Here is a 144,179-nt window from a genome sequence, read left to right as displayed (position 1 = left end):
TACAGCAACTTGCTAGACATCACCTCGGTGCCATCCGGATCTCGGCGCCCCACTGAAGATGAAGTGCCTCTCAACTATGAAACCACCACGGTGACATCCGGATCTTGGCGCGTTGTGCTGCCTTCGGCCTATTCGCACATCGGTCCGCTACTGACGCCATCTCACAGGCTAATGGGGCGACCCACGCCGAGTTTCAGCATTGTAGGATGACCACACAAGTACAGCAACTTGCTAGACATCACCTCGGTGCCATCCGGATCTCGGCGCCCCACTGCAGATGAAGTGCCTCTCAACTATGAAACCACCACGGTGACATCCGGATCTTGGCGCGTTGTGCTGCCTTCGGCCTATTCGCACATCGGTCCGCTACTGACGCCATCTCACAGGCTAATGGGGCGACCCACGCCGAGTTTCAGCATTGTAGGATGACCACACAAGTACAGCAACTTGCTAGACATCACCTCGGTGCCATCCGGATCTCGGCGCCCCACTGCAGATGAAGTGCCTCTCAACTATGAAACCACCACGGTGACATCCGGATCTTGGCGCGTTGTGCTGCCTTCGGCCTATTCGCACATCGGTCCGCTACTGACGCCATCTCACAGGCTAATGGGGCGACCCACGCCGAGTTTCAGCATTGTAGGATGACCACACCAGTACAGCAACTTGCTAGACATCACCTCGGTGCCATCCGGATCTCGGCGCCCCACTGCAGATGAAGTGCCTCTCAACTATGAAACCACCACGGTGACATCCGGATCTTGGCGCGTTGTGCTGCCTTCGGCCTATTCGCACATCGGTCCGCTACTGACGCCATCTCACAGGCTAATGGGGTGACCCACGCCGAGTTTCAGCATTGTAGGATGACCACACCAACTTGCTAGACATCACCTCAGTGCCATCCGAATCTTGGCATCTCAACGCCTAGTGGTATCTTCCATACAAAAAATATTGTTACGCTGCCTTTGGCCCCATTCGCACATCAGTCCGCAACTTAGACATCACCTCGGTGCCATCCGGATCTTGGCATCTCAGCGCCTTGTGGTGTCAGTCAGAAAATATTGTTGTGCTGCCTTCGGCCTATTCGCACATCGGTCCGCTACTGACGCCATCTCACAGGCCAACGGGGCGCCCCACGCCGACTTTCAGCATTGTAGGATGGCCACACCAGTGCGGCAACTTGCTACACACCACCTCGGTGCCATCCGGATCTTGGCATCTCAGCGCCTTGTGGTCTCTTCTACACCGGAAATATAGTAGAAAATATTGTTGCGCTGCCTTTGGCCCCATTCACACATCAGTCCGCTACTGACACCATCTCACAGGCCAACGGGGCGCCCCACGCCGACTTTCAACATTGTAGGATGGCCACAGAAGTGCGACAACTTACTAGACACCACCTCGGTGCCATCCGGATCTTGGCGCGTTGTGCTGCCTTCGGCCTATTCGCACATCGGTCCGCTACTGACGCAAACTCACAGGCCAACGGGGCGCCCCACGCCGACTTTCAGCATTGTAGGATGGCCACACCAGTGCGGCAACTTCCTACACACCACCTCGGTGCCATCCGGATCTTGGCGCGTAGTGAAGCTGCAGCAGCTGCAAATAAGCTTCAGACAGTGTTACAACCGCTGCTCAGAACTCTCAACTATGACACCACCTCGATGCCATCCGGATCTTGGCGCGTTGTGTTGCCTTCGGCCTATTCGCACATCGGTCCGCTACTGACGCCGCCTCACGTGCCAACGTATTTTCTCCGCATTTTATACCCTATGCCGCATAACAGGTCATGTGACTTGTTTATAAAACTTTTCATTGGTTCATTTTACTTTTGGTTTCCTAATGATGGAAGGCTTGATCATATGACCTAAAAACAACACTTTTCATTGGATGAAAACTTTTTTTTTCCCCCAAACGATGAAAGCCCCACCTTGTTTCTGAATGTTTCAGACTGAAGCTGGCGTCACCATGAGAGCACCACCATCTCGTAGCTCCGTCGTGGTCATTCCACGAGCAATCATGGCAGCCGCTCCCCACCAGAAGCCTGCAGGAGTCGGGGCCCCCAAAACTTTTGATGAATTCTCAAGGCGGAGGGGACGCTTTCGAGAATGGGGTCCAAGACCTAGCAGACAAGCGTCCGATTTCCAAGGTGTCCCAGGGCCATTTCAGTGGACCAGGCCCAAAAAGGAAACAGCCTGCTGCCATTTTGAGAGTCCTGTGACAGCCGCCTATCGCTGCACCGCAAGAGTGGGCGCAACTCAGCTGAATGGCGGATTTTGACACAGTGGACCAAAAGCGGACGCAATGGCAACTGAAACGGTAAAGGGGCGCCCCACTACAACAGACGAGACTCCACCTGGAGAGGCCCGTTCACGCCGCCTCCCCCGGGGCGCTCCACGCCGTTATTCGGAGCAGCATTGTAGGATACCAAAACCAGTGCGGCAACTTACTGGACATCACCTTGGTGCCATCGTTCTGCTGCCTTGGAACTATTCGCACAACAGTTTGCTACTGATGACCCACCCCCCGCGACGCCCCACGCCGTTATTTGCTGGGTGGCAACTTACTAGACATCACTTTTGTGTCATCTAGATTTCGGCGCATTCTGCTGCCTTGGAACTATTCGCACAACAGTTTGCTACTGATCACCCACCCCCCGCGACGCCCCACGCCGGAAATCTGGACGTTGTGCTGCGTTGGGACTATTCGCACAGCCGACCGCTACTTCGTTGTTTTTCTCTAAAAATGTTTATATGTTATTACTATTTTTGTTTTCTTGTATATATTTATAAATTATTAAAGTTTTATAATCTTACTACTTTGTCGGAGTGCTATATATTTTTAATGTGACACATAATTGTAAAAACTTTGATGTACAAAGAGTCATCCCTGGAATCTTCCGCTTCACGCTCGGTCCCCTCCCCAATCACAATACAGGATGGTTTTCAGATAATAGCAACGCTTCTGCTGTGACGGATCTCATCGAGTGTGGGCCTTGATCTACTATAACTCCTTTGAAGACGGGTGATTCTTTACAGCTGTGGCCATAAACTACATCTGCAGGGCTAGCTGATAGCCTAGGACCGGCCTGGACAATCGGACACAGAGGAAAAGGAGTGTCAGAGGGTGCGGTAGTGAATAGGGCGAAAGGGAGGTGTCGGGCGGGCACAGGGTGTGATTCTCAGGGAAGAACAGCGCAGATAGGGGGAGGTTTATTACCCATGCATAAAACAGAGAGCGGGGGTGACCACTGCCTGGGGGAGATGCTTGCGAGGGTGGGGAGCCATGCTAAGGATCGACAGCGTGCACAGAGTGGATCTGGTCAAGGCATCTAAAATGGCTGCCGTGCACGACAAAAGTGTGGCATTTGAAAAAAGACAAGATGGCGCACACAATGTTTTTCAACAATTCCTGATTTCCTTCGAATCGAACGTTAACAGACGTTGGGGCATATTACCAAAGTTAAGCGATATTTATCCCTAACGATGCATTGCAAAGATTTTTTTACCGTCAGAAATTATCGCAGATAAACCTTGCTATTATCAAGGTTTATCGCAAATACGATAAAAAAGGAGCGCAATGCATTAATATCGCTGAAAACTCCGCGATATTCATGCATTACCGAGCTAATGCTCTTAGCCATGTTATCCACCTCCCATTGGATAACATGGCTAAGAACTGCTCAGGGCAGCTGTTACTTTTTGGAGATATTCGCGCTTATCTCGAATATTTCCAAAAGTTGATAATAGGAGATAGCGATGTTAGCGACTGTTTCCAGTCGCTAACATCTTGGCATGCCCACTTTGCATGTCATTAGTGATAAATATCACTCACATGCAAAGTGGGGCCCAAGATGGTCGCTATCTCCTACTAGCCGTCGCTAGCTGGTGTTAGCAACAGCTACGTAATACAGATATAATTTTATCTCCGCGAAGCGGAGCGCTGTTACAGATATATATCTTGTTTTTGAACGTTAATTTCTCAAAATGCACTGAAGCACATATATTGAGACCTAGCAAAGGCACATCGGGCTACCAGTCCCTAATATTTTACCAAGTTTCGTGCAAATCCATTCAGCCGTTCGATTATTATTATTATTTATTTTTTTTGCCCCGCGGGGCCCTTTTAAAACCTCCACATCAAACCTAGGGGATCAGCGAGGATCTACTATGCCCCCTTATGGTCATTTGCCCCTTCGCTTTGGCCTCCTCTTGTCTCTCGATCCTACCGAGAGACAAGATGGCGGCCGCTACGGACTGTTTGGAATGTTTACAGACACCGGAGAGCCAATCAGCTTCGCTTCGCAAAGCTCCGTAACGCGAAAAGTACGCGAAGCGGTCCGCTGTTACAGATATATATCTTTTTTTGAACGTTAATTTCTCAAAATCCACTGAAGCACATATATTGAGACCTAGCAAAGGCACATCGGGCTACCAGTCCCTACAATTTTGCCAAGTTTCGTGCAAATCCATTCAGCCGTAAGATTATTATTATAATTTTTTTTTTTTGCCCCGCGGGGCCCTTTTAAAACCTCCACATCAAACCTAGGGGGTCAGCGAGGATCTACTATTCCCCCTTATGGTCATTTGCCCCTTCGCTTTGGCCTCCTCTTGTCTCTCGATCCTACCGAGAGACAAGATGGCGGCCGCTACGGACTTTTTGGAATGTTGACAGACGCCAGAGAACCAATCAGCTTCGCTTCACAAAGCTCCGTTGCGCGAAAAGTCCGCGAACCAGTGCGCTAACTGGTCCGCTGTTACAGATATATATCTTTTTTTAAACGTTAATTTCTCAAAATCCACTGGAGCACATATATTGAGACCTACAAAAGGCACATCGGGCTACCAGTCCCTACAATTTTGCCAAGTTTCGTGCAAATCCATTCAGCCGTTCGGGCTAAAAGTGAGGCCAACCGCCCTATGGAAAACTCAATGTTAAAAACACGTTTTGGGACCCCCCTTTTTTCTCGGCCCCCACTGGACGAACCCCCCCCAAATTTTCAAGGGCTGCTCAGAAACAAAATGTGCCATTTTCCTGAAAATTTCAGCCAATTCCGTCCACAAACGCCAAAGTTATTAGACATAGAATTTTCAAAAAACCCATAGAGAAAAAATCCTAACTATATATACCTACTGGCGACCGCCAGTAGGTAATATACATATATATATATATATATATATATATATATATATATATATATATATATATATATATATATATATATATATATATATATATATATATATATATATATATATATATATATATATATATATATATATATATATATTTGGGAGCAGCTTCTCTATAATTTGAATGCTAAGAATGTTCTCCTTATAAGGGCATGGGTACGTGTGGGAAGAGGTTATTGTATATGGAAAATATTTAATTGTGAAGATACTAATATGTGTTTGCAAGTGCAAATCCCCTTTAGCAGCTCATTTCTGCATGTGGAACCACTCAGCTATATGTAGAAATTGTTACGCATACGATTTCTCATGGAAATATGTAACCATGTGGTTGTCACAGATTTCCATCCATGCCCTAGAATCTTTCCAAACTCCTACAAAATCAGAAATGTATTCCAACCATAAAAGTATCCCCATGTCAACAACTTTCGACTTTTTCTGAGACATTTTGAAACGGGTCTTTAACTAGCCTGGTGTTACAAAAATCCCACATATTGTAAAAAAGATAGTGTGCACTTTATAGCACTCCAGTGACATTGTGCCTTTATTTAATTTATAGTGTCAGTCCATCTAGCATTTTCATGGCAAACATGTACACAACAAATGAAGACACAGCTCTCTCTAAGCAATATGCAAAATAAAAATGAATTTGAAACGTACCTATGCATCAACTTCTGCCTTATCTTGTATTGAAATATACATATTTTGAACAAGGAGAAAGAGAGCATGATCTAATCCAGTGTTAACACAAATCATTAACCGAATTAATGGACTGGAACTAACAGCCAGAAGTGTCATTAGAACTGTAACAGCTTTATATACTGTTATGACTGACAGCGTCGCTACTGAGATGAATATTTGAAACCCAAGGGTCTCCATTTACAAAATTACTGTTATTACTAAATAAGCTATTTAACTTGAGACAAGCCTATTTCCAGAGGACTTCGAATCATACAAATAATATTACTAGAGCGCAGAAATACGTCTTCAAAGGAGAGGGTGAACTCTATTTACTAGGAAATGCTGAAGCGAAAATCCACGTTTAATTCCATCAAAGACAAAATAAACATGGTAAAAGTGAGACAAAAAGTATATTTTATATTTATAGATAGTGTGTTTAACAACAAGCTGTGTTAAAAAGATTATTGCCATTATTAAACCTTGGCAATCTTTTTTTCCCGCCATTAGGCAGAATTCCAAAATATGCGGTGTCTACAGTGAAGATGAGTAATGCAATGTTGTCTGCTGACGACATATCAATTTTTAGCAGAAAATCTAATGAATCAATACCACTGTTATTCCAAGTGACAGTTAGCTTTGGCAGAAAAGATGGGAAAACAATGTACTGGAAGTAAGGGTGTTAAAATGGTATACGTGCTCTTAGTGACAAATCTCTGCCTTTAGCAGAATACCACATAAAGCATCTTTTAAAATGCAAGAGCCTCAACACCTGAAAATAGCTGTTGGCTAGATGTCCTGCGAAACAGGGCGCAAAAACGGATCGCAAATTGAGCACCAGTTTTTTTACGACCTGTTTTTGATTTTGCGATTAAACCTATCAATCGCCCTCAACAAGTAATCAATAGTTTGCAGTTGTTGTCACTAACCATCGATACATGCCCGAATTGCAAGAAAAGAGGTGTTGTCTTTATCCAATCCTTCATCATTGCAAGGGTATGCAATCATAAACTGGGTTTGTACATATGACCCTATGAGAGATAAAAGCTGGGCAAGACTGCATAAGGAGTGTTTTGAATCTACAGATCACTTTTGATATGCTTTGATTATAAAGATTATTATAAACAGCTTCCAGCCTATACTGCCGTTTGTCCCCTTCTCTATTCTTTTCAAGATCAGGCAAATCTTAAAAACTTTAATTTTGTGAAAAAGAAACAAACAAAGGTTCCATATACATCATTGACATCGACAGTGACATCAATGGAACTTAGTCAACAATATGGTCTATCCTATTAAAAGGGAGAGACAGTCATGCAACTTGCAGAATTAAATGCAGACATATGCAGTGACACATATGAACAAAATAGCATTTAACAACAAAAATAACAATAGTAACAAAAATGATATGCCTTCATTCAACCAAATTCATCATTGTGCTTTGTCCGGTGCTGGCCCATTTAAGTTTGTGCAGCTTAGTTACTGATACCATGTCATTGGAAACTCCTGGGGGCAGAGTTATTTAGTGTCACAAAAGGTACCCTGTTGCTATCCTTACAATGAGGTAAGCAGTAATTCCTGGCGTGAGTCCTCTGGTTATTCCTTATAACTCTCCTATATAACACACTGTGATTTTCATACTCTCATTAGCCAAAATCTCCATACGAATATAAATATATATGTCCACAACTCCTTCCTTCACTAAAGAAGAGACTGCACTCCTGAATGCAGTTTCCATTAAGCATGCATTTATTAACTTATTAGTCAATGCTGAGGCTAAACATCAATGCGTTTCAGCCTTACATCGACCTTGATCACGATGGGGGCGCCATTTTAAATTATATATTAGATATCCCTTCAAAACTACTGTATTTGTTTCATGAGACTTTCACTGCGGCCTTCATAAAACGGTATATCAGCATCACCACTACTCACAATCGATTCTTATGATGCTAATCATAATGCATTTCTTTAGTGCTTCCTACTAAAAATGACATTTTTAAAATGAAAAGTCCATCTACACCACAAGACAAGTAAACGTGCGATATAAAAAGAAGGATGAAAAAGGATTTGTTTGTCCTTATTATTTTTGCAAATATGCTACAGGTTCCATTGATGAGTTAAACTGTGATCATGAGCGCTGTGCGGACATATGTGGCAAGTTGAAGTTTCGACCCTGTAAGGAGCGCAAATGTAAAATGCATCAAGACGGGTCTTCTTCAGGACTGGAGGGGGGAGAGGACAGCCTACGGAATTAATTATAGAGCTTGATCAGGTGTGTGTTAAAAACAGAAATAAAATATAACTGTTTGGCTTCCAGAGTTAAGCTTACCAACATGCAGATGCCTCAGTAGATGAAATCTAGAAGTCTCAAGGGACTGTCTTACTTTGTAGCCCAACTGCTTTTAAAGATGTAATCATTGGATGGAGAAACTTATCAACTCATCAACAAATCTCAGAAGTCACCATCATCTTTTCTCTTATTTTGCCATCTAACTATCTTCTCAAAGAATGCCACCATGATTTTCCAAGCATGTCAAGAAGCTGAGGAAGCTTGAATCCATAATTTACAAATTTCTCTTCTTGCAATCAGAATTAAATAAAACATTACATTTCTTTGATTTTCGTTTAGAGAACAGCCTCCCACATCCCGCTGCCTTATCCCAAACACGATTACAATAGTGCTTATCTCCATGGTGAAGCCCAGTGAGAGGGAAATAGTCTTACCCACGGCAAGCCAAAATTCTTCTAACTTTGGGCAGGTAGCAAACATGCATGGCATCCGAATCATTTCTTCCACACCATTTGCACTTGAAGTCACCACATCCCCTTGTTTTCTCCAGCCTTATCATAGTCTAATAAACTCTATGGAGGGTAAAGAAATGGTTCTTCCTTTATGCAGTAGATTTAACTATTGAATAAAGTATAGATAAAGATACTTCCCATAACTCTTCCAACTCTTCACCTGGAAAGTATCCCTCCCAAACAGAAAATAGTGCTCTCATCTTGTCATTGGCCGCTGTGAGTAAATACTGGCACCACTGCACCACCGGCAATCTTGGAGATCCATTTCAATTTGGGTAGGTACCGCTCCTGTCCAATCCTGATTCTTAAGCCATGAGTTCACTTGTTAGCTTTTAAACCTAGAGATTCTTCATTTGGTCTTATTGCTCCAGTATTCCAAGTTAGGTTCTCCCCTCATCTAACAGTTGCCCCCATCTGTTTATCCCGCAGTGTTTGAAGGGGTTTGTTAGAGTATCCAGCAAGCATTCCAGGGTGCCTGGGGAATTCTTAAATGGGAGACAGCTTACTGTAATATGCGCTGCCCAGAAGGGATCTAACCTCGAAACAGGTTTTTGCTGCTGCTTGGAGGCATTTTAACCTGACCTTCTTGAAACATGTAGGTGCCTCAAACTTATATGTGAAGCCTCCTCCAGACAATCCAGAGAGTATTGCGCTGTACATGGCACCAATTGAGGTCTTGTCTGGACAAGAGAATAACATTCTATTATTCTTAAGCTGAAAAGCCCAGCAATAAAGTTGCAAATGTGGGTTCCCCAACCCACCTAAACCAACCTTCCTCCTCAGTTTCTTTCAAGAAAGATGTTACACCCTTATTGCCCCAGACAAAGTATGTTATTTTCCCCTGCAAACCTTGAACGCTCTTTTTATCAAAGTTTAAAGGGATATTATCGAACAAAAAGGTGACTTTAGGTAGGAGGAACATTTTTACTAGATTTAATCCGCCCATAGATAGACAATGGAAGGTTCTGCCATCTCTTTAACAATTTTCATATCTCGAGGCTCACTTTTTCAAAATTAACTGCAGCAATCTTCTCTATATCTATAGTTATTTTTAGCCCCAGGTATCCCATCAGTGTGACACTATTGCCTCATCACCTTGCTTCCAAATCCTTATTTCTGTTTGATCTTCATTAATCTTATATCCCGAAAATTCACCAGAGACCTGTGCCTCTGCCATGAGTTGTGGTAAAGCTGAATGTACTTTTGAGGTGAAAACCATCAAATCATCTGCATATAACACAATCTTCCTGGAATGTGTCTCTATCTGAAAATCCTTAATTTCCTCATTCAATCTTAAACTTTGAGCAAATGGCTCAATAAAGGTCAAAAAGGATAGGAGAGAGAGGGCATCCTTGTCTTGTCCCCTTTCTATTCTCACTGGTTGCGAAAAGAAATCGTTCACTAAGATTCGGGCTACAGGGGCACTATAAATCTTATCTAATGCGCCTATCAGAGGTTTACCCATTCCAAAGTGTGCTAAAACTGCAATAAGATAATTCCAAATAAGGCAATTAAATGCTTTGGCAGCATACATGGTCACAACCGCAAGGGGAGCACCTGTGGTTATGGTTAAGTCTATAGACCCTATCAACACATGATTCAGCTCGGTAAGATTTTTCCCTGGAAAAAAACCTTTTTGACCCTCATATATTAAGTGCCCCACTACTTTATTCAGATGTGCCACCAAGAAACTGGTGAAGACTTTGTAGTCGCTATTAAGTAATGAAATTGGGGGAAATGATTGGCACTGAAGGGGGTTCTTGCAATTCTTGGAATTAATACTTTTACAACTTCGTTCCATGATTCCAGGTTAGGCTTGCCTTCTACCAAAATAAAATTAAACAATCTAATCTAAACTGGAGCTATCCCATCAGCATTTACAGAATAGAACTCACTAGGAATCGTGTTGGGACTGACAGCCTTGCCTCTTTTTGCTTATTTAATTACTGTCAGAATTTCACTGCCAGTTAGTTCCTGACATAGATAATATTGTTGTTCTTGCGATAACTTAGGAATCTAGGGGCATATTATCAAGGGTGTTTATCTCCGCTTTTTTGGCTTTAAAAGCCAAGAAAGCGGAGATAAAATTATCTCCCTATTACCTAGCTGTCGCTAACACCAGTTAGCGACAGCTAGTAGGAGATAGCGACCATCTTGGGCCCCACTTTGTATGTCAGTGATATTTATCACTAATGACATGCAAAGTGGGCGTGCCAAGATGTTAGCGACTGGAAACAGTCGCTAACATCGCTATCTCCTATTACCAACTTATGGAGATATTCGCGCTATGCGCGAATATTTCCAAAAGCTAACACCTGCCCTGAGCAGTTCTTAGCCATGTTATCCAATGGGAGGTGGATAACATGGCTAAGAGCATTAGCTCGGTAATGCATGAATATCGCTGACTTTTCAGCGATATTCATGCATTGCGGCCGATTTTTATCGCATTTGCGATAAACCTTGGTAATACCAAGGTTTATCGGCGATAAAAATCGCCGCAGCTCAGCGGTAAATTTTTGTCTCTAACCAAGCAATAGCGATAATTATCGCTATTGCTTGGTAATATGCCCCTTATTTTCCTTTCAGTAATGATTCTATATCTACTTTATTAGTTACAAGGTCTTCTGTGTTTAATTCCTGAAAAAACTTATTGAAGACCTCTCTTATCTTGCAACCCTCTATAATACTACCTGCACAATCACAGATCTTCCAAACATAGTTTTGATTTCTTTCCAAACTTGTTTTCCCCGTCAGCAATTTCCCACAACACTTTCCCTGTACTTTGTCCCTGGCTCTGCTGACATCCCACTGCTGCGATCCTATCTTTTCTGATTTTCTCTAATTTTCATTTGCAGCTCCTCAAGTGCTGCCACTTTTCCCTTTCTCTCCTCCTTACTCAGTACATCAATTTGTAATAACTGTTCTATTTTCGTCATCTCTCCCTCAGTCTAAACAATTCAGCTTTTTCTTCCCTAATTAATTGATGGGCTTTTAAGAATCCCCCTAGACCAAGCGTTATATGCATTCCAAACTACATATAGGGGGGCCAATATCATATTTCAAGAGAAAAACTCTGCTGTTCCCTGCGCTAGCTTTGACACTACCCCTTTCATAATTAAGATCCTTCTAATAATTGTCAACCTACCTACCTCTAGTGTGTCTACCAGTTCATTTTTTAGGTGCAGAGCTGCATGGTCTGAGAGGTGGATGGGGAGATGTTCTATACCTACCACTTTCTGCACTTCTTTTCAGTCCATAAAGAAGTAATCTAGTCTGGAGTAGTGGCTGTTTTTTTTGCTATGAAAGGTATGATCCCTACAGCCCCCTTTTATTTTACGAAAAACTTTGCATAGATTATAATTTTCCAGCATATCCACTACGTAAGAGTTCTTATATTTGTTTAAAGCACAGGGCGCACAGGCAGCAATTGCCCAACAGTCTAAATTAAAGGTCTTAGTGAAAGGAAAATTTCACATATTTGCAAATTTGGATGAAGCCCCTGAGCTGCTGAAAAAGATTTCCAGCAAAAAAATTAAAATAAAGGGCAAACACCCTGTGAGACGTGGGGGTCTCTAGTTGGCAATGGTTTGCACCTTTGTCCAAGTAGGGACTCTTCTTCTTAGTCAGGGTGAGGGGGATACACTTCTAAAATAACCCCTGCTCACCCCATTGGTAGCTTGGCACAAGCAGACGGCTTATCTTAGAGGCAGTGTGTAAAGCATTTGGGCACACATACAGTAATACAGTGAAAACACTACAAATGGACATCACATCAATATAGAAAAATGAGCAATCTTTATCTAAACGAAACAAGACCAAAAAGATAAAAATGCACAGTACAGCAATCAAAATATGACTTTTAACCTTTTCCATGCTCATGACGAGCTGAGCTCGTCATGAGGCACGGTGCTCCGGTGCTCAGTCGTGGAAGCTCAGGTGCGGGGAGAATTCTCCTGCTGTGCTGAGTGTTCCACGGGAGCCGATGCACCTGTGACGAGCTCAGCTCGTCATGAGCACAGGAGCGCTGTGACTTATTACGAGCTGAGCTTGTCATGAGCATGCGGGCGTTGTGCCCGCCCCTCTACCCGCCAGCACAGCGGGGGAATTACCCCCGCAGCGAAGGGGTTAAAAGGTAAAAAACAGCTCTGTCCATAGCAAACTATATTTGAGACACTTTCAACACAAAGTACCTTGGATGCATCACAGTCACAAACAATAAGTCACAAACAATAACAGCCACATTGAAGGTGATGTGTTTATTTATTTATTTATTTGAAGGTTTTATATAGCGCGAACAAGACCCTTGCGGGTATCAGAGCGCTTTACAAGGAAGATGTTGGACACAAGTACATGCATAGAAAAATAGAAATATTAGTTCCTTACACCCAGGGAATGTCACCTATCGGTTCCTTACTCCAAGAGAGGTGATGCGTCAGTGCTTTACAGCCATGCGGTTTCTTACTGCGGCCCCGGCGTTCCTACAGACCTGGCGCCTGATTCGATGTGTGATGATCGGGGATGCGTTGGATCTCGATGCGGTCTTGATGCTGCATTGGTCTATCTAGCCACGGTTGCACGATGCGTTGGCTCTTGCAGTAGCACTGAAGGGCCTGCATCAGAATTGGTGTGGTGATCTGGGACATCGGAGATTGGTGCACGGGGTTCGGCATGCAGCAATTCTTCCAGCCACCACGGCATGCAGCGATTCCTCCAGCCACCGGCAGACACTGCGTCGGTTTCTTCTCCCACAGGTGTACCTTGTGCCTATCTTAGGGTTGACCCACATATAAGAAAAGGGCAGGTTAGGGCCTGGCAAGTATTTACCCAATCAACCTTTCAACATGTGACTCATGGGGCAGATACTTTAAAGTCCAATGCTCTATGCAATAGAATACACTAAACCGAAATCTGAGAGTCAAACTAAACAACATGTGATTTATAAAACACTTGTAACTGATTGTGTCAACATTGTCTAGAACTGAACTTCACATAAAAATTTAGTAGTGATTGAAAAACATCAGATAAGGGTTCACATCAATAACTGGGCTCTGTTGTCAAACTCCAATAGCCAGATAATACTTTCGCCTGCTAGAATTATAATGTTTAAAGTGACAAAACTCAAATGAATAAGCCAATAAATTATTTGAGAGGTAACAAGAAAAATACCAAGGAGGCAAAAATATGCCCAAGATGGCCATTTATTTCCCAGAAGTAGCATCACTAGGATGTGCCACGTAATGTCAAGCAGGAAGTCACAATATGCCACGGATGCCCACAAAATGCCAAGACAACAGATATGACACTTGCAGCTAATTTAAAGGCAAGGAAAGGGAAAAATATGCCAAGGAGGTGCACAAAATGCCAGGGTCACCATTGTTCCAGATAGGGACACAATTCACCTTTCCAAATGTCACTGATAGGGCCCCACATACAAGAACTAAACAGACATGCTAATACATTTACACATATACGACATGGAAAGAGGGTCACACACATTTACATTTACATGAAAATAAGGGTGCACACCCACACACACACACACACACACATACACACATGTTCATTCATACATGCTAAAAAAACACATGAATTGAACATACACAGGACACACCTTTTACCTCCTATGCCACCATCCCCTTGACACTTACCTTCACACTGGTGGCACCGAACCTGACTTGGGCACAAAACCAATGGTAAGGCAGGGACTGAATAGGGATTTTCAGTTCCACCAAGTTACACATTGGTAAGTCCCATTGGGTGTGGAAATGGAGAACATCAGACAACAGCTCGCTGCGTTCTGAACTCTGAGGATGCCTACAATGAGAACCAAAGGGCAACAGCAAGCAGCAGACAGGGGCCATGTCAGTGGCTTCTAAACATAGGTAAAAAGGGAGGCAAAGTGTGCCACATCCTCACTGTCCACACAAATTTCTCCTTCTCCCTCTCAGAAAGAGTTGTGGAATGTGTGGGCTTGGCTTCTTCTTATAAGATCTTACGCTGAAATAATATCTCACCAAGAGCTCTGGCATAACTGTCTTTGTACACATGGACAATTGTAAAGTGTAGTGAAGGTGAGGGTAACCCATTGCTGCATGCATAGTCTCTGTGTGTGTCTATTTGTGTGGGTAAGTACTGACTGACCTGCACTGACATGTTTAAACAATCAAGTGGACTTATACAGAGCCAAAAGGTTAGAGGCTCAAAAAGGTTTTACATATGATGATTACAAGTATATGTTTAAATCATGCATGATATTTAGTCTTGGACCATTGTTTTTCATACTGACAAAATGAAAGCAGCAGAGCCATCTGACAATTCCTCCCTGCCTCTTCAGCAGAGGGGCCCTGTACCAGATAGAGGTAGGCTACCCCTGATCAATAGACAACACCCATATTCATTGTTAGTGATGTTGGAGGAGACTAAAAGATCTACGGTTCAGATATTGCTGATATGAGCCACTGATCTCAGGGAATCCAACATTTAAAACCGGCCCGCCTCCATGCCAGGAGAGAGTTTTGATATCCTGGTATTCAGTTAAATGTAGTTCTGCACTGCTGCTCTATTCTATAGCAACAATGCAGTACTTTAGAAACAGACAAGAGAAATCCAGGATCAGCAGAGTCCGGGATGATCACAAACTAATATATTGAGTGCACATTTACAAAAACATGCGATCTCACTTTGACATTATTGGTTGTCATAATCGTGTGCTTTTTTCTCTGTAAAAAAGGTTGCAACTATGTGTGCTGAAAGAAATTGAGCCTGAGTATACATTGTTGTATTATTAGTTACTGAAACATTGTTTTGAGTGAAGTAAGTCCGACAGAGACATTCATTTATTAGTATTAATTACTATTATGGAAAGAAATAATTGGAGGAGGAAAGACACTTATTATTACACAAAATGATAATCTCATTTGCTGTCTCTCTTGTAAATGGATATTTAAATACACACATGAATACCATCGGCCTATTATTTACACGAGTAAACAAATAAATAGGGAAGGAGTCAGGACTTGGGGACTTTTCATAAGGCTTGAAGTAGCACTGTACCACTTGGATATTTCCAGATGCCCTTCCTGAGACTTTAGATTCCAGAATTAAGGTATAATATAATCGTGCCAACCATCCACTTGTATCTTTGCTCCAAACACTTGTTCCCATAGTTTCCTGAAGGGCCAATAGAAATGTAAATGACTGTGAATGTTGCTGGCAGTGTTTGCCTGCCTAGTTTCTTGCCTAAGGTCAGAGGCAACTGCTTATGAGTTGGTTGGCTACTCAGTTAACTTGCGTTACTGGAGGACCTTTAAGTCCTGTATCGATAGTCTGCTACGTACTAATAGGATTTGCTGTATAACCTGCTTCTTAAAAGGACCTTTAAATAGGGAAGTGTGAGATGCAACTTAAAAAGTCTCAGTCAGTTGGAGCTCTGTTTTTTTCACTTGTTACCAGTAAAGCAATATTTTGCAGCAAATTTAATCAAAATGTTTAAGGTCATTGAGGCTGTCCAAAAGGTTCCCAAGACAAAAACATCTTGACATATTTATTTTAGATAAAAAACTTTCTTTTTGAGTTTTTTTTCTCTTTGGTTACAATAATCCAATTTTTGCTGGTACAGAAGATCAGAAAGAACCAGGAGAATCAATCAATAACGTTTCAGCCCCATTGCTTACCAGAATGTCTTTGCCCAATTATGATCTGCTAATCGTAATTTAGCAATATCTGCTAAAGGTCTGTCATATAATTTATTAGATCTTGTGGCCCTCCAGCCAGTTACAGCCTTTGTCATTACCTTGCGTGCTTGTTCCTATTTAAAACATTTTTCAAGGATAAAGGTAAGAACTTTTCCTGAAAGTAATCCATGCGTGCTTGCATGTCATCTTTACTTTGCCTTTTGGCCCGAAAAAGAGTTTTTAACCAGAAACCTAGCATTCCCCCGACTCTAACTTCGAATCCAACTTATTGGAGACCTGTGTGGATTATTGTGGTCCTGCTTGAATTTTTTGTGGCTCCCTGTTCAGAGCAAAATTAAAACATTCCACCATTAATGACCCACTAACCAGCCTGCTTGGTGACTTGGCCCTCATATTGAAAGAAACTCAATTGTCCGTGAGTGAGAAAGAAACTAAATTGCTGGCGAGTTCTTATTATGCCTAATAATTGGGATAGTGTGGAATCTCACTTTAGTTAAGAATGACAATGACAAGATTGGCACTTGGTAATAATGTTAATGATCATCACCAGCCAAGGGCTTGTAGTGAAAAGATTTTTTTAAAATACATTCAGTTTCATGGTACATCAAGTTTTTCCTGCTCTTCCTGCAAAAACTACAGGTGATAACATTTTGCTATTGTAATCATCATTCCTGGGCCCTTCTGATGTATTTAGCAGCATGTTATAGATGCTGGCTTTGGTCATTTTTCTAAATATGTTACCTTTTGACTTTTCATTTTGGTCATTGATTTTCTTATATTTGTCTGTTTTTTTTGCAACAATTTGAAGTGAAATACACACTCTATGTATTTTTGTACCTGCCTTGTTTCGTTGTTTGTTTGTTAAACAGAACACCTTGCACATTCTTTCTGAAGATAGCATTTTTAGGTCGAGCCTAGAGCAGCGGATGCGCAGCTTGCTCTACTTTTAGTAAGGGGCTTCAGAAAACTCCCCAAGCTCACCACACGCTTGTGCGTGTTTTTTTTCTTCCTCACAGGCTAATGGGCTTTGTGTGCGTCATTCAAAAAAGACAGCATGCAATTGGGCAAAGGCGGGTGCATGTCTCACCTTTGCTCCGCTCACGGCCTATTGCTGTTACCCTCACAGGCCACATATGTTTTTAATTCTATGTCAGGAATGGAGGCGAGGATTATGCCTTCTTTCCTCACTTTTTTCCACAGCAGCAAGAAGGTAAACCTAACTACTTTTCCCATGAACCATAGGGAATAAGTAGGCAAGAAACAAACGTGATAACAGCCAATCAGAATCAGAGTCCATGTTCAATCAGAGGTAGCCAGCCCCATATAGTCCTTCACCAGTGTCCATTCTTCCTCTTTCTTCGCTGCTCCGCAGAAAAGATAAGTACTCTCCAGTTCTTTTACTGTTTAGTGCTTTTTCTTATTTGTCTGCCTGTTTTAGCATTGTGCTGTGTTACCGCTGTGTTTCCCACACTGTTTGTTGTTCTGGGGGCCAATTCCCTCGATGTGAGGTAATTGTGTATTTAGGTAATTGTGTATTTAGCGCCATCGCGTGCGGGTATTCATGTGTTGAACCCTCTTGGCGGTCACATTTCCGTCACCGTTCGTGTGCTTTTATGGTGTTTCACGTCGCGGGGTTGAGGTTTTCCCTCATCCCTACGCGACGCGTTTGCTGGCTTGGTCTCGGTGGACCTCCCGCCGCTAGAGGGCGCAGAGGTCGTCTGGTGTGCGGCACGACGTTTGATCTCTTCTGGGCATTCAAACGTTGCACGCGCGTTCGGACTACGGAGGCCCCGGTCTGAGGAGAGACGCCCGTGTGGTTGTAGCGGCTGAAGCGGGTGATTTGCGTTTTGCCGCATTGCCTTGGTGTACGCTCCACCGCCTGGAACGAGTTGCTAAGCGGTGGTGGAGTCAGTATTGTGCTCCCTGAAGCCTCGTGAGAGGTCCAGTACTTGCCTGTCCTAGGTGGTGAAAAGGGACTAGGCCCAGACCGGTGAGCGCCCCCTGGCACAGAATGCAAACCTTTCTGCAGAAGTTCATTTGCGACCCAAAGAAGGGGATTGATAGGTCCTGGAGGGCTTGCCAGGACAAGCTGCTGGACGTCCTTGGCCCTGCTACGAAAATTCTGGATATGGCCAAGGAGGCCAAAGCGTCAGGATCCACTATTTCTCCGGCGATGCCGTCCAATTGGGCTCAGAGAGGGATTGTCTTTTTGGGCAATGCCACGCGCTCTCTACAGAGCGCTGTAGGTCGCTCCTCATCAAGGTCGATCCCAAGCTGGGTGACCTAGCGGACTCTGAGGTGGGGACCGTAGCTCAGGGGGGCCTATTTGGCGAGCCCTTCGTGAAGGAGCTCGGCAAATTTGTGAATACCTTCACGTCCCTTGACAGTGCCCAGTCTACGATTCGTAAGGTGTTTCCCCCTGTTTTTCATGGGGGCGGCCGAGGCAGGGGTCGCTCGGCCGGTCACGGTCACCAACAGGGTAACCAGAGAGGCTCCGGTCAGCAGCAGGACCAGTCCCATTTCGGGAATTTCTATCCTACGAGAGGACGCAGAGGAAAAGGAAGAGGATACCTTGGAGGTTCCACCAATGCAATCTCCGGTGAGTGTTCACCTTTTTCCCCGTCAAATCTTGGGGGGCGGTTGGCAAGTTGTTACCAAGCATGGCTGTCCCTCACATGCGATGCGTGGGTTCTCCAGACGGTGCAGGGGTTTCAAATAGAGTTCATGGTGTCCCCCCGGCAGTCTGCCCCTCCATGTCCCATCCAGTTTTCCGCTTCGGATGCCGCCCTGGTGGACGAAGAGGTTTCCTCTCTTCTGTACTCCCTGTCGGTCTGTCATCCAGAGGGGTTTTTAAATTTGATCTTCTTAGTGGACAAGGCAGATGGCGGCAAGAGGCCTGTCATAAGCTTAAACGAATTCAACGAGTGGGTAGTGTACCGCCACTTCAAGGCGGATGCGATTGGATGGTTCGTTTGGACATAAAAGACGCGTATTTGGTAATTCCCATTTTTCCTCCACACAGAAAGTTCCTGCAGTTCCTCTGGGGTGGCTGCGTCTATGAGTTCACCTCCCTCCCGTTCGGCCTCTTGTCGGTGCCTCTTGTCGGTGCCATGGTGTTTTACCAAGGTCCTCAAGCCGGCGGTGGAGTTCTTGAGGGCCAGGGGGGTCAGGATGTTCGTGTATTTGGACGATCTTCTTTTGATGGCTTTGTGCCCGTGTCGCCTGGAGGCCCAGCTTCAAATGGCAGTGGCCCTTCTCCAAGATCTTAGGTTTGTGATCAACAAGGACAAGTCCCTCTTGCAGCCGATCCAGTCTCTTACATCCTTGGGGTTCGTCATCGACTCGACGTCCTCCACTCTCAGTCTTCCGGCACGGAAAATTTCCAAAATCCGTCACGAGTGGCGCTGGTTGCTGGCCAAGCGTCAGGTGTTTCTCCACCAAATAGCGCGGGTAGTTGGCCTCTTGTCGGCCTCCATTCAAGCCATCTTCCCACATCCTCTTCACTACAGGGCCTTGGTGGTTGGATCACATGGAGGCCTGGAACCGGCGTGCAATCTTCGGTTCCGCTCCAGATCTAGTGATCGAGTCCAATGCCAGCAGTCTAGGCTGGGGTGCGCGATGCGGCAATTTGTCCACAAGAGGAGTGTGGTCTCCAGAAGAACAAAAATTACACATAAACTGTCTGGAGCTTTTGGCAGGTTCATTTTCTGGGCGGTGTTGGACAAGAGACTTGGTGCAGTCTTGTGTCCTTCTGAAAATGGAAAACATCTCGGCGGTCCGGTATGTAAATCACCTGGGAGGCACCAGATCCAAGGCCCTTTCGGATCTGGTGGCGAGTTTCTGGCAGCATTGCCTAGACAGCCAGATATCGGTCATGGCAGAGTATCTTCCGGGCCGGAACAATGTGGAAGTGGACTTCCAATCGTGACATTTCCGGGATTACAGCATGTGGAGGCTGGACCGAGCCATCTTTGTAGCCCTGAACGACCACTGGGGTCCATTCTCGGTGGATCGTTTTGCGTCCCGTCTGGATCATCAGGTTCCCCGGTTCTTCAGCTGGAGACCAGACCCCCTGGCGGTGGCCACAGATGCGTTTCTCCAGGATTGGAGCCTGGAACGGGGGTACGCGTTCCCCCCTTTCACGATGATCACGTGCTCCTCGGCTCAAGTCCGAAGACAAGAGGCGGACTTGGTGATGATTTCCCCCTTATGGAGGTCGCAAGTGTGGTTTCCAGTTCTACTGGAACTTTCTTGGGATTTTTCAATCCTACTCCCCCAGTTTCCTGCTCACGGATACCGAGAAGAATCCTCACCCGCTGGTGTTAGAGGAGTCGCTGGTTCTTATGGCGTGGTGGATTTCTAGAGTAGATGGGAAACCCCGGGCCTTTTGAGAGCGGCTGAGGACCTCATCGCCAAGGCGTGGGCGGACAGCATGGTTAAGCGATACCGGTCCACATGGGGCAGATGGTCCCGTTGGTGTATGCGATGGGGTTACGATCCCCTGGTCGCCGACGTGGTTGCCGTGCTGAATTTTTTGGCGCATCTGGCCTCTGATGGCCTAGCTTACAGATCCATCAATACCTTTAGGTCAGCGATCTCGTCTGGTCACGTCCCGGTGAATGGTATCCCGGTTGGGGAGCATCCCTTGGTCTGTAGACTGTTGTGAGGCATAAGGCTGTCACTTCCCCCTGAGCCTCGCTACTCGGCTCTTTGGGACGTCAATCAGGCCCTTAACCTTTTTCTGTCTGGCAACCTAACCAGTTTCTCTCGAGGAAGGAGCTGTCCGCGAAGTTAGCTATTCTCCTTTGCCTGGTTTCCTGCAGATGTGTCTCTGATGTACGGGATTTGGACATTTCGGGAAGGATTTTCTCTCCCAAGGGCGTTACCTTTACTCTTCAATGACGCACTAAGTGCCATACCAGAGTTATTTCTTACCCGGCATTTCCAGACTCTCCAAAATTGTGTGTAGTCAGGTGCCTTAAGGCTTATGAAGAGATGACAGAAGAGTTCTGCCCTCCCGGGGATTATCAATTGCTGATTTCACTACGGAAACCCTTTAAGGCGGTTTCTTTACCCACTATCGCCAGATGGGTCCGGTGGGTGATGCAGGAGGCTGACATAAGTTTGCGGCAGTTTGGTGCTTACTCCGCTCGGGGGGCAATGGCCTTGAAAGCGTTTGGCTTGGGTGCGCGCCTGGAGGATATCCTTAATGCGGCAGATTGGTCTTCAAACTCTACCTTTAAGAGGTTCTACTTTAAACCAGTTCTGAATATGGCTCAACTGGTTGTGGGCAAGCTTTGAACAAGCATAATCCTCGCCTCCAGTCCTGACATAGAATGAAAAATTTCCTGAAAGTTTCAATTCTATTAAGGACTTGGAGGCGAAGATTATCCCGCCCATTTCTCAGAGAGGAGAAATCCCTCCCCGTATGGAAGTAAGTAGCTGTTTTCATGCACTTGATGTATTGCTAATGTGTTGTATCCAGCTTGCTGATATTGCTGCACTAGATATGTTGCTAGTATGTTGTATCCTGTTGAATAATTTTGATTACTCTCATGTTCCATGAGTAATGTATTCCTGTTGTTTTCAGGTTCTGACTCCCAGAACCAGGATGTCTGAAGAGTGCGGATCAGCTGTCGTCGCGCTCAGAAAGAGGAAGAATGGACACTGGTGAAGGACTATATGGGGCTGGCTACCTCTGATAGGACATGGACTCTGATTCTGATTGGTTGTTATCACGTTTGTTTCTTGCCTACTTATTCCCAATGGTTCATGGGAAAAGTAGTTTTGTTTACCTTCTTGCTGCTGTGGAATTAAGTGAGGAAAGAAAGCATAATCGTCGCCTCCGAGTCCTTATTAGAATTGAAACTTTCCGTTACGTTAGCTAGGAAATTTTTCATTATCCTGTCTCGACACGGGCGCGATAATTGAAAACAGATCGCTCGCTGTGGCACGCACGCGCACCACTCGCAAGTGCACACCTCTCTCTCTCTACCTCGCTCTACCTCTCTACCTCTCTACACCTCTCTACACCTCTCTACACCTCTCTACACCTCTCTACCTCTCAACCAGTTGAATTCCGGGAAGCCCAAACCATCATTATTTCAAATCTGCGCGTGAAACGAGGGTAGAATGAGGCGTGCAGCTCAGAAAGGGGTGTTCTTTTTACATAATTTGTATTTAATAGAATTGGGAAGCAGGAGAACAGTCTCACAATTGAGATAGGGATTCACATACACTGGCCACCACTTTTGAATTGGCTTTAAAACCATTCAAAGATGTCTGTAGCATCTACGTGGGATGTGGTGGACTAAGTGGCAGCCGGAGCCTAATAGCACTGCTTGTCCTGAAAAAAAATAAAAAAAGCATTGGCATAGTCAATAGGTCTCCCCTTTGGGACCTTATACGTGTTTAGTTATCCAGTACAATATTCTTAGTGCAACAACATCAAGTGTTGCATGGCTAAACATGTATAAGCTCCCAAACGCAAGACCTATTGGATATGCCAATGCTTGTTGTTCAGGAAATGACTCCAAATATGAGTCAAGTTTACCATTATTACCAGTATAATTTTGTTGGCCTTCTACTCAGTCATTGTTCACATTAGGACTTAAACCCCTCTCCTACACAATCTACCCAGGGTATACCATAAAATCATTTTTATATACATTGCAACGGTGTGCTATTTTTCTATAATTCTTTTCTCAGAGGTCAATGCCAATTTCTAGAAGTACTTTATTCCAAAAGCAAAAAATTAACGTTACTATACTGTCCAAAATATGAAAAATATTTTTGCAACATTAATTGTTTGTGGCAAAAGAAATTAGGCAAAATAATGCAAATTTGCAATACATAGCAGTTTGCAAAAAAAAAAACGTTGATGCAAATTAGCACAAACCAGGTACTCTAGGTAATCTATTTCCAGCTTCTCGGTAAGAAGGATTTATAAGAGCGACAGGCGAATACAAAATGACAGCTTCAAGTACTGTAAATCAATTCCTTTCTTTAAAAATCTCTAAATTTACAATCGCTAAATTTACAATTAAACTGAAAACACGCGGTTCCAAGAAAATAGGTGCCTTAATTAGAGAAATGTGTTTTGGAATTAAATGTCCAGATAGTCTTCACCATTGTTGTAGTAATATAAATGAATTTATGTCCTAATGGCTGCCACATATTCACATTTGTTGATGAGTTTGTAGGAGACAGAAGCTTTGGTCTGAATAATTCATGCTGTGTAAAGTGGTAGTCTCCAAAGCTTCCTGCGTGCTGCATATTAGCAATTTAATGATCAAAGGTTATATTTCACTTGACTTTAAAATATGTCTTTAACTTTCACAGTGCACTCCTAATTTGAGTAACTGTAGTGGAGTGGAAAACTAAGCGCATTAAATAAATATACCAAATGAAACAGTATATAAAATAAGGACTACCCAGAAATTGTGGGAAACAATGTTAATGTTCAATGTTCATACTGCATAATCTTGTTTTCACTGAAAGTCCCGGATTTCTCGCATTTTTTGTCTTAAAACGTGTCAGTTTGGATTCAATTAATTGTGAGTAAGTGTATATTGTTTACAGTGTCTTAAGTGCACACATACCAAACCAGGAATTAAGCAATGCCTAACATTTAAATTTCAGCACAGACTTCAGTTTGTTTCAAAATAAATATTATTCCAAATCTGCAAGCTTTTATTGTGTCTGCAGGATCGCAAATATTCCTAAAAAACATATGATAAAAAGCAATGCTGGTCTAGCTTGAGTTTTCGAACGAAAAGTTAATTTAATTGAACAGGAAAGTGTTTTTTTAATTTGATGCGGACAATACTGACCATTTTTCAAAAACCTGTACACAACAATATGTATAGGGCTTTGACAATGTGAGATCAAATTGCCTAGAACAGAGATATTTAATTAATGCCTCAAGGAAAGAACTTACACATATCTTGAAGTGCCGGTGCACCTCAAGCCCTAAAAGATACCTGGGCATTTGACTGCCTGTGCCCTTAATGATAAACAAACACGTTTGTTTTGTTCAGTGGACAGCTTTACATCTTTAGACAATTAGGGACTGATTACGAGTTTGGCAGTGTGGGAACGGACCTCCATGCAGGTGGTCGGTTCCCGCACAACCAAAGCTGTGAGCACAGCACCTGCCAATTTCCTCGTGTCTGTGGGGCTTTTTTTGGCAGTCCCACTGCAGTACCTCTGAAAATGGACACCACAATGGGAACGCAAAAAATTGTTCCTACATGGCATGGACTGTAAATGTTATGCCCCCCTGCATGCATCCCCATGCACATGGGCATTTTCAGGACCGCCCAGCATATTCCTGAGTCCCTGACTGCCGCGCCACCGACAGGGATTGGCAGTTGCAGCGGTGCAATGGTGGTCAAAATGCCAAAGTTGTAATATGGCCGTCGGACCTGCAGTGCAGCAGTGGCACCGCCAGTCTGGCTGTCCTCAGACCGCCAGACTCATAATTAGGCCTTATTAGTTGGGGCTGGGGCGATTTCAGATTAAAATGTCAAAGTTCCTTTATTTTTCTTGTTTCTAAATACAGTGTGTATGGTAAGGGAAATGTTTTAAAAAGGTAGATTCCAGTACTGCTTGTTTCACTTGGAAATGGCGCAAATGCTCTGCTAAGCTGTTTACATTGGACTTAACCATTGGAAGTGGGTGGATTATTATTACCTTGATTGAATCAGAATTACTCAGCAGCATTTCCAATACAGGCCATTAGCCTATCAGAATCACCACATTTGTTTGTTAAGGATTGCTCTCTGATTCGTTATATCTTTCGACATGATAAGATTCCAGATTGCTAAAGCTTTTTTGAAAAAGAATCGTAGAAAGCCAGACTGGTTTGCTTTAAGACATCGAAAGATCTTTTATTAGGACAGCATACTTTTTTTTCCAGCAGAGCAACTTCTCGTCCTTACACTCAGAAATTTTATTGTCTGAACACCCATCTATGGCTTCTTATTACATCGGTAATCAGTTGGACCAGTTGAGAAAATTGGAAATCATTTTGTACATGGTGCAAGTAAGACATAAGAAGTTATCCTCTCTAGAAGTTATATTTCGAATCATCAGAATCTGTTTATGAATATTTAAATATTAAGCAAACTCTGCACTTTAAGTATTGGTAGAGATATTTTGATAACACCATCATTAAACTGGATTCTGCTGGCCATTAATAATTTTTAATTTGCAATTCAGTTTTCGCTATCTATAAATGAATGGTACTTGCTGTGTTAGCCGTGTCAAGCGTATTCTATCAGCTAAGTTTCAATGATTGCCGATGTAGCTCACCCCTGCTATGGTGCATACAATTAAGCGCTGTCTTGGGGAACCACATGTGTAGGGTAAGACCTTGTCCCATTTGGAAAGCGATTTTCTCCTTTTTGAGGGAGAAATGTGCATGTGGAATTTCACTACATCCCAAGATTGCTGAGTTTTGTATCAGTCTGTCAGTTTGTTAAAAATTAGGACTAAAAGACACAGCAATGTTTGTAGCACTCTCACTGGAAACTCTCCCAACCCCCACAGTTACAGATTAAATAAACACAATTATAAGCACCATGCTATTTGGAGGTTTATTCTCTCAGAAAAAACATAAACATGTTATTTACCAAGATTGATGAATTTATTGAGAAGGTGGGGGTGTACAGTTCCTTGATGAATGCTTATTTGTGTTTATTTATCCCGGTGGAGGCACATTTGTCGGACTTTGAATTTGGAATTCAATGTATATGTTTAGTGGGTTGAGTTTTAGTGAAATTATTGATTTACATAAATATATTTTTTCCTGTCTATTGCTTTGCATATTTGTACATTTGCTGGTATGCTTTAGTACAAGACAATAATAAACATTAGCAAATATGACAGAACACACCAGTGATGCCTGGCTTTGTAAAAAAATTTCCCAGTCGGCTGCTGCGTATGCACACATATCTTCAAATGGATTTTAGGCCTGGTATATATGAATGTAAACATGCAGTGGACATCTTTGAAGGCATTTTCGTAAACCAAAAGAAAAATCAATCCCAGATGGCCAGCAGAAATAGGGATCGGCAAAGCCAATAGGTGTTATGGGTGCAATCTATTGGTTTTGGCAGTGCTTATATAATATTGTCATCTTCAAAACAGACCAGCAAAATATAACAACATGTTAAACAAAAAGAATCAGAAAAACATATGTACTTAACTAATTCCACTAAAATTGCAACCACCAAATGCAGTGGACATCTTTGATGATTTTTTTTAATACATGATGGTCCTATTTTATGCATGAACACATCTTGGATTGGATTTTCTTTGCTTTTAAGAAAAATCATTCCAAGATCATCACTGCATATACAAGTACATGCTCGTTTGAAGGCAGTCATCTTGGAATTAATTATAATCCCTTTAAAGATAGACCACAGGAAATAACACAGCAGATGGTGATGTCAGAGTATTTATGTCGGGCATGCACGTGGGCACTGGTCTGGAACTAATACATTTTAAACTGGGGGGGGTCAAAGGAAATAGGGGAATAAAGTGGACAGTTATTTAAATTATAATGTTATATTAATTATATGGTATTGAAATATTGATGTAATAGTTAATTGTGTATATAAACTAATTTACTATAGGTTATGTAAGATAGTTATTTCGACATTGATTAATAATTATATTCAATGAGAAACAGTTTAAAATATTTATATGTATATATAATGTTATTTGTTTTACGAAGGCCTTATTTTAATGATTGTGTTTGTTTGGTAGTTGGAGGGAATTGAATCTTTTTTAACTATATTTATTATTTAGTTTTTATTTGATAAGTTATTTGGTATTATTACTTTAAAAATATTTATATAGTGTCCATGTTGTATTTCGTATATGTTTTAATAATTTTATGGTGTTAGGTATTTAAATGTCTTTTAAAAATGGTTAGGAGGTGGTATTGTATATGCAACCCTTCTGAAGTCTAACATTTGCTAAATTTTACCCCTCTGATGTCCAACACTTTCCCTGATTTTGTTTGTGATGAAATTGGCATTGGTAAATAACCCTCTTGAACTCCACTACCTTCATTACTGTTGCTTAGATTGGATTGGGAATAGCAACTCTAACCCCTCTGAAGTCCATTACTGTCCCTACTGTTGATTAGATTGCAGTGCAAATTGCAAATCTAACCGCTCCAAATTCCAACACCTTCCCTAATGTTGCTTGGATTTGAGTGGGTATAGTAAATTTAACCTCTCAGAACTCCAAGACTTTCTCTGATTTCACTTATGTTGGAGTGGGAATAGTATATCTTCACCTTCCGAAATTTAACATTTTCCCTACTGTTGCTTAGACTCGAGTGGGAATAGTAAAACTAACCATGATATAAACACGTAAATATGTACTATCTTGTGACTTTTGTCAACATATTAAACCCTCTACATTTACACGTCCTCTACATTCACAACTGTACATTTCTAATCATCCGTATGGTTGTATTTATCTTTATCACTGCTGTCCTTTGACATCTGACACTGCATATAAACATATTTTGGTTGCAGTTGATTTGTTCACTCGATTCCTTTGGGTTAGGCCTCAACGCAGTGCTGATGCTGAAAATGTCATTAGAGATTTGCGTGTCTATGTTGGGACTTTTGCCTGTGGCACCTTACATTCTGACCAAGGTCCGGTGTTTTCCTCTACGGCATACAAGGAGGTAATGAGGTCTCTGGGGGTGATGGTGCAGTTTTCGTCTCCAAACAGGCCTGAGGGCAATTCTATAGTGGAGCGAATGAACCATGACTTAAAGCAATCTTTAACAGCTAGAGTCTAGGTATTAAAAGGGGTTGGATGACTCATTTGTATGGGGTTCAATGTGCACTAAATAATCTCCCTAGAAGAGCTCTGTGTGAGCGGATCCCATATGCGATGCTCTTTGGCATCAAAAGTTTGTGCCAGACCTTGATGGTCTAGTCATTGTGGCAGCTGCCACAACATTTGACGTAGATAACCATTCTACTATGTTACAGGAACTACAAAAGACCCTTGACACACTGGCTGGAGATCATTCACCCTTGTCCACTGAAGCAGCGGTGCTGATTTCTGATTTGTGTTTCTGGATGGCTTCCTAAAATTGGTGATCTGGTACGGAAAAAGCTGGAGAACAAAAAAGAATGTGGTCCCTCTTATTATGCACCTGTCCCTGTTATTGGATTGAAGGGTACTCGCACAGTAATTTTGCCTCCTTTGCCTGGCCGCAAGGAAAACAGATTTATTTCCATTGACAATGTCAAGCTACACCATATGGCCAATACTAAATTGTATGACTCCAAGTATTCCATGCCAAGATCTTTCCCTGAATACTTGACTACTCCCCACTTAAAGAAGGGGGAGTTGGAAACTTCTATCGATTTCTTGCCTGTTGTAAATTCTACTTCCACTGATGCTCACATCAAGTATGACTGTCCTCCAGTTGAGGTCGTCTACGTCTTTCCGGGCACTACCATCCATAATCCAACTGATGGTCCACAGCCTCCATTGTTTTGTTTGGGAGCGAGTGGTTATTATATTGATCGTAAGTTTTTCGTCAGACTCATCTTCTTCATCCTCATCTGTGGCAACCCCTCTGACACGTACGTTTCATTGCCTGGTTCAAAAAGACTTACCTAGTCCCACCATGGACATACATCTGGATGGTACTCACGCTTATATTCCTTTTCATGTGGATTGGATTTTCACAGTGTTCTTCTTACTCATCAATGGTTGATATTTGATTGAACGCTCTGCTATAAACTATGTTGACAGAGTTCTGGCTCCCCACACATCATCCCACATAATGAAAAGAGATCAAGCCCTCGTGAACATTTCTGCTTTCCCTTTTGCTGATGGCATCATTTCGGATAAAGTTGCATTCGAAATTCATGGCCCAACAGAGGCCTGAACATTCCATAAGTGTTCCACGTTTCGATAGGAGACGTGGTATCAATGGATGGATGTTCGAAGAACTGGGATGTTCAGGCCGATCATTCATTGTTTTCTGATTTTAAATATTATGTGCATTTGATGCTGAAGATTTATATTTGAATTAGAAATTCTGCCGAGCAGTCTAACATCAGATAATTATCTTCCAAAACAACAGAAAAAGTTTTGTAATTATCAAAATTCAAATGACAGATATAAGGACGAAAGTACAATTCCTCATTGAATAAACAATCAACACCAGAATCCTGATGTACGTTGATCCGTGTTTAAATATCAAATTTCAGAGTTCAGTCCAGATTCCTCAGATTCTCAAGTCCTTTATTCACTCAAAGTATTCTCAAAGTTCATTCCAAATTTCTCAAAATCAGAGTCCAAGTTTCACAAATTTCAAAAACATCCACAGCAGCCAACACGTGTTTCGTTGGGCATTTATCTGTGCCAGTCAACTTCCTCAGGGCTGCAAGCCAAAATAATACAAAATAAACTACTGTAAAGAATTATATAATATAATAGTAGAGGTAATCCAATTATTTAAGAAAAGTTAAATTATACTCCAAAAGGAATCACCACCTAGGTGAAAAGATAAAACATAGTACCCTCATTACAGTGACAAGCCATAACTGTACACACATTATGTGGATCCCGGTGTAAAGTCATAATTAACAGAAAAACATTCTGCCATTGAGCCAAATTCGTGTCACATAAGTATATTACCTCAATTTAGAATAGATTATCCATAAGTATCAAGTTACTTCCAGCACACGTTTGTCACAACAATCATCAGTATCTGGAATGATACAGGGAGGCTCTAAGCTATGTCACCACAATTTACTCGTTTTATAGCAAATAATTATCATGGACTTATAGCTAACTATATAACATTACACAAGTCCAGCGGTATCGTTTTAAGCATAGCACACATTAACATAAGTAATGAATAATGAATAGTACCTCTCCACTTTTCCACTCCCACCTATATCTCATCTAGTGACGATGTATTCATTTCTCAATGGATCTGTCAGAAAGGGTTGCAAAGTCAAATTCCTATTTGTCTCATTATATTACAGCAAGCATAAATGAAACACCGAACTTCCCTTACCTAAGTCTCAATAGGTAAGCGTCCAGTGCTCTCTTTCCGTGATACAAATTTCCGTTTGCAGGGTCTATAAAAGAAGAACCACGTTTTGGAAGATAATTATCTGATGTTAGACTGCTCGGCAGGATTTCTAATTTAGTTTTACATCTTGGATTTATCCAGGATAAATTAAGGAAGTTAGGTAACCTTCCTTTCCAGCCTTGTAGCAGTCCCTGGGATAACTCTGAATCTATAATAGAGCCATACTCACAGCTGAGCGCCCTCTTTCCATGTTACCTTCTCTCTTTTCTTGTCAGATTTATATTTGAATTCGGTCATTTATGCAGATTTGTTCTGTCACTAACATTATGCATTTCTTGCACAAAAACGAACACTCTAAGACCAATCTTTAATTTTACACGGTGGGAACATTGTACTACTCCTTTACATGGGAGTTCAAATACTTAATGGAGAAAGTTCACATACTTTTCCGATTATAATATTTCCAATCTAGAGTCCTATTTCTACAAGCTAAAAATGCCATATCAATCTAAATTCATATTGACACACACTAAATTGATTTATTCTAAGTCCTTTAGGACTGATTGGGCCCTACATGGTTACGAACTTTGGAAAGACACCATTAAGTTGAAATCAATTTGGGGTTCTAAAGATTGGCAGGTGCAAAGCACTGAAGCTCTGTATCATGCATGTCTCATTCCAACTCAAATTTTGTTTTGAAACAACATTGTGCAACAAACTACTTGTTTTGGTTTGGCACCAACAAACAATTTGAATCTTCCTTCCATTCCCTCATTAGCTGAGTATGATACATGACGTGCACACATCAATCATACGATTGATGTATTGCTTGCCCTGTTCCAAAATGGTATTATAAATTCTTCTGATGTTGACCCATTGGGGTGGTTATTGAGGCCAACTAGCTCCAATGCATGTCAACTGCATTTTCTTAATTCAGCGTCGGGTTTCACACAAAGTAGACCTGATCCACATTTCCCACCTTCTCATTCAGTCACCACGTATTTGGTGGGGAAATTGTGCCAGCAATGGTTGGGACACTCCACACTGACATCAGTGAAACAACACCTGTCCCTTTTGTTGAGTGACATTAATTTGGCTGACTATATTTTAGGTCCAAAATCACCACAATCAAAATGATTTATTTATGAAGCATTTAATGAATTGTGGAAATTATTGCAGATGGAAGCTGCAGTGCACCTGCGCCAAATTGACCAAGCTCATTTGGAAAAAGTTCTTGAAGTGTTAGATAATAGCATTAATACATTGTCTTTCTGTATTTACACCTTGTATAATATTGTTTCCTCTGTTATTGATACTGTACAGTAGGGGTGGGTGGAATTTGCGTAATTGTGTTACGCAAATCTCTGAAAAACGGTAAAAAATCTCCACGAACATGCAGAAATTCCGCAAACACGCAGAATTGCTTGTTTGCAATGCGTTTTTACTGTTCACAATTCCTGTTTGCGGGCTCGTGGGGAAATATCTTGCGAAAACGCATTTGAGAACGCGAACAAGCAAAACATTTTGCTAACTCGCGGAACGTAGGCGCTGCATTGGAGTTGGATATGCATCATGGACTTCGGTGATGCAGTGCTCAAAACTCACGCTGCAGTTGTTCATAATGATGGCTTGTGAAGGAAATCTGGGGTCTGCGGTGAAAGCTATGGTTGCTGCACTGATCGGGAACCATGTTCCGGTGGTGGCAGCGACAATGCAACGAAGTTTGTAGCGATGTGATGCTGAAAACAGATGCATGGATTTTCTACTTGAGTTCACCAGATTCTATTTCCAAAGGTATAATATATAATGAAAAAGGAGCATTGAGGGAAAACAGAACCTGGATCGTCCTCCACTCATATAATCATCAATACAACATGACCCGGTTCCCTAAGGCAGTTATGTTGAAATTCAAACGTGTACAGCGTATTGCAATTTTACAATATTCTCCCCTATCCTTTGTATGTTTGGGGTAGAGTGTACCACGTTTACTTGCCAACTTCATAGAAAACCTCCATCCCAATTAAGACAGTCTGTGTAAATGCACAGAGGAACTGACGTATATGTAGACTTACAATACATCCAGTAACACTCACAATGTGACAATGTGAAAAAAATGTGTGTGAGCAAAATGACCCCTCACGGGCGAACCACCATCGGGCTACCTGATAGGTACTCACCAGATAAGCCCATTGTTATCATCATTGGCGGTCATTAAGCCCAAAATAAACGTGTCCAACAAAATAATAAGTGCAGTGAAAAGTGAAAAAAATCTCAAAACGTGAAATAAAATCAATAGGTGTACACGTCACTGTCGCTTTTATTCTTTCACTTCGTGCAACCTATCAAATTAAAAAGCAAGGCTGGCTGCTAAACATGCATACCATTATCATTAGCCAGTTAGGCTAATGGTAATGGTATGCATGTTTAGCAGCCAGCCTTCCTTTGAGACGATTTGGAATGCTCTTGCTGAGCCCGTTCCTTCCGGGCTGGATGCCTTTTGTTTGTTCTCCCTGTTTTGGGTTTTTACATGTTTAAAATTCTTATGATTAGTTAGGCTAATGGTAATGGTATGCATGTTTAGCAGCCAGCCTTGCTTTTTAATTTGATGAGCTCTGAGACGTCAAACTCCAAATCTCTATCAGCTTCCAATGGGAAATTACACTTAAAGGATATTTCAAGGTAATCCCCATGTTCCCTATGGGAGGAGTAGTAAAAAACGAAATTAGCTGTATTTGAACTATTAGGACATGTAAAACACACCAGTATAGGTCCTACCTAAACACCAAGCATGGGCGGAAAATCCGTCCGCTCGAGGATTTTGCGGATTTTCGGTAAGTTCGCAATCCGCGAGATTCGCGAATTCCCCGCAAAATCCGCGAGCGGAACGGATTGGGTCAAAAGTTCAAGCTGACTTTTGTAACTCTTTTAGAATGGCGCCTGCAAGCTGCCAGAGCCATTCAAAATAGCTACAAAAGTCAGCTTCAACAGGAAGCTCTAATAGATAAAGTAAAGCAGGTGCTCAAGTTGGAGCTCAAATTCAGTTACACAATCATTAATCACCCCAAACTTGGGTTGATTAATGATTGTGTAACTTAATTTAACCTTCAACTCGAGCACCTGCTTTACTTTATCTATTAGTGCTTCCTGTTGAAGCTCTTTGTAGCTATTTTAGAATGGCGCTGGCAGCTTGCCGGCGCCATTCTAAGTGGGGCTGAGGGCAGAAGGGCACAAAAGTGGGACAGAGGGCAGAAGGGGACAAAAAATGTGTGGGGCAGAGGGCATAAGGGCACAGAAACGAGTGGTACAGAGGGCAGAAGGGCAAAAAAAAGAGGGGGTGGCAGTGATTAACCAGGAAAAAAAAAACGCGAACACGCAAAGCGCCCTGCGAACACGCACGAACACGCAAAGCGCCCCGCGAACACGCAAAAATAGAAAAATCCGCAAATTTGCACGAATTCGTGAATTTTGCACATCGCGAATTCGCAAATCCGCAAATTCGCGGATCGCGAATTCGCAAAATTCGCCCATGCTTACTAAACACTGCACACACAGACACTGCAGCGGGAGGTCTGAGACATGTATGCAGGGCTACTCACGTGTGTGGCACAATCAGTGCTGCAGGAAGGGGCGTCTGCTCTATTAGGGGGGAAGAGCATCGCCCCACTGCTTTCTCACAGTGTAAGAAGCAGAAACATAAAATGGTATTTTAAATATGGGCGGGGGGGTGGCCGGTTCCAGGAGGAGTGGCTTGCCCACTGTTGTGGGCTCTGACTGTTTGGTCGGTCCTCTGGGGCCGACCAAACCTGTCATGCGCACTCTACATCTTCTCTATGTAGGCTGCATGCAGCCTACATAGAGAAAATAGCCTCTCTACAGGCGCCCGACTTGTCGCTGTCCGCACCAATCACAAAGCTGCCATTGCAGCATTGGGATTGGCTTAGGGGAGGGGAGGGAGAATACATGCTTCCTGTTACTGCTGAACGCAGGACCTGGCCAGAAGCGGAGGCAGCGTGGGACCCGGTAAAGTACTTTTTTTATTTAACCCCCGCGCAAAACCCCGCGTGACCCCCCCACCCGAACTTCCACCCGCGAGTTGCCGGATGCAGGCCCACTAGTAGCATTTGATATACAGGCCCTGGGCACACCTGGTGCACTTTACTAGAGACTTACTAGTGAATCAAATATGCCAGTCACTAATACATTTTACACAGAGTGCACTTGCTCTTTAGAATTAGTCAACAGAGTCCTAAAACCAGCAAAAACTAAGTACAGCACACAGTCAGAAATAGGAGGTCAAAATCAAAAAGACAGGTTAAATCACACCAAAAGATGCCAGGTCTAACACTCCTCTATTGAAAGACACTGTACAACATGTCACTCTGTGACATAACTCCCTACTATACTCTACGACACACCACTTTAGTCTACACTGTACAAGACAAAATTTAATGACAGGACATGCCAATCTACTCTATGACATGTCACTCCACTCTATACCACTCGACTCTACTCTATGACAAGCCACTCCACTCCACTCCACACATCTGAGTCCACACATCTGAGTCACTCCACTCTATGCCACTGCACTGTAAGACATTGTGCGACATGCCACCCTATGGCACAAAGTTCCACTCTACTCTTTGACACACCACTCCACTCTGCACCACTCAACTCTATAACACGTGACTCCACTCTAAGTCACGCCACTTTACTTTGTTTCACTCTACGCCACTCCACTCTACAACACTCCACTTTATGCCACTCCACTCTACATCACTCTACTCTATGTCAATCCACTCTACTCTATTCCAGTTTTTGCTCTTTCACCCTCCTCTACTCCACTCCACTTAACACTATTCCATCCTATGACACACCACTCTATGCCACATCGCTGTACGCTATTCCACTGTATGCCACTACACTTTATGCCACTCCACTGTATGTCAGTTCTCTTAATGTCACTCCACTCTATGCCACAACACTCCACACCATTCCATTCTACTCTGTTCTACTCTGCACCACTCCACTCTACACTATTCCACTCTACACCACTACAGTGTATCCCCGTAATTGTAAGACACTGTATGACATGTCACTCCATGACACGCCACTCCACTCTACTCGATGACACTCCACTATACTATGCCAATCTATGCCACTCCCCTCTACTATACTCTACTACACTGTACTGTACTCTATTTCACTCCACTCTATAACACTCTACTCCACTCTGTGCCACTCCATTCTATGCTATTCCACTCCAGCCACCCCACTCTACGCCAGTCCACTCCATGCCACTCCACTCCATGCCTTTCACTCTACACTATTCCAGTCCAGTCTACGCCCCTCCACTGTAAGACACTATATGGCACACCACTGTATGACACAACACTCTACTCTACTCTACAACAAGTCACTCCACTCTCTGCCACTCCACTCTACGCCATTCCACTCTACGTCACTCCACTTTACACTGCAACACTATGTGCCACTCCACTCTAAGCCCCACCATTGTAAGGTATTGTATGACACACCACTCTATGACACAACACTCCACTCTACAACACTCTACTGTATGACACCCTACTCCACTCTATGCTACTCAACTATATACCACTCCACTCTATGGCATTCTACTATATGCTACTCCACTCTACACCACTCCACTCTACTCCATTGTATGTCACTACACTCAACGCAGGACATTGTATGATACAATACTGTATGGTACGACACTCAATGACACCAAACTGTACGACACTCCACTCTACACCATTCCACTCTATGCCACTCTGATATGCTCCAATCTATGGCACTCTACTCTACAACAATCTACACCTCTCGACTCTACCATACTCCACTGCATTCGATGGCACTCGACTGCATACCACTGTACTACACTCTACTCTATGATACACTACTACACTCTACTCCAATACTCCACTCTAAGCCACTCCACTGTACTCTATGAGACTCCACTTAACTCTTCGCCACACTGCTTTAGAAGACTCCATGCCACTCTACTCTACCCTACGACACTCCACTCCACTGTATGCCACTCAACTGTACTCTACGATACACCACTCCGCACTATAAGACTCTATTCCACTTCATACCCCTCCATTCAACGCCACCCTACTCCACTGTACCACACTCTACAACACTCCACTGTACGACAGGCCACTCTACGGCACTGCACTCTAGGACACTACACTGTATGACACTACACTCAACAATACTCAACTCTATGACACTCTACTGCACTGCTTTCTATGCCACTCCATTCTACAACATTCTAATCCACCATTTGCCACGTTATGACACTGTACTCTATGACAGTCCTCTCCATGACACTACTCCACAAGACCCCAGTCAATAAAGCTCCACTGTACACCAGTCCACTCTATGATGTGCCATTCTACAACACTCCACTCCACTGTACTCTAAAAACACCACTCCACGTTATGCCACTTCACTCTATAACACTCAACTCCACTCTATGCCCATGCACTCTTCACCATTCTATTCCACTGTACTCCACTCTGCAACACACTATGCCACTCCACTGTATAACACAATACTCTATGACATTCCACTGTATGACACTACACTGTACAACACTATCCTACTCTCTACAACAGTCCACTGGACGACACTCCACTCTATGACACTCAACTTTACCATTTGAAACACATTTTTATAAAAAAAAATAAAACCATTGAAATTCCATGAAAAAAATAAAGGTTGAAGATAGGTTATAGGGCCAGATGTAGGTGATTAGTATTTACAGATTCTAAAATACCGAATTTTACCGATTCGGTATTTTAGAATTGGTAAATGCTATGTAGCAAATAATTCGGTAAAAATGATCAAATCGTTAAGATTCAGTATTTACCGAATCAGTATTTACCGATTCGGTAATTGCCATTCATTCCTATGGGCCTGGAGGCCCATAGGAATGAATGTCAATTACTCAATCGGTAAATACCAATTCGGTAAAATAGGGAAAGAGTCAAGGGTGTCACGGTGTCACATTGACACCCTGTTGCACCCCTGAATAGTACTTGTGTGCACATATGGCACACATATATGCCCTAAGGGCATGTATGTCTGTCACATGGCACAGTTGAAAATGCACAAATTTGCATTTTCAAAGGTATTCGTTATTTACCACCAACTAGTAGTTGGTGGTAAATAACGAATCCTTAAAGCACATGAGCACTCTTTAAAGTGCTTCCTACATGTCATTTACCGATTTGGTAAATACCGAATCGGTATATAATGATTCGGTAAATACCGAATCGGTAAATACCGATTCGGTAATTACCGAATCATCCCCTACATAGGAAATGGCCCAATACCGGTCGGTAAGCCTGAAATTTACTGAATTTCGTGTTTACCGACCGGTAATGGGCCACCTACATCTGGCCCATAGTTAGGAAACATTAATTATTTATTTGTATACAAAACAAATGTAAAATACACAAACATTGGAAACTCTAAAGTTATAGTTATAACCTATAGTTATAACCTATAGTTATAACTTGTGCCCCGTCCAAGATGTCCTATAACTCGTGCAACTCCATTCACATTGTTGTGAACTCGGTAGCTAAACTATATAAACTATAACTAGTGCCTTCCCCATGCACTGCTTACACACTTTCATATTGCATAACATTTAGCATGTTATTTGAAGGTATTCCTAACAACACTTATCACATGCCTAATGACTAAAGAAGTCATTGATGAGAAAACTCTGCATGGTAGTTTGCCAAGTGTAGCATCCTCATCAGCCCTGGAGCATGCAAATGCATATTCCACACATGGAGCTCTGGATTATACAAATGTATTCTCCGGTCCTAGCACACATATTCTCATGACACTACATCTCCCCTTTGGTAAATAAAAAATGCAAACAACAGTTTCATTATATTTCTCAGATGAGTCATTGAAGCACTCGCACTAGTCAGCCAGTTCAAGTAGTATGAAGTGGTTGAGATTTACTTTGTTCATGCACCGATGTTACAGGTTCTGATGCCTGATCTAGACTGTCAGTCTGGATGGCCTCATTTGTAGGTGTGGGAGCTGATGATTGCACATGTAGGTGCTTAAAATGTGACGAGTCCCGTGTAATTGACTGTCCAGGATGATTAGGGGTGGGGGGAATTTGTGAAATCCGCGTAGACGCAGAAGTTTTTTTCCCGCCCGTTCGTGGTATTTTCTGCGTGATCGCGTTGAAAAATGTCTCGCTAACTTACCCATGCGGTTGCTCATGCCCTCGGCCATCTTGTTTTCACTTGTCCCGCCCGCTCGCGCTGCTTACTTCCTGTTCTGGGTCGCGCAATGCATGCTCGCGCTCGTTCGTGTTACGTATTTCCTGTTCGGGAACGCTTTTACGTGTTTGCGCCGCTTTTTGCATGCTCGGGGAGAAAATATTGCGCAAACTTGCGCACGTGGTCGCAATGGGCGTGGCCATCTTGTTTTTCACTCTATGATATGTTTCTGGAGCCTGCTTTTGAATCCTCCCTTTATCTTTTCAATCTTACTTATTATTATTCATTCCTGCTTCTATATTTTTGTGTTTTGTCTACTTTTTTGTGTTTTTTACCTACTTTTTCCACTCTTTTTCTATTACCTGCTATTTTCATTTCTTTAACTTACTTTTTAAATTTTATTACCTTCTTTCCTGCCCCATCTCACTCTCCCCAGATTCATGTGGAAGGGTAGGGCTCGCCGCAGCCAGAGCCACGACCGCCTTCCCTGCTGAAGACGGCACCCACAAGGGGTGCAGGCACGGGCCTTATTTGGGATGGTGGAGTTGGCTGCACTAATTTTCTTTGTGCAGCGCCACCTCCCCTCAACCCTGGCAGCAGGTGGCAGGTACGGGCTCCAGGAGCGTCAGCAGCGGTGGGGGAAGGTACGCCGGGCAGTGTTCCGCTGCTCTGGAGTTCGGCGCACCCAGGCCCAGCTGATGCACCGGTGGCCCAACATCCTGGCCCGGAAGCAGGACCTGCTAGGAGTGGAGGTCCCGGGTCTTGGTGAGTAACTATTTAATTATTACTACTTTGTGTCTGTTCCTCTGCTCTGTGTTATATATTGCGATTTTCTTTTTCCAACCAGCTAGAATGCTGCTGCTTACATTACAGGTAAATTACGTTTAAAAGTCTTCTGTGATTGTTATGACACAGGTGCTCTTCTGTGCTACTAATCTTACTTGTTTGCAACTTTACGTTTGCGCACGCTTAGCGTGATTATGTAAGCGTTTATTTTAGAGAAATTAAGTAACGTAATGCTATAGTGACTCTAGTCCTTACTTTGTCCTGTCACTAAGAGATAGGGACGGATTGACACTTAGGTTTAGTTACTTTGTATGAGTTTGTTATTTTTTAGTGGTATGCGTGATGCCCCCTCTGTTACGCCACGTGCTGCTAGTACCCCAGTCTTCATTAGAACCTTTTCTAGTTTGTTCCATGAGTGGTAATAGGCTTAGCACTAGCAGAACATCAGCATCAATCAATCAACCAAAGATTTGGTGTATACAAAAATGTAGTCATGTGTCCTCCATTTGACCATATGCATTGTTGAGTACTATAAGAAGTGAAAATGCATACTTTAATGTACAATTGGCACGTGTGGAATAGGTGGGGTAGTTCAGGTGGTACGTCTTACTTAGGCTTAGTTAGTATTCTGGAATCAGAATGGAAGAGTGGATTAGTGTTGATAAATAGTAAGTAGTCGATCCGCGAATCCCCCGATACTACTTGTTGACCAGATGAGATTGGTCAATTTAGTTATTGCAATTGTTGTTTACATACGTTTCGACCGTTCTTTAAAAATATTTTATTTGTTTGACACCATTCATCAATGTTTGTCTCTTTCTTATATCTTTCCTGTTCAGCACCCATGGGCAGGCAGACAGGGGCGCAGTTGGCGGGAGAACACCATCAACAGGAGGAGGACACGAACGCGGGCTCTTCTGCTGGCCCTAGTAAGTCTTCTTGTTTTTTATAATAATTCTTATTCCATAACTTTTAGTGCACCATATTTTTCCAAAACTATTGTTTCCGTTTCCTAATGCTATTTTTTAACAACAATTATCCTTCGATCTGTACTGTTTCGAAAATCTTGCTATCCCTCCCTCTGGTATAATGACTCTCTGTACTACTACTACTATTAGTCTGTCTGTACTGTAGTAGCTAAGCTTGCCCAGTTGGCCACTCTTTATTTAAAAGGTTGTAAATAAATCTCAGATTCACCAGTAGCTCTAGCCATTGAGTCCAGTCCTTTGGATCGTCCTCTTGTACTACTTCTAGTCTTATTGATCTTGATTCTTTGTTAATCTTGAGGATTTGACAATTCACACCAACAAATGCCCAACCAGATTTATTACTATTTTGATATGATAGGACATACTACTACTGTTGTAGGGATTTTGTACATACAGACCTTTGCCAAGCAAATAGGATGTTGGTGATGGGAGGTTGGACCTTCCTCACACACCTCAATCAAAAGTTCAGAACCCACCACAATCCCCTGCCTGACTAGTTATAGTAGTGTCTTGTCATAACTATTAGCTCTCCGAACCCCCGCCCAAGATACCCAACAAGTAGACAACCCAGAACATAACACACCCAACCTCTCAGTCGTGGAAGCAATGCACATGCACACCCTTCCTTTCGCTCGCTCGCTCGCTCACTCGTGTAAGTCCTCACCAAATACCACCAAGTCTATGTACGTTCAAAATGTTTATTTTTAATTGACAAGCTCTGTACGTTGTTCTATAATGCAACACCAGCAGGAAAATCAATAACATTAAAAAAATAAACATTGTTACACTTACTTACAGTTGGGGAATAAATCAAGATAACTGAACAGTGGTGGAAGCACCACCATCACCTAGGTAGGAATATAGGGGCATATTACCAAGCAATAGCGATAATTATTGCTATTGCTTGGTTAGAGACAAAATTTTACCGCTGAGCTGCGGCGATTTTTATCGCAAATAAACCTTGGTATTACCAAGGTTTATCGCAAATGCGATAAAAATAGTCCGCAATGCATGAATATCGCTGAAAAGTCCGCGATATTCATGCATTACCGAGCTAATGCTCTTAGCCATGTTATCCACCTCCCATTGGATAACATGGCTAAGAACTGCTCAGGGCAGGTGTTAGCTTTTGGAAATATTCGCGCATAGCGCGAATATCTCCATAAGTTGGTAATAGGAGATAGCGATGTTAGCGACTGTTTCCAGTCGCTAACATCTTGGCACGCCCATTTTGCATGTCATTAGTGATAAATATCACTGACATGCAAAGTGGGGCCCAAGATAGTCGCTATCTCCTACTAGCTGTCGCTAACTGGTGTTAGCGACAGCTAGGTAATAGGGAGATAATTTTATCTCCGCTTTCTTGGCTTTTAAAGAAAGAGATAAACCCCCTTGATAATATGCCCCATAGTTTATATAAATTTATAAATGAAGATCTCTGAGTGAATTCTTCTGGGTACCCCTCACCTTAGAAGAACCTAGTACTGGTAGTTGTTGCATCATAAGCTCTGCAAAGCTCTGGTTCGTAGAAGGGAATCTTCTGTCTGTAATGAGAAAAATGAAATGGTGCGCGTTAGTATATTGCAAGCATTTCTCAGCCGTGCCAAAACGTGTAGCATTTCTGGATAAGCAATATGGACTAACAGTACACCAGAACTTCATAAAAAAGTGGCTTGTTCATGTTTTGGTTGACGGCTTGTACGCAGCGCTTAGACAGTAGCAGTATGAGGTCATGAGGGTCAAAGGTGTTTTATACAACAAGCTGCAAGGTAACATGTGCAAAAATAAAAGACAGAAATGTAAAATGGTTGCATGGCTCGGGCTAACTAAGCAAAGGCTAGAATGACCCTAGGTAGCATATATAACTACTAGTGTCTACTCTACTACTACCTGATTTGTACTAGTGATGTATGTTATATACTAATACCTCATTTTTCAATCTTGTTACTGACCAATAGGGGGAGGTGTATATGAGACCTAAAAAATGTGCAATGTTTTCTAGGCGCACTACCGACCACCATTGCCGGGGCCAGCAAAGGCGACGCGGAGGGAGAGGATGCGGCAGTTGCAGTCGATACTGATGCAGCGGTAGGGGGAGTGCCAGCACCATTGGCGGGCAGTGGTAAGTTAGATTCATAATCCTTAACTATTGTTGACATTTCACTCACTGCAAGGGTGTACTGTATGTATACTGTACTGTTGAGACTAAGGGCCCCATTAGGATGGCGGAGCGGATTGCCGCCGCCGGGCAGCAGGGGCAAACCTCCCACCATCCCTGTAGAAAATACCCCCGCCATATTACAATGGCTGGGTGGTCCTTGGCGGATAGAAACCGGCTGCCAATTTTCTGCACAGTTGGCATGTCAACCGGGAGGAAAAGGGTTCAATATCGTGGTGGTGTCTGAAACACACTGCCAGCCATATAATCTGCATTTTGGAATGCCTTTCCATGACGGCATTGCCGCCACGGAAAGGCATGCAGAGTATGCTTGGGTGCCCGTTGCGGGCCCCCATGGAGGGTACCTATGGTACCCCCTGCCTTTCAAAGCACAACATGGCAGGCTCAGTGCTGGCCTGTCACGTTGTGCTTGGAAAAGCACAACATGCATTTTTAGCATTGTGGCGGGCGGTGCTGAAAGCACCGCCCGCCACAATGTTAAAAATTCGGGATGTGCCCGCCACTGTGGCGGGCGCATCCAAATTTCCCCCACGGGGCCCCCGCCCTTATGGCGGGCAGTCCCTTTTAGCGTGAGGATGGTGGGCGGACAAAGTCCGCCCGCCATCCTAATGATGCCCTAAGTAAGTAAGATTTGCTGTGAACGTTTGAAGAGTGAAGACACCCTTTAATTGTCATTAGTAATGGCATTAGGGGCGGGAGTATTGAATAACCAATGGCCTCATCTATCTGTGACTTCAACTCTGCTTTGAAAATTTTATGGAGAACACTAAAAGTCAGATCAGATCACCTGGTGTTGAACTCAAAAGTGAAAGATGGGTGGAAGGAAGAAGAACGTGCGAGATTTAATATTTATGACTGACAGAGAGAAGGATACGTGTGATGCAAACATGCAAATTGCAAAGGTGGCTGATAGTAAAGAATCTGACGTATGTTTGGTTGAATGCCTGAAAAAAATCTTGCAAATGTTAAAGCCCAAGCAAGTGGGAGGATAGATACATAACACAAATGTTATATACTGTGCTTTATATTGCTACCATGCCACTATGTGTATAATTAACTTGTCCTACTGTTTTTCTAAGAGTATATTTTACAATTGTCTTGTTTTTTCTTTTTGATATACAGTTACTCCTTCCAGTTCCAAACCTGATAGGAAGGAGTTGGCCGCCAAGGCACGGCGCCGCAAGCTGGAGGCAATCCAGCATGAATATTGGCGGCTGGTGGTCCTGGAAGAGGAGGAGGAGGAGACTGCAGCTCTTAAAGCCTCCTCCAGTGCCCCGGGCCCCAGCCACTGCCCTCCAGCTGTACGGCACCACCGTCTGGCAGCCGGCCACCACCGCATTGCCATCTCGGGTGCCCCCCCACTGGGGCTGCAACTGCCGCGCTCTCAAGCGCCACGTTGCTCGTCTAGAGGAGCAAATGCGTGTCCTCCAATCCCGCCGCTCATAGACTAGAGTCCCTGTCTTCTGCCCCTTTTTTAATTCTTCTTCTTATGGTGGGTGGGAATTGGGCATTGGGTTTTGGACATTTGGACTTTCTTACGGACATTGGTTGGGGTTAGGGAGGGGGGTGAGCTTTTGTGGTTTTTTTTACATAGTTTATTTTTGTTAGGGTATATTAAATCTATATTTCTACTTTACATGCAATGTTGTTAATGTTTTGTAGGTGGGGTTACTGTTTTACATCACACTGTTTCCTTGCTGGTGCAGGTCCGCCCATAGCCAGTGTTTGATTTAAATAATTGGCTGACTGTGTAAGACACAAACAGATAGATGCGACACCCCTCACTGATTGAGTTGTCCTACTAGTATTTTCAGTCTCTCTCTTCTAGCCTATGCATTCTTTATCTGGACTCAAAAGGGTGTGTGCATTCATTGAAAACATGTCCATTATTAATTATGCCTCCCCCAAACTTCTCTTACCTTTGCTTGATGTCCCAGGCTCTCCACACCACTGGAGTCAATCTATCCAGGCTGATGAAGGCTGATAGCCAGAAACCGGTCCTTGGATGCTTGATTCCGGTCTGGGAAAGACATGGCTTGGTAGTTCGGACTGGACTGTTCCCATGAGGCACAGGGTCAGAGCTGATTTGCATATAGCCAGTGTCTAACCCAGGGTGGTGTGAAGTGCAAAAAAAACGATGGATTTAGGCCCAGATCCTTGTACTGGGATGAATGTATGACATTGTTCTACATTCTGTCCATCAACTGTGTTTTTTGCAATTTTCACCCCGAGTGGGCTGGGTATACTCAGACGTGAGTCCCAGGCTCTCCACACCACTGGAGTCAAGCTATCCAGGCTGATGAAGGCTGATAGCCAGAAACCGGTCCTTGGATGCTTGATTCCGGTCTGGGAAAAGACATGGCTTGGTAGTTCGGACTGGACTGTTCCCATGAGGCACAGGGTCAGAGCTGATTTGCATATAGCCCGGTGTCTAACCCAGGGTGGTGTGGAGTGCAAAAAACGATGGATTTAGGCCCAGATCCTTGTACTGGGGTGAATGTATGACATTGTTCTACATTCTGTCCATCAACTGTTTTTTGCAATTTTCACCCCGAGTGGGCTGGGTATGCTCAGACGTGAGTCCCAGGCTCTCCACACCACTGGAGTCAAGCTATCCAGGCTGATGAAGGCTGATAGCCAGAAACCGGTCCTTGGATGTTTGATTCCGGTCTGGGAAAGACATGGCTTGGTAGTTCGGACTGGACTGTTCCCATGAGGCACAGGGTCAGAGCTGATTTGCATATAGCCAGTGTCTAACCCAGGGTGGTGTGGAGTGCAAAAAAACGATGGATTTAGGCCCAGATCCTTGTACTGGGGTGAATGTATGACATTGTTCTACATTCTGTCCATCAACTGTGTTTTTTGCAATTTTCACCCCGAGTGGGCTGTGTATGCTCAGACGTGAGTCCCAGGCTCTCCACACCACTGGAGTCAAGCTATCCAGGCTGATGAAGGCTGATAGCCAGAAACCGGTCCTTGGATGCTTGATTCCGGTCTGGGAAAGACATGGCTTGGTAGTTCGGACTGGACTGTTCCCATGAGGCACAGGGTCAGAACTGATTTGCATATAGCCAGTGTCTAACCCAGGGTGGTGTGGAGTGCAAAAAAATGATGGATTTAGGCCCAGATCCTTGTACTGGGGTGAATGTATGACATTGTTCTACATTCTGTCCATCAACTGTGTTTTTTGCAATTTTCACCCCGAGTGGGCTGGGTATGCTCAGACGTGAGTCCCAGGCTCTCCACACCACTGGAGTCAAGCTATCCAGGCTGATGAAGGCTGATAGCCAGAAACCGGTCCTTGGATGCTTGATTCCGGTATGGGAAAGACATGGCTTGGTAGTTCGGACTGGACTGTTCCCATGAGGCACAGGGTCAGAGCTGATTTGCATATAGCCAGTGTCTAACCCAGGGTGGTGTGGAGTGCAAAAAAACGATGGATTTAGGCCCAGATCCTTGTACTGGGGTGAATGTATGACATTGTTCTACATTCTGTCCATCAACTGTGTTTTTTGCAATTTTCACCCCGAGTGGGCTGGGTATGCTCAGACGTGAGTCCCAGGCTCTCCACACCACTGGAGTCAAGCTATCCAGGCTGATGAAGGCTGATATCCAGAAACCGGTCCTTGGAAGCTTGATTCCGGTCTGGGAAAGACATGGCTTGGTAGTTCGGACTGGACTGTTCCCATGAGGCACAGGGTCAGAGCTGATTTGCATATAGCCAGTGTCTAACCCAGGATGGTGTGGAGTGCAAAAAAACTGTGGATTTAGGCCCAGATCCTTGTACTGGGGTGAATGTATGACATTGTTCTACATTCTGTCCATCAACTGTGCTTTTTGCGATGTTTAACTTAGGCACAGCAATGGCAGCATGGTGATGATGGTTTCCATTTTTCAAAATTGCCATGATTGGGGTGGTGGTGGTAGTCGTAGTAGACACTGGCAGGGCAGCAGCATTTGCAAAAAAAGAAAATGAGACAGTCCGTCGACTGTGAGAGACTGTTCGAGGAGTAGTAGAATGAAGTACAGTACAGAACTTACCGAGCAACAATAGTATGCAAAAATATTTTACAACAAAACATAATGGTGGTGGGGATAGCCTACAAGACAGAGTTACAAACTATAGTTGTGTTGAGTCACTTGACTAGGCCTATAGCATAACAGTTAGTGCTATGTATGAGGATGACAACAAATCCAATCAATGCCGGCAATTAATGCAGAGGTATATGTCCCTTCGTTAAATAAAAATCACCTCTAAAATATACTGCTCATGGGTGGGCAAGCAGAAGAAGATCATCGCTCTGCCTTGAAATTGAAGTACTGTTGCTTTCACCATATCCGCCCCAGCAAGCGTGTGATTAATTATTGGTGTACATTAAATTTAGTCACGCCTCAATAAGTCACACAGCCCGGGAGAAGAAGGTTAGGGTTTGTTAAATGGATGGGAATGGGGGGTCTGTGTAAAGGTTTGAAAATGAAAAACAGACAGTACGCATGGACAAAGAACAAACAACAAACTCTGTAGACTACCATATCCATTATCAATATGTTAAGGGAGAAAAAGGAAATGCATGCATGATGATGATTGTTAAGGAGACCCGGATTACATACACTTCTTGTTCAGTTGTTCCGGGCTTAATACTTTTACAGATAGCAAATAACATTGTTAAATATTGGTAGGGATGAATCATAAACAGAGAGCAAACCTAATGATAATAACAGCAACAAAAAGAACACACTGTTGTAAAGATTGTAGACAAAGAAATGTGTCAAATTATTTAAAAGATAATGAAAGTTGATACTGTTACTGTGTTATCCTGGTCAAAAATGTGGACTGGATTTGCATCTGGGCATTCCTCTTGGTCCTCTCGTCCATCAATCTTGGATGTTGCCAGTCGCCACTGCCCGCCTGGAAAATGTAGATGTATTGGTAATGTAAGTGTGCATTGTAATGTTTTCCCAAGTATAGGGCAAGGCCCGGCCTGTAATTGTAGATGGAAAAACAACAGGGATATTGAGAAACAAATTTGAAAGAAATGCACAAGTTATGGTGTAGTGCAACAAGAACACTTTCCGAGGCGGCATGTATTCATCATCTCTACTCTAGTCTGTTTCCAGCAATGATCTTCAACAACAGGACAGAGCAGGCCCACAGTGACGGCACGTCGCTTAGCACATACTCAGTTTGGAGTACTTTTTTTTAAAGAGTTGGACAAAGCACATATCCAAAAATAGCATTTTACAATTTAAGTTAGTAAATCAATACACCGCATTCATCCCACCGCTACACTCGACTCAATTTCTACACAGACATTTGGGTCTGCTGTGGTTGTTGTTGACGCGTTTACCTTTTATGCCACTCATGAAACGTCCTCCTGACTTGTTATTATTCCATCAATCATCTCCGATACTTGTACTGACTGACTGTGAAGATCGGCCTGCAGTAGAAGTAAAATGTTGTTATTACACAACAAAAGTAGAAATATTATTGACTTGAGTCACTCTTTAGTGTGTACAGTAAGACTACTAGTGCACTTTGACTTCACTTCATGCACAACAAACAAACAACAAAAACACAAACACCAAATGCTCAGAGTCAGGTGTCCAATGCATGGCATTCATTTTCATTACCTGTTCCTTCTCATCTTAGTTAACGGGCCGTTTTTTTCGGCATCATCATCATGGACGGTGCGGTTGTCATACTCAGTGTGCAGATTGAGTTCCCTTCCTGTATTCAATCAAAAGCAATGTATCAAGCTGCAGTAGAAGTACAAATTTCTTATTAAAAATATTTCCAAGAAGGGGAAAATTGCCTTGAGTTACGTTTAGTGTGTACTAGAGGAAGATGATTAGTGCACAATGACATAACTTCACGCACAACAAACAACAACCAAATCACTCAGTCTGCTACTCTGCGTCCAATGCACGGCATCAATCAGTACCTGTTCCATCTCATTTTCAGTTAATGGGCAGTCTCTCGCTGCTCTGAAAGGAGGATAGGTGTAGTAGTCATCATGTTCCACTTCTTTTTGCGGGACTAGGAAAGTTTTTATTTTTTCATCTATTTTCCATCATCCAATCATCATGAGGGCAATGGATTTAGGGAGATTCAGTATGATGGAGCGAAGGTGCTGGATTCAGAGGATTGTACAGTGAAATGCAGACACCTGAAAATTGTATATTGAAATAAGAAGAGTAGAAGACGGTGGTAATGGATTTGTTGTGATTCAAAGTTTGTAACCGGAACGACAGACACACAAAGGGAGGAAAACAGTAAGTGCAAGCCTAATTGTCAGGGAAGTATAGCTCGTCCTCAAACTCTGGGGGTTCAGCCAGTAGTAGGTAATCATGTGACACACTACTTCCGTCACCTGATCCGCTGTACTCATCTTCCTCTCTTGATTCATGCATTGTGTAATTCGGTGGTATGGAGTGCTGATTAATTTTGATCATTGTTAACCTCTCCACGTTTTTAGGCGAGAGACTGGTCCTTCTCACTGTTACAATGGAACCAGCAGCACTGAAAACACGTTCGGAAGAGACACTTGCGACAGGGCAAGCCAGATAGCTTATCGCCAGCCTGCTGAGCAGTGAGTAGTGGCCATTCAGGCCTTTTCCTATACCAATACTGCAATGGGTTTTGATCAATCTACACCTCTGTTAGGTCGTCCAGATAGGCCTGGACCATCCGCTCAATTTTCAGGGGTACTGCTGCTAACCTTTCGGGTTCTTTTCTCTGTGCATCAGCACTGTGCTTATTAATGCCTATCTGTAAATACCAATCTTGTAACGATTTTACTGGGCCTAATGATCCAGTTATTGTTGCTGTTGTCGATAGTGAAGGTGCGTGTTGTTAGCCAAACGCACTGCCCTCAGCCTCCGAAGTTGCACTTGATGCCGCATGCCCTGCTGCAGTACTTCTTGTGGGTTGATTTTGCGGGCTTTTAATTAGCAGCCGTTCATTTTCCAACTTACTCGCTGCCTCAGCTATCCAAGTTTTGTAGCGGGCAACATCCAGATCTGAAAAAGGAATGAATGTCTTCAGTCCCAATTTTGCCCGTGGATCCAGAATTGAGGCAGAAATGTAATGTGTTTTGTGACAAAATCTTATTTTGCACCCTTGTATTTTCAGCTAAGCGACGGGCTAAGCTCTCCACCAAGTCATAGGCTTCCTTTTTGTCATCTACACCTTGGTATGATTCAGACACCATATTCAGCTGATGCTCTAGCATTTGCAATAATGGGATAGCTTGGCCCATTGTACAGTCCTCCTTGCTGACTTCATGTGTGAAGACCTCAAAAGGATGAAGCATCTTGTTCAGGCATTTAACTAGGCCCCATTGGTCCATTTGAAGGGTCAATGCTTTTGCAGTAGCATCCTGTCTTCGCATGACATATTCATTGAGTGGCCTGTACTGCTCAAACAGACGATCAAGCATGTAATACGTTGTGTTCCAACGTGTTGCCACCTCCTGGATAAGTGCTTTGACTGGCATCTTATATTCACATTGAATGATCCTCAGCTGCTTCCAAGCTTTAAAAGAATGGCTGAAATGAGTGCATATTCTTCGGAAGATGCTCATCAAGTTGCTGACTAGGGGTTCTCTTTTCAGAAAGAACTATAATGTTTATGCAGTGCGCCAAACACGGAACCCTGAAATAGGAACTAAGGTCCATGGCCTTAAGTACATTACTGCTATTATCTGTGGCAACAAAACCAATACTAAGCCCTCTTGGGTGCAGCCATTCAAAAACCTTGCCACGAAACTCTTGCAAAATGTTCACAGCAGTATGAGATTTCTCCATGGCGAACATGGCTACAGTTGCATGTTTCCGAGTAGCTTTAAAAATCTCAGCTGTGTCAACTTCACCTCATTCAGAAAGCTTATCTCTAACTCTCACAAAAGAGAGCCAGTGTGCAGTGATGCACATGTAATCTGTGGCTTGGCAACCGGTCCACATGTCTGTTGTCAGGTGGATATTGTGAACAGCACTCTGCTGCAAAGCTTGTCCAACCAATTCCAGCACATCATGATGTAGAGTCGGAACCGCAATTCTTGCGAAATAGGATCGGCTGGGAACCTTCCATTTAGGGCAGATGACTGACACAAATTCAAGGAAACCCACCCCTTCCACAAATGAAAAAGGGAGAAGGTCCAGCGCTAATATTTTAGCCAGCTTTGCATTTTACAACCGTGCCATTGGGTGGTTGCGTTGGAACTGCCCCTCGAACCTAAGCATGCTCTCAATGGTAGGCTGGATTACTTTCCTTTGTGGTGCTGTTGTTTTCATTAACCCACTTAGGCTCAACGAAGCACTTTGTCTCATTGCGGTACTCGGTCGCCTTGGTGTCTCAGGCTGACTGAGTATGGGTCTTACTGTGGTGCCACTCAGATGTTACTGAGGAGGATGTTGGCGGTACCACTGGGACAGGGCTAGAAATGCCTCCCTCTTCTTCACCTTCCACCGCAATAATATCATCCCCTGATTCTTCATGCCCAACTTCAATGTGTTGAGTTTTTTTACTTTGTTTTAAGTGAAGTAGGTGAGTCTCCCACAAAATAGTGTGGTGTATTCTGAGATGACTTGCTTGGCCTCCAGTACCATAGTTTGTACCAAGCTTACCGCGCCGAACACCTGTGCGACAAATTGAGCATATAGCAACGTTCTCCTCCTTTGTGCTAACAGAAAAGAAGTCCCAAACTGGGGAGGAGAACTTTCTGGCACTGCTGGATGTGCCACTTTCAATACCAGATGAACTGGAGGGTGTGCTTGGAATGTGACTCTGTGCAGCTACACTGTGACTTTTACTACTACCACCACCACTACATACTGAGATAGTTGAGCTGGATGTAGTAGGTTCCTGCCGGGCCTTTGAAAATATGGCAGCTGGAGGTTGTGATGGTATAACCTGTGTTGGTGGAATCCGTGCTACATCCCGCTCAGTAGCAGCCCTTCTGGATAGGGTGAGAATGTTGGTCTCCATTCCCTTTGGGGCGGGAGTGATGTGCGTGATGACTGGCTTGTCTGACTCTTCATCAACACCATCCCCCTCTTGTACATCTACCTCCATAACTGTAAGTTTTTCTGGAACCTTACTTTTCAGAAGCATTGTCTTGTGGCGTGCATCACTCTCGGACTGAGCTGGTGGCTGCCAAGTGGCATCACGATCATCAGAAGTGGGGCTTGAAGAAGAAGATGATGGACTCAGCCTCCTTTTCCTTGCTGGTGGTCTGGAAGACAATAGATCTTCTGAAACAGTGGTTTGCTCCACTTTGTCTGCAGGCAGCTCGATTTCCTGAAATGCCCCTACGTCAGGAGCAACAACTACTATTGTGGGCTGTTCTTGTGGCTGCTGCTGCTGTTCTTGTTGCGGCTGCTGCTCCTGTTCTTGTTGCGGCTGCTGCTGTTCTTGTTGCGGCTGCTGCTGTTCTTGTTGCGGCTGCACACTTATCTGCTGAGTTTCCGCCTGCGTTGATTGTGTACTACTTTGCGATAATGACATTTCAACATCGCTGCTCCATAGTAGACTGGCTACCTCTGCGACACCCAAGGGCTTGGGCCTAGGTTGGTGGGGTTGGACCCCTGGTGCGGAGGTACTGCTCCCAGCTTGGTTCCCGGACAACGCTGCTGCAGGCGTATCTTTTTTGGTCCCAAAAAACCAGTGGCCGGCACACCAAAAAAACAGTGGCCGGCACACCAGTCGTGGTTAATGGCACTACCTTTTTCTGTTCCTTCTTCTCACCAGCAACTTTCTTGGTACTGGACCCGGTACCTTTCTTTGGGGCCATCTTCTTCAGATGTCAGGCAGGATGCAGATGCACAACAAGTTGTGGTCACACGTGGACGTGATGCACAGCAGGACTTCTGTCTGGCTGGCAGTACAACTGGTGATGATGATGATGATGATGATGACACCTCCTCCTCTGGGTTTTTGTGCACCTAAAAGCAAATAACGTTCCCCTAGCGGGTTAGTCCGCTCTCTATGTCCTGGATACTGTAGACGCGCATGCGCGCTATCCTAGAACGTTTCCTCATAATGGCGATTGTGAGTCGCCCGTGTAGACGCGGAAGTGCCTTCCAGGTTTCCCTATGAAGATGGACCATTAACCTACGTTGGTCCTCGTTGGTGTGGTTTGAGCGAGTGCAGTAAAAAAGTTGTTGGATGTGCTAATCCCCTTTTCTGAAGCCGCATATTACTTGAGGGACATCGGCTTGCCCCGTAAAGTGCTCTATGGGCGCTGGTGCCCAGTGGATTTAATTCATCCTTGTTCCCTGGGTGACCACCTCTTGGATGTGCGTGTATTATTTCCCGCAGTACCCTTGTCCTGATGATGCCATAAAGACTCCAGTGGCTGAAACGTGACCGCGACAGCGTCGACACCCTTGTGATTTGGAGTCCCTATTTAGTTTATCTTTGTTTGTATAGTCAGGCGCCTTATACAAAAAAGAGCGTTGAGAGAAGTTACATCTCAGGCGTAGTGGGATCTCCATTATAGAGTTATATCACTCGAATTTAGGAGTGTATATAGAGTGTGATAGGTCATCATTTGAGATCTATCGATGGGTACACATTTTGTATATATTTGTAATGTATAGATTGTATTTGTGATTTGTATATAATGCATTGTTATGTGTGTATATAGTGAATTTGCTTTTTCTTTATACATATTTGTGTTGCGCCACTTCCCTTTTTGTACTCGTTTATATGTCCTCTGAATTTTGCAAAGTGATTGGTTATATATTTAGTTATATAGAACAGGATAATTTATTTTTCCTGTTCTAAAATTATAAATTGAATTTATCCCTCAATACTGCGCCTTCATGCTGTGAGTGGAACTGGTCCTGAGAGATGAGGCAGCATGCCCTGCAACCTATGAACTTTGCCTTTTTTTTTTTTCCTACTGACGATTGGGAATCATGAAACACGTGTCTAGGGATACGAATTGAAACTAATAATACAGCACTGGCTATGAACACTTTGAATTCAATTGAGCGAGAAATAATGAACTACATGAACCATCATGCAAGAGGTAATTACGTTGGGGCGTATCTGGTGCGCTCCCACCCCCCTAAAAGTATCAAATTCCTGTGAGCTGACGAGCTCGGGAACCTGCGTCTTCATGCTGTGAGTGGAATTGGTCCTGAGAGATGAGGCAGCATGCCCTGCAACCTATGAACTTTGCCTTTTTTTTTTCCCTACTGACGATTGAGGAATCATGAAACACGTGTCTAGGGATACGAATTGAAACTAATAATACAGCACTGGCTATGAACACTTTGAATTGAATTGAGCGAGAAATAATGAACTACATGAACCATCATGCAAGAGGTAATTACGTTGGGGCGTGTCTGGTGCGCTCCCACCCCCCTAAAAGTATCAAATTCCTGTGAGCTGACAAGCTCGGGAGCCTGCGCCTTCATGCTGTGAGTGGAACTGGTCCTGAGAGATGAGGCTGCATGCCCTGCAACCTATGAACTTTGCCTTTGTTTTTTCCCTATTGACGATTGAGGAATCATGAAACACGTGTCTAGGGATACGAATTGAAACTAATAATACAGCACTGGCTATGAACACTTTGAATTGAATTGAGCGAGAAATAATGAACTACATGAACCATCATGCAAGAGGTAATTACGTTGGGGCGTGTCTGGTGCGCTCCCACTCCCCTAAAAGTATAACATTCCTGTGAGCTGACGAGCTCGGGAGCCTGCACCTTCATGCTGTGAGTGGAACTGGTCCTGAGAGATGAGGCAGCATGCCCTGCAACCTATGAACTTTGCCTTTTTTTTTTCCTACTGACGATTGAGGAATCATGAAACACGTGTCTAGGGATACGAATTGAAACTAATAATACAGCACTGGCTATGAACACTTTGAATTGAATTGAGCGAGAAATAATGAACTACATGAACCATCATGCAAGAGGTAATTACGTTGGGGCGTGTCTGGTGCACTCCCACCCCCCTAAAAGTATTAGGATTGATACCTGCATCACCAAATAATTGACATACTTGTTGTGCCTTGTTGTGCTCCTTTTGCATTGCTACAAATAACAGTATAGCATCACTGTAAGTAAAGGCATTTGTGACAGGTTAAACTATTCCTGAAATATTTCTGCAGCTGACGACATTCCAAAGCGAAACCATTTGTATCTGAACAAATAAACATGATTAGAAAAAGTAGTGAAGTACCTACAATTCTCTTCCAGGTCGAGTTGATGATATCACTTGTCCAGTCCAAGACTGGAGAAAATGTTGGCACCCTCTAGTTGCACTATCATGTCCGCTATGTGTGGACCAGGATGTCTTTCTCTGTTGATTGCTTTTTTGGGCTGGTGCATATCAACACAGATGTGCATGGCACCCTCACTGTCCTTTTTTGGTACCAGCACTGTGGGTGACACCATGAGACGAGTGGAGTGCTCAATGATGTCATGCTTCAGAGAGAAGTGTGGCTCAATGGTTAGAGCGGCAGTCCCTGATGCAGAGGTCTAGCCCGGGACCAGGGTTCAATTCCCCGCCTCGGCGGGTCTTGGGCTCAAAAATTCCACGGACCTGATAATTCTCGCCTCGGTGCCTATTCCAATCATGGAGTCCCACTCTGCAACTCTGGGCAATAGCTTGCTTAATCTCCACAACAGCCCCCACAACGCTAAGGATGCATGGCCTCCACCTTGGGGGTGCCCAGGAGTGGACACCTCACAGGGAAAGCCAGGATGGGTTCCACAGCGGTATTCGTACAAGCGCCTTGAGACCCTTGCGGCTGAGTAGTGCGCTATACAAGTATCAATTTACATAACATTTCAATAACATTTCTATTTCTTTCTCAAAGGCTTCTTGCAAGTGGAAATTGACTCTGCTGTGCCACTGGGCAACAGAGCGAAGGTCCTCATTGATGTGTAGTCACACTTTGATTGTCTTGAGCATGCCCATGCTATGAAATAACAATGGGTACTGACTCACAACTTCAGACTGAGTGTGGAGGTTGTAGTTGATAGATAACATTCCTATGTCAGCAGCTGTGGCAAAGCTGAGTAGGTAAGCACTGGAAGAAGTTTCTTGAAGAACATGAACCTGTGCGTGCACTGATTCTGCTTTATGTTTCAAAGTCGCTGTGAATTACCTTCACTCTTGAATGGTTTAGGAGCAGCCTGCATGTATACTTTAATGTTTGACGGGTTGAGGCATGGCACAGGTGGTAGGCAGTTGAAATTTTCAACTGGCATTATGCTAATCGTCACACCATTGTCTATAAGAAAGGTTATGGGGAAACAGTTGACCTTTATTGTAATCTAGGGTCAATGTCCAAATTAGTTTTGTCATTTCGCTTGTAGGTTGTTCGTTCTTCCTTGCACGCAGGCAGACCTACATGTGCCTGTGATTAATTCATGCCATCAGCCCAGATCTGTCTCCTTCACTGGCACTCAATAATGATGTTAACGAGAATCTGTAGGATGAACTTGACAATGATCGACATCATCTGGATTTTACTTGTTGTAACTGATATTAATTTTTTGCTTTGTGGGCGTGGCGAGAATGCTTCTGGAACTTTCTAACATCCAATTTCTATTTTTGCTGTGACGTAGTGAGTTTCTCTTTTCGTTTGCAAATCATCATGAAGTGGTTCACCTTACCGCAGCCTCTGCATGTTTGGCCTATAACTGGACATTTGTCTTCACATGGACGGTGACATGCATGGCTCTACTCTGTGTTTGTTCTTATTCTTCATGACCAATGCTGATTCACTTTTTGCTGTTCCAACTTCCATGTCAGTGGCTTGTCGATCCACTCTTTCTTCTGCCCTGGCGGCCATTAGTACTTTCTCTAAGCTGAGCATCTTTCTCAACAGGCATCTTCCGAAGGAGTCGGAAAGACAGCCATCAATAACTCAGAGATGTATGGCTTCTTCCTCATTAAATTCACTAAACTTGCAGAATTTGTTAGGAATATCAAGTCTTTCAACAAACTCATCCATCATTTTACCAGGTTGCTGTCATGCTTAATTCGAAATGTACCCTTCATAGTCGATGTTCGGCATCAGACTGAACTTGGTTTCCAACGCTTCCTCGATTTGACAGTATGATACTTCATCAGCATGTGATATTTTCTTCACCATTTCTTTTACTCCATCACTGGCAAGGTTCTTTACATACTTCATTATCTTATCAACTACTTCTTCTAGGGCATCTATAAAATCATCGAACTTCTTGCTCCATGCAGTCAATTTGGTTCCAATATTCTGCTTCTTCACCATGTCGAATGAAGGTAGAGGTTTCAGAAACAGAGTAGCATTGTACATTGCACTCTTCTACTGCCATTGAGAATATATGCTGTTGAGGGGATGACAGCTGTCCTTCTGGACCGGTACCTCCTGCAAGCACTGGCCGTGTGCTTGTACTTACGTCATCACTCCCGATCAGAGGTCGTAAGCTGCCATCTTCTTTTTTGACAATAAGTGATGGTTTCGTCTCTAGTACCTGTTCATCACTGCTTTCAAATTTTGCAACGTGCATGGTTGTGACTGCTTGTAGAACATCACTTTGTATCGATGATGGTTCTGTGTTAAGCTGTGGTGCAGTATTTCTTCTTTTGGTCGTACCAGTGTGTTTCTAGTGAGCTTTTTGAATGTGCTGCTGTGCAAGGCCTTCAATTTCTTTGAAGGCTGCAAATGGGCTGGAGCGGGGCTTTGATTCCACACATGCCACGTTTGAACTGCTTCTCTTCGAATTGGGCACACATGGTACACATAAGGAGTTTGCTGTAATGTTCCAAACTTCCAGGAAAAGCAGTCTCGATTCTTCAGGATACAGATCCCACACTTGTCGCCAGTTGAAGTGTCTTCCCCAGCCCGGGAGCATGCAAATGAATATGCCAAACATGGACTCTGGATTGCACATCTTTATTCATTAGCATACAATCACACTCTGTTCTCTGATTACATCATAACCATTAATAACTGCACTTTAACACCTCTCTGCAAGTTAAGTACTTCTTCTATTAAGTCCACCCAGAACCACAAGGGTCCTAGCACACCTAGTCTCATGACACTACATTGAGTTATAGTTAATCTAGTGTGGCTACCGAAATTAGAACACAGTGTACGGAGGTACACAAGTTATAGGACATTTTGGAAGGGTCACAAGTTATAACTGTAAGTTAGAACTATATCTTTACATAAAGGGCCCTGCTCACAAACGTTTCGAGTACCGAAGGTATAACTTATGTGCTCAAAAAAGATTATTATTACGAAGGAAAAATCCCATTCATCATTTACACAATCTAAAGTGGTGAGGTTTGTTCCCAGCTTCCAATTCACAAAGGTACTTTCTCACCCAGTTTGTGCAGCTACTTTGATTTCCAAATACATAGTCCAGCCACAGAACAACATTTGTGTGAATAGGTTTTGCCGCACACAAAGCTTATCCAAACTGATTTATTTACGCCACCCACTTGTGCATCCAGGTATGAGATCATTAGGTTATGGTAGTGCTTAATTTGCAAAACAAATAAATAATTGCCGAGGCACATAATATTGCTTAGGAGCTGCCACCAAATTCCAACTCTGGCACAACGTGGGTACATCAATGGCACCACTCACTGACTGAATTGCAGCAAGTGAACCTGTCTTCCACAATGGGTCTGTGGTTTTACCCTCAAGAAAAGTTTGAAACACCTGAGTTAAATAGTGCATTTTACAGTCCATTGTTCACTTGAATTTGTTAAAATACCATAGGCTTTGAATGTGATGTGCATTCATGAACCATTCCTTTTCTTCCATGGAGTGCAATGCAAATTTGACTCCTCCTAAAAGTGTTGCTGGCTTGAATACGATAGCTAATAAATGATCCATTCTTAAGCAAAATTCACATTATATAATTGTAAAAGAAATACAGACAGGTCAGAAAAGGCAATTTCAAATGGGCTATCATTTGGCATAATATTCCTCTATACATCTATGTTTCAATTTCTTTCATTATTATAACCTGCCCATTCCAAGGTAACACTAATCTACCAGAAATCCACTCACTTATGCCAGGTTTGGCATTAGAAATAACTCTCTAATGTCTCTCGTATAAAGCCAGGAAACATGCAGGAAGACATTTCTAAATTGTGTTCTGGAAAACGCAATCCACGCAAGGTGAGAGGCATGTAGATATGCAACAGTCTTCAAAAAAGTGCCTTTGCTTGATTTCACAAATAACACTGTTTTGTTGTACTGATTTGTTATTTTTATAATCTTCACACCTTCCCTCCAAAAATAATTCATGACATTCTGCGTATGTATAACTAAAAATATTTGAAAATGAATGTCATTATTCTAAACTGCATCCATATCATCATTTTTATTCATGAAACGTACATCACTGCCTGCTATAAAATTAGCACTCTAATCTAAAATAGTTGTTGATCTATTTTTGATCATTTATCTAAATACCCTCATTGGTAATCTGCATTTCTTTGCGACAAGTTCATGCACCCCAACTCTTTATGATGGGAAAGGCCCAAGCGATTTCTCACATTGAAAGGTTCAGGGTCTCTGTTGATTCCCATACTTTGAGACATCTCACAGCTGTATGTGGACTTGTTAACAGCCTCTGCAGCTGTTTCTGTGTGACAGCAGACAACTCTCCCATGCCCCCATTTTTAGGGATAGAGAAGTAGGATGTCTCACAGAGATTACTTTTAGTAATTTGAAGGCTGATCTCTGGCTTGACCTGTTGGTCCGGATTTAAGTAGATCAACAATAGACCACACGCACGATTGGCTTGGATTTTGGGATCGTACTATTCCGGATATAAAAGCATCACCGCATTTAATTACAAAAATGTCATTAACATATTTACTGCTTACTATGTAGTTATGAACAGAACAGTCTGCCATGCTCTGCTTTCGCCTTTTAGCTTTTGGATGTGCCACGTGCTGACAAACATTTCTTGAACTGCACTAAACATATGTAAATAGTCACTTTACTATAGCACAATGTGACAAGGCAGTTTTGTGTTAAAGAACGCATTTCCCTGGATTCTGGCATTAGCAAAATTGAACAAATCTGCATCCAGTGTCTTTCAGGATGTAACTCTTCAGAAGTTATAAGGGATTTGATAAAAATGTTATTCTCCACATAATTCAAATTTGTAATGCCAACTCACTTACAAGACAAAACAACACACTCACCAGACAAAATGCAAATACGACCAAGAGCATAGAGCTCAGCAGTACCTAAAAATCTCTATTCCCATTCGGATCGCCATAAAATGGAAACTATTGATCTTTTATTTTATTTTGTATGTAGTTAATAAAAATATATTAGTGAGTATACTTAAAGTGTCTATATTTTAATAACAAATATAACGATGCTCAAATAAGCAGCATAAAAAGAAACCATTTCTCGCAAATAATCCTCCCTGCTCGCTGTATAGTGCCTGCCAAAATCAGAAATCGAAAAAACTACCATCATTACATTAGAGATGGGATGAAAGTGGAGAAATGATACTCACTATGAAGTGCAGTCAAGTTAGGACAATACACAGTGCCACACAAAGACTGGGCATTAGAAAGTCGTGCACAGAAGTGGGTAGCACAATATCTTACATTAGGGCTGATAACACAATGTATATCACTAGAGAAGATGGAGTACAATTCTGTGAGAAAGTGTTTTATTAATTAGGTTGGATGCTTTTTACGTCTACTCGAAGGTTTCAGTATTTAAAACCTGAGATCAACCCCTGATTGCTGTGGCACAGTACAGGCAGACAGTACTATAAGAGAATGGTTACTGATTGAGGAGGGTGAAACCCTACTCACGCAGCAACCACAATCCTTGTCAGGGTGAAGTCACAAGCAAACCCCAAATTACCTGGGCTCAACACTCTGGTAGCTTCACAGAGAGCAGTTATTCTTATCTTAGAGGTGAGGTGTATACTATTCATGCAGCACTTCAAAATAAATGAAATGAAAACAAAACACCAGAAAAATAAATGAAGACTGAAATGATAAAATGTCCAATCAGTAGAATCAGAGATACACAATTTTAAAGTTGTAAGTGGGAATAGCACCAAAAAGCACAAAGTGGTAACTATTGGTTTCTTGTTGAGCCAGACTAGGACAAAGTCACAAGTGATGGAGCATTGGCTGGCTACAGGGGCCCGCTGCTGAACAATGTACCTTAATCCTGTTTGCAAAGAGATGCAGAGTCCCATGTTGAGGATGCATCGCAATGCAGAGGCAAAGCGAGGTCTGGGCGAGAAGATGTGTCAAGCAGTAGCAGTTCCAGGGAGCTGTGAAGTGCAATGTGATGTTCTTGTGTGGAAATGCATTGCGCAGCTGAGGCAATGCACTGGGTCTGTGGGAGCAGTGCCACACAGCAGAGAAGCTGTGCCGGTGCTGCTAAATCCATAGATATGGCCACATCCAGACTGGGATGGAACCATTTCGGAGGACAGGACTCAAAGATGGAAGGGTGCAGGTGCTGGGTTTAATGTTGTTGGAAGCCTGTTCTGTCCCTGAGGCTTCTGATCAGAATACCAGACAACTAGCCCTTGGAGTCACTCTAGGGTCCGGGGTTTGGAGATGCAGGTCCAGTCCATTTCACCCAAGCAAGGGGGCAGCAGGTCAGCACAGCAGGCAGCAGTCCTTCCAGCAGCACAGAAGTCCTTCTTCCTGGCAGAGTTTTCCACAGGGCCAAAAGGGTACTAAAGAGTTGGGTTTATACCTGGTGCCCATTTTGAAGTCAAGGAAGGTTCCAGGGGTATTCACATCCCTGAGGTGTCTGGCATACTCTTCTTCCCTTTTCTGGTCACAAAAGACTAGTGTTAAACCCTTTGTGAGAGTGCTCAAACTGGACCTTTGTGATGTGCAAGTGGGGTAGGTGACAGCTCCTCCCTGTCGTTAACTCAGAGTGTCCCACCTATCCTGCCAACTCCTAGAGATCCCTCTATCTCTCTGTCTGGGAGCAATATACAAAGACAAACTGCCAGCTGCACCTAGTGATGTGACCCAGGATCAGGCTGCAGGAGCCAAACAGTTATGACAAGAAAATGTCAACTTTCTAACAGTGCCATTTTCAGAATTGTGATTACAAATTTTACTTCACCATTAAAGAGGGCTTCTAATTATAATTCCATAGACACCAAACATGTCATCCCTACCTGCTCCCAATTGAAAGTTATTAAATATTCAATGTAATAAGGAATTCCAATGTTATCATGTGGGAGATGTAGGCCTTGCAGTAGTGAAAAAACAAATGTAACAGTTTTTCCCTAGTAGGACATGTAAAACTTAAAAGTGCATGTCCAACTTTTTACACACATGTCACTCTGCCTTCTGGGCTGTTCAGGGCCTACCGTAGGGGTGTCCTATGTATTAATGAGAAAAATGTAGACCTAGCAAAATGTTTATTTTGCCAGGTTGAAATGCCAGTTTCAAACTGCATACACAGGCTGTAGTGGCAGGCCTAAGACATGTTGAAAGGACTACTTAAGTGAGTGGCACAATCAGTACTGCAGACACACTAGTAGCATTTAATTCCCAGGCCATGGGCACACACATTACCACTTTACTAGATACTTAAAATTAAATTAAATAGACCAATTGAGTGCAAGCCAATCCTACCATGTTTTAAGAAGAGAGCACAAGCACTTTAGCATGAGTTAGCTATGATAAAGAGCACAAAGTCCTAAAAGCAAACACAAATGGCTTTAGAAAACAGGAGGGTGAAGGCAAAATAAGTTTGAGAATGGCCCTTTAGAAAAGGCCAAGTCCAACTAGTACCAAAAGAGTTTAAAGGTTGTAATCATGACACTATAAAAATACCACTCCACTTTATACAAACAGAGATAAATTTAGTAAGCAAAATGACACCAGAATGGCAAAAATCAAATATGGGGAACCAGAAGTATTACTTTTTAAGGATTTGTTTGAAAATAGTGCAAGAAACACAAAGCCTCCATGGTGGTCAATGGTGGCACTAGACTGGGACCAAGATACGATTTGAGGCTGACCATAATAGAGTGCAGGTTGGCTACACCATACCTAGGCCTGCCTCATTAAAAATCCCTTTTAGGGCATTGTCACTGTAAGGAAAAGGTAATATACATTTGTATTCATATACCACTTTTAAATACTATGCAGCCTACCATTTAGGCTACCTAGCCAACATAGGGGGTAACTTACTAAAAGGGAAGTTTCTACCTTTCAGAAATGGTTATTTTAACAGGTCACACTGCAGGGTTTACATTGCAGCTGTCATCCTACACTGGTAAGCCATGGTTCCCTTTGTCACACCCAATGGATGGCATAACAAGTGCTGCAGTTCCCAGTTGACATTTTACTTTTCATGCAATATGTGTAACTATTAACAGAAGAATAAGGGGAGTGCAGGTATCACCTGCGCTACTTCCTAAGGCACACCTGTAGGAGACAGGGACTCCTTCCGTACATTCCAATGTTAGTAATTGAGGTGCAAGAACACAAACATCTCTTTTTCATTGGTAATCCATTTATGAATAAGTTTATTTAGTCAGTCACATATTACATCATAGTGACTGTATTGCAGAAAGGTGCACGCAATTTACTAGTCAACAACATCCAATTGTATTGATGATGTCCCTATGCATTTCGGGACGTGGCCCTTCCTCAGGGGACAATTCACAATCTGAAAATGAGAAAATTAATGTCGGGAAGGGGAGCTAACCACCACAATTTGAGCACATCAATAGAAATAGAAGCAAAGAGGGGGCTAAAATAGATGTCCTAACCAGTAAATTAATGCTGAAGTGAATAGGTAAGTGAGACAGACACTAATACAACCAACATGGTGACTTATCAGATGACACTTAAATATGTAGCAAAAATCTGAAATTATATGAGTTGATATGCAATCACGTGATAAAAATGAGAGCATTGGCATGAAGGTTAAAGATCCACCTCGTGATAGAAAAGACATTAATCAAAAGTGGCAGTAAGGTCATAACTAAGGGCCCGTGAAGTTTAATCGATGTGTAGTACACGGGAGCCGCGTGCGCACCACCCGTGTGCGTAAGCAACTTAATATTAATCCAAACGAAAATCACGGGTAACAGGGGCGGGTCGCATAAAAAGTAACGCGCCGTTTAGTCTAACAACAAACAGATATCCCATAATCAGAGCTTACCAAATGTTCTGCGCGGGACGCGCACAATCGGTCTAACAAGTAGGTCTGCTCTCCGTGAATCAACACGGAAGTAAATAAAGTTTAAACAAGACTGAAAACGGACCATAACAGCAAAGGGTAAACACATCAAAGACAAAAGCCGAAGTATTGAGGGTAAATTCAAAAGGTATTGTGGCGAAACCCCAATATAAATACAATGGAAGTACATGAAATAAAAATAAAATAAACATATTGCTGAACTAATTCACGAACGGTATTGAAATGACGGTAAACATAGTAAACATACACATGACGACAGCCATCTTAGAAGAGTCAAGGAGCACAAAGGTTCAAAAAGCATTAATGGAATCAAGAGAAATCACTGAAGGAGAAACAAACAACTATTCGAGAAGGGGTAAGGGAGAATACAAAGAAAGGTAAAGTTAAAACACAATACACAATAGGTAGACTAGACTGGAACACAAAACATCGACAAAATCAGTGAGGCAACAACAACGTAAGGTGGTTCAAATGGGTAAAAGGAAAGAAAACACCAGAGGATTGCAAAAGAATGGAAGAATGTAAAAGAAACGAGAAAAGCAAATTATCCGAAGATTAAAAAAGAACAAGCGAGTCCACAAGAGCAGTGGTTAAAGGGTAGGCAAATGCATCCTTAAAGTATCCGAATATGGTATCAACAATGGCACTCATTGTAAAGAATCAAAAGAATGCGTAGGAAATTCTGAACGACCAAAAGGACATCTAGGATAGCACACTGGAAGAAAGATCAAGGCGGAAAAGGTGGAGGTAGATAAGAGAAGATTATGAAACGGGGAATCCAAAAAGTCAAGAAAACGTTAACAGCAAGTAAGATAGTACGTTTTTTAGAGAAAACAACTGTATTCGATCCTGTCATTGAGACCTTTGGGCTGGCAAGCATCAAGTCTCTTAATCCAAACTGTTTCTCTTTGTAGGAGTCTTTTTTTGTTGTCCATGCCTGGTCTCAACGGTACAATCTCCAAAACAAGGAACCGCAATTGACTCACGTTATGCTGATGTGTGGTAAAGTGAGCCGCAAGTGGAGCTTTGGTAGTCTTATTTCTGATGGTACTCTTGTGTTCTGTCAAATGGACTTTAATTTTTTTAATTAGTTCAGCAATATGTTTATTTTATTTTTATTTCATGTACTTCCATTGTATTTATATTGGGGTTTCGCCACAATACCTTTTGAATTTACCCTCAATATTTCGGCTTTTGTCTTTGATGTGTTTACCCTTTCCTGTTATGGTCCGTTTTCAGTCTCGTTTAAACTTTATTTACTTCCGTGTTGATTCACGGAGAGCTGACCTACTTGTTAGACCGATTGCGCGCGTCCCGCGCAGAACATTTGGTAAGCTCTGATTATGGGATATCTGTTTGTTGTTAGACTAAACGGGCGCGTTACTTTTTATGCGACACGCCCCTGTTACCCGTGTTTTTCGTTTGGATTAATATTAAGTTGCTTACGCACGCGGGTGGTGCGCACGCGGCTCCCGTGTACTACACATCGATTAAACTTCACGGGCCCTTAGTTATGACCTTACTGCCACTTTTGATTAATGTCTTTTCTATCACGAGGTGGATCTTTAACCTTCATCCCAATGCTCTCATTTTTATCACGTGATTACATATCAACTCATATAATTTCAGATTTTTGCTACATATTTAAGTGTCATCTGATAAGTCACCATGTTGGTTGTATTAGTGTCTGTCTCACTTACCTATTCACTTCAGCATTAATTCACTGGTTAGGACATCTACTTTAGCCCCCTCTTTGCTTCTATTTCTATTGATGTGCTCAAATTGTGGTGGTTAGCTCCCCTTCCTGACATTAATTTTCTCATTTTCAGATTGTGAATTGTCCCCTGAGGAAGGGCCACGTCCCGAAATGCATAGGGACATCATCAATACAATTGGATGTTGTTGACTAGTAAATTGCGTGCACCTTTCTGCAATACAGTCACTATGATGTAATATGTGACTCACGAAATAAACTTATTCATAAATGGATTACCAATAAAAAGAGATGTTTGTGTTCTTGCACCTCAATTACTAACATTGGAATGTACGGAAGGAGTCCCTGTCTCCTACAGGTGTGCCTTAGGAAGTAGCGCAGGTGATACCTGCACTCCCCTTATTCTTGAGTTGAAATTTTGAGCCCCTACTGGCCGGGAGGGACTCATTCCCTGGCACCCAAAGATACGATCATTATCGCACTGACACTGACCTATTTGAACGCTTACCTAGGTGTGCGGCCATACCTATATAACTTGTTAACTATTAACAGAAGCAGAGGTACCCCTCTCCAGGTACAACAGTTGAGAAGAATTGTGGTTCTGCAGATCTCCATATCTATAGCGACGGAGACACTGATGTTTGTTCGTAAACAAGATACTGTAGCTCCGGAAAGACCTAAACAATGTCAGGCATGGAGTAGATAGAGACCAGTAAAGTGGACACTACAAACATGCAGGGAAAATACCTTCAGGACACAATAGTTAGTTATGCTACACCAGTAGCTAGTGGGTTGATCTTAGTGGTCAATCCTGGCAGAGTGGGATTAAGACCTCCAACGTGCTTGAGCCAGGGTCTGGCAACAGGGGTTGGAACGACTCCTTTGCTTTCACCACAGGTTGCACTCAGACTTATATTTTGTTATCTTTTTTCCCCTTCTCAGCACCCCAGTCTCTATTCCTTTGGACTTTGTCACTTGTTGTGCTGCGGCTCCTTTGTTTCCCTTCCTGTACACTTCTCCTCCGTGGTGCTGCAGAGTTCTCTCATTATAATTTGGGCAGGATTTCCAATTTTCTAGATCTGCTAGTCACAGTCAACCTGCACTACATACCAGGTAAGTCAAATTATTAATGTGCTTGATTGATTCAATTAGTATGTTTACTGGATTTTTCTTGTCTAGTGTGAGTCATATCCATGCTTAATTTGAGCCGGTGGTTGCAGGTGGGCCCACTGGCACTCGTTTTAGGGGACCAGCACTTATTTTTCCTCATCAGACTTTGACCCAGAGCACAAGTAGGAAAAAGATACAATTGGGAAAGAGGAGGAAGAAAAAGATGGAAAAACAGTTATAAAGAAGGATAGCAAGGCTGAATAATAGCCTGAGTGAGCAAGATAAAGGGAAAGAAATTGTCTAGTGGTGTATAAAAGAGGCATGAGGTAAAATCAAGACTGTACAGCCTTGGTATATTGCACTAGCAACATTCTTTAATACTAGCCGTGGTCTTTTTAAAAGAGCAATTGGCACTAACACTTATTATTTTTCAAATTACGCATTGTCATTCATCAGGGAAGCTGCATTCCTCAACCACAGTTCAAGATGCTGTGCCATTAATGATAGTCCTGCTACCCAGTCCAGGTCTTCCAAACCATGGCCTTCTGAAAAGAGTGTTTCTTTATCTCTCCCTCCCAGCCTCACTCCCATTATCTTTCTATTCGGAGATTTTCTGTGGTTTTATGGAGTCTATTACAGAAGGTGGGTAGACCCTTATGGAGAGAATGAGGGCTTGATGTTGATATTGTACACTTGGTTGTGGAGAAGTGTGGCTCACCGATTAGAGCGGCAGACCCTGAGGCAGACGTCTGGCCCGGGACCAGGGTTCAATTCCCGACGCGGCAGGGTCTTGGGCTCAATGTCCACGGACTCGATAATTCTCGCCTAGGTGCCTACTCTAATCATGGGTCCCACTCTGCAACTCTGGGCAATAGCTTGCTTAATCTCCACAACGGCCCCGAAAGCGCTAGGATGCCTGGCCTCACCTTGGAGGTGCCCAGTAAGGGGGCATCTCACAGAGAAAGCCAGGAAGGGTTCCACAGCGGTATACAGCGCCAAAATACCTTTCAGGTGATAGTGCGCTTTACAAGTATACACACATTAAAAAATGTACATAAGAGTCTTGGCAAAGCCCCCATATTTGCAGGAGAATATTTAATAACAAATATAACAATGTTAAAATAAGCAGCATAAAAAGAAACAATGTCTCACAACTAATCCTTCCTGCTCGCTGTCTGTTGTATTCCAAAATCAGAAATCGATAGATCTACCATCATTACATTAGAGCTGGAATGAGAGTGGAGAAATGATAGTCATAAGGAGTGCAGTCAAGGTAGAACATCACATAGACCCTGATTCTCAAAGGTTTCGCTTTGGGTTAGTGTTACTTTTTCAACGCAAACCCTATGCTTTTTCTGCTTTACGATTTACGAACAAATCCAAATTGGTATTAGCATTGGTTTGTATTTAAAAGTAACTCAAAACAGCAAGAAACACTGCTATGTATTACTTTGCGTCACAGAGGTATTACTTGGGTGGTACATGGCAATTTCCATGCAATCATCTGTGCTTTTTGACGCTAAACTCTATTCACTAACATTGGTAGAAAGGGTTGACCGCCAAAAGTTATTGCCGCTATAAAGCAGGCGTTAAAATGAGATATATTTTTACTTCTCCATGCTTTCCGGACTTTACATATGTGCTGCACTGTACAGCACACATACAAAGTAGGAACTGCTTTTAAACTTGCCTAGGCATATCATTTTGTACAGGAAGGGTACCCTTCTGTTGTACTATGCTTATGTACACATTGTTACCATTCTCACGCTCAGCTTCCAGTATGCGCGAAAGTGGTGTTCTTTGGGTAGGGTGTTGAAATATCGATTACAAAAATATCGTTGACAAAAATATCGTTGGAAAAATATCGTTTACAAAAATATCGACACCCTATACCTAAACAGGTAAGTACATAAATATCGACTCAAAATATCGTTGTAATAAATATCGTCAATATTAAATAAATATAAGTACTATTAACAAAATAAATTACATTACTTTTATTTTTTGACTATTGAAAACAAATTAAATACACTTTTTCATTATAAACTTAATAAATGTGTACATATACATATATTTAACACATTACTTTATATAACAACAATAATACATACATATAATTAAAATATAAAATATATTATTAATTAAAACATTTGATAGTGAAGGGGTAAAAATTACTATTCCCACTCCAGAGGGTGCAACAGTAGGGAAAGCGTTGGATAGCGTAGGGGTTTAAATTACTATTTCCACTCCAGAGGGGATGTATGACGTTACAACGCATACTTTTACCACGCCTACCATTACCACGCATTTTTTACAACGCAGGATCCATGACAACGCATACCATTACCACGCATGTATTTACAACGCATATACCTTTACAACGCATACAATTACAACGTAAGTATTGGTAAGTATATAATATTTTTTAATATTTAATTTAATTAAAATTAATATAATGTAATTTAATGTAATTTAATTTAATTAATTTAATTTAATGTAATTTAATTTAATTTAATTAATTTAATTTAATTTAATCAATTTAATTTAATGTAATTTAAATTTAATTATATTTAATTTTTACACTGTACCCTTTTCCCAAAAACCCAAAACTGACCCTGAACCCAAAAAATACCCCTTTTACCCAAAAACCCAAAACTGACCCTGAACCCTAAAAATACCCCTTTACCCAAAAACTAAAAACTGACCCTGAACCCTAAAAATACCCCTTTACCCAAAAACTGAAAACTGACCCTGAACCCTAAAAATACCCCTTTACCCAAAAACTGAAAAATGACCCTGAACCCCAAAAATACCCCTTTACCCAAAAACTGAAAACTGACCCTAAACCCTAAAAATACCCCTTTACCCAAAAACTGAAAACTGACGCTGAACCCTAAAAATACCCCTTTACCCAAAAACTGAAAACTGACCCTAAACCCTAAAAATACCCCTTTACCCAAAAACTGAAAACTGACCCTGAACCCTAAAAATACCCCTTTACCCAAAAACTGAAAACTGACCCTAAACCCTAAAAATACCCCTTTACCCAAAAACTGAAAACTGACCCTGAACCCTAAAAATACCCCTTTACCCAAAAACCCAAAACTGACCCTGAACCCAAAAAATACCCCTTTACAAAAAAAACCAAATAATATTTTTAATAAAATAATATACTTACCAATACTTACGTTGTAATGGTATGCGTTGTAAAAGTACCTGCGTTGTAAATACATGCGTGGTAATGGTATGCGTTGTAATGGATCCTGCATTGTAAAAAATACGTGGTAATGGTAGGTCGTGGTAAAAGTTGCGTTGTAAAGGTTGTATACCCTCCAGAGGGTGCAACAGTAGGGAAAGCGTTGGATAGCGTAGGGGTTTAAATTACTATTCCCACTCCAGAGGGTGCAACAGTAGGGAAAGCGTTGGATAGTGTAGGGGTTAAAATTACTAAATGTATTTACAATGTTTAAAAATTAACAAATCTTTATTTTTATTTAATTAATCATTAATTAAATAATTATTCAATTAAAATGTAATTAATTCACTACTTTTTCACTTAAAAATTCAACTACACACACCTAAAATTAATTAAACAATTAACATAACTAATTTACATAATTATTAATCAATTAACGAATTGAAATTAATTAACTATTATTTATTACACTATTTATATTCAATTAACACATTCATTAATCAATTATTTTATTATATTTACAATGTTTAAAAATTAACAAATCTTTATTTTTATTTAATTAATCATTAATTAAATATTTATTCAATTAAAATGTAATTAATGCACTACTTTTTCACTTAAAAATTCAACTACACACACCTAAAATTAATTAAACAATTAACATAATTAATTTACATAATTATTAATCAATTAACTAATTGAAATTAATTAACTATTATTTATTACACTATTTATATTCAATTAACACATTAATCAATTATTTTATTATATTTAAATTACTTCCCACCCTACTCCCCTATAAACCCACAACCCGCTACGGAACTATTAACACTAAATTCAACATAAAATACGGTATTAACTAATAAAATACTACAAAAAATACTACTTTGACAACCAATACTCATTAAAAACACTTAATTACTTATTATTATTTAAAAAACGATATTTTTGTAAACGATATTTATTACAACTATATTAATGTTAACGATATTACTTACCTGTCTGTCGATATTCTTGTCAAACTATATTTTTGTCATCGATATTTCTTCTTGTCGATATTTCTGTGACGATATTAATGTTAGTCGATATTTTTACGACGATATTCCCGCTCTGTACCGTTCTTTGTACTATTCCTTTCTCACCACTCTCGTGCCTCTCTTCTCTACACTGTGGACACCAGAACGGCTTCTGCATTCTGTATTCTGTTTTGGTTTAAACATGTATCTGGGTGCAGATACTTGTCACCAGTGCGCAGATGCATGTTTGCTTTCAAATGCTTATAGCTTTATTTATACAGGAGCTCAACTGCAGTTGAGTCAGTTTGCCTTTATGTTGCGACCTGGTGACATCGTTGTGGGCTCCTTTGTATTTGGAATTCCTGGATTAAATCTTTGGATTGCTTACTTGCTGTGTCAGTTCATTCTTCATTCTACAAGTGGTACCTTCTCATGTGAAACCCTGTACTACACCTTCCTGAACAAAACCTAAGCTAGACTCAGTCACACACATTAGCATTATCTCGCTAAGGTGAGTGACTGGTGCTCCGTAACTGAAATCAGCGCCAGCGCTAGGAAGAGGGGAGGAGAGTGCCATATCTCTGTGAATGTGGTGCTCTCCTGCTCTCTCCCTGTCATGCAAAGCAGTACAGAATCATTGGGTGCTGGACTGAGTTGCCTGGCACCTTTCAGAATCTGGGCCCTAGTGTCACACAGACTGATCAAGTAAACGAATAGCACAGTGTCTTGCACCAGGACATGCACCACAAGGATTATCACATGGGAAGATGGAATACAGTAGTGTGATAAAGTGGTTTATTGGTAATAAAACTTGTCGCTCTTTTGTACTTTGCATCCCTGTTATTTTTTTAGAAAGTCTATTGAATTTCGAGGGTGCCCTCAGTTCACACCAACAAATCCCCTTAAGAAGCATATTCCATTAAGTAACAGCTGTGCAGAATAATGTTGAAATTAGCTTATTTATAAATGCATGTCATCTCTAACAGGCTTGGGCGAAAATTCGATAATTCCGGTGTAATCTTGCACAATTTACCTCATTTCACGTTTGGATTGTGACGCTAAATAAATGCCCAAAGATTACGCCATGATCCCACTTAATGGGGATTGCATTCGGGTAATGTTCCGAGCACAGGATCAGGGGGGCTACACGACCTAACAGTACGCAGGCAAAGACCCATGTAATTTTGTGATAATGTCTTTAGTGAGCATGGCGGTCTTCGATGCAAGGCCAAATTTTGCATTTAAAATCAGAGCCTAAAACCCACGATTAGCATTTCGTGGAACTTTGCATAATCGATCAGGAATTTTGTAACATTTCCGCCCAGAACATTACGCAAATTTCACCGAGGCGCAATCAGCAGCCATTTCAAATAAAAGATATCCGGCTTAAAAGACCTGAAAAATATTTGCTATTCTGCTGCTTTAAGAACAGTATAGAAGATTTAAGGATCAACCGATATGAACAGTGAAACAAAACAATTTTATGACAAAAAATCATATCTTCCACCTTGTTGAAATAACAGTTAAACAGGGAAAGTTTTGTTTCTTGTTGTTTTCAAAAGCATTTCCCCAAGTACATTAATTACAGATATTAACGTAATCGGGGCAAAATGATCTCCTATTTTAGACCCTGAAAACGGTGGTCAAAAGATAGAAAGTCCCAAGCTAAATTTACAAAATGTCTAGCACTGAGTTACAGTCCGTGCGCAGCGTTTGTAGAAACCTTGAGCCCTTTGAACTGAAGACCGTTTTAGTAGTGGATTGTGTGGCAAGCACAGAAAATTAAAAATTGCAAGGTAAAATGCTGCCCCTGCAGAATCCCATAAGGCCAGTTGCCCTGTTTGTGGTGATATATGGTATGATGCAGAAAGTGCTGTAGTGCCAGTGTGGCTACATTCATGTTGTTGAAATCCCAGTACCAAAATGAACTTGAAAAAGAGAATGGAACTAAGAGTTTAAGAAATACAGAGAGTACTAAAAGCAAGATAAAGGGGGGGGATTGAGAAAGACATTGTGAGTAAAGGGAGAATGAAGAAGTGGAGGAATAAGTAGGGAGAGAAAGATATTGAAAGAACAAGTGGTAGTTAAGTAAAAGTGGTGAGAGAGAAGATTGGGTTACAGAGAAATTGAAGTAGAAAAAAACAGACATTTAGATCTAGAGAGATGAGAAGTAAAATCGGAAGAAGTGACAGAAATTTACAAAGCAATAAAATCAGGTGTAGGGGTAGGTGAGAGACAATGGAGGAAAGAGAGCATTGAAGACTAAGAAGTAGGAGGTGGTAAAAGAGCGGGGACATAGTAAAGAGAGATATGATTGTGAATAGAGCACATTAAATGGAATATGCTAGGAAGAAACAGAAAAAAGAAGGAAAGAGACTGATCGAGTAAGAGAACAAACAAAGCAGAATGAGAACAATGTAGAGGTAGATTAAGGTAGAAAGGAAAGAGAAAGGTATATTTAGAAGAACTGTGGGTGAGAGGTAACGAAGTAGCAAAGGTGTCAGAGAGAGGGAATGAGCAGGGGATAAAGAAAAGTAGGTTCAGAAAGCAAAAGACGCGCAGCAAGAAAACTCTGGAGAGAAAATTAGGTATACATAGAATGAGAGAGTAATAGAGTGGCAATAATCACACAGAGAAAGTTGTACGAAGAAACATTAAAATAGAGACAAAGCAAAGTAAGGATAGGAAGAATGAGAGACATTGTGGAGCAAGCATGAGGAAAATAGCACAATACAGAGGGAGCACTGTAGTTAGGGAACTACAGTGAGATACTGAGAAAGGAGCAAGAAGAATAAGCATGATAAAAGGGCTAAAACGAGGGAGGTACAGAGAGAAAGAAAATCAAAGGGTCAAGTAGAAAGAAAGGGAGAGAAAGGATAATGTGAAACAGTTAATGAGTGAACAATCTAAATATATAGAGAGAGTGGGGCAGAAAGAAAGACAGGAAGACAAACGTAGACTGAGAAAGACAATGATGATAAGCTGATGAGAGAAATATGAATATTCTGCTTTTAGAAAAAAAATCTGAAGTCTTTCTTAAATGCATTATTTTGTTTTCTTGTCAACATTGTTCATGGATGAACCTACAAATCCCTACTTCACACCTCTTTGTTTATATGCCTTAAAATGTTGTTTGTGAGTAACCTGCAGCCCATCACAACTGAAGCATAAAGCAAAAAGTGTTTTAGAACCATGGTATGTGAGGCAATGACAAGGTTAGTGGGGATTGGTTACATCTATAATCTCTTTATATGCAGAGCTGACTAGGCCAATCTTAAGCACAATTAAACAGTTTTGCCTGGTTCTACCTGTGGAAGTAGCATACAATCATGCTCACTTAGTAAAGATCAAGACAAATCATATTATTCACATGATATGTGCATTTATTTAGTTGATCATGATAAATTAGGCCAATGTCTGGATATAAATGGCAAGGACAACATACAGCAGAAGGTCACTAAAAAAATATATCCAACTAAGAACGTACCTAGTTTCCAGAAGGCCTACTCTATAGAGACATATAATAGGGTGTGTAGTTATTCAGTCTGTTTCTCCTGTTGCAATAGATGTTGCTTCAAAGTGGTTTGAAAGTCCTAAGGTGAGCTTGATTCCCAAATGACAGATGAAAAGGTGTTCGATCATGGTCTTTGCACGTAAAAGGCAGGAAAAGGAGTAGAGACATATTGTTGTTTAGGTATAGTCAGAAGGTTCTGATTAGTGGATCGAAGGTTGTACATCCCCCACTGTGGAATGGTTGGGACGTCGACCGAAGCCCCGCCCCCTTTCTGAACCACTCTACCAAGGAGCCTACTGGTGCATTACTGATTGGAGGATGAAGTCCCCTTGGCTGCTGAGGGTCGTAGGGGGCCAAGATCCCCTGTTGTTGCCTCAAATAAGTCAGTAAGGATTGCTGAGACTAGGGGTGAGCGCACCTGTAAACTCCACTCCGCTGGCGAGTTGGCAGAGATTTTGCCGACCTCCTCATTCCAAGTGGAGCACAGAGCGCGGAGTGGCAAAACTCTGCAAACTACGCCGGCAGAGCAGAGTTTACCGCCCACCCCTACAAGACAGCTGAAATGATTTGTATACTAATTTTAATAGTTATGGTTTTTTGGATCACTGACTAATATTGATGCATATGATATCGCAACACAAAAATATCAAGAATTAAATATCAATAACAAAATTTAAACTTCCTATACTTAACTAGTAAAACCACAAATATCGAGAACACAAATATCACTGTTACAATATTGACTTTTACCTATATCGAAAACACAAATATCGGAAACAAAAATATTGTTACATCTAAATAAACATATAATATGTCACAAAAATATAAATTCACACAATATAAACCACAATCATATTGCCAAAATAATTAAATTATCATTCATAAATATTTAAAAAAAAACCTTTTTATGTAATACAATTATTTGAAATAAACCTAAAACATGCTATACACATGTTTAAATTAAATATAAATATATTACATCACTAAGACATTTACCATTCACCCCAATAAATTATAGAACTTAAATCATAATAATGCTATACAAATAAAATTTGCATTAACAAAAACATTTAGACAAAAACCTAAATATTAATAAGTGTATATATATAAATACATTTATATTCAAATCTGGCAAACTATATATCAAACATTATAAATAAAACAAACCTAAATTACCATTTACCATTGAAGGACATAACTGAAAAATTCTAAATAAAACTAAACCAACCAATAAATTAAATGTATAAACAATATTTACCAATAAAATCAGACAAACAATTAAATAACAGTATAAAAGGCTCACTAACTCAACTAAATACTTCAAAAACGATAAACACTGCAAGATGAAGAAACTCTGCAAGATTCTCTGACCTGACCATTAAAGAAGAAATATATACATCTCCACAACTACCTAACCAAGTAAGTAAAACGTATATTAAAACCATAACATTCTTGTTTTTAAATAGCAAATTATAAAAAAGACCTTTCTAACTTCTATCTCTTTTCACAGACTTCCCAAAAGAAAAAAGGAAGACTTGTAAAACAAAAATAAACAGCCAGTAAAACCACAACTATCACAACAGCAAAACAATATACAAAGTGTACATAAATTAATTAAAAAACTATAACTCCCCAAAATAGCTTGTAAGAATAAACCTAATGACCTCAATCTCTACAAACTACCCAAAAATTAACATTTAAAATGAAACTGACCAACAAAAAAGAAAAAAACTGCTCTACATTAGAACACCCCCAATGGAAAAGCTGTAAAACAGTAAGAAATATCGAAACAGAACATGCATGTAAGTATATAAAATAGAACTAGTTGCATAATTTTACATGTAAATAACAAATTTACAAACTCTAAAATATCGCTTATATTTATACTATTACACTAATTTGAGGTACAATTACAGAGGCAGAAGAATACATACCATCGCAGAAAGGAAAGCAATTACTAAATAACATGGGCTACACCTGCAGTCAAGACAGTGCATCAACAGAAAAAATAAATTGCAAATGTATCAAATATTATTCTAATGAATGCTATGGGAAGGCAATTACAACAGATGATGTAATTCATGTAAGAGAGCACAATCACCCCTCAAATGTGACAGAAATAGAAGTAAGAGCGGTATTGCAGGAAATAAGAGAGGCAAGCGCTAGTTCTCAGGAATTCAGAACCAAAGTCCTTAAAGTTATGCTGCCTAAAGCCCTGAACACATCACAAGCTAACTACCATCTATAGCCACTTTGAAACGTTTAATTGCACAAACTAAAAAAGCCACAAGCTTCTTTCCACAACCTTCCTTCCTCAAAATGACTTCAAACAAGCGGTCCAAGCACTGGTCTTACCGAGGCTAGATTATGGTAGCGCTACGCTGTGTGGCCTTCCCAAGTATACCCTGGCTCCACTGAGGTCAGCACTGAATGTTGTGACCAGACTAGTTACTGGTACCAAACTAAATGAGCACATTTCCCCAGTCCTAAAGTCTCTTAAATGGTTGCCCTACGAAGCCAGAATCCAGTTAAAAATTATTGTTCTAGCACACAAAGCCCTGCACGACAACACCCCCAGGTACCTAGCACAAAAGCTTGAATTATCATGTGGCGAGAGAGCTTCAAGAAGCGCTAACAACTTCCCCCTGAAACCACGTATCATGAATAAAAAGAGAACTTGTCGCCGAGCCTTTTCAGGTGCTGCACCAAAGATCTGGAACACGCAGAATATCTTAAATAACTGCTTTCAAACTAGAAGCCAAAAGATTCCTAATAAACAAATTCTTACCTTAATTTGGCCGATGTGCATTCGTGCGCAACCACTGATCCTAAAACAGGTGTTGATTAACTCTACATCCTTTCTACCATCCTGTGTTTTTCCTCTCTGCTCCTCACGGATGTAAGGTTTTCCCCTCCGTTGCAGCCTGTTATTGACCCGTTCATTTCATTACTCGCTGTGTACCACACATCTGTGATTATTGTGACTATAACTGTTTGGTATCCTTATCTGATATCGTTACTGGAGCTGTATTCTCCCTCTCTTCTCATTGTGTATTGCCTGTATATGATTTTTGTGACTACAACTGTTTGGCATTCTTACTTGATATCGCTACTGGAATAGTACTCCTTTCTTAAAGCGCTCTGATATCCCTCGGGATCTGGTTCGCGCTATATAAAACGTTATAAATAAATAAATTAAAAAAAATAAAAATAAGTGATACTTCTCCTGCTCCTAGAAGATACCAAGACAGACAAATACCCAAACATTTAACAATGACACATATGAGGAACCTTTCCTTTCATATGTCAACCTAAACAATGATAAACGAATCCTAATATTCTCTATAGCAAATATCTTACCAAAACTAAGCCATTGCCAACCTGAATGATGGATGAGACCTTCAAAATATGTCCTAAAACTTTCACTCAGATATACACCAAACATGGTGAATATCAAAGCACAAGTATCCCTTTGATATATACCCCACTGCAAAATAAACAAATCAACACCTATTCTGACCTTTTAAACCGCATTAAACTTAAAACAAAGAATAACTACCCCTAAAAAATAATCATCGACTTTGAGCAAGCCATGATTCAAACCATTTAAAAAATGTAGCCACACATAGCCATACAAAGCTGTTACTATCAATTCAATCAACTGTATGCCTGTTTTTGAAATTACATCTGAAATGCTTATTCTGCTGTGTTTTAAAATACTTTGATGCACAGTTTGGTGTGTTTTTAGATCAAATGCACCTTACCTTTTAGCTCACCTGTTTTTATCAGTGAACTCATGGCCCGTGATTTTATTCATATATTTTATGTCGTGTGTGTTTAGGGCCTTTCATTGCATTGTAAAGATTTTAAGTAATCATACATTAACGTATTATTTATATTCATATTATTGCTTACAAACATACAATTATTTATTAGTAATATTTCTAAAAACCAACAAACTAATAAAATATCACAAACTATTTCTACTGCATACAAATAAAATTAAAACAATTTCAGACTGAATTTATCAAATTAAATAATCACACTCCAACATAAACCATTTTTAAGATAGTGTTGGACACTAAAAGGATGTCATTTACTATTCCCACTCCATCCTGGACCAATTTTGGGAAGGTGTTAGACACTTAAAGGGTAGCATCTACTATTCCCACTTCAATCTATACTAATTTAAAGAAGGGAAAGGACACTAAATGGGTGAAAAATGCTATTCCCGCTCCAACCTTAACCATTTTGCTGCCAATGTTTGCCACTAAAGGGGTGACATTTGCTATTCTCACTCAAAAATAAAGCAATTTAGGGAAAGTGTTGGACACTAAAAGGGTGCATTTACTATTACCACTCCACCCTATACCAATTTGAAAAGGTGTTGGACACTAAAAGGATAACATTTACTTTTCCCACTCCAACCCATACCAATGAAAAGAAGGTGTTGAACACTAAAGAGTTGAAAAATACTGTTCCCACTCCAATCTAAACAAATATGGGGACTGTGATGGATGCTAAAAGGTTGTCACTTACTATTCCCACTGCAACCCATACCAATTTGGGGAAGGTGTGAGACACTAAAAGGGTAACATTTACTATTCCTACTCCAATCTATACCAATTTGAAGAAGGTATTGGACACTAAAATGGGGGACATTTACTATTCCAACTCCAATATAAACCACTGTATGGAAGTTATTGGACAGCAAAGGAATGACATTTACTATTCTCACTCCAGTCTAGCCCAATTTGGGGAAGGTGTTGAACACTAAAAGGTTGATATTTACTGTTCCCACTCCAATTGAACAATATTGAGGGGAGGTGTTCGACACTAAAGGGGTGACATGTACTATTCCCACCCCAATCTAACCATAATGGGGAAAGGTGTTGGACACTAATGGGGTGATGTTTACTACTCCCACTCCAATGTAAATATATTGGGAGAAGGTGTTGGACACTAGTGGTGTTACATTTGCTATTACCACTCCAATCTAACCATATTGGGGAAAGGTATTGGACATTAAGGGGTGACATTTTAATATTCCCACTCAAAGCTATCCATATTGGGGGGAAGGCGTTGGACACTAAAAGGGTGACATTTACTGTTGGGCATTAAAACTGTTTAATGTACTATTCCCACTACAATCGAACCATATTAGGGGAAGATGTTGGACAGGTATGTCTGAGGTTCCGTGACAATTGTAAGTGATGTTTTCGACTCGCACGAATATGGTCGAGTCTGGTATCTAAGAACCGCAAATGACGAGTTTAGTAAGTATACGCAGTTTCGCTGTGCTAACTTAAACCGTTCGTTTGATATGTGGGTTTTTCATCTGTACCCACGGGTTCCATCTTAGATACGGCATCCATTTTGTCTCTTGCCCTCAAGTAGCCAGCGAACGGGCACTGTCCGCTTCGTTACCTTGGGACTCTCAAGATATTTGTGGAAGACACATGTTCTTTGTAAATATCTTTTACGATGAGGGGGATGATACTGTAAGGCAGATGGCCCCGCTTTTGCCGTGCCGGTTTATTGTCTCAGCCGTGCATCTCATTAGGCACGTCCCTTTGATGCCTGTATCTCTTGTTTCCCGATACCTCCCCTTTTACACCCTTTTCGATCTCCCCACTGTCTCCATCTTCCTCTGCACCTGTCTTTGTCCCTATTTCGATCTGTTTTACTGCCGATCGGAATTCACTAATGTTGGGAAGATGGGTTTTTACAGTTGGGAACCGCCAAATGTTTCCGCACTTATGTTCCGGACCTTATGTGTACCAAAGTGACCAAAGCGACCCCTCTGGGGGATAATTATGGGAACCAGGTTGTAAACTTTTGTGTACCATGTTGTCCTATGAGTAAATTCTGTATAAAAGGAGCGCTCCACAGAACCAATTTGAAGCAGTCTCCCCAAGTTGCACGTGTTGTACTTGTTGTGACTTCTGTGTTCCCTGCAGTAAATAAACCTTGAATCTTTGACGCCGAAGGAAGTGTCCCGTGTCTCTGTAGTTTGTGCGCCGAAACAGGTATCCCATGAAGGTTATAGGTGTTGTTCCCTGGCACCGCTGGTACTGTTAAAAAGTCCAGTCCTTCAGTTGGCGCCCAACGTGGGGCGACTTCAGCGGTACCGGTCTAAAGCCTGATGATCGTGAGGAACTTCGTGTGAAATCTCCGAGGGAAGGTGCACCCCGCTTCATCGATCCTGTTGTCGAAATAAGTGGCCCGAAGTTTTTCCCTGCGAAGATTCCCGCCTCCTGACTGCTGCGACGGACCGATGCCCTGACTGTCGACCTGTCTTCGACGCCCGGCGTAGACCTTATGTACAAGCGAGATGACAGACGGGCCTTCCTGGTGACGCCATTGAAGTTCTGAGTTAAGTATTTGTGGGTCGCTCCCAGTCCTTAGTGGTTGTTCTAGCTTTTGAAAGCTTTGTGGTTAGCCTTTAAGGCTTTGTGGTAATAGCTCACTGAGCTTTGTAATAGCCTCCTCAGGCTTTGTGGTTAGCTCTCCGAGCTTTGTAATAGCCTTAAGGCTTTGTTGTATTGCATGGTTCCATTGCATTTGTGGTTCTTAGTATTGGTTTTTAGTATTATTTGACAGTTGCAATTGCCAAAAACCGAGGGTTTTGACTTACACGAGGTTTTATTGCTTCGGTAATCCTTGAAGTTTGATACTAGGTTAGTGTGCACGATGCCTAGCCATAGTGATTTGTTTCGTATTTTCAAATGTTGCGCAATGGATTCCCGGTTGGAGGACTCATGTCCGATACCTCCAGTTGGAACTCCGATACATGATCTTTATAGTCGACATGGTGTGGGTCCTATAATCTATAATGATTACTGGGTCCGTTATACAAAGAAAGACGGTGACCTTAGATGGCCACCACATGGAACTTTTGAACTTTCGATTTTAGATAATCTTGAGGCTAAATTATTTTCAAAGAAAGCTAGGCCAGCTATGTTTGATTCTTTTCGGATATGGCGTAAAGAGGCCAAGCAGAAAGAAACCAAACAACTTAAAAAGGATCAAAAGCAAGAGTTCGTTCCTGTAATGCAAGCTATAAAAGAATGTAGACAAGACAAAGAAGAAAAAGACATGGAAATCGCTACTAGATTGCATCACATGAAAATAGATAAATGTTACCCAGTTTTACCGAATAAATCAGAAAAGAAAGAAGAAGATTTGAAGGAGGATTCCTTGCTGTCATACTTGATGAAATCACCACCTCCTTATGTACAGGGTGCTACTGCTCCTGTAGTTGCTCCTGTAGTACCTCCTGTTGTACCTCTTGTTGCTCCAGCGGCTGCGGGTCAGCCCGCTGTTAACCCTACGTTTGTTTCACCACCTGTCCTCGTTCCTACTGCTCCTGTACCTGTACCTTCGCAGACTGTTGTTTCTGCCACTCCAACTATCTTGTCCGTTCCTACTATGCCTTCCTTCACCTCCAGTGTTGTTGCCCCTGTTTTTCTTTCTCCTTCTGTTCGTAAGCGTGTTCCTAACTCTGTTGCTACCCTTTATTCACCTCTTTCTGGTCCGTTATTTTCGTCTAATTTATCTGAAACTCCTCAGAGACGGAGTCAGATCCCTAGTGGTAGGGAGAAAGAGACGTTAGTAACAATGGCACATAGGTGGATAAGACATCCTGCTAATTACACTCCACGTGTAGTCTTTGATACGTTTTCTCAGTTTAATGAGCCTACGCAGAGATTCGTATTTGAGGAGATGTGTAACTTTTTGAGAGAAGAATGGTATAATGATGATGTAGATAATGTACCGTCCGACATAATTGAACTTCAGAGTCACTTTTCAAACGGTATGATTATAGGAGACGATGTACGACGTGCCGTGGAACGCTTATTAGCATTCAGACCCACAGCACATTCTCGGGTATCATTAGATGATACCACTGAAAACTGGAAAGCGGTTCCTGGTCAGTATCCTATGAGAGAAGTCCCGCCACTGTGGGTGCCTGGAGATCCGCAGGGTAACCCTGTGGTGCTACCGCATTTTCGAAGAGTGTGGATACATCTTCCATGGAAACGATCGGAAGTTTTGCAAGTGAAGCAATCCTTACCCGATCCGCGTAAAAATCCGGCTGGTTATTATAAGGAGTTATCACAACTGATAGAAGCTTCTATTATGAACCTTGCCGACATCGACATGTTGTTTGGCAACGTTGTACCGCAACCAGTTTGGGCTAAAATTCGTCAAGCCAATCACGCAGCTGAATTAGGGGGTGATTGGGCTGCACTGCTAGCAGCTGATGCATTACAAGTCGGTGGGGCCAAGCCTGAACAGTTGATCTTGGATTTGCCTCAGAAAATCATTACGCTCATGAAAACTCTCATGCCAGCGATGAAGGTGAACTGGGATAAGTTATCAGCTTGTAAGCAAAAGAAAGACGAGAGTGTCTCGGATTTCTTTACAAGGTTTGAGGAAGCGTTTGTCGACCACAGCGGCCAGGACATGGGCGCTGAGGGAGGCCAGCGGTTATTCGTTGACAAATTTGTGTCGAATTTGTTGCCTGAACTAAGCAACAAACTAAAGAATTCAGAAAGTGCATGGGCAGTTTCAACCCCTGCGCAAATACTAGCAACGGCTCAGTATTATGAGAATAGGGAAAAGGAAGAAAGTGATCGTGTAGAAAAGAAAACGAAGGAGCTCAAAACGAAGGTTTTGTTGCAGCAAGCATACCCTCCACGATCAAACCAAAATGATGCACAACAGCAGTATCGACCACGAGCACAGCTCGATAGAACACAGCCGCGCTCTGACAACTTTGATTCCAGATCTTCACTTGGGTATAATCAGTGCGCATATTGTAGGAAAGAGGGACACCTAAAATATGATTGTCTTGCCTTACGGGACCGTCTGAATGGTGTGTCGACACGTGGAAACCGTGGTGGTGGTCCTCAACAGGCACTTCGTGGTAGAGGTCGTGGTTCATCCCACAATCAGAGTGATCGTTATCAAAATCAATCGGATGTAAATAATTACTTTGATCAGCGAAATGCGGGGTCAGTTCGATCTGCACAGTATAATGTTGATGATTATTATGTAGAGTATGAAACTGTTGTAAATGACCATTACTAGGACAGCCAACGACAAAGAGAGGGAGTAGTGTCAGTTCCGGTCGATCAGAGTGGGCCTTACGTTGCAGTGGCTACATCAGGTGTAGTTGAGCCTTTTCTGTTAGACACTGGTGCGACAAAAAGTTCCATCATGCATTCAAAACTCCCTGGCGCACCTTTGTCTGGCTTAACGAACGTTTCCGTTGGATTCTCTGGCGCCCCTGTTAGTAACCCAGTCTCTAATCCTTTGCCTCTTATGATTGGACCCCGTGAGCTAACCGCTCCACTGATTCTATCTACAGGTTGTGGTGAAAATCTTTTGGGTCTGGATTTGTTGAAACGATTATATGCAACATTGTATTGTTCCCCCGAAGGAGTGAAGCTTACATTGGGACGGAGAGTGATCTCTCCCATGTATTTGTCAGTCGATAAATTCCCAACGGAGTTGAGTTCCCTCCCTGCGTCCTTATGGGCCACAGGTCCCAATGACGTGGGCCTGTTAGACATTCCACCCTATGTGATTCAATTGAAACCAAATGCGCGATTACCGCGTTTACCTCAATATCGTATTTCTCTCGAGGGCGAACGAGCGCTGTTAGCAATTGTTTATGATCTCATTGGAAAAGGTGTTGTTGAAGAAACTCGTGGAAATGTATGTAATAGCCCTGTATTGCCAATTCTGAAACGAACTGACCCAACTAAACCTCCTGTGTACCGTTTCGTTATAGATTTGAGAGAGGTAAACAAAATAGTGGTTCCACAATTCCCCGTGGTCCCTGACATTACGGCTTTATTAACAATGATCCCGGCATCTGCCTCCTGGTTCACAGTGATCGATTTAAAGAATGCTTTCTTTAGCATCCCAATTGCAGAGGAAAGCAGAGACCTATTCGGATTTTCATTAGGTGGTCGCAGTTTTAGGCTAAAACGCGCTCCACAGGGCTACTGTGAGAGTCCGTCAATCTACAGCCAAGCACTTAAAGGTCAACTTGATGACTTTGTATTACCAACGGGTGCAGCTTTGATTCAATACGTTGACGATCTTTTAGTGGCAGCTGATACAGAAACTATTTGCAAAACGGCTACAGTATCATTGTTACACTATCTACATGACTTGCACCACAAGGTATCGCCTTCAAAGCTACAGTATTGTTGTCAAGAAGTTACCTATCTAGGTCACTTATTGTCAAAAGAAGGGAGAAGGTTGACCCCAGAGAGAATTGCAGCGATTTCCCGAATGACTGTGCCAAAAACCCAGAGAGATGTTCGCGCCTTTTTAGGTATTACGTCCTACTGCAGACAATGGATTCCAAATTTTTCATTGTTGGCGAAACCATTGATAGCCCTTACGTGCAAAGATGTTTCATCCTCAGTACCTTGGTCTGAAGAATGTCAGAAAAGTTTTTCTGAATTGCGTGATGCGTTGTGTTCGGCTCCTGTGTTGAGCACTCCTGACTACAGTAAGCCGTTTACACTATACGTTCACGAGAGGGATGGTTGCGCGTTGAGTGTTTTGACACAACCTTTTGGTGGTAAGCAACGCCCATGTGCCTACTTTTCTTCGACTTTAGACCCAGTAGCAAGAGCTTTGCCAAGTTGCTTAAGGGCAACAGCGGCAGCTGCGGCGTCCATTCGACAGTCCGCAGGTCTAGTCATGGATAATATGCTCACGGTAATGGTTCCGCATGCAGTCGACACTCTATTGAACCGAACGAAAACTCAACATCTGACAAGTGCAAGATTGTCTGGATATGAGTTGACGTTGCTGGCCAGTCACATACGGATAAAACGATGTAATGTGTTGAATCCAGCAACATTGCTGCCGATCGACACAGAATCAAGTGGTGAAGCAGTACATGACTGCTATCTCAGAACTGAAGAGGAAACCAAGGGTCGCATTGACCTAAAAGATACTCCATTGACAGATCCCGATGGTACTTTGTATGTGGATGGTTCTTGTTTCAAGTTGCCGAACGGTGATGTGACAACTGCGTATGCTGTAGTTACATTGAGAACGATTGTGGAAAACGCAAGGTTAAGTCAGAATTCGGCTCAGGCTGCTGAGTTAATTGCTTTGACGAGAGCGTGTGTGTTGTCTAAAGATAAACGGGTGAATGTGTTTACAGATAGCCAATATGCGTTTGGTGTGGCACATAGTTTTGGACGACTGTGGAGAGAGAGAGGATTCCTTACGTCACATGGTACGAAGATTCAGCATGGCCAGCTTGTAAATGATCTTTTGGATGCACTTACGTTGCCTAAGCAAGTGGCGATTGTTAAATGTAGTGCGCATCGTAAGGTGACGGATGATGTTGGTCGTGGTAATGCGTTTGCGGATGAGACTGCTAAGGAGACTGCCCGGAACCTTAGCACTCGAATGTATGTGACGAGTTCGGTTAGGTGGCCTGCAGAATCAAGTATGTGTGAAAACACTATCGAGAGTGTGAAAGCAATTCAGAATGAGGCCACCGAGACTGAAAAGACGAAGTGGAAAGAAAGTAAGGGAAAGTTGGATGCGAATGGTTGTTGGATTGACTTATCGGAACAGAAAAGATGGATGTTGCCTGATGCATATGTGCTGGCTGTTGTGACTATGGCACATGGGTTAGCACATATTAGCGCGAAAGGTATCTGTAAATTGCTGTTTCCTGTGTGGAAGAATGATGGTATTACGAAATGTGCTGAACGCTTGGTTAAGAATTGTATGGTATGTATGTTGTACAATCCTGGTAAGGGAACCCCAACTCCTCCTGGTAGTTTTGCTCCCCCTTCATGTCCCTTTGAGGTGATCCAATTGGACTTCATCCATATAGAGCGATGCAATAACTTGAAATACGTTTTAGTTGTTGTTTGCGCATTCTCCCGATGGATTGAGGCCTATCCTCTCAAAGACAATACTGCTTTGTCCACTGCGAAAATCCTACTGAAGGAATACTTTCCTCGGTATGGAATGCCTAGAATTGTGTGGTCAGACAACGGAAGTGAGTTTGTGGGGAGTGTGATGAAGAGTGTGTGCAAGGGCCTTGGAATTAATCAGAAATTCCATAGTGCCAATCATCCTCAGTCAGCTGGTTTGGTTGAAGGGTACAATGGCACCCTTAAACTAAAACTAGCAAAGATTCAGGCTACGACAGGTCTTTCATGGCCTGACGCTTTACCCTTAGCATTACTGTCAACAAGGGCAACTGTACACTCCCGAGTAGGGCTCAGTCCCTATGAAATAGTGTTCGGTCGCCCTGCCAATGTTTGGGGGGTCCCTAGACCGGGTGCCTTTTGTGATCTTGAGTATCCAATGTTGATCGATTATCTTCATGACTTGACTGCTAAACTGAGGTTAATTCACCAACAGGTTCACGAAGCATTGCCGACGCAGACGGAGGGTCCAGGCCACCAGCTCCAGCCCGGAGATTGGGTGGTAACGCGAAATTTTTCGCGCAAGAACAATTTGGATCCCAGGTTCACTGGACCCTATCAGGTCCTCCTTGCCACGAGAACTGCAGTTCGTCTTGAGGGGCGAAAGAATTGGGTGCATGCCACCCATACCAAGAAAGACCCCATCCCGTTGCCAGCAGACTCGTGGGTGAGGAAAGGCATTGCATCAACTGAAACCGAAGGATTGTCAGCGTTTGTACCTTTCAGCGACGCACAACCTGTCGGAGAATCCTCGGTGCAGCAAAAAGGCATTGTTGAACACTTGTCATCAGAAGACTCAAGACCAGAACATTCAGCTGATCAACAGGGCGTTGTCCCTTCGACGGATCTTTTGTTTAACGAACAGACACGTCCTGGGAAAACCCGATATTTTTTGCGATCCAGCACTAAAGACTAATAAAAAAACCCCGTTCTGTCCCTTGACAAATGCATTATCCCGTTTTCCATGATCAGTTTGAACACTCATACTATTGTAATTATTTTGTACATATTCATTGAGCTTCGTTCCTTACACTTTTTGTTTCCACAGCTGAGAGACATTGTTTTCGCATATATATATATATTTGTGAAATGAAGGCCGTAGGGCCGCGCGCGTACTTCCTTCTGGTTAGTAGGTCTTGACGCTAGGTTAAAGACCGTCGGTTCCTGGGAACTCCTAGGAATTGACTATTGCTACACAGAACGAAGTGCGTCAAGAAACGTTGCGGACGGTCATAGGGAATGGCATTTTCAAAGCTGATGGACTTGGAAAGAGCTCAAGCACAAAGATTCAAGCTGCAGCAACTCAGTCGTACCAAATGTTTTGTGTTCCAAATATTCGTACTGTTTGTGACTGTTTCTGCGTTATTGGCGGGTGGAGTATATTACACGATGTCTTACTTCTTGCCTTCTATCATACCTACTCCTACCCCTGACCTTAAACTCATCTCCACTGATTCTCCTCATTCTTTTCACATCTTACCTGAACACGAGCAGGCTAGACGTGCAGAATTCCGCAACAATTCCTTTATTCAGCTCCTTCATCAGCATCAGTTAGTGGTTAACACTACTAATTGTTGGGTGTGTGGGTTGATGCCGCATACTACGGATAAGGGAATTCCATATCTGGTGTTACCGTATAGCTCCCAAGGGTCTGCTCGAGCATTTCAAACAATATTTCAAAGCGCACTGGGTTTCCACCCCATTCGAGCTGCTGTATTTTCATTCCTGATAACGCTCCGACTGTCTATCAAGCCATCTCGAAGTTGCATAAGATCTCCGAATCCATACACGTGGATGTAATAATAATAATAATATCCACATTTGTAAAGCGCACAATCACCCGTTAGGGTCTCTAGGCGCTGGGGGCCGTTGGGAAGATTAAGCAAGCTATTGCCCAGAGTCACATGGTGCTGGGCTAATCTGCCGCCGGTGCCGGGGATCGAACCGTGATCCCCAGATTCCGGAGTCAGTCGCCCTGGCCGCGGCGCCACACCTCTTCCTGTAGGGGATTGGACGCTACTTGGATGGTTTTGGGGCCTGATGTCGACTTGGGGTTGGAAGATTCTGATGATCATTGGAGTCGTTGTAGCGTTCCTGTTCACGTGTTGCCTTTGCGTGCAGTGCGGTCCTGCCTTATGTGGCCTCTGTGCTACAACGTGTATGAGACAGCCACCTGTTACCAAAGGGTCTCGGTTGGACAGAGCTATGCTACAGCAACATCTCGAGGGTCTGATGAATATCGAATATGATTCCGACTAGTGCTTGCCTACATGAGGGCAAAAGGAGCGTCTGAGGTTCCGTGACAATTGTAAGTGATGTTTTCGACTCGCACGAATATGGTCGAGTCTGGTATCTAAGAACCGCAAATGACGAGTTTAGTAAGTATACGCAGTTTCGCTGTGCTAACTTAAACCGTTCGTTTGATATGTGGGTTTTTCATCTGTACCCACGGGTTCCATCTTAGATACGGCATCCATTTTGTCTCTTGCCCTCAAGTAGCCAGCGAACGGACACTGTCCGCTTCGTTACCTTGGGACTCTCAAGATATTTGTGGAAGACACATGTTCTTTGTAAATATCTTTTACGATGAGGGGGATGATACTGTAAGGCAGATGGCCCCGCTTTTGCCGTGCCGGTTTATTGTCTCAGCCGTGCATCTCATTAGGCACGTCCCTTTGATGCCTGTATCTCGTGTTTCCCGATACCTCCCCTTTTACACCCTTTTCGATCTCCCCACTGTCTCCATCTTCCTCTGCACCTGTCTTTGTCCCTATTTCGATCTGTTTTACTGCCGATCGGAATTCACTATTGTTGGGAAGATGGGTTTTTACAGTTGGGAACCGCCAAATGTTTCCGCACTTATGTTCCGGACCTTATGTGTACCAAAGTGACCAAAGCGACCCCTCTGGGGGATAATTATGGGAACCAGGTTGTAAACTTTTGTGTACCATGTTGTCCTATGAGTAAATTCTGTATAAAAGGAGCGCTCCACGGAACCAATTTGAAGCAGTCTCCCCAAGTTGCACGTGTTGTACTTGTTGTGACTTCTGTGTTCCCTGCAGTAAATAAACCTTGAATATTTGACGCCGAAGGAAGTGTCCCGTGTCTCTGTAGTTTGTGCGCCGAAACAGGTATCCCATGAAGGTTATAGGTGTTGTTCCCTGGCACCGCTGGTACTGTTAAAAAGTCCAGTCCTTCATGTCCCTCCACAGAATGGCGACACAGCATGAAAGGCATGTAATAGCAGAAAATCAAAGAGTAACACGCATCTTCTAGCTAAGAAGGTAAGCTCTTCCAGGGTCTCAAAGAATCCCTGGAAGTTTAAAGGCTCTGACAGTACAGAGAAGCACTCCGTCAGTGAGTAATGGCATCTACCTAGCTATTTCTATCTCTCACACCCTCAGCATGGTCACTTCCACTCTACTCCCAAGCTTATTGCTGGCAGGTGGCACACTGTTCTCTCCCGTATGTGCATTCAATCACTAAGTGATCATGTAATCTTAGGGCCCAGTTCATAAAAGTAAAATTAGGCCTGAAGTTTAAGTTTAGACCTGAAGTCTATGTTTAGAGCTTTATCTCTAAGATTAGATCTGAAGTCTAACGACCCAATTCACAAATGTAAGCTTAAACATAAAGTCTAAGTTTAAAATGTAAACTTAGACATGAAGTCCAAGTTTACTTTTGTGAATTGGACCCTTGGACCTCAAATCTAAACTGAAACTTTAGGTCTAAACTTAGACTTCAGTTCTTAGTTTACCTTTGTGAATTGGGCCCTTCCTGTCATTGGAAACTGTCACCCGCGCTTTCTCAATGGATCTTTGCAACAGAGAATATCTTAGACTGACTTAAAATTACAGAGATTACACGTCCAATGCTAAAAGCACCATAAACAAGACAAATCTCCCGAATGTGCCTACCACAAATATTAGGGGCAAGAGGGAAACTTTCCATATCGAGCAAAATCAAAATGGTGTATTTATTATAATATTTACAAGAAATACTCCCCTCTCTTTACCCCTTGGGCGCTGCGTGAATTTCCCCACGGTGCGGGCAAATTAATGAGTGGGCGGGGTTCGGACGGCTCCCAGCCGTCCTCCGCACATGCCCACCATGACGTTGGATGGCCTGGTGCCGTCTGCAGCACTCAAGGGGTTAAAACACATGAAAACAGACAGCAGTAACTTAGATGAGCCATCTTACTCCTATATCATTCAAATCTTACAAATGTACAAGACCAAAGACTAAACATCAATGGAACAAGGAATATAATATCAAGCGTGGAGGCAGCACAGCTACCAAGGGTATGATTCATTATCTGCAAAAGTAATTGTAAAGATGAGGAGTTCATTCTAATTTGTCATGTAATACTCTGAGATCACTTTTGGCCTACTTTCCCTTTTATAATCTGTTTGTTTATTTCCAGGCATTCATTAAACAAACAGGTCACAAAAACTAAAATTGGGTGACAAATTATCGCATGACAGCATCTGCACTGTATTTATGGAAAATGAATTGAAAGACTGTTGTCACAAGTATAACATTATTTTTATATGGAATATCTGTTGAATGGATGCTTTTGTAATGTGAAAGTTTTACTTGTTGTACATCCAGTTTAAATTACATTTGTGTAATTAACGCATCAGAAGGGTAACTGACTTTCGACTACCCCGAACAAGAAGGACCCCATCCACTCAAGCCAACATTAATGAAACCCTGCTAGGGGGTTTGAGTTTATTAGCTCCAGAGAAACTAAAAACACTAAAGCCAAAGAAAAACAGAAAATGGTTCTCTGCGACATTCTCATAGAATAAAGGGCCATCAGACTAACTGAATGGCCTGGCACCAAAACCCCTCAATATTGAATCTCTTAACTCCATGCTCCTCTCATACACAATACAAAAAACACATCCTGAAAGGCAAAACTAGCTGCATCAAAGAGGAAATCAACAACTCCAAAAATAAACCTGAGAACTCTTCAAACTTGTCAAGAACCTAACCATATCATAAGGAGCTACACTCACAACTGACATTGAAGAATGCTGTTAAAAAAATCTCCAGACTCTTCAACTCCAAATTAAGACCAATAGAACACTCCCTAGATCCAACCATCCAGAAATTCAACTAACAAACAGTGAAACCCAAAAATGTATCACAGATGCTTACACTCTTCATCTAACCAAAATGATAAATGACTCCCTCATTCAAGGAATAGAAGACATAGTCTCAGACAGACACAAAGCAGGGCAAGAAACTCCATACTGAATGAAACACAATTCCAACCCAGAAGATATGAACAACATCCAACCAGCATCCAATCTTCCATTCATGGCAAAAGTATTGGAAAGCTGTGTGGAAAATCAACTGAAAACCTACATAGTAAAACCCAACCTGCTGGAACCACACGAATCAGGATTCAGATCCGGATGCAGCACAGAATATGCTATGCTACACGTAATAGACGGTGCACTCACTGTCTTAGACAAAGGTAATTCATGCCTGTTGGTTCTACCATAACTATCGGCGGCATTCAACACCATCAACCATATATCATTGATAAATATCATGAAGGAATGATGGGGCCTAGAATGCAGTGTGTTAGCATTGTTTGAATCATACCTCTAAAACCTCTCCCAACACATAAAAATAGCTAACGACATATCAAAAACATCATCACTAAAACAAGGTTTCATATTCTCACCCTATCTCTTCAACCTATTCATGGAACTCAAAACCACTCTTACACAATTCAGTATTCTATACCACTCACACACAGACTGCACCCATCTCAACATGGAGAGCTCCCCGGAGGACAGTAACACATTTGGATATGTGCTATAAGGTCTTCAATCACGGATGACCCAATACAAACTCAAGCCTAACCCACAGAAAATAGAATTCCTCCTAATCTCACCAATTCTTCCCACACCAACTTGCATACCCAAGTATAGCTGGATTCCGCAATTTCTACAGATAGAAAAACTTTAATTGTAGAATCAACATGATCCCTTGGTTTCATCCTTGACAGGAACCTAAATCTTCACACCCACATCAACACCTTGGCAAGAGACACCCAACACCAAACCAGACTCCTTAAAAAAATCAAACCCCTAAATCCAAATGAAGACTTAAAAACTTTGGTCCAATCCTTAGTGCTCTCTAAATTTAACCATGGAATTGCCCTTTTAACCGGAATACCCAAAGATCACCTCATCCCTCTAAGAGCAATGCTAAACTCAGCAGTACAACTGGTTTCAGGGGCCTACAGATAAAACCACATCACCCCCATACTGCTCAACATCAATTGACTCCTAATCAAAGCAAGAAACGTCCTCAAACTAGCCTGCACCATCAACAAAGCCATTAACTAGGGAACCCCAAACTACCTGGACCACCATCTAATCATCTTGGGTAGATCACGTCTACTCAGAAGCACCAAATCTTTACAGCAGGAAACCCCTCTGATCAGAAAATTCAGTACAAGAAACAAAACCTTCTCAGGCAGTCCTCCCAAGATCTGAAACTCCATTTCTCCGGCCATTAGACCCAATCCCTCACAAAACCATTTTTAAGAAGGAACTCAGAATTCAACTAGTCAAGCAGTTTCCTCAGCCTTGATTCTCTATATCTCGACCACCCCTCAAGACTCTAACCCAACTCTGAAATATCCTCAGGAACACTCCAAATTCCGTTGCATGCACATATGCTTCCTATACTGAAGCACTGTGATACCCTTTCGGCTCTGGTTCGACTTATATAAAACAGAAGATATGTACATAAATTAAAGAAAACATAGCACTAGGTACATATTCTTTATATCCAAATAGTAATAGTCTAATAAAAGAATTCACTATCTGCAATGCAGATTACACAAGATCTCTTATAGCAGGCACATTTGTCACAAGATATTTTACAAATATGAAAAACTGTGGAAAGCATGTTAAACAGATTTTGTCTGCAGCAGTTGCATTAATCCACTGAGATGTATTCTTGTGATTAAAATTTGCAAACTGCAGACTGCACACTGTCCTCTGGAGCAGTTGTGTTGACTCAATGTATGCTACAAGCAAACCTGATTAGGAAATTGGGAGACAGATTGCTGACTCTGAAATCCAGACAGGGTTGAGTAAGAGTGGTCCATAGGGAAGCATGTCTGACAATCATCTGTGTCAAGGCCAGCTCCATTATACCTCAGCAGGTGCAAATCTGTAAAAGAAATATCTCTGTTTTGTAACAGGCTATGAACGCTTATTGGTAGACAGGGCTGGATCATAGTCTGGCGCATGCCAGGCAGAAGGAATCAGTCACATGCCAGATACACCTGTCATGTAAATGTCTCTTCCCCTATTCTTTCCACCTTTGAGAGGCAAATGCAAAGGAAGGCAGGAATGGGCAAGGTGTTTGATCCTCCCTATTTATAGCTAAATATCTGAAAGAAGTAAGGAGAGGAGTTAAAATATGCCCATTTTGGATACCTCCCCTTGTCCCCTGGTTGAATAATGTAGAACAGCAATTATGTTGCATATTTAACAGATACAGATACAATATGACATAATACATTTTATTAGGAATAAAATGACTATTTGCATGGTATAATTCTGTTTAAAACAATATTGTTATAATACTATTTTTGACCTTTGGCAAAAAGTTCGGCCATTATGTGTTTCACCCTTAAGTGGCATAAAAATGATATAAGCCATAATTTTGATAGCGGTCAGTCAGACCACCAACCACTATTGTGGTGGTCAAGAGACTGCATGACAAGCAGGCAGGAGTCCAACTGCTGCATTAGGATGCAACCACTGGGCTGGCAGTCGCAATGTGCCCTTTATCACAGTGGCATGTGCTGCCGTCAAGGAAAAGCATTGTAGCACAAGTCCCGTCATAAGGATCACCTCCTGCACGGCCATGGGCAGTGTGCCATGCACCATGTGGTGCATGGCGGTGAGTGGGGACATTACATGTGCCCCCAGGGCCATTTTACAGTGGCCCACGAGGGACGGGGGCCTGTTTGGGGCCTCCAATATCACTTTTGGAAAGTCTGTACATGGCGGTGTTCCAGCAATAAACAGGCCGTCAGCAAGGGATATCCAAATCCCGATGGCTGTCCAAGGCTCGGCACCACCACCATTCTGAGCTGTGACTCCGACCACTGCCCCATCTGGAACTAAGATCCTGTCGGAGGGGACGGTCTAGACTCCGCCCACTGTGGGTCCGATCACCAGCATTAAAATGTGGTGGTCGGACCGAACGGCTGTCAGCAGTGGGACTGCCACTGATGACCTGTCGGTGTTAGTCCGACCGCCATCAAAATGAGGCCCTTAGTATAAAATGCACCTGACGGTGTTGTATGCATACCCTTCAGTGAAACACTGAGGCTATGAATTAAATAGGTTGATTGAAAACGCGCATAAGAGAGAAAAAGGTAATGGGTCACACAATGATCTTCCACTAGTACAGTACTGTTTAATAGCATCATATATGTACCCACAAGAGAAACATGAAAACAGCTATATATTTGCAACATGTTCTCCTAAAGTAATCCCCAGTGAGCACCTATAAATAAGGAGGCTGCTTGTTTACGGAGTACTGTGTGGTGTTGGACCAGAGCCATCTGTTTCCATCTGAGGACGAAGTATGCTGTGCTCGCCTGAGAACAGCGGGCTGGGCAGGTTGTCTCACTAAAAACAGCAGCCACACCAGCCACCCCATGGAGGATGCCCATGAAAACCCCCAAGACATCCATGGAGAGGCTGCTCTTCAGATGTGTCTCCTCAAGGTGCCATGACTGACAGAATCACCACAGTAGAGGCTAGGTGTGTGACCAGTGGCACCTTCCATCCCCGCTCTACCTGCTCTATCTGCCCACCCCGAATAACGCTGCCCTTCAGGGAGTTCTGTGGCCCCCCTTACTGCTTAGTCACTACCCTGAGATAATCCTATAGGATCCCTGATCACGCTGTACGTCCCCACAGTTGCCAGCAAGGAGGAAAGGGCCAAGCAGCACAGCAACCTTTATGACATTTACAATCTATGTGGGGCATTTAAGGCCTTCAAGATAACATTTTGTGGTCCATCACATCTTACTCGCACAGGGATTTGCCTCAGCACATGAAGCACTACTAAACACAGAGTAGTGCTTACAAGTATGCAGATAAGGCAAAGCCCGGAAAACCTGTAAAGTGGCCACTGACCTTTTTCAACCCAATTGAGAGAGACTGAAGGTGGGCCTGGGTGTACTGGATTGTGACCAGCAGTCAATTTAGTATTTTGCTTGTTTCATCTGTTTTGCCTGTTTCAACTGCTTTGTCTACCACCAAGATAAATCAGCTACCAAGATTTTGTTATTGCCAGCACCTGTGCAAGCCATGTTTATGCCTTGTTTTAGTCACTGGACAACCCGTATCTTCTGAAAACCTCTGCATGGCAACAAAGATGCAGCAACTGGGCAGGGTCATGCCCCTGGGCAGCTGAACTTGACCCATGGTTTCCTCATTGTAGTCTTCCTGAACTACCCCTGCCCACCTATCAGTTCACTCTCCAGGGGCTTTCCCTTACCCCTTGAGATGCAATGCCGCCCAAGTAGACTACGACATGCATTGAGAGGTTGGTTAACAGTGAAGGGGGGGTCTTCTTGAGCTTGGCCAGTGAAGGTCTGACTTGGTTAACTGATCCAAAGTATAGTAAGGATAATATCTCATTTGTAAGGTTATCTCGTAATTAGCCAACAATCATAATATAGCGAGATCATAGGACAATGAAAAGACATCAACAGAAGCAAAAACAGCTGCAGAACCAACAATTAAAACAGCTCAAGCCAACAATGAATCCTCTAATGCCTAATTCACAGGAGCAGCAGCTGTGTACAACACAAGCTGAACGAGCTTAAACACCCAAAAGGTATCAATAAAAGCAAAATCACAGCCAGGTCAAGCTGTCCTGGGATCTCCAAGCCTGTCATCCACCTTTACCACCTCCTTAGCGGATTCCGAAGGGGGCCAATAAAACCAGGTTAGCATAAATCATGTCAATACAATACAGGAATATGGCGTCATTCCTCCAACAAGCACAAGCCTTTCAACTCTGACCTTTATAGGGACTGGCAACAGCCTTCCGATTACCGCCAAGAAACCTACCGAAAATGATAAGAAGCCCCCCAAACCAAGTCCATCAATCATAAACATCATAAAATAGACATGTGGTACATTTCCTTCCCACATCCACCCACATCTCCAAAACAACAACACAAGGACTATATGGATCCAGAGCTTGTAACAACATAAAATCCTGGGATTCAGACAGCTATCCAGTCTAGATCCACCAGAGGAGCAAGATCATTCATCACGACAATAGCCAAAATCAATACCATCCTATAGACCAACATCTTAAATGGCTCTGCTGGGATATCGACTCTAAACATAGTCAGGAGGACTTGGAATGTAGCTCTCAGGTCACTTTAGTAGAGCACTCAGCTCAGCACTTGCACAGTCAGCACAATCACCATGCTTCAGCTGAGACAAAAAGACACAAATCTTGACTCAAATACCTTAAACAACCACAAATGGGGTTCACACCTTATGACAAGTTTTTTGGACAAGAAACACAAAGTCCTGCGCACTCAAATCAAATATAACAATTAGTATGCTACTATATGTAATTGAAAAAGACAAATGTCCAGCGTTGGTTCCTGGAGTTAGATGTATATCTCCTTTTATTAGATCAGCCGACACGTGTTTCGTTATAGGTCTGTACAATCACAGACGTTATAACTCTTCAGGGCTCGATGGCTGGATCCTTTTTTATTATAGGGCCCACGTCCGGTGATAATTCCAACCCGGCAGGGTAACCTTAAAATGGGAAGGTAACGGTATATGGTGTTCCGACAATTTCCTGTAAAATTGATGTAGAGGACGCCAGTATTCCGCGCCTCGGAATCACAAGTATTCAACAGTCCAATATCATAAGACGTAAGATTTCCTTCGTAAAACACCACATGGATACGTGTGGCGTTTCAGCTCCAGGGTCGAGTCACCCTCGCTACACTGGCGTCAATGACCCGGAAGTTTTTTGGACAACACCGATCTTTTGATTGATGCAGACGGTCTTATTTCCAATCCAACTAACCACTAACACTGCATCCAAACACTTTCAACAAAAAAAGGAAAGAACGCCACTGGTTTACCCAATGCTTTTTGCCATGGGCGCAATAAGCTCTAGCTGATCAAAAATCACAGACACTCTTGCTTACTGAAAATTATGTATTCTGAAATGCCACTATTCGAAAAGACCATCAACACATTATCCATTTGAGAGGATAAATCTGCCATGCTGGCACAGAACACTAATAATCTATCAAGGATAGATGCTGTTATTACAGATCTGTTGCAGCTGTTGCTATCTAAAGTTGGTATGAAATTCATATGTCTATGAACTACACCATCTGAAGGATTGCTGCAAATCACCATAAGAAGTGCCCTGTGAAATAACTCACATTAACCGAATGTTGTAAGCAGACAAAACGTTTACACACTCAAAAGCGCAGCATGAATACACTAAGATCAGCACAACTTGCTATTGGAAAACTGGCCATGAAACCCTCTCACGAATCCCTCCTTTATTTCTCAACTATTCTGGCAATCCCCAACACACCGGACAATCTCCAAAAGACCTTAACAAAACCTGAGACATTTCAAAATTATGTTAATAAAAGATGTCTCAGGAAGTTGAAAAGGCTAAACAAGAACGTTAGGCGAACAAAGGGAGAGCTCCCACTATCAATAAAACTCCTAACACCAAGAAATATTATTCAATATTCACATACATAGTTTAACGAACATCTAAATCATGTTGAAAGACAACTCAGATGCCCCTAGCCGGAAAAGGGACATGAAATAATCAAGTCACACAGATATTAGCATTAAGTTCATTTCAATTATAACGTATAGACAAACGGTAACCAAGGCAGAGGTTATTCACCCTCAGCACAGTGAAGCCATACAATTATAGAGCATGCCACCACCTGTAATGCACCTTATAAATCAGTAATAGCAACTGTGTACCTAAACAGTATGACCTTGCAAACCTTTGAGGATGAACTTACACTACTAGCAAGAACTCTAAGTAGCCAACCTCCAAGCAGACCTCAAAATACTGAAGAGAGGTTGGAAAAAGTTTCCCAACTAGGCGGTCAGGATATGAATATACCTCGACAAAACATGTGGATTAACATCAGAGCACCCGCCTTGCAGACTGCAACCGTGCCAGATCTGGGCCAAAAAAATACACTGGCCTACATATCTACCTCTCCCAGAGATGCTACTGCAGGAACCAGTAGCTTACCTACAGGGCTGCAACAACATACAGAAGACACTACAATAGTCCGCTATACAACTGAAAAGGATCTTGCGACATTTTAAACAAGCAAAACATTCTAAAAACTACAAGATTGTTCTCTGAACCTAAAGACATCTCTTCATTAGCTCTGATAAGTGTGACGTTCATCAAAGGACTTCATTCAATAAGAGAATAAACTAGGACTATATAGACTTCCCATTTAATAGTGTCCAAAATGTGGGCAAGACATGAAGATCTAGCTAAATGGGGCATCAATATACAAATAGGTATAAAACCAAAATATTCCCCAATATTTGAAAAATCCAAAATGAGTGCTAGCCCTTTGCCTAATTAAAAAAGCCACCTTCATCCGAACCTATTCGGTGACACCTCTACAAACGGCATGAATTCATACACTTCAATATTAATCTCGATTCACAAACACTTAGCAAGGGGAAGGCAAGTGACCACTAGGCCAGGCGTTTCTACTTCGCATCTCTAACATCGGAAGGATAGAGCATGATGGTCGAAACAAACATATTGCTATCTGCTTCTGGAATATTGTTCGTAAAGCCCTTCAACTTGACTCAAGCAGAGAAGATTTGCAGCTTTTCCTAAACCACCACCACATTATTTGCTTACATGAGAATATAAACATTTCATCTCGATAACTTCACTTCTTTAGTAAAAAAGGCACCAAAAGTGCAGTTGGGCTGAACAAGAGGGAGATCATTAACTTTGATAAATAACAACACAAGTTTGCATGGTTCTCTATTCAAATCCAAGTCCAAACATATTCTACCAGTGTCAATAAGTACAGCTAGATGCCAGCTTTTATTGATTAAACTGAATCTACCACCAGCCGTGACAAAGCCTTTTGAAATAGAAGGAATGCTATACAAATTTCGATGCAATTCCTGAACAACATATTACCGGGGCCTCCATAATTACTGGCGACTTCGATGAGAATCTACTGGACCTACCCGCTGAAGAGTGCCCGATGAATACAATCCTGATAGAACCTTGCATAGTCCTCCAGCAATCTTCATCAGGTCTACCCGTAAGAAGACAAAAAATCAAAAAAAGTTCCAATTTCTTAAGCACAGAATTCCAGTGTCCTAATAGCCACTTTGCAAAAGACCAACCAGCGAACAAGCTATTTGTCCCGAGCAGTGGCTAATTTGTAAATAAAATCAGTGTCGGGGCTCTTGTCAGGAGGCAGGTTGCACTAGCCCATTCCTACTGTCAGCACAGCTTAGAACCAACAACTAACCATGAAAGTGGGGAGAGGGCAGGGCGTAATGGCCAGAACTGCCGACTTCGGAGCTGGGGATCCAGGCTCGAGTCTCAGCATCGGCTCAACTGCTGTGATTCTGGGTAAATCACTTAATCTCCGCTCAAATGAATGTGTCCCTAACTGCTGCTCATGAAAAGCGCCGGTGCTGATGATTAAGTGCCGGTGCTGAGCATAGGACACCACCAGCTCAAATTAAGCACTGGTTATGAGAACAGATAAATCTATCATTAACTTCTATTTAATACATTTTTAAAACTATTCACTGTGCAAAGATTTTGAAATAGTTTCAAGGGAAGAAAGCAATCATAAACCTCAATAAATTATGCTTAGCCTTCAGCATTCTTCTTTTACGTTTTGCTTATGCCCAAGTTATGAAACATATATTAATAACAAAAGACACATTTGGTCACCCACAGTGCATTAAACTACTACAATTATCTGACCAACCTGCCATGAGCACAGCTATAAAAGAGGTAGGACAGTCAAAATCGAACAATTTAAATTGGCTATACTTAAGTGCAACTACGGTAAAAGCAGGTTTCAACCACCTGTCTTCCTCTCCTTTCCAACTAAAAAACTCCCGGAGTACGCATGCCTCTCTGAGTGATGCAACTTGATCACTAGTTATAGCAAAAAGAAACTACAGGAAATTTTAAGCCGTGGTTTGCAATTCTCCTAAACATATGAAAGCAATTTACAAAGGGACAACATATAAAAACAAATATGATGAGATAGATAAAAGGTGGATCAAGCTTCACAATGTTTCTACACAAAAAATACTAAACAATTCTGGGATTTGATCGGTGTAGGGGTCTGGGACCTAGTCCCACATGCAGAGCTATGGACGACATAGAGACCTATATGCTATACATATAACTGGCCTAGGGCACATGTGCCCAGTCCCTTTTATTGGCAGGTGCCACGTGACTTGTGATACCTGTGTTGGATGGGTATGGGGTGAGTAGGAGACCAGCCCTCAGAGAGTGGCTGGATACAGTGACGTGTCCAGCCGGACTCTACATCCCTCCCAAAATGTATTAAAACAAAAAAAAAAACTTGTCCAACCTGTGGGAATGAATAAAACACTAAAACAAAACACCACTGAGTCTCAGCCTCTTCAGGCAGTCCACAGGACAGTACAGGATAAGTGGACAGATGCAGCCGAGAACACCCAGGCATCACAGCATGCATCCGTAATTTAACCAAATTAATCTGGGCACAAACATGATGTAGATGGAGTCCGGATACCTCGAAAGCATGTCCGTGAAGTTACAGTCCACATACGCAATGTTGTTTGCTCCCCCTTGCTCTCATGGTGTTGGAGTTGTCGTTAACAGTTCAAACTGCGAGGGTGCATCAGGAGCATTGGTGGAGTCTGCTGCAGAGGTTTCTTTTGATATAGCCTGGATCCCTGAAAGGCAAACCAGCAGAGGCTGGTGTCAGAAATGAGACCTCTAGTTGGCAGTGGTATGCACCCTGTCCACATATGGACTCTTCCTTCTAGTCAGGATAAGGGAGTTACACACCCAAGATAACCCTTGTTCAACCCCTTGGTAGCTTGGCACGAACAGTCAGGACTATCTCAGAGGCAACGTGCAAAGCATTTATACATAAAACACACAGCAACACAGTGAAAACACTACAAATGGACAACACATGAGTTTAGAAAAATAACCAATGTTTATCTAAACTAAACATGACCAAAATGACAAAAATGCAACATACATAAGCAGAAATATCACTTTTTAAAGGTTTAACTAAGTCTGTACATAGAACTCTAAGGATACGCAGTTTTCAGCACAAAGTACGTTTGATGCATCAAAATCCAAGACCAAAAAGAGCTGCAGAGGAGGGAAGCATCAGAAAACACAAGTGATGAGTGATATTTGAGCCCCAGGGTAATGGAGGTGTCAGTTGTGCTGCACGCAGGAGAAGTGTTGCATCAATTCCTTACTGCAAGGGTGAAGCAGTCAGTCGAATTCCAAAACAGCTTCTTACTGCAGGGAGATGCGCTGGAAACTTGGTGCCCAGGCACAATGCGTGGAAAATTCGGTTGCACTGGAGTCGATGCAGCGGCAGCAAAATAGGCACTGCTTCAATTATTCCAGAAACTAGCAAGTGATGCATTGATTCCTTCAGCCGCACAGTAGGGCCTGAGTCAGAGTTGGGGGTCTTGGGCGTCAGAGGCAGAATACACTGGACTCGGGCTGTGGCGGTTCTTCCAGCCCCAAACGGGCGCTGCGTCAATTTTTGGGCTGCAATGCATTCCTTTTTCACCTGCAGGGCAAACTTACAGCGGGAAAAATGGCGCTGAAGTGAGATGCGTAGATTTTCAGCTCTTAAAGCAGCAAAACCACCTCCAAGGGTCCAGAACTGGAGTTGACACCACAGCAGGTCAGAACTTCCAGTAGAGGACTGCATGGGCATTGCAGATGTAGTCTTTGATGGCCCTGAGACTTCCAACAGGAGGCAAGCACCCACCAGCTCTTAAAGAGCAGGATCCCAGAAAGCAAAGTCCACTTCTTTCCCTGCTCTCAGACAGAAGCAGGGACTGAATGCCAACCCAGCAAAGCAACACAGCAGAGGTTGACAGTTCTTCAGCCCTTCTTCTTGGCATAGTCCTCAGCCCAGAAGTGTTCTAAAAATGTGGGTTTACAGGTCCAACCCTTTTTGGCCTTTGAAATAACCATATTTCAAAGGAAAGTCTTTGTAGTGCACAGATCCTGATTTGCCCTGTATTGGTTCCAGACACACTACAAGGGGGGTTGAGACAGCCTTTTGAGAGGACATGCACAGTCCTATTCAAGAAAGTCCATCAGACTGGTGATGGGCAAGCAGGATAGGCATGGCACACCTCAGCTCCCTTTGTGTGACTGTTTAGAGTGAATGCACAAACAGCCGAACTATCAGTCTAAACCATATGTTGATTCCACAGGCAGGCAGAACAACATGATTCTAAAGCAAGAAAAGGCCCACTTTTCAAAAGTGTCTTGTCTTAAGGGGTTGGACCTATACTTCAACCTCAGGCTAGACCACTTTTAGTATACAAACTCAACTATGCCTAGCCTGGAATCATTCACCACACTTTTTATATTTTTTGGGTTCAGGGTTATAATTTCCTAATAACTTGTTATTTTAAATGTTATCAATAATCTTTAGATCTAGTATACTATTTTCTTATGTCAAACACATTAGATCACATACATCAAAGGGTATATGTACCCACTTGGGCCTTGTTCAAAACATAACAAAATTTTTTTTTTTATATTTACAAAAATGACATAAAACATTTAAATGACATATTAATAGGCATTGCCTGAAAACACTGGCTGTTGCAGGCAAACTTAATTGACACAAGCTTTTCACTAACAAGAGTCAGTATTTAATATCACCTTAAAGTAAACACTTCCGATTGAAAAGCGTGATGTAATTTATGTGAATATAAAAATTGTTATTATGTTTTGAACAAGGCCCAAGTGGGCCCATATATCCTTTGATGTATGTGATCTAATCTAATGTGTTTGACATAAGAAGATGGTATAATTGAAGTAAAATTATTGGTAAAATAAAAAAAAACAAGGTATCAGGAAATCATAACCCTGAATCCAAAAAGATACATTTGTGGTGAATGATTCCAGCCTAGGTATAGTTAAGTTTGTACACGTTCCAAAAGTGGAATTTTCAAACAAACAATTTAAAACCCACCTTCAGAAAAAGATGTGTTTTTAAATCTTGAGTTCAGGGAACCCAAACTCCAAATTTCCATCTCTTCCCAATTGAAAGTTACATTTGTAAGGTATTACAAGGCAGCTCTAATGATAACCTATAGAAGAGACAGTCCTGCAATAGTGACGAATGGAATTAGACGTATTTCGCTATCAGGACATGTAAAACACATCAGTACATGTCCTACCTTTCACATAGACTACATGCAGCCTGTGTGGCTACCTTATGCCTACGTTAGGGGTGCCTTACATGGAATAAAAGGGAAGGTTTGGACCTGACAAATGGGTATACCTGCCAGATCGACATGGCAGTTTAAAACTGCACTTGCAGACACTGCAGTGGCAGACCTCAGATGTTTGCAGGGCTTCTCATGTTGGTGGCACAGACAGTGCTTCATTCGCACAAGTAGCATTTAATTCACAGGTCATGGGCACACATAGTGCGCTTTACTAGGGACTTTTTCAATCAAATATGCCAATCATGGATAACCAATCATAATCACAATTTACACAGGGAGTACCTGCACTTTAGCACTGATCATCAGTGTTAAAGTGCCCAGAGTTAAAAAAACAAACAAAAATGAAGTCCAGCATACGGTCAGAAATACAGGAGGCAAAGACAGGTGAAACCATAACAAGGATGCCAGGTCTAACATGTGTCCCCTCTAGCTGAAAGTAGGGAGAACTACCCAATCTCCTGGAAGTTCTCATCACTAAGGTGGAAGAATCTGGATAGACCATCCGCATTGGTGTGTTCTGTAAAAGGGCGGTGTTCCACTGTAAAGTTCATTCCCTGTAGTGAGATGGACAACCTCAACAGTTTTGGTTTCTCACACTTTATCTGCATCAATCATCTGAGGGGCTTGTGGTCTATCTGAACCCAGAAGTGAGTCCCAAACAAGTAGGGCTTCTTCAGCATCCAGACCACAGCAAAAGCTTCCCTTTCAATTGTTGTCCACCTCTGCTCCCTGGGGACTAACCTCCTGCTAATGAAGGCTTCAGGTTGGTCTAGGCCCTCTTCATTAAGCTATGTGAGGACCACCCCCACACCGTGCCATGAAGCATCAATCTGTAAAACAAATTCTTTGGAGAAGTCGAGCGCCTTGAGCATGGGTGTGGCACACATGGCTGCCTTCAGGGCATCAGAAGTGGTCTGACAAGCCTCAGTCCAGATCACTTTCCTGGGCTGCTTTCCAAAAGTCAGCCTGGTCAAGGGGGCAACAATGATGCCATAGCCCTTGACAAATAGCCAGTAATAAATGGTGAGACCTAAAATTCTCTCATCGCTGTCTGGGGCTAAGGGGGCTCCCAAGCCAGAAAGGTGTCAAACTTGGGGTGTAGGGGTGCCACCTGGTCGTTTCCTACCTGGTGTTCCAAGTGCACCACAGACCCCTGCCCTATCTGGAATTTACTGGCCTTGATAGTGATTCCCGCCTTCTGCAGAGCCTTCAACACTTCCCAGAGGTGGTGCAAATGATCCCCCCAGCTGGAGCTGAACACTGCAATGTCATCCAGGTAGGTGGCACTGAAATTACCATGCAAAAACAACAGTTGATGGACGGAATGTTGCACAATGGCAAAACATTCACCCCCAGTCACCGATCTGGGTTTAATCCATCGTTATTTTGCTCACTACACCACCCCAGTTCAGACATGACCACATGCAAATCAGTCTTGCCCCTGTGGCCTCATGGGACCAGTCCAGCCCGAACTGTCAAGCCATGTCTTTCCTGGACCGGAATCAAGCATCCCAGGACCTGTTTCTGGCTATCAGCCGTCATCAGCCAGGATAGCTTGACTCCAGTGGCGTGGAGAGCACGGGACTCACGTCTGAGCATACCCATCCCACTTGGGGTGGCAAATGCAAAAACAACAGTTGATGGACGGAATGTTGCACAATGGCAAAACATTCACCCCCAGTCACAGATCTGGGTTTAATCCATCGTTATTTTGCTCACCACACCACCCCAGTTCAGACAAGGCCATATGCAAATCAGTCTTGACCCTGTGCCTCATGGGAACAGTCCAGCCCGAATGATGGATTAAACCGAGATCTGTGACTGGGGGTGAATGTTTTGCCATGGTGCAACATTCCGTCCATCATCTTGTGTGTTTTGCCGTTCACCCTATGTGGGAAGGGCATGCCCAGACATGGGTTCCGTGCTCACTACGCCACTGGAGTCGAGCTATCATGGCTGAAGACGGCTGATAGCCAGAAACCAGTCCTAGGATGCTTGATTCCGGTCCAGGGAAGACATGGCTTGGCAGTTCGGGCTGGACTGTTCCCATGAGGCAAAGGGCCAAGACTGATTTGCATATGGCCATGTCCGAACTGGGGTGGCTTGGTGAGCAAAATAACGATGGATTCGGGCTGGACTGTTCCCATGAGGCACAGGGCCAAGACTGATTTGCATATGGCCATGTCCGAACTGGGGTGGCTTGGTGAGCAAAATAACGATGGATTAAACCCAGATCTGTGACTGGGGGTGAATGTTTTGCCATTGTGCAACATTCAGTCCATCATCTTGTGTGTTTTGCTGTTCACCCTATGTGGGAAGGGTATGCCCAGACGTGGGTCCCGTGCTCACTACGCCACTGGAGTCAAGCTATACTGGCTGAAGACGGCTGATAGTCAGAAACCGGTCCTAGGATGCTTGATACCGGTCCAGGGAAGACATGGCTTGGCAGTTCGGGCTGGACTGTTCCCATGAGGCACAGGGCCAAGACTGATTTGCATTTGTCTGAACTGGGGTGGCTTGGTGAGCAAAATAACGATGGATTAAACCCAGATCTGTGACTGGGGGTGAATGTTTTGCCATTGTGCAACATTCCGTCCATCATCTTGTGTGTTTTACTGAAATTACCCTGCCAAGCCAAGACCTGGCTGACCAACCTCTGAAAGAAGGACAGGACACAGAACGGGACGTGCCCTTCTGCCTTTGAGAATGTGGACCTCTTTTTGGCCTCTTCGGTCAAGGCAATCTGCCAGTACCCAGAAGTTACGTCACATATACTGAGGAACTAGGCAGCTCCCAGCCCATCTATGCGCTCATCAGCTCCGTGGATGGGTGTGCGTCAGTCTTGGTGATGGCACTGAGCCAACGGTAGTCCACGCAGAACCGCAGTTCTGGTGTGGCACCTGAAGCAGCAGCCTGTGGGACCAAGACCACTGGGCTGGCTCAAGGACTTCTGAAGCACTCTATCACCGCAAATGATGGCATCTTGGAAACCTCTTCCTTGATGTTAGCTTTGAGCTTATCAGTCAACCTGTAGATTTTGTGTTTCGCAGGTGAACTGTCCCCAGTATTCACATCATGGGTAGAACAATGTGTGACTCCTGGGGTTAAGGAAAACAGAGAGGGAAACTGTTCCCAGCAACTGGCAACAGTCACTCTGATGCTCCACTGAAAGTTATGAAATTTTAATCCCCACATGTAATACAATTGTGTCTGAAACAGGTATTGACTTCAACCTCTTCTGAACCAAAGACGGGAGCACTATTGATAACCTCAGGGTAGCCTAGAGAATGGAAAGTGACCACTATGCCCTTCTCCTCCAAGTTAAAGGCATTACTCTTAGGAAAATCTCAGAAAGTACAAAACAGAATAGCATATGGAATTTCAATGTGAGATTGAAATGGAACCAAACACTGGTAAGCAGGACAGAGTACCAGGGAGAGAACATAAACACTCTGGACACAATTACAACCCTGGAAAACACAACAAATAAATTGGCTGCTTTGCTGCCAAAACACTTTCTTCCACACCCAAAGACAGAACATTGATGTTCAAAGTATCATGAGTGCTAAATTTGAAGACATCTTGCAGGACGAGAAAATATAGTCAATTATTAAAGAGCTCACAAGAAGGAAAGCCCAAGGCCCAAAAAAGATCCCACCAGATGTTTTTAAACTATATTCAAAATAGTGGGCAAATATCCTAATCCAAATCTTTCAAGTGATCTTGGCCACAGGAACCAGCCCTTGCTCCTGGCAAGAGAGCATAATCTTCTCCCTTTACCAGAAAGGCCTAAAAGATGATTCAAAATTATACAGACCCATTACTCTCACCAACTTTGACTGCAAAAAGACATTGCTGCTTTATGTCATAGTGAATAGGACCAAAAACAAAAACATACTAAACCCATTCCAAGGTGCTTTCAGTGGGAGTTTCTCAAAAAACAGGTCAGGTTTTGTGTTTCTGCATATATTCACAAATACAATACAGCAAAGAAGAAGGCACATAATGTCACCTTCTTGGACTTCATCTAAGCTTTTGCCTAGTTCCAAGGTGCAATTATGGAGTAAGCTCTCACTGTTAGGCCTAAACCGCGCCCTCTTTTTCTCATGAAAAAGTTGTACTCATACACAACCTCTAAAATATGTTGTGGCACAGTGGAAGTGAGCTGACAGTTTACCATCAAATTTGGGGGCGAAATGGCTGTATCCCCACACCATTAATTTTCTCACTCTATATGAACAACTACAGTGACAGTCCTGGCAGGCTTCCAAGATGCCCTGCAATCAGGAACTTCAAGATGCTAGCCTTATTATATGCAGATGACTCTGTTCTTGTACACCAAGAGCACTCTAGACCAAACTATCTGATATTGAAACATACTTCCTGGTATACAAAAATGGGTACCAACCATTTTAACCCCCATCATTTTTATTTTTTACTCTATCTACTTTTGCATGAGAGAGTCGCACTAAACAGAATATATTGGTCACCCCTACATCACAGATGATACTAGGGGACATCCTTGCAGCAGTAATGAGGCTCTTTACAATCCATCAATCAGGTAAGTGTGTGAACATCTGATATTGATGAAAATATCTCATCATTTGTGTAGTGTTGTGTGATGTAGCAATGACGGAACCCTTGTGGCTCCTGATGGACTCCATAGAACTGTCACTTAAGCGTTAGAGCATAGCAAAGTGAATGCAGTTTAGAGTTACATGCAGATGAATAAAGGTGCGTTATACTAAGCTCAGTGGGTGGTGTAGTCATTGGAGAGTAACAACAACAAAGAATCCGTGGGTCACTAGAAGGGATATATATACAGACTAGTCACCTGCACAACCCAACAGGAAAGCACAATTTAAGGTAGTCTTATTTAAGAGGACGGAATCCCATCACCCACCAAGGTGGTCTGCTTCATCATTTGGCATCTCCTCTTGGCTACAACCTGGTGCAGCCAAGGAGCTACAACTCCTTGCTAGTGTAAAGGAAGAGCTCACAGATGTTTTTAGTGTAATCCGGGGCTAGATCACCTAAGATCGATGGAGCATGAAACAGTGCATGAGGCAGTGTATGTTTATATAAGTGAGTTAAAATTGACTACCAGGAGAAAAAAAGAGTTTATTAAATATTCCGTTGTGTCAAGGGTTAAAAGCAATAAGGGCGTGGTCCGAATAAAAGTGCGAGCGTGCTAGTAAAAATCCTGAGAAGGTCTACATGTTACAGCCAACCTTGATCGTAGATTGATCATGGCTTTCTTCAGGACCTAGTTCTAACTACTGCAAACTAAATAAGTGAAAACTAACACAAACCAAAAGATATTGGAACAATACACCCAACAGTATACCTGTGTAATGCTTTAAGTAGAAACTACAGGGATACGTGTTGAGCTCCTGTTGGGAAAAGAGAAAGAGACAAATTCATGTATGCATGCATGTTTTCAGTCTGTACTATAGAGGCACATTTTCAATAAATGAAAAAAAATGCTACATTTCTCTGAAAAAGTAAGAGACGACAATTTATCAACAACCTAACCCGTATTAAATTGGGAGAAAATTCCACCGTTCCTGGCAATAACTCAGGGTGTGAGGCAACGCTCTGTGGACAGATAGAACAAGCATTGTCATAGCCCTATATGTCTTGCCTTTGGGACCTGCTGCATAACTAAATACTTATAAGGTCCCAACAGCGAGACCTATTGGCTATGCCAATGTTTGGTTAGATTGTTGGGGTCAGCAGAGGCTTTCTTAAGAGGGGTCTGACATCTGTGTGCTTCCATCTGTCCAGGAAGGTTGCTGTGGAGATGGAGGTGTTAAGGATGCTGGTGAGTTGCATGCTGATTGGGTTTGTTGAGAGGTTGTAGAGGTGCTAGGGGCAATGGTCAGTGGGCCCCTCGGCGAGGATGGAAGTCTTGATGGCTGAGGTGGTCAGGGCGGTGATCGGTGACCAGATGGTTATGGTTTGGCTGGTGTTCGCTGGTTGGTTGAGGTCATCAGGGTTGAGGGTGGAGGGTTGAAGGTGGAAATTGATGTGGATGTTGGTGATCTTCCTGTGAAAGTAGTCTGAGAGGATGTTGCAGATTTCTTGGGAGAGGTGAATGATGTTCTGTGTGGTCGTCGGGTTGTAGAATTCTTTGGCTATTTTGAGGAGTTCATTTATGTGGCTGGCGGTGGAGTCAATGTCGGTGGTGATGGCTGCTTTCTTGATTTCTTAGATGTGTCAGTGATAGTTACTAAAGGCTGCTTTATGAGCTGCTCAGTCATCTCTTTGCACATGTGTTTCCCACAAGCAATACATTTTTCAGAATTTCAGCCTTCCTCTCTTGTTCAAAAGACCCACAAAATTGTTGGAGACATAGTATAGAGATTTAAGCCAATACAGGGAGGCAGTCACCAAAGGTGTTACCCAATGCCAACTTCTATTAGTAAACAGTGGTCCTAAATGTAAATGTAGTTGAGCTTATATAGCGCACAGCTACCCGCAGTGGGTGTCCCGGCGCTTGCTTAGGGAACCCTTCCTGGTATTCCCCTGTGAGATAGCAGGGTATCCACAAGGTGAAAGTCAGGCATCCCGCCGCGAGGGGCAGTTGTGGAGATTAAGCAAGCTATTGCCCAGAGTCGCAGAGTGTGAACCCGTGAGTCGAGGAGGCACCGGGGCGAGAATTATCGAGTCCATGGAATTTTTAGCCCAAGACCCGCCGAGGCGGGGAATTGAACCCTGGTCCAGGACCGATCTCAGTTTCCGGGTCTGCTGCCTCTAACCCCTGAGCCACACTTCTCCACAATTGTTAGTTAACCATGCTTTTTCTCGCTGGTCTATTATTACACCCCTCAACAAAAGTAGAACAAAGGAACTTAGGAAACAACCTCTCAGATGTGGCAAAGATACACTAATACATCAATGAATCAAGCAGGGGGACTTAAACAGGTTTACAAGATTCAAAATGACATGCAGTGTCCGACTGGTGATTCATGCTTAGACCACATACCTAGATCGAGATAAGTAAAGTGATGAGGCGTGGTGTTCTAAAGAAACATAACAAACCGTTAAATTACCCGCTTGATGTGATCATAAATGATCTGACTCGTAAGGTCTGCAAAAAATTGCAAAACAAATTGTGTGAGATAATTGGGTCAAATACACCTTGGATGACTTTGACATTAACAGCACATTAGGAAGAGAGCGCTATTATTGCCGTAAAGCGTGAAGGTCACGTCAGCATATTATTCGCAGATGTGTTATCGCCTACTCAGAATGTAGCGTAAACGTGAAACATCAAAAAGGACTCGTGCCCGCACTTTGACCTTTTTACGCACACGTGGAAAAAAAATGCCTAACTATAAAATCTTTAAGTGGCGTCTTGGGAATCCAATGTAATTACATTAAAAGAAGATGGCTTAAATGGGGTTGGGGGTAATTAACAGAGGAGATGCAGTCGATTTGTAAGAGATGTAGTAAGTCTCTTCCAGGTGCACACAGCTGTGGGAAACTGGAATAATTAGTGAAATAATAGCAGCAAATAGAGCAAAAGCTTCATCTCTATTTCCACCGTGTACGTAATAAACGGCACAAAGTGCATAAAGCACATTACCTTCATTGTGCAAAAAAAGACACATGTACTTCATAAAGGAGTAAGCACGCCGAAAAACAATTTGTGTATTGATGTATTAACGAGGAAAACGTTTATTAATCACGTCATCCTCTAATCACACCACAATTTATATAGTCGTGAGTTAAATATATATATATTGCTCAATTACCGAATCGTTAGCTCATTAACACGAAGGCAAGCCTGAAAAGACAATTTAGTCCCTCACATTGTCCATTTGTTACTCAGACAGATTGGCCATTGTCCTTCGTGATAAAGTTTAATTGTATCGCGAGGGGTTTTTCTGTATTCAGTCACATAAGTTTCTTTCACGCGTTTGCACCATAGTGCCTGACCTCGTCTTTTCTAACCTAATTTAGAGCATCCGAGGCTCACTACTGAGGGAAATATGACTCGGTATGTCTCGTCCCCTGAGTTTTTGCCCGCACTGGGCAGACAAATTTCATTTTCTTTTCAGAATTTTTTTCCCCGTAAGCACTATCCCTAATGACCACGAGTATGTAGGTCACTGCCGCGTGCAGTACAATATTCCTCTTTCATTGTCATTGAGAAGGAACAGTGAAATATCCTACCGCGTCTTTAAGCGGTCTCAAAAACTTGACGTGGGCTGCAGCATGGTTCCTTTATTCCTCACCCGAATATGAAGGGCAAATAAACTAACAAAATGATCTATATTCTGACTTGATTTAATGTCAGAGATGGAGCCATTTTCTCTCCGCTGGGACAGAAATTCAAGTGTCAGTTGTCAGCATCCCTTTTTTATGTTTTACTTTTGGAAAACTTACATGCTGAATTTCGGCCCTCATATTCGTTTACATGTTTGCTGTGTAATACTTATTAATGAGAAGGAAACAGTCGCTCTGAGTAATCGCCCTATATTCCTCTCATCAGGGTCTAGTCTGTCTTCCACAAAAACGCAGTCTTTTTTTCTAAATCCCCATTAAAGAAAACAAGGCTTCAACACAGTGCCACACTTCCTTCCGGCATTTAATAATTACTCAGAGTACAAGAACTCGGAACATACACAGCCTCATTATGTAAGGCGAGGGATCAGAGTCCCTATTTAAAAAACTAAAAAACGATCACTGGTATGGGCATGGCTTCCCATTGGCAAGGCTCCCCCGCTGGCAGTACCATCTGCCAGTCACCAAAGGCATATGGGTGCTCAGACGAGGTCTAATTTTCATGGTTGCATTCACAAGCAAATCAGGTCTTAAATCCTGCCACAATCGGCAACAAGCACAAGCACGGCACCCCCGGCAGCAGGTGGAGGCGCGTGCCTCGCGCAACAGCAGGGGAAGGGGGGCTGCCTGATTCACTTGCGAGAGCGATAATTGCTACCATATGGCGGCGCTCGCTCCCGCACCTGCCAGGGAATCGCCAGACATGCACGCGTTGCCATTGAAGGAAATGGAACGTGTGCATGTTTTTGGCTGAAAAGCGGTAGCTATAGGTCTTTTTGCCTATGCAGCGCATGCATGCTGCGTAGGCGAGACCTAAAAAACGAGACCCACTAATATTGGGAGTTTGTATTTTAAAATGGTGGACCTGCCTGGCACCACCACTATTGCTTATAAACTAAATAAGGGTTTAACAAGGTCAGCACCCAGGTGAAAAATACCCAGGAAAACTACATCATGCTGCATATCACTGTTGCAGACATGAATTTTCATGGTATATAAAGGAACATACTGCAGAATTACAAAGGAAGAGCAAACTGATAGTCAGGCTAGTGCCCTTATTGTGTGTGCAAAAAAAACCAAGCCGCCAGTCACGCTCTATCTTGTGACATGCTCAATCTTAGCATGAAGAGGGTATTTATGCAATCTGAAAGTTAAGGGATTTGCGTTCTCCTGGGAGGCCCATGTCTTGAAAGCCAGTTTGTTCAGGAACCCGGCTGAGTCTATAGCTTATATTGCTAAAGTATGTGCCAAGTTTAAAGTTACACCGGGAGTAAACAGACATGCAAAAACACAAGAGGAGCTCATCGTGCCACCAGCAGTGCACTAAGAGGCGCGTTTGAAGAGTGGTGTAAAAAGGGGCATGGCCTTGGACCACCTCTCTGCAATGCAGCTCCGCGGCACTTACTGGAGGTACCTGGATTTTACAACACATGAGGGCAACAATCCACAAGGATCGATCAAACGCCATAGCCAAACATATGGAACAATTCCATCAAGGAGATTGGCTAAAAATGAAATTTTATGGCATTGAAACAATTCCAAAAGGTGACCGAGGCAAGATCGGGAGAAAAAACTAAGGCAAACAGAATCAAGATTTATCCTGAACCTGAGAACGCTGCACCCCCATGGGTTGAATCAATCGGAAGAATTATATGTGCATCTGTAAGGAGTGAAACTGTGAAGGGATTTCAATTAACTAATGGGTGAACAACACAATGGGTGTACAAAGACCAAGTAAAGAACAGACAAGAGAACTATATAAATACTTTGAAGGACAAAGCTTTATTGTAGACAAATTATGAGATAACATAAGAAAGCCTATTGGAAGGCGGAAAATATTGTGCAAAGAAATGCAAAGTGTAATTATGAAATTGTCCGAAAACTATTTTGGAATTGAAAACATAATTGTGAATATGAGTTAAAATAAGTTTGTTTATATTTACCCATTGTAGAATACATATAACAGATATTAACATAAGGGTTGAAAACTGTTTGCACACAAACTACAAGTACCATAAACCTTGGCAGTAAAACACGTGACAGAAAATGGTCACGAATGAATGTGTAGAACATTTAAAAATAAGTTGGGCGGGAGAGCCCGTTGATCGTGAACAAGGTGGAGAGACACCGAAACGCGTAGATCAATATACGCGCTGTCAGCCTTTGTATGCCTTAATACGAATAAAGCTGATATTAAGAACTGTCCTGGGTGTGCGACCCATTTTCTTCCTTTTGGAGGAGAAGTTGTGAAATTTATAGCGGCGTGGTTCAGCCGCAGGGGAATCGCACCAGCATTGAGCGCTGCATAACCGGGATGCCGAACCAATTTGGAAGCATATATATATATATATATATATATATATGTACATACCTCCACCAGATTCTTCTTCTTTGGCAGTAAAAGATCACTTCTATTCTTTTGTCTTGCTCTTTTTAAAGCATCCTTCACGACACACCTGTCATGTCCACTGCTTGTTCCTCAAAGATTCTTTCCTCCGAGCAGTTCCATTTTACTCTGGGGAACTGGCCAAACAGGATACTCTATTAAAGAGCTTTGGGGTGTACACTGTGTGCACACAATACGTTGTTTCCACTGGTAGGTTTTTAAAAAAAATTGGTGCAAATGTTGTCATTTGACACATAAAGTTGGACATCAAGAAAGGTGAGCTCTGTCTTACTGATTGTATATGTAACTGTGAAGCCGTGGGGATTCATTTTCAATGATTCCAAAAAAGTGATTAATGCAGCTTCTTCTCCCTCCCACAGGAGAAAGAGGTCACCGATAAAGCGTCACCATTAGAAAACTCTTTTCAGGCTCTCTGCGTGTTCTCCTGCTCCCACTGATTTCGTTTCCCAGAAGCACATAGTAAGATTTGCGTATGTTGGGGCAAAAGAAGCCCCCATTACTGTTCCTTGCTTCTCTACATAAAAGTTTCCATTGAAGATGAAGATGTTATTCAGCAGACAGAATGTCATCATTCCCAACAGCCTTTCGGTGTGGCTTAGCAGGCTGAGAGATCTCGATCTTAAGTAATGTCTGCTAGCTTCCAAACCATCCTCATGTTTAATTGATGTATATAGGGATACGACATCCACTGTAGCCATGATGTAATTCTGTTTCCAGGTAAGTCGTTGATCCTGTTTAGGAAGTCCATAGAATCCCTAATATACGAGGGAAGGTTGGAAACATGTGGGAAGAGAAAATGTCCACAAATCTGGAGGCATTCTCTATGAGGGAGCCACAGTAAGTCACAATTTGTCGCCCCGGGGGGGGGGGGGGGGGGTGTCTAAACTTTTGGGAACGTTTGGTAAAACATAAAGGGTAGGTAAAATTGGACAGTCATTTATCAGATATGCAAATTCATTGTCATCCAATAGTTCCAGATTATGCCATTCTTCTGGTTTGGTGTGAAATCTCCTAATCACTTCTTTAGATGGATCTTCTGGCAGCTTTTCATAGTGAGTCCGGTTGTTCACTTGTCTTCTTGCTTCCAGTAAGTACTTGCTTCTATCCATGATCACATGATGATGTCCTTGTTTTCTTCTGGTTCACTCAGAGCTGTCCAGTCATCAGACGTCATGTTGTCACTACTTCTCCTAGAGTGACTTTTTCCAGCCTTGATTGCCAATTTCCTCAATCCATCGGATACAAGTTCCGGAAAAAGATTAACCCTGGGCGTAGTGGGGCTACGCGAAGCACCACGAAGTGGGGGGAAGTCTACACCCACCCACACACTTCGCATAGCCCCACTACGTGCCGCCCGCCTCCCTCCTGCCCTCTTCTAAATGCCCTTCAAATCATTTAAAACATTGTAAAACTAATTAAAACGACTTACCTGAGATGCGGCATCCCGGGGCTCCCTCTTCCCAGTTTCTTGCCAACTTCTTCCTGACAAATGCGCATGCGCGGGCGCCCGCGCATTTCTCACAAGGAATGCGCATGTGCAGGCGCCCGTGCATTCGCATTTGTCAGGAAGAAGTCGGCAAGAAACCAGGAAGAGGGAGCCCCGGGAAGCCGCATCTCAGGTAAGTTGTTTTAATTAGTTTTACAATGTTTTTAATGATTTTGGGCATTTAGAAGAGGGCGGGAGGGAGGCGGGTGGCAGGCAACTTCGCTCTACCATTGCGTGTGCGTAGTGTTGCCTACTACACCTACTTTGCGAATCGCGAAGTAGGCAACACTACGCACACTCCGTGGACGGAGCAGAGCACTACGCCCACCCTTAAAAAAGATCCACTTTGTTCCCAGGTGGCAATTGGGGGCAATACTTGGAGCTGTTTGTACTTCCACTGGGGACAGACATGTCAGGGTTGATGTTAAACGTCACACTCAGTTCTCTATCACTCAATTATCTTTATTCTTCAACACCTGGTTGTTCATCCAAGCTCATGAGAGTTGTTAGATGTGGGAGATCTCTTGTTGTTAAGATGGACAGTTTTGGTTAATTTTCCCTTGCTGGTTCTCGAATTTTCTTTGTTCTATTTGCAAAGTGCTTTCTCAGTTTCAGCTTTCGACAGAACTTGTACAAGTCATTTCTGGCATTGGCAAAGTCCATGTTTGAATTTGGGCAAAAGGACAAGCCTTTATTGATTAGGTGTATATGATTCTTGTTAAGTTTCATACTTGGAGAGATTAATGATTCGATCTACATCCATAGAGTCAGTTCTCACTTCTATCAATCTTTTTGATTTAGCCTTTTCTCTCCTCCTCTGCCATGTTTACCTTTTCCTGCCCCTTCTTATTCTTTGGCATTTGTTTGATTTAGACCTCTGCCTCTCCCCCTTGATGTCATTTTGGAGCATTTTGGTTTTGGTAAATTTCCCACTACACCCTCATCTCCAGAGCTTACTTCCGAGCTTTCCACACTAGATGTCTCATGTTTGTCCAGATTCCTTTCTAGTTCTTCCAAAGTTTTCTTCCCATCCTCTGTGGTGGTGAATTTCTCTAATAGTTTCTCCAATTCTTTCATTTTGTTCAATATTTCAGACAGTTTCCTTTCTGCATGTGTGACGAGGGTCTTCATTAATTTAATTGAGCATTCTGTTGTGTCTCTTTGCCACTGTGTGAGAAGATCTGGGTCCATGTCATTCAAGGTGGGCAGGACTAGGATTTGCAGACGCCTGGGTATTCGGTTACATTCTATATACCCTTTTAGTGTTGCACTCTCCCACCACTCGTTCGTTTCTACAACTCTTCATTTTTCTAGTACTCTCACCAACTGCTTCAGATCACTCTCACGTTCCCCCGTGGGGTCATGTGGCATACTCCTTAATTGTTTGTACACCCCACTATCTACAAACATTTAATTTGCTGTTTGTTCTCATCTGCTAAAGCGATTAGCCATGATTCAAGATTTGCTCTCAGATGATAGTGGATCACTGAAATGCCAAATGCATATAGTCACTTCACAGAGGAGAGTACGAATTCACTGATATTTCTCACTCCGGTCCTAATGATTTGTTGCTTTTCCCTTAGGCACCCTCAGAGTACTTCCCAAAATGAGACTCAATTCCAATTAGAACTATTCACAGAAGAGGCAGTGACATATCTCAAAATTAGTGTTTCGATTTATTTCATATCATTTACATATTTCAATGCACCGATATTGGCACCACCAATGTTTTAAAAGTCGTACACTAGTGGATGTCCAGTTATCCAGTTTTCTCTCTATTTTCTACTTTCATATAAATTATTTATCCGGCTTGTAATATCCCAAGAAAAATCACAAGCTTGGTGCCGTTAAAAAATGACCCACTTGATGCAATATGTGTGTGTGTGTGTGTGTGTGCGCGTGTGTGTGTGTGTGTGAGTGTTCTAATATATATATAAATAAAAGTTTCTAAGTGTCGATTTTTGAAACTTATAAATATTCCTCTAAAATCAGCCAAACTACGAATTCCGATTTACTCACCTGTTATCAGGAGAGACCTCAGTGCTGCATCTTTAAGCCCAGTACTGATCCTGAAAAGTAATTCTAACCGTACTTACCAGTAACTTGAATTTTCTTCCATAGGCAAACATTGACTGGTTTCACTTGGAAATTCTTCTAAGTGTGGAGTATTCTTCAGATGTCACTGACCATGTCATGAATGATGTTATATGTGACATCATCAGTAGTGTATACTTTGGGTCCGTTTAGTTTTTCTATGCCGAAAACCGAGTGAAAGCGGAGAAAACGAAGTTCTGGTAATATATATATATATATTACCTACTGGCGGTCGCCAGTAGGTATATATAGTTAGGATTTTTTCCCTATGGGATTTTTGAAAATTCTATGTCTAATAACTTTGGCGTTTGTGGACGGAATTGGCTGAAATTTTCTGGAAAATGGAACATTTTGTTTCTGAGCAGCCCCTGGAAATTTGGGGGGGGTTCGTCAAGGGGGGGCCGAGAAAAAAGGGGGGTCCCAAAACGTGTTTTTAACATTGAGTTTTCCATAGGGCGGTCTGTCGCACTTTTAGCCCGAACGGCTGAATGGATTTGCACGAAACTTGGCAAAATTGTAGAGACTGGTAGCCCGATGTGCCTTTTGTAGGTCTCAATATATGTGCTCCAGTGGATTTTGAGAAATTAACGTTTAAAAAAAGATATATATCTGTAACAGCGGACTGGGCAGCTCCCGGTTCGCGGACCGGGGCGCGTACCAAAACTTCGCGTAGCGAAGCTGATTGGTTATCCGGCGTCTGTAAACATTCCAAACAGTCCGGAGCGGCCGCCATCTTGTCTCTCGGTAGGATTGAGAGACAAAAGGAGGCCAAAACAAAGGTGGAAATAACCATAAGGGGGCATAGTAGATCCTCCCTGACCCCTTAGGTTTAATGTGGAGGCTTTAAAAGGGCCCCGCGGGGCAAAAAAAAAAATAATTTTTTTTTTGTTTTTTTGCGTGGGTAGCGCCCGGTCCGCGAACCGGGAAGCGTTCTGGGCAGCGTACTGCAATGAAAAATGAATGATAGACTTTTCAAATGCTGTATGTTAATTGATTGTTGGTTTTGTTGATTATTTTTTATTTTTTTTTAGTTTTTAAGCATTTTTTATTGTGTTTCATAATTTATTAAACTTTCTAACATTTCATTGTCAGAAATTTCATAATTATCATGGAATATACATTGTAGTCTCTGAGGTTGTAAAATGTCCTCATTTGCAAGGAGGTTATCTACTGCTTGTACACATTGCAGTAGTTCTTGGTCCCAAGTTTCATCCATAAATTCAATCTCATTTGGATCAATGATTTCTGTGTTGGACTCTGGAAGGACAATTTCAAATGAAATTTTTTGTTCGCTTTCCATTTTCCCTGAAATTTGCATAAAAAAAAATATATTAGTAGAGGTAGGGCACTGTTGGGATTAATTTTAGATAGGCAGTTTTTAACAGTGAATTTATCTTTGGGCAGTGTATAGTATCAGAGTGGAAGTAGGAATATAAAAAATTGTATCTAAATTTATAAGTACTACAGAGGGATAGTATATAACTAACAGAAAAAGTTTGCCATATTAACTTAAAGTGCACAATATACTTCAGTTTTAAAAATAACAACTTACCTTTAAAAAGAAGTTGAAGTTATTAATGAAAATCCTATTGAAATGTACACCAGGAAGTAGTAGTCAAAATGGCTGTGTTTCCTTCTCTTCCTTTATATATATTCGGGTACATAACCAATCAAATGTCAGGTAAAAAAAGTAGAAAATGAAAGTAACATTTTAATTGGTTGTCAATTCCAACACTTCAGATGTGTTTTGTGAAGTAATTTACCTCACGGTATTTAGAGAGGTCTACAGGCTAAATGGCTAAATGGAATTCCAATCAAATTTGTGAAAAGGGTAGGGATTGGTATGTAGTATGAGCTAATCTATATTTGGTGAAATTGTCTCAAGTGGCTTTTGTGTGAACTACTTTCCCACCTTTTTTGATGGTGCGCTTCCCAGGGAGCGACCCGGTACGCGAACCGTTGAGCGCCCCGGTTCGCGGACCTTAAGCGTTCCGGGAGTCCACCATTTTGTGTTTCGGTCGAATTAAGATACAAGATGGAGGGCAAATAATGTTCAGAATGGGTAGAAGGGGGCACGGTAGAGTTATCTTGACCCCCTAGGTTTTCTGAGGGTGGCTGAGGAGGCTTATATGTGCGAAAAAAAAACATTTTAAAAAAAAATTTCGCGAGGTTAGCTCCCGGTTCGCGTACCGGGTAGCGGCCCCGGTAGCGTATTTTGTTGAAAATTAGTGAAAAATGTTAGAGTTAAATAATAATTGTGAGTGATCAGATGTAGGGTAGCTCTGAGAAGAGCTTTTGGGTTTATGGTACATTTAGGTACTTATAAGTAGGTACCAATGCACATTCTTAAATTCAGAGTGAAAATTCTGTTGCCCTCATCTGAGAAGTGAACTCCATCTCCTCTGTAGATATCTTGCATGTAGTAACGCAAGTTATTGTTGTACAGGGAGCCCATTCCATGGTCTCTCATGTAAGCTGAAACAGATTTGTTTACATGCTTCCTCGACTTCTCAATTTGTGGACAAAATTGGTTTGACCACCTCCATTTCTGTCTTTGGCATATATTTGAATATACCAAGGCAGTCTGAGGAAAAAGTGCCATTAATTGCTCAAAGGTGTCCTTTAAAAGCATTTCCAGACCTACACCAGTCAAAGTGCCCAAGTCATTACCTCCACAGTGCACAATTAACAGGTCAGGTTTGGGCAAATGCATAAAGGTTTTCACCAATGGTATCAATTGGTGACATTTTAATCCTCTGTGGCCAAACCACTTAATTTCCACATCTTGTAAATTGAGGTTAGGTAAATTCCTGCTTTCAACGTACCTTTGAGCCCAGTGAATATAACTATGACCAACAATCCAGACAGAAAACATGGTGAGAGAAGGTTCTCCTGCAGTCAGATGAAGTGTGGCAATGAAATGGCAGTTGAAAAAATGAGAGTTTGAAATGAAAAAAACTGTGGAGTTTCTGTGTTCATGAAGCAGTAACAGTGATTGGTGGATTTTGATTGCTGAAAACAAAAAGTTAGGGTGCACGGATGTGTTCTTTGAAAGATGTATTTTGAGTGGTCAATAAAAAATCATTAAATGAAAGAATGCACTGGATATGCAGGTGCACTGAGAGTTCAGAGTTCAATTGCAACATTGTTGTGTGAACTTGCAAACAACAGAGTTCTTCCAGGAGGTGGTTGCCATGCAGATAAAGCAGAAAGGGCAGAGGGGGGATGGGTTTTCATTTGAAAAAAGTGAGGGAAGACTTTTGATTGGGTGACATGAGAGATATGTGTGAAGAATTACAGCATTTCTGTGCTTTTCATAGCTGCAGACTCTGGAGTGCATACCTTTTGCTCTGCTGCAGACAAATTGGTGTGTTTCTGAGACTGTTTTCAAACTCAAAGTATTTGCTAAGGTGAGAAAATATTTCTTTACTTTAGATAGAGAATAGTGTGCTTTAAGGAGAAAATTATGATTTATGTGGCGCAAATTGCTTGTAAATATGCTCTCACATGTGTATGGAAAATTTTGATTTTGAATGTTTGTGTTACATAGCCATGTTAAAAGTGACCCAACCATGCTGGAAAGGCAATCAAAAAATGCTTTCATGTGTTTTATTGACATTTTAAGTCATTTTCCCATGTGCAGTGTTTAGAAATTATGATTTGAAAATCGTTTTTGGGGAAAAGGAATTGTTTTTAAAATCATGACAAGGAGATAATGGTGTATACTTCTTTATAAGGCTATTGACTGTCCCTGATGTTATTTTTCTCATTTTAGTGTAAGACCTTTCTCTGTGGCGCAAATTGCTTGTAAATATGCTCCCACATGTGCATGGAAAATTTAGAGTTTGAATGTTTGTGTTACATAGCCATGTTAAAAGTGACCCTACCATGCAGGGAAGCCAATCAAAAAACGCATTTATGTGTCTTAAGGACATTTTAAGTCATTTTCCCATGTGCAGTTTTTAGAAATTATGATTTGAAAATCGTTTTTGGGGAAAAGGAATTGTTTTTAAAATCATGACAAGGACATAATGGTGTATGCTTCTTTATAAGGCAATTGACTGTCCCTGATGTTATTTTTCTCATTTTAGTGTAAGACCTTTCTCTGTGGCGCAAATTGCTTGTAAATATGCTTCCACGTGTGCATGGAAAATTTTGATTTTGAATGTTTGTGTTACATAGCCATGTTAAAAGTGACCCAACCATGCTCGAAAGGCAATCAAAAAACGCTTTCATGTGTTTTAATGACATTTTAAGTCATTTTCCCATGTGCAGTGTTTAGAAATTATGATTTGAAAATCGTTTTTGGGGAAAAGGAATTGTTTTTAAAATCATGACAAGGACATAATGGTGTATGCTTCTTTATAAGGCAATTGACTGTCCCTGATGTTATTTTTCTCATTTTAGTGTAAGACCTTTCTCTGTGGCGCAAATTGCTTGTAAATATGCTCCCACATGTGCATGGAAAATTTAGATTTTGAATGTTTGTGTTACATAGCCATGTTAAAAGTGACCCTACCATGCAGGAAAGCCAATCAAAAAACGCTTTTATGTGTCTTAAGGACAATTTAAGTAATTTTCCCATGTGTAGTGTTTTGAAGTTATGATTTGAAAATCGTTGTTGAGGTAAAGGAATTTTGTTAAAATTTATGTGCGCCATATGCCCCCAAATTTTTTTTTCAGGGGTGCAGCAGGGTGTTCTTGAGATACCCCTGCACGCTTGAAAAAAAACCTATTTTGTGATGAGCTAATTGCTAATCACAAATTGCAACCTTCATTCCTATGAGCCTCCTAGCCCATGGAAATGAATGGTTAATTTGCAATTAGCAATTTGCTCATTGCAAATTAGGAATAGTAAAGAATTGCTATTTATTCCTTAAAATTTGGTATTTAGGAAATGCAAAATAGTTTGATGGTACATATGGTGGTTCATCTGTAACAAGATAAGAAGCTTAGGGATACATTTATGATGACTAGCGCAAAAAAGTGCACATTACTTACTTCATTGGTAGGCCTTTACATGTATTATCTCCTCTGTATTCTTCATCAAGCGTAACTTTAATCTGCAATCCTGAGTAGGCCTCACCTTAAACAAACCTCTGGATAGGACACACTTTATTGTCATCCTGGATTAATCATTTAAAATGGTAGGGACAGATTTATGATAGGTGTATGCCTCTTTTGTGCCACTGTGCGTCACTTTTATGATGCAGCGGTGGTGCAAAAGATTTGCTATGAGGCGACAACATTACAAATTGATGCATTTAGGCAGATATGTCATGGTGTAAAAAAAACGTACCACATAAAACCCAAGCAGCAGTGATGCAAAAGATGCACCATGCCGCAAGACAGGCCTCACTTGGGGCCATATGTATGAAGGTAATTAGCATTTGCAAAGATCAAAATTCTACGAATTTCGGCCTTTGTGAATGTTAATTAGACAAATGGTATGTATCAAACAAGTTTGATGCAAAATAAGGAGTAGCAAAATTTGCTATTCCTTATTTTGCAATTGCACTGAAGGATTTGCAAATTTTGTGACTACGTGAATGCAATGTATCAAACAAAAACTATGTAAAAAATGACATTAAGGATTTGGAAACTATTGTGGTAAATTGGTGGTAATTTGTGAATTCTTTTCAAAAAGCTTTTTTTCAAAAAAACAAAAGGTGCCATATGACGCCAACACATGCCCTTAGGGCATGTATGTGTGCCATATGCCCCCAAATTTCTTTTTCAGGGGTGCAGCAGGGTGTTCTTGAGACACCCCTGCACCCTTGGAAAAATTCCTAATTTGTGATGAGCAAATTGGTAATCGCAAATTAAACCTTCATTCCTATGAGCCTCCTAGCCCATGGAAATGAATGGGTAACTTGCAATTAGCAATTTGCTCATCGCAAATTAGGAATGGTAAAGAATCGCTATTTATTCCTTAAAATTCGCTATTTAGAAAATGTAAAATATTTTGATGATACATATGGCAGTTCATCTGTAACAAGATAAGAAGCTTAGGGATAGATTTATGATGACTGGCGCATCACCAGGGATGTGACAGTCCTCCTGCGCCACTGTTCCGCCACCCATGTTGTGCTGCATTTACAATGCGGCGCAGCATGGGGCAAAAACGGCACAGATGCGTGACGCATCTGTGCCGTAAAGGTGGCGCATTGCTGGAGTTGTATCGCAAGTGCGATGCAGCTCCAGCAAGGCTCAGGGGTGCCCCATCTCCACAATGCTGCGTCAAGACCTATGCCAGCTTCAAGCAGGCGCAGGGTTTTGACGCAGCTTTCTCCTATCTGATTGTAAATGCGGCACACCATGGGTGGCAGAGCAGTGGTGCACGTTAACTGGTGCATGCCTGGGGATGTGCCATTTAATATAAATCTGGCCCTTTACATTTAAGTATGTGCAGGGGACACAGAGTCGGTGAGGCTTATCCAAGGTTAAGAAGAGATGAGTCCTGTTCAGTGAAAAATTAGACATAGGCTTCACCTGCTCAGCATTGCTGGACATGGCTAAATAATAGCTGCTAAATGTTAATCTTGTTAAACAATTTTACTATTATAATCTCTGAGATTTGTCTCTTACTCTGCAACATCTCATTGTTGTTATCTTTCTTTAAAGATAAAGACAACCTCAACATGAGCGACAATCTGCAATCAGTTGATTTTGACCTCATCATTGAACTTGTAATTGAAACATCAGTGGATGTTGATCCTTTGGATGATTTAAATCCTGAGGATGAAGAAGAGCGTGATGAGGATGCAGATTTGTCCGAACTATATGATATAGGATGGGAAGCTGACCTGCTTGAGCCTTTGGAAATATAAACATTTATTTTTAAATTTTATAATTAATAAAAAGTAAAAAGGTAAACCGTTTAATTTAAAAATAAAGACACCTTCAAAAACAGGTTATGTGTAGTGTCTTCAATAAAATATTAAAATATGTTCATAAAATTAGATCAGATTCACATATAAAATAGCATAGGTAACATAAATATAAATGTCATTTCTTTTCTGGTATTTCTGTAATGTAAGATTGCCAATGACTAAAAAATCTTCAAATTAAAATGTCAAGTAGTGTGTTAAGTTTTTGATCACTGTTACTGATTTACTGTTTGGTAATAATGTTTATTAACATTTTTTATTATATTTTTCCTCAGATTCAACTGCAGATCATTTCAAGATTTCACCATGCCTACAATACAAAGACAGATAAAGGCTGCAAAACGTCAAAGACAGCAGGTGAAAACAAAAACCCAGCAGTCCTCTAACAAAAAGATTTCTCAAGACACGAAGAAAGCACCGGGTAAGAGCTCTAAATATTTCATAAGAAATATTTGTAATAAAAAAAATATTACTACAGAAAATGTTTCAGTCCATAACACGAGAAGGAAATCAAATGGAAAGAAAAGGACAATGAAAAATGTTACTGCTAGAGCAAGAGATAAATCTGTGCATGATAGTAGAAGGAAACAACAGTTTAGGGAGATTCGTAAACGAATGTTCCGCAACAGGATAATTGGCAATTTGTTAAAAAATATTAAGAAAGGTCAACAGAAACTAGTTTTTTATAAGAGAAAAAAAAAAGTTGAGAAAGTTATTGATCAGGCATTTGAAATTAAACGTAAGTTATTTATTTTGATAATCAATAGAATTAGGAAGCTAAACAAGGCAATTTTTGATTTCAAAAGAAATAGTAGATGGAAGAGAATAGTTAATCGTAGTAATTTTTGTGAAGTTTTTTCTGGAGAATGGATGCATAGTTCAAGCTGTGAGGCATTTTTTAATGAGGAGAGTTACTTCCAGGATAATGATTTGGTGCATGCAGTTGACACCAGTGGTCGTGCTTATGAAGTGAAAGATGGTTGTCCAGTTGAAAAAGAAAAACTTGTGACAACAGAGGCAGAAGAGGTGTTAGGTAATGAGGTTTTAGGAAGACGTGCTAAGGGTCCTGTGTACACCTGGAAGTGTAGTAGTATTTGCAGTGTGCGACAGGATTCCATCAATTTGCTTTGTGATTTCGTACGGTCATTTAACAAAAAAAGTTTGAAGCAGAAAATGATGTTGTTGCAAGAATTAGATCCTTGCAGAGTAAGAGAAGTGACAGGTTTGCATGGTTATTCACTGGCTTGTCTTTCCAGGAGAGTATGTCAGAGTGTTTTTCATCATTTCAGGATGCTAGCAGTGCATCATAACAAAGTGAGGAAATTAGTTAGAATGTTGTATTATGCTAAGAGTCCAGCAATTATGCTGAAACAATTATGCGCTGCTCTTTTGCATGGTTCTGAAATAGATGTGAAGAATATATGTGAAGAAATTGAGTTTTGTTACTTTGGAAGTAAAGAGGAGAATGTTGAAATTGAGCAAGAAGTAGAGGGTCATGTGGAAGATAGTGTACAGGTTTCCAGTACAGATAATTTCCAGAGGGAAATTGCGACGTTTGAGGTGAAATCAAGTGAGAGGCCTAATTTCACTTGTGTGTGTTGTCGACGCACTTATTATAAGAATCAGACTAAGTTAGTGGATTTATATGCAAAAAGTGAAAGGGAAAATAATAGTGAATGGAAGGATTTTGCAACATACTTGATGGTAGAAAATTGTTTTGATTTGGGATTGGATCAACGTGTGTGTACTTATTGTTGTAACAAATTAAAACAAAACCAGATGCCTGCTAGAGCAGTTCATAATAATCTGGAATTGGTTGAGATTCCTTCTGAATTGAAGGACTTAAATACTTATGAATCTATTTTGATTCAAAGTATCCATCCCTTTCAGGCTATTGTAAGAATGGAGCCAAAGACAGGGAAATTGCCTCCATCAGATTTACAGAGAGGATTAAAGGGAAGAGTTGTTTATTTGCCTCTAGATTTCAAAAAAAACATTAACACAATTGGAGTAGAAAAAGTGGAAGAGGAACCTCTGGTTATCTTAGTTAATGGGGTTCCGACAAAGAATAAGAAAATATGGCAAGATTTAGTAGATGTTAGGAAAGTCAAAAAGGCAACATTGTATTTGAAAAAAAATAATAAATACTACAAGAATGTATATGTTGCAGAAGAGGAAGTAAGTGAGGAAGAGGATAGCGATTTGTGTGCTGGTCAAATTGAGAAAGTAGAACCCTCTACTAGTGAAGAAATATATGAACATTATAGTGTTCATCCTTTGCATTCCAAGGAAGTCATGGGGAATGCTATTGAGTTGTTTCAAATGAAACAAGCCAAAGGGAGTCCCATTAGTGTTTGGGAGGAAAGTTTGGAAGCTCGGTGTTTCCCACAGCTTTTTCCAACAGGTCAGGGAGGAAGATATGATGAGCGACCTCATCAAATTCCTGCTTCTGAATACCGGACTTTGCGATTGTATGCAGGAGATGCTAGGTTTCGACAATGCATTCCTTATTTGTTTCATCTCCTGTTTGAAAGCGATCTGTCTGGACTGTCATATGCAGTGAACCACATCTTGAAAAGTGGTATACACATGCAAAACATCTCGGCAAGTGACTTTATGGATAAAGTCAATGTCCAAGATAGTATTTTGGATTCTCACCTGATTAATCTCATGGCGTGTCAGCGTGGTACTAATGAGTACTGGTACCGTCGTCATGGTGATTTAAAATGTATGCTGAGGAACTTAGGTACTCCCACATGGTTCCTCACTCTGAGCTGTGCCGAGTATGGCTGGGAAGACTTACTTGAATTTCTACGAGAGGCAAATGCTAACGTAGATAACATCGAATTCAAGACACCCGGAGAACTGTGCTCTTTGGATCCAGTCAATGTATGTAGGTACTTCAATCATAGATTTGAAGCTATGATGTCTTTCATCATGAATAAGAAGAATCCACCTCTTGGAGAGGTGTTGGATTTCTTCTGGAGAAAGGAGTACCAAGCAAGAGGTGCTCCTCATATACATATGTTGCTGTGGATCAAGGATGCACCTAAATTTGGAACGGATCCAGAAGACTCAGTGATGAGTTTCATCCAACAGTATTCTACGTGTGCTGTTCCAAACGCAAAGGAGAAGAAAAGCCTAAGAGAAAAAGTTCTGCGTTTCCAAAGCCATCGATGTGGAAAGTACTGCCGTCGTAAATTCCGAAACAAAGACAAGTTCTACACTAAATGTCGTTTCGGCTTTCCACGACCGGTGATTTCTAAAGGAAGAGTAAACAGTTTGATGTCTTCGTTGCGACACAATGTCATGAAGAAATCACCTAAAAACACTTACAATTTGAAGAGGAACGAAGAGTCCAAGTACATCAACGACTACAACCCGGTGATTTTGTCCATGTGGAATGCTAACATGGATATACAGTTTGTGGCTGATAACTGTATGGCTGTGGCGCGGTATGTGACGTCTTACATCACCAAAAAAGAGAAGACAGAATTGAAGGATATGTGGGAGGACATTTCCCATGAAAAGAGCCTCAGCAAGAAGTTGTACAGTTTCAGTCTGAAGATGTTGTCGCATCGAGAAATCGGAGCGTACGAATGTTCTGACCGGTTGTCTTCAGCAAGTCTCTATGCCAAGTCCAGGAGTATCGTTTGGGCGAGTCTTGGTCTTGCTGCAACGCGTAATCGAGTTCTCAAACCTGTGCGGGAAATTGAGTATTTGGCGGAAAAGGAGCCAAAGAGTACCGACATTTTGAAGACCAACATGTTGGATACATATTATCCAAATCGAAGCAGTCACCTCGAGAATGTTTGTCTGTATGAGGTTCTGCAAAATTACATATTCAAGAGGAACATCAAAGAAGATACTGAGAAAGGAGTGTATGCTGTAATAGGAAGTGAGGGATGTCTGGTCAAGCAAAGAAAATGCCACTTGGTAAACCATCGAAAATTGAGTGGCGAATCTCCTGAAAAAAAGGAGTTTTTCTATTTAGCACTTTTGCAACTTTTCAAGCCTTGGCGTGCAGAAGAGGAACTGCTTGGAGATTTTCTCTGTTACGAAGACTCTTTCAATGCCGCCAAGGAGACCATAGAATGTCCTGCTTTTCCCAAATATGTAGAAATGTTGAATGCGGAAATTGAGCAGGAAGCAACAATTGCAGCCGAGATTGCCAGAGACAGTTCTCAGGACAGTCAGAGTTCTGCTTCATTGAGTCAGGATCCACTAGGAGGACCTGTTATCGAAAATGAAGCTGCCACTGCTATGAATGAAGTGGAAAGAGCCATGGCACATGCTCAAGAGGATGCGGTTAACTTAGAAGAGTTGGAAAGGCAACTCAACGTTGAGCAGAGGAAAATATATGACGAAGTTACCATGCAAATTGATCATGGATTAAGTCATGATAAGAAAGAGTGCTCATGTACGTCGTTGAAGCCTGTCCGACTGTACGTGAGTGGAGAAGCGGGAACTGGAAAAAGTTTCCTCATTAAAGCAATTTCATGCTATTTGCAGGAAAAGACAGAGTCATCGCTGTCTTGTGTTGTCACTGCTCCAACTGGACTGGCAGCACATAATATTAAAGGGATTACTTTACATCGTTTACTGATGCTGCCAGTGGAGCATGACAACAAATTAGAATATCATAAGCTATCTGGAGATGCTTGTTTTGAAGTTTCAAGAATCTTGAGGAAAATGAAACTTCTTATCATTGACAAAGTAAGCATGGTTTCCAATGTCATGCTTGCCTTTGTGCATTTGAGGATGCAAGAAGTTCTCAAAACAGAGTATGATGTGTTATTTGGTGGCAAACACATCATTGTTTTCGGAGATCTTTTGCAGCTGACACCAGTGAAAGGGCAACCTGTGTTCAAAATGCTCACGCATGAAGATACCAGGAAGTGCCTAGGCAGCATTGGCAACGTCAATATATGGTTAAACTTCAATTATGCTGAACTGCATGAAAATATGCATCAGGCGAAGGATGAAGTTTACAAGACTATTCTACAAGATGTTAGAATTGGAAAAGTGACCGAGCATGGGAAAGAAGCTTTACATGCACGATTACTGTCAAATTTATATCCAGAACAAGATGTTGTGCCTGAGAATATTTTTCAGAAAATTACTGAAAAGAAATCTGGAATATGTTTGATGCCAACTCTTGCAGAATGTGCCAAATTTAACAACAAAATGTTGCATTTAGAAAAGCAAGAGATTGTGAAACTGGAAGCTATTGATAGAGTAGAGCATATGGGATCAACAATTATTTTGTCTGAGAATCTGAAAACAAAATTGGATTCATTAGAGAAGAGTATATCTAAAACTGCAGGTTTTGAAAAGACTCTGAATGTGTGCTTGAACTGCCGTATAATTTTAAGAAGGAATTTACATGTTGAAAGAGGTCTGGTAAATGGATCAATGGGTAATGTTGTTGATTTTGTGAAATACAGAAATAGAGATGGAATTGAATTTTTAAAAATTAAATTTGATGGCATTGAGGAAGTACAGCTAATTGCTCGTTGTTCTGCTAGATTTTTGCTTGTAAAAGACTTTTATGTTCGCCGTAAGCAGTTTCCTGTTTGCTTGGCATATGCGGTGACAATCCATAAATCGCAAGGTTTAAGTGTAGACAGTGCATTGGTGAATATTGGCAGTTCTGTGTTCAAGGAGGGTATGGCATATGTGGCATTGTCACGAGTTAGAACTTTATCGGGATTGTACTTGATTGAGTGTGATGTCACAAACATTTGTGCAGATCTAGATTGTGTTAAGGAATACAATAGGTTAAGAAGAGAGTATGCGCCACATTTGCCTCAGTTTCCTTTGTTTGAGAAACGTCTGGTAGGCCGGAAACGAAGAAATGAGAACAATACTGGGGAGGTTATAGCAAAAAGACAAAAAGTGAATGAACCTAAAATTACAAGCAGAAACAAAAAGGATTCTGTTGAAGATGTTGTTGGTTTTCAGTTTGAAAACAGTTCTGGTGTCAACTGCTATGCTAATGTAGTAATTAATGTTTTGTTTTCTCTAAAAAATGTAAAAGAAGAGATTGTGGTCAATTCTGATCAAAGATTTTGCGGTTTGTTAAATTCTGTGTTAGAGAAATGTACCACTGATAGAAGAAACATAGAAAGTGTGTCTGAAATTCGAAATCTGTTAGACAGATGTTCAGGCCAAACACAATTCTCTCAAAATATTCAGCAAGATTGTCAGGAGTTTTTAATGTATATGCTTGATGTATTACATGCTGAAGGTGTAGATGTAGATCAGCTGTTTGGGCTTTCTTATCAATGGCAGCATGACTGCGAGAACTGTATGATATCAAGTACTACTAGTGTAGACTCAGAAAGATTTATATATTTAACTTTGCCAGACAGTAAATCAGTCTCCTTTAATAAGCTAGTAAAAGCTGCTAATCACAACATGGAGTGTAGCCAATGTAAATCTGAAATGATGTCCACATTATTTATACGAACATATGGCCAGTACGTCATTTTAATGTTCCAACGATGTAGGCCTGATGGAACAAAATTGACAACTTTAATAAAAAAATTTGTAGCTTCGCAGTTGTCAATATCAGGAAGGACTTTTGTAACTACAGCAATTATATATCATGACGGCCCTTCAATATCATCAGGACATTACACAGCTTATTTAAAGTCTAGAAATGGCTGGTCATTCTGCAATGATTCTGTTTTAATTTTCAAAAAAAAATTGCCGTATGACCTTAAAAACTCTTACCTGGTGTTTTTAAAACCAAAATTTTAGGGAAATAATCTCGGGATGTGCTCTGTGGAATTTCAAGAAGTTCTAATGGCTCCTACACAATTTGGCCTTGAGGATAAGTGTAGTTCAGAGACATAACTTCTAATCATAGGACTGGACATCATGGAGATATATGTGCACTTTGAATGAGTTCAGAAAAACTGTTTCTTTTTATAAGCTAATTGAAGCAGCCAATCAAAACATGGAGTAGAGGGAATGTAAGTCTGCAATGTTGTCTACTGTTTTACATTGCTTTGTGATTAAAAGTGATGTAGAGAATTAAATAATTGTTGTAGTCATAGAGGTAGTGTAAGTCTGCTTCATATTAAGCAGTATCAGTGTCATAGGAAATGTAGAACATGACTGAGCAAGAAGGGGAAGATATTACTATTCCTGGATTGTGAAAATGATCTTCAACATTTTAATTCTGAAAGTTGCGGAAATGCCAAATGATGGGATTGGCTAACAAGAAATCCAAGAGTTATACATGGCTCTGACAAGATTTGGCCTTGTGGAATCTTGTGGTAGAGAGCAAGAAGTCATTTATTGTATGTAACATGTTTTTAAAAACGATGGAGATTTTCTTTCAGAAAGTGGCGGGCTGAAAGTAATAACAGCACAAAAGAGTGTAAGCTATTCATAGGACATCCTTGGACGTCATGGAAAGTAAGTTAACTTTAAGGAGTTCTGATTTTTGATTTCTGATGTTGTATGGGTTTTTTAAACACAATCATTTTGATTGTGTTTTTTTTTCCCCGCTGTTACATGATGAATACCTTCAAGTCACTGTTTTTAGTGAATTTTGATACATTCTGAGAACAGCAAAAATAAACCATTTAACATGTATAATTAATTCTGTACTGTTTGCATTTATGATGTATATGTAGAACTGTGTAGGAGGCATGGAGAAGGTGAGGCTTCTGTAAGTGTCAAAGTTGTTGCATGCAGTGCTGCACTTCTGCGTATTCTTTCATATGCTAGACTACATCTGCACAATGAGATACCTAAGCAAAGGAAACACAAGTGATGTGATTGTGAAATGAGCAAAATAAATTGCATGTATTTCAATTACATCACCTGTGTTTCCTATCATTACGAATCACATTGTGCAGATCAAGTTTAGGTCTGTCCAGGGAAACATAGGAGGTTTGGACTTTGTTGAAGATTGCAGTGGACATGACTCACTTCATTGGTAGACCTTCACATGTATTATGTCCTCTATTCTCTTCAACAACTCGAAATTTCATCTGCAACCCTGAGTAGGCCTCACCTGAAACAAAACTCTGGATAGTAGACATCTTATTGGCATCCTGAAGCAATTATTTTAAATTTTAGTGTCTTGCGACACTTTTCTGAGACAACAGCAATGCAAAAGATGCACCATGTTTTAAGATAGGCCTCACTTCATCTGCATCAAGATAGTGTTAGTTTAAAATGTATATCTTTAGGACCGTGTAGCTTCTGTAAGTGTCAAAGTTATTGAAAAACTGTTTGTCCTTCAATCTTTGCCCTTGTCTTTTGTAATTTTTTAATACATGTTTTTATATTTTTCAAATGTTTGTTCTCTCTTTCACAGATTGAAAGTATAAAAATAAAAAGTGAGGAATTTAACGACAATTATAAGGTAAGTATTTTGTACTCTTTTCGTTACATTTCTATCACATTGAACTACTATTAGTTCCACTGCTTCATTTCTTTAATCCTCAGTTTCCTGCCTTTGCTACTTCCCTCATTCCTTTCTCTATTACCTACTTACTCAACTCCTTCCACTCTTTTTCTCAGTCCCTCTCTTCTCATAGTTCCTCACTCTTGTTCACTCACTCCGTCTCTATTACTCTTAGTGTCTTTGACTGATCACTGTATCACTATTTGTTCATAATGCTTTCTCTGTGTAGTTGAAGCACACTAAGGGGCATATTATGAATGCAGCCAATAAAATTATTGCTCTTTTTATTGGCAGAAAACTGGTGCAAAAGCGGCTTTAGCGGCAGTTTTCTGCCGCAAAAGCAGCTTTAGCGACACATTTCTGCCGATAAAAGCTGCAAAACTTTTATTGCCTATGTTGATAATATGCCCCTATGTTATTTACATTAGGGCTATATTGTCCAGTATAACAATCAAAATTGCTCTCCAAAGACACCAGGCAAAGCAGACGCTCCCTCAAACAGATCACCAAGCGCAATTTACCCTACTTACAATCTAGCCTGTTCTCTGTCGAGACTTTAGCAATCTTTAGAGCACAAGATAAGATTTTTTTACATGGAAGAGCCAGACGTATTGCAATTCTACTTAAGAAACAAGCATTGGCATAGACAATAGGTCTCGCCTTTGGGACCTTATACGTGTTTAGCCATGCAACAGTTGATGTTGCTGCACCAAGGATATTATGCTGCATAACTAAATACTTTGAAGGTCCCAAAGTCGATACCTATTGGCTATGCCAATGCTTGTTTTTCTTTCACTTCGTTATCTATTTTGTTTTTCACAATTATACCCTCTTCTGTCTGTTCTTTGGTAAATAGATCTATTAAACAGTATCTCTTCTTTACTCCCTATAGCTGTCTTTCTTGAAACATCACTCTCTGTTTACTTTCCTTATACTTACTCTTTTTTTTTTTAAAAAAAAATTTTTTTGGTTAGCTCCCGGTCCGCGTACCGGGAAGCTAACCCGGGAGCGAACCAAAAGAAAGAGAGCTTGCCAGAGTGCTAAACATTGTAGCAATTTTTTTGGAAAGGGAAGGTAGTTCTGAAAAGAACTTTTTTTTTTATATTTTTGTTGTTTTATATTTTTTTTGTATTTTTTGAACATTTTTTGTTTTTTTTGTATTTTCTGAACGATTTTATATTTTTTTTGGTTTTTTTGGGGGGGGAAACAACAAAAAACAGGCGTTGAAAAGGGCTCAACAGGAGCAAAAAAAAATTACTGGGGGCGGTTAGGGCAATCATGGTGTTCATACGCCAGGTTCAGTGCATTGATGCTCATGTTGCCACAAGCTAATAATGCACGACAGCGCATACATAAGTGTATCATGTTCCCAAAATTTGGTTGGATATTTGGCACAGTTTCCCGTGCCTCCTCTGGTGATAAAGAAACCGATGTTGTTGGTCTCGTCACAGGAGTTGGTCGAGGATTGTCCATCATATCCCTTAATTCCGCCCGGCTGTAATTTAAGGGATGTTTCCTCGTCATGTGCCTATGCATGGTATGATTACCGTAGCTGCATTTTTTGTCCGTCCCTCTGGACAATTGTTCCTTGCATATGAGGCATGTTGCGTACCTGGCATTGACCTTTTTTTGGCCACGAGGGATGGAAAAAAACTGCCAGATGAAACTGGGTTTCTTTCTTGAAACCCGGGGCAACTCTTCCAGGAATTGTGGTTGTTCTCCCTCCTCATCCATCTCTTCATCTTCCTCCTCAGTGTTGGTAACCACCTGGGGAGGTGGTCCTCTCTTCCCATGAGGAGGTGGAGGTGGTGGTGGGGGTGCACCAGCTGAAGCAATCAGTGAAGCCATTTTCATACAATCAAAATAGGTCTTCCAAGAAGCAAAATAGGTCTTCCTCTCACAATAATGAAAGTCAGAGTGAGGAAAGAAGGAGTGGTTTTCATCATTTGGAAAAAACAATACTTCTCAACCAATGAAAAGTGTTATTTTTAGGTCACCTGACCTAGCCTTCCATAATTATGAAACTAAAAGTGAAATGAACCAATGAAAAGCTTTATTAACAAGTCACATGACCTCTAACGCTCATGTTACGTGCTGCGGAACGCTCCCCGGTTAGCTTCCGGTTCGCTGCGCTTCGCGCCTCGGTCCGCGCCCCGGGACACTTCCGGGTGCGCTAACGCGATACGTCACAAGACGCATTTCGTGGCAACGCGATACGTCGCGCTTTCGCGCCGCGGATCGCTTCCGGGGAGTTGCGTTTCGCGCCTCGGTCCGCGCCCCGGGGCACTTCCGGGTGCGCTAACGCAGTACGTCATAAGACGCATTACGCGGCAACGCGATACCGTCACTATGTTGATTTGTTACCGGTTCGCGGACCGGATCGCGGAATCGAATTGAGCTAACGGGAAGCTTCCCGGTTAGCGGACCGGGAGCGAAACAAAAAAAATATAAAAAAAAAATTATTAATAAACATATAAAATATATTTTTGGATTTAAAGAAGAATACATTTTACAGCTGTAGATATTAGCTTTTAAAAAACCAATGAAATTCACTGAAAAAACCATAGGTTATAGACCATATATAGTTAGGAATTAGCATTTACAAAACCTTGAAAATTCACTGAAAAAACCATAGGTTATACACCATATATAGTTAGGAATTAGCATTTAAAAAACCTTATTTTACTCACACAAAACCATTGAAATTCCATATATAGTTAGTTGTACTAACTATATATCGCGCACCCGCAATCCACTGCTGATGATGTCACATATTACATCATTCATGACATGGTCAGTGACATCACTGATGACATCACTGATGACATCTCAAATGACATCACTGATGACATCACTGATGACATCTCAAATGACATCACTGATGACATCACTGATGACATCTCATTTGACATTACTGATGACATCACTGATGACATCATTCATGTGATAATACGATGAAGCTCTTCAGACTCTAATATAACCTTAGATACAGTAAGTGTAAACAGACACTCACAGACTGTCACTCATCCATAGAGTTACACACACACCTAGTCAGTCATGCAAAGAATCAATCACACATCCATTTTCTCAACTATACAGTTATACACACCTTACTTATTCAAAGATATACTAACACATATTTACTCTCTTATACAATCCCTGATACAAGTTCACAATGATCCATACAGCCACTCACACATTCACTGGCTCTTATGCACAGTTATTTATATATGTCAACTCTCACATGTACTGTGTTTTACATATGTACTTACTTTTACATGTAGCACTGAGATATCCATTCACTCACCCATACACTCATGCACACAGTCAACCGCCCATACAGCTGTTTCCACATGCACTTTTGAACCCATACATCTAGTGAATCAACTGCTCACACATCTATGCACAGAGTCATACACCTCCCAGCCACCCATACACACTCTCAGTCTCCCATACAAATACGTAGGCAACCAATCAATAACGCATATAGTTAATCATATAGCTAATGATCAACACATGCAGCAGTTTATAGAACAACAAACATAATGATGCACAAATTGAGACAGTTTAGTCACTAACCCATGCACTCAGTGAGACACATTTAACCACTCACTCATACAGTCAGTCATGCACCTAATAAATCCTTCATCCAGACATTTATACATCCACTCATTCTTAAATATGTAAGACATATTTTAACTTTACAGAATTATACAGTCACTGGATGACGTCATCAGTGATGTCATCAGTGATGTCATTTGAGATGTCATCAGTGATGTCATCAGTGATGTCATTTGAGATGTCATCAGTGATGTCATCAGTGATGTCACTGACCATGTCATGAATGATGTAATATGTGACATCATCAGCAGTGGATTGCGGGTGCGCGATATATAGTTAGTACAACTAACTATATATGGAATTTCAATGGTTTTGTGTGAGTAAAATAAGGTTTTTTAAATGCTAATTCCTAACTATATATGGTGTATAACCTATGGTTTTTTCAGTGAATATATATATATATATACAGTTTTATATACAGTAATTCCATGAATGGCTCAATCCTTACCATTATATATTTAAGTATGCTTTCATGTGACTAAGTTAAAGTGTGACTTCTTTCAGAAATTGTGAAAGAAGAGTGTGGATTTATTGAGCACAAACTCTATTTTATGTATTCCACCTTTATCATCCTCCTCTTGCAGTTGGCGGACAGAAGGTGAAGGAGGAGAACTTTGTTGGCGACACGCAGAAACCATCCAGCAAGAGACCACCTCACAGCCGGTCAGGGGTCTTCTTCCAAGGACTCGACTGTGGATAAATACACCCAATCCACCAGCTATGCAGCTGTGGATGCTAGCTGTGGCTACAGAGGGTTCACTTCAAGATGGCCCTCAACCTACAAGTATCGTGGTTGATTGCCCTACACACTCCTCCCATGCCTCTGTGTCTCCATGAACATTATAGTGCCAATTAAAAAGTGCTACCGTCAATCCAGAAAACCAAGATATGCACGGAATTCATCTGAGGCACCAAAAAAGATCTATAGGGTTCAAATTAATATCAGACATTTGTATATTAGTACGTACAGATCACAGCAGCCTTCCACCTACCATTTTAATCCTGTAAACAAGGCATTCCTACATGTTCGTTAAAAGACCAAATTCAGTATGTGAAGTATGCATCTCAAAATATAATTGTGCCCTAAAACGTTCTTATTTTTGCTATTTGGGCAAATATCGAAATCACACTGTGAATATGTAAGTGTAATGTTAACACTTGCTAATAACATTAGTACTAAGTGCCTCTACTTCTTCAGTGACATATTCACCCAGTACTGGATTTTTACCCAACTGTAAGTTAAATTCTGTGCATGTAGTTTCACATTTCAAGTCTGGACTGAAACATCTCAGACTGCAGTTTGTTGTTAAGTAAGAAGCCAGGCCTAGCTAAACATGACTTAACTGTTGTTACAGTGTTCCGCCAGCACTAGTGATAAAAAGAAAGTTAGGAATCCTATTTGGGTTTAATTGTAAAGCATATAAGCTGTCTTGAATGAGAATAAAAAAAAGCATTAACAGTTCATACTATTTATACGCGCAATGTAAACAATATTGCACCTATAACTCTGTGCATGAAATGCAAGGCTGCCAATCTATTGTGAGACCAGCCCGAATCTTTTGTGAAATATTAGAAAAGTGCCATTAAAGCTGTGATAATAACCTGTCACTTGCATTACCCCATTCTGTACACCAATCCAAGCTAAAAATTATCTCCCCCATTAGAAATGTCACACTTCGGATGCAGGCCCAGTTGCAGCAGCACCCTGTGAGGGACACACGTGGGGTTGTCAATGGCTGAAAAGGCAAGTCATAAGCATTCTGCTGCCACATTCATTTTCTATAGCTCTGGTCAATTTCACAGCCTCTCCCAGTGGTGAATGGGGAAGTTAGGAAAAGTGCAGAATCGATTTGCGGAAGCGGACTTCTATTTTCTTCCACACCCTTTCCATCAGCCCATATCATTCTTATGTTGTGCAGCATTATTACCCACAGCAGCGTGGGAACTGCTGACAATTGCTCGAAGACACCAAAGCCATTTCTCTGAAGTGGAAGCAGAACCAAATAAGTAGATCTTCCGATACCGCTAGGTAATAACCTCAATATCCAATTACGTTTCTTTAAGACTTCAATAATGTGTCTACCAGAGTTTCAATACTGCTAAGATTCTGAGATAAAGTCTGCACTCTGCTACATCTAATTCAAAACACACTATCACTCGTGTTCTTTAACTGGAGCCCCTTATGCATCTGGAAGCATCCAGATTGAACCTACCTCCAGCAGTTCAACACAGACATCTGCAGACACCTGGAGAAGACAAGTAAAAGGACAACCTCCATTGGCTTCTTGTTGTTCCTTTCATTATGCAATTCAGAGTGAAATCTATGCCTTGGGTTGTTTAAGCAGCCATGTTAACATTACACCGAGGTAACTGCAGGTCATCTCTGGTACCTTCTATCAATTCCAGGTGAATCCGCTCTTAAAAAAGCCAGTGACATATTTCTTTGCTTTCCAGCAATGGAGTACGCCTCACTGAAACTAAGAGAAGGTTTATGAAATAAGATTAAGCGGTTTTATGGCATATATATTTACAAGTGTTGAGATAGTGCAATGCAGTTTTCTCTTTTATTTCCACTTACATTTAAAAAAAAATAAAGGTGCGTGACTGTTCACCTTCAAAGCGCCCAGACCAATGCACTAGAAAACAACTTCTTCAGCTTTCAGCACGTATGGACTGTTAGGAAAAGAAGGCCCAATCGCTGTTTTCCACCTATATCATGTAAGATCTTTGTAAAAAAAAAAAAACAACCTCGATGCTAAGGTAATGTTATGGTATGTGACCCGTGGCATATGTGTTACAGACTGGACCACTTTTTGCTACAGCATACCCAAAAATATTTAAAATCTGAAACTTTCATTAAATACAGGAGAGAGGAAAAAATGGAAATATACTCGCCAATCGAAACTGCCGTTTTTGCTTTGTTTTTAACAGGAAGGAATAACTGGCTCAAGTTATATGCTCCTACCAAGGTTGGTTTTTAAATAAATAAATATACATTTTTACTTCCATCTTTTAGATGGTTAAATATCAGCTCTTGTTTCCAGGCAATAAAGGAATGTTTAAATCTGCCGCATATGCAAATGCCCAATGGCTTCATAAAAATGTCAATGCAGTTCTGGCTAAATTAGCAGAAAAACATTCTACAAAGTAAGCCCCGGACCTTTGCGCAATCATAAACTGGGAAAACCAGCATTACCCCGCGGAAGGTATTTACCTGGTCCTCTGAAAAATTGAGAATCACATGCAGAATTAATGCAAGTCCATATGCATCAGAATTGACCCTGCATGTTCTGCCTGGTAGGTTCGACTTGCCGAAATTTACCTGGGGAAAATTTCGAGGACTCCAATCTTTGCAGCAAAACTCTGATCATATGTGCAGTAAACGGAGTAGGTGCACATATCAGACATCAACTCCATATTCGTAATTGGGGCCTAAGAGACTTCTAGATATGTTGCATACGGTTGGGTCCAGGGGTCACAGTTCAGAAACTGTTCTTTAGTGCAGCAAAATCAAAATTAATTTTGAACAATTGTACTGTGCTTCAATAGGAAACGGGGAAAGCCAGTTTGCTGCAGTACAGACTGAAGTAATAGTTTTCAGCAGGGCAAAATGGAGCAAAGGGATAGTGGAACGGTTTCTCAACCTACACTGTACATTTAACACCCTGGTTGCCATGGATGTGAATTCCCCGTCTATAGCGCTCCCCACCAGGCACTATGGATATGGAGGTCACTTTCAAGCACCTGGCATCACATCAGCATCTGTTGGGTGCTGCTCTAGTTGCTCCACCCTTGGAACACATCTCTGAGTCATAGCGGGAGACTCTCCTGCTCCAGCCCAGTGAGAGTATGATTGTCCTGGCAATGATGCAATGATTGGCAGGACTGGCAACCAGGAAACCACTTCCTGGTTTCCTTCGGAGCCTTAAGGGAAGAACCGCAGCTTTTTAAGTGATACCTTTCTTTCCTGCAAAGCACCTGGTAATCACAGTGAGATATATTCAAATGGCGCTTCCTCTAGACACCAGGGATGTGTTGTGTGGGGGGGGGGGGTGACCCCTTGAGCAAGAGCTTGTGCTTCCCCCACATCTCAACAGAATCTGTCTTTCTGTCACCCAGGAATGGATGTGGGTGGTAACCCTCAAATTGCCCCCTGGACACCAGGCATAAGTTGGACAAAAAACCTAAGGGGTGGGGCAACCCACCATGCAAAGGGCACTATAGTCGATGCATTGTGACGATCCGGTGCGATGCGAGAAAATTTCGTCTTTACTGTGATGCGACAACGTTGAGGCAATGCATGCATGCTCAACGGCTGTGGGGCACACTCTGTGGTTTTCTGAGCTGCAACAGGCCCTGTGACAAGCATTGCCGGTGATGCAATGACACTCTCTGTGATGGCGAAACGCTTCTCCGGTGTTGCGGCGCAATCAGCAGCAGCGCGCTCCCTCAGCGATGCGACGGCCCTGTGACATTCTACTCCGTTGATACGAGGGCACCCTCTGTGCGGCGGCACGCTTCTTCGGTGATGCGATGGCAAACAGCGCCAGTGGCGACACGCTTCCATGATGATGCAACAGCGGCTGCTGCGGCGGCGTCACGTTTCTCTCGTTACGTCGCGCTTCCAGCTCCCTTCAGCAAAAAGACCTCACACACAGTTACAGGCCATCTGGCAGACTGGAACTCCTAGCAAGGGAGTTCAGGGAAGCTGGGTGTTTAGTCCTTTTGTGCCTGGGAATTCAGAAACAGGAAGCCAGCTCTTCTCAGGCCAATGGAGACTTTTCTTCAGATGGACACAGCACACAGCAAAGTCCTTCCTCAAGCAGGGGACACAGCACACAGCAAAGTCTTTTAGTGCTCTCCTCAGTAGAAACAGCAAACTGCAGGCCAACCCCAGACACACAGCAAGGGCAGACCTTCTCCTCAGTCTCTTTAGCTGATCTTCTTTGGCAGGAATTCCTCTTGATCACGCAGTAGTCTAGCTTTCAGGGGTTTCAGCCTTCATATTTATATCCCAAAAGTCTTTGTTCTCTATGTTTGAGGGGTCCTGGACCCAGTCCAAAACGGTTCTGGGTGCACTCTGACACTGCACAAGTTCTTCCTTTGTCAGTGTGGGCCAGGGTCATCAGACGCACCACAGGAGGTGGAGCAAGCCTTGTGGAAGGCAGGCACTGCCCAATTCAGGTCCAGGTGCTGCTCCTCCCACCACTCGAAATGCAGATAGGTCTATTCAGCCTAGTGCTGACTCACCCAGACTCCTGGAGCCACCCCAACCCTTGTCACGCTCAAACCAAAGTGCTATTTTCAAACACCGAATTTAAAAACAATCCTTCCTAAAAGTTGTGTTATTAAATTCTGAGTTCAGGGATACCAGATTTCAATTTTCGATCTTGCTTCTTTGGGAAGATATGCAGGTAAACATGTTACACAGCATTCCCCATTCTGTCCTATGGGCAAGATAGCCTTTCAATAGTGAAAAACAAAATTTGCAGTATATCACTATCAGGACATGTTACCCACACTAGTCCTACCTTTTACATACACTGCACCCTGCCCAGGGGGGGTTCCTTGGGCCTACTGTAGGGGTGTCCTAGGTGTATGAAAAGGGAAAGGTAAGGACTGGCAAGTGGGTACACTGGCCAGGTCGACATGGCAGTTAGCAAACTGCACAGAGGCACTCCGGTGACAGGCCTGAGACATATTTTGTGCGCTACTCGTGTAGGTGGCACAATCCGTGCTGCAAGCCCATTAGTAGCATTTGCATTACCAGCCCTGGCACACTCAGTGCGCTTTACTAGGGACCTACTGGTAAGACAAATATGCGAATCATGGATAGCCAATCACAATAACAATTTACAGGTAGAGCATATGCACTTTAGCACTGATCAGCTGTGGTAAAGTGCCCAGAGTCCTATAGCCAACAATCACAGGTCAGGAAAAATAGAGGCGGAAGAAGCAAAAATGTTGGGGATAACCCTGCAAAAAAGGCCATTTCCAACAGAGAGGTTATGGTAAAATTTGAAATTAGTGAGGATAAATATTGTTTTCCAGGTTGACTTAACACTGGGAAAATCTTTAGCACATGGAATACATCTTACATTTCTGCCTGACAGAGATAACAACTGTAGGAATCTGTGTTGAGAGTGAGACCCAACCATATCCCTGTTAACGATTTTAGGGGCAGGTGTGAGAATTAATATTAGTCGTCTTACATTATGGTCAATGTGGAATGAAAGATATGGTTGAATATGACCAAATAATTTATTTGGTGCCAAATAGTTTTGTATTTTTTACTCCAACAGTGTTTAATGTCCTGTTCATAGCTCAGCCTACCAATCTGAGTTTTCAGAAATAATCGAAGATGCCCTGGAGGCCATAATTTGAGGTGATCAATATTACAGCTAAAACTATCAAGGGAAACTTTTAAGTTTAAGTTTAAGCAGAAAGTCAATTTATCCTTTGGTCAATTAATTAAATCCTCCCAGAGGAAAGCCCTTACTGATAATTTTGGTGCATGAAGACGTTTACATCCGCAATAAATAATGTTTGCCAATGAGTGAACATATGTACTAGACAAGCCATGCTCTAGCCTTCGTATTTGTCCAGGAAATACATTGCTAAGGGAGCAAATTCTCCTAAAGGCCTTCCCTTCATAAATATTTAGAAAATACAATTTTAAGATGGAATGTATTTAAATGCATAATTTATAGTAGGAGGGATTTTTATTTGATAAATATTTAAAATAAGATTAAAATGCCTTCTCCCCTGGAGTCTATAAAGGTGTTGGAGGGAGCCTCGAGGGCCAGAGATTTACTCCCAATATATATAGCGTTTACACTACCTCAAGTTTTTCTTGACCCAAAACCAGGTGTATTTTAGTTCCCCTTTTATGACTTGTCTTGAGATGGTTAACTTAAAAAAAACAATTCTGAAAAATTATTCAACTCTGTCAAGTTTC

This window comes from Lissotriton helveticus, chromosome 9, assembly GCF_964261635.1.
Source record: "Lissotriton helveticus chromosome 9, aLisHel1.1, whole genome shotgun sequence".
NCBI lineage: Eukaryota > Metazoa > Chordata > Amphibia > Caudata > Salamandridae > Lissotriton > Lissotriton helveticus.
Note: the sequence above shows the minus strand (reverse complement) of the source record.